The sequence below is a fragment of the Myotis nattereri genome (assembly GCF_964212035.1).
Source record: "Myotis nattereri genome assembly, chromosome: X".
Taxonomy (NCBI): Eukaryota; Metazoa; Chordata; class Mammalia; order Chiroptera; family Vespertilionidae; genus Myotis; species Myotis nattereri.
In genome coordinates, this window is record NC_138078.1 from 144705930 (window position 1) to 144827825 (window position 121896).

The 121896-nt window shown below is 40.3% G+C and overlaps 1 protein-coding gene across 1 annotated transcript; it reads left to right on the forward strand.

Moving 5' to 3' along the window:
* Positions 1 to 13943: 13943 nt before the first annotated feature.
* Positions 13944 to 117307, forward strand: WNK3 (WNK lysine deficient protein kinase 3; the record flags this gene model as incomplete). Its single annotated transcript, XM_081115437.1, has 23 exons — positions 13944 to 14112; positions 36655 to 37296; positions 50647 to 50819; positions 52059 to 52279; positions 52982 to 53139; positions 55128 to 55216; positions 60525 to 60744; positions 65996 to 66290; positions 67310 to 67500; positions 67607 to 67747; positions 88292 to 88356; positions 90650 to 90797; positions 92337 to 92453; positions 94353 to 94508; positions 94590 to 94641; positions 96392 to 96529; positions 97119 to 98062; positions 107904 to 108135; positions 108510 to 108640; positions 109764 to 110383; positions 112861 to 113075; positions 114807 to 115009; positions 116978 to 117307. The coding sequence occupies exons 2-23, from the start codon at positions 36772 to 36774 to the stop codon at positions 117305 to 117307; spliced, it is 5364 nt and encodes a 1787-aa protein (XP_080971563.1). The 5' UTR covers positions 13944 to 14112; positions 36655 to 36771.
* Between the last annotated feature and the right edge of the window lie 4589 nt (positions 117308 to 121896).

A 121896-nucleotide genomic window follows, 5' to 3' on the forward strand; every position in this document is an offset into this window, starting at 1 on the left:
AAAACATCTTATCTCTTCTCTCTCACTTTTTTTCACTTAGAGGAAACTCACATGGGTACCTGGTGGGGGCCTGAATTCCTAAGTCTGTTGCTCTGGCCTGGGCTTTCTCCCACTGTGGCTGTGTTGTTTGGCTTTGGGAAGAAGTCCTCAGGAAGGGGATAGGTCTGGCTCTTGTTGAAATGAAGCTGGGGTTGCCCTGGTCTTCCCCACCCTGATATGTGCCAGATGGCAAGATCCATAAACTGGCCAGTGAGAGGTCATCACACCCCTTTCCATGATCTCTGCCCACCCTTTAAACCTCCACAGGATACTGATAGGCATTCAGTTACCATTTCCCAGACAGTAAGCAGAAATATTGACATCACCACATTGCATGTATATGTACTTACCACAGGTGGCTGAGTCACATTATATGTTAATTGTGCTCTATGAGTAGAAACTTCGCAATGCAAGATCAGGAAGATCTCTAGATATAACTCCAATAAGAGGAACTAGAATATGTGTGAGCAACAAGGAGTCTAAAAGGAATGATTCTTTCCAGGTTAAAATCTAAACTAGATACTGGCCTGTTAAGTTCCTTGGTCCTTCCCTCTGGACTCATACTCTAGGTTCTGTGCCTCTCAATCGTACTAACCAGACTATGAGCAGTAAGAGGCATAAAAAAACTTTCAGAAGTCAACCAGGGGCAATTTTGTCCCTTTCCCCCATGTCCAGAGGACGTGGGGTAATGCCTGGAGATATTTTTGTTTGTCACAATTGTCTGTGTGTGTGTGTGTGGGGGGGGGGGCGGGGGGGGTTGATACTGGCATCTACTAAGTAGAGGCCAAGATGCTGTTAAACATCCTACAATGCAAAGAATAGTCTCTACAACAACAAAAAATGTCCATAGTACTGAAGTTGAGAAACCCTGGCTTAGAGAGTTTAGAGCAGAAGATGCCTCACTTCCACTCTCCATTAACAAGCCTCCAATCTCTTGGAATCCATCTGAATTCCCACTTAGTTTGCTCAGTGAAGGATAATAGTCTAGGAATAGACATTTCTGTCCCACGACCTGCACAGAAAAAAAAAGCACAATCCAACAACTTAACTAGAGAGAGAAAGATGTCCAAGCAAGGGGAAGATCAAGATATGCCAAAGGAGCCCTAGCCGGTTTGGCTCAGTGGATGGAGCCTGCGGACTGAGGGGTCCCAGGTTCGATACCAGTCAAGGGCATGTACCTTGGTTGCGGGCACATCCCCAGTGGAGGGTGTGCAGGAGGCAGCTGATCAATGTTTCTCTCTCATCGATGTTTCTAACTCTCTATCCCTCTCCCTTACTCTCTGTAAAAAATCAATAAAATATACTTTTAAAAAAGATATGCCAAAGGAGAGATCTCCACAGCAACATCTTTTAACCTTTCAGTTCTTACCCCATAAAGTTCCACCCTCAAGAGAGTGATTGACTAATGTGTCCTTGACTCTTATCACAAGACCTTCATTTTTGGAAGTCGGTATGCATAAAGAAAATGTGAACTCTTCCCACTAACCCAAGTCAGTTGCAAACTCTCAATATCCAAGTCTTTGCTTCCACCTAGAATGTCTTTTCCCAGCATCTTGGCCTGTCTAAAGCTTATCAATCTTTCAAGGCCCACATCAATGTTGCCTCTACCTAATCCCCCACAACTCCCCTTGGTCTCTTAAGCTACATATCTTTTTATAGCACACATTATTTTCTACTTTGTATTAGGGTTATTTGATTTCACAGGAGGTTTTCAGCTTTGATACATTCGACTTTTATAAAATATCCAAACCATCTTTGGATATATTAATATATCTGAACCATCTTTTTGGGGCTGAATTTTGACTTGAATACACCAGACAACAAACATTTCAAGCTGTTGCCTGCTGGCCGACCCTCCAGTTCCTACAATGAAGCCATCTTGATAGAGCAGATTTTGTGATTCAAACATTTTATTACAGTTTTCTTATCCTATATAATAAAAGGCTAATATGCAAATTTTCCCCACTGGCAGGAGTTTGACTGACTAGGAGTTAGATGTGCGCTGACCGCCAGGGCAGAGCGCAGAACACGGCGTGGGAAGGGAGGCCCTGCCTGGCGGCGGCAGCAGGCAACCAGCAGCTGCTAGGGATCCTACCCGTGGATGAATTTTGTGCATTGGGCCTCTAGTTATTTTATAAAAATCCAAATGGGAAGCCAAACAAAGTGAAAGGGCTAATACTATAATTTAGTTAAAGACCAATAACATTAAATGTATCAAAAGCAGTGACTCTTGAGATAAGCATACTAGAGCAGCTGGTCAACAGGAGATTGAATTGGGAAGAAAAAAAGGTAAAGGAATATGTATAGATGACTGAAAATACATCAGTGAAAAATGAGTCAATATACCTTTATGAATATATATTTCCATCGCTTCTCGGCCTTTTGGCTAAGATCAAGTGTAGTATCTGTTCTTATCAGTTTAATATATATATCCAAATTTTTCAAGTAGATACCCCAAAGAGGGATTTCTAGGTTATATGGTAGCTCTAGTCTCAATTTTTTTTTTGAGGAACTTTCATACTGTTAACATAGCTGCTGTAACAATTTACATTCCCACCAGCAGTGCATGAGGGTTCCCTTTTCTCCACAACCTTGTCTCATTGAGAATAGCCATTCTAACAGATGTGAGGTGGTATCCCATTGTAGTTTTGATTTGCATTTCCCTAATAGCTAGGGAAGTTGAGAATCTTTTCAAATACCTGTTAGCCATTTGTATGTCTTCTTGGGAGAAGTGTCTGTTTAGGTCCTCCGGCCATTTTTTAATTGGGTTGTTTGGGTTTGGTTGTTGTTGAGTTGTATGAGTTCCTTATATATTTTGAATGAGGTATTGTTTGCAAATATCTTCTTCCATTCAGTAGGTGGTCTTTTTGTTTTGTTGATGGTTTCTTTTACTGTATGGAAGCTTTTTAGTTTGATATAGTCCCATTCATTTGTTTTTCTTTTACTTCCCTTGCTTTTGGGGTCAAATTCATAAAATCCTTTCTGAGACCAAGGTCCACAAGTTCAGTATCTATGGGTTTTTTTTCTATGTAATTTATTGTTTCAAGTCTTATATTTAGATTTTGATACATTTTTGAGATAATTTTTGTGTAAGCTATCAAATAGCAGTCTAGTTTCAATCTTTTGCATGTGGCTTCCCAATTTTCCCAGCACCATTTATTGAAGAGGTTTTCTTTTCTCCACTATATGTATCCCTATGTTTATTGCAGCATTATTCATGGTAGCCAGAACATGAACACAACTTAAGTGCTCTTTGATGAATGATTAGATCAAGAAAGATGCCGAAGCCGGTTTGGCTCAGTGGATGGAGCGTCGGCCTGCGGACTGAAAGGTCCCAGGTTCGATTCCGGTCAGGGGCATGTACCTGGGTTGCGGGCACATCCCCAGTGGGAGATGTGCAGGAGGCAGCTGATCGATGTTTCTCTCTCATCGATGTTTCTGACTCTCTATCTCTCTCCCTTCCTCTCTGTAAAAAAATCAATAAAATATATATAAAAAAAAGAAAAAAGAAAGATATAGTACATATATACAATGGAATACTACTCAGCCATAAGAAAAGATGAAATACTGCCATTTGTGACAACATGGATGGATCTTTAGAATAAGCAAAGTAAGTCAAATGGAAAAGGACAAGAACCATATGATTTCACTCATATGTCGGATATAAAACAGAAAGCAACAAATGAATAAACAAACAAAACTCATAGACACAGACAACAAAAGGGAAGGAGTGTTGGTAGAGATTGAAGAGGGTAATGAGGGTCAAATATATAGTGATGGAAGGAGACTAAATTTTGGGTGGTGAGCATACATTGCAATATACAGATGGTGTATTATAGAACTGTGCACTTGAAACTTATATAATCTTATTAAACAATGTCACCCCAATTAATTAAAAATTGAGTCAAAAGTTATAGTGTAATGACAAAGGAAACGGAGTAATTTTGTTTAGATTTTGGACTGATATATATATTTCCAGAATCAGAGAAGCTCACAGCTCCACGAGTATTGATTGGGGTACAATTTATACTACGCTATCAAACGAAAAAGAAGGATGGTGTCAGACTTCCTTTGGACGAATTTGTCAAGAAAGTTGAAAAGATACCTCAAAATCAACATAAAAATGTCCTGTTTAATCTTTTGAAAGCCATCATCTAACAAATCCTTCTTCCCAACATTAAACTAAAAAACATTTGAAGAACAGTGCTCGTTTCGGCAGCACAGATACTAAAATTGGAATGATACAGAGAAGAAAGAAAAAGAAGCTTGAGAACTAATTGCCAACGTTTTTCAAAATATATTGAAAATTATAAAAATCACAGATCTTTTGGGGAGGCCCCTGACTAAACTGCAAGGTCAAATGTTGGGACTTGGCTTAACTTAGCCTTCTGTCCTGGCTTCTCACTTTAGTTGAGCACAGAATGTGTTAAATTAATGAATGTAATAAATAAATGAACTTCATTGTTTTCCAACAAATATTTGCTAGGTCTATAGAAGAGAGAGCACAGTTCTTGAAAGTAGAAAATGTAAGGCTTACTGGGAAGGGAGCTTCTGTTCCCAATAGGTTTTATTGTTTGAAACAAGAAGTCTGCTAACATCCTTATCATTGTTCTTTACCTAAAGAGCAATGTTTAAAAACAAACTTCCTGGGCCCTGTCCCTCCCAGGAGCACACCCTCGCTTTTCCCCTCCCCCTCTTCCACCCTTCTCTCTCCAGAGCTCCAAGGAGCCTTTTTTTGCCTCTGTAACTGGTTTCCTGAGCTTATGTCTTCTACAGCTCATTCCTACCCCTGTGACTTTCTAAATAAACTTTCTCTTATAGTTTGAAAAATATTAAAATATAAAATAAAAACAAGCTTCCTGGACCTCTTCTTTCCCAATTTTCAACAAATTTTGAAAAATTTCAGCCAATAGTTCTTGAATTTTTTTATGTCTCTCTTTCCGGGACTCCAATTATATGTATATTAAGGCCTCCTGAAGGTTTCTCACAGCTCACTAATACTCTGCTCATTTTTTTCAGTCTTTCAGTGTGTTTAACTCTGGATAGTTTCGCCCAGTTGGTATGCTCACCTGTGAACCAGGAGATCAGGGTTCGATTCCTGGTCGGGACATATGCCCAGGTTGCAGGCTCGATCCCCAGTGTGGGGCATTCAGGAGGCAGCCGATCAATGATTCTCTCTTATCATTGATGTTTCTATCTCCCTCTCCTCCCTTCCTTTCTGAAATCAATAAAAAATATATATTTTAAAAAATTCTGGATAGTTTCTATGACTGTGATTCCTAAGTTCATTTATCTTTCTTCTGCAATGTCCAAGCAAATCTTAAAGCAGCTTGTTTTTAACAATATTTATGAACAGAACAATGATAAGAGTGGTAGGAGACTTCTGATTGAAAAGAATATAAGCTACTGGGAACAGAAGCTCCCTACACAAGTAAACCTTACAATGAAAAGCATTCTACTTTCAAGAACTCTGTTATCTCTCCTATGGACTTTAGCAAATATTTGTTGGAAAATAATGGGGTTATTAATCCCATCTACTGTATTTTTCATCTCAGACAATGAATTTTTTATCTTTAGAAGTTTAAGGGGTCTTTAAAAAATATCGTTAATCTTTCTCCTTAACATGCTCACTCTCTCCTCTACCTCCTTCAACATATAGAATATATTTATAATAGCTGTTTTAATGTTCTTTTCAATTAATTTTATCTTCTGTGTCATTTCTGGGTCTCTTTCTATTGATTAATTTCTTCCCCTTTTTGGTTGCATTTTTCTGCCATTGTGCATGCCTGATAATTTTTTTGTTTTGTTAATCCTCACCCAAGGATATTTTTCCATTGATTTTTTTAGAGAGAGTGGAAGGGAGAGAGAGAGAGAGAGAGTGAGATGGAGAGAAAGAAACATTGATGTGAGGGAGACCGTGCCCCGACCACGGCTGGGGATTGAGCCTTCAACCGAGGTATGTGCCCTTGATCGGAATTGAACCATGCCTGATAATTAAAAAAAAAAACAAAACCCTGGCCTCCCCTACCCCCCAGTGTCTCATGTCCATTTGTTATGCTTATATGCATGCATACAAGAAATAAAAAAAAAAATATATATATAGTTTTATTGATTTTTTACAGGGAGGAAGGGAGAGGGATAGAGAGTTAGAAACATCCATGAGAGAGAAACACCAATCAGCTGCCTCCTGCACATCTCCCACTGGGGATGTGCCGGCAACCAAGGTAAATGCCCTTGACCTGAATGGAACCTGGGACCTTTCAGTCTGCAGGCTGATGATCTATCCACTGAGCCAAACTGGTTAGGGCATGCCTGATAATTTTTTATTGGACCACAGACATTGTGAATTTTACCAAGCTGGGTTCTGGATTTTATTTTTTTACTAGTTTAAGTGATTTTGAGCTTTGTCTTAGGATACAGATAAGTTACGAAACAATTTTATCCTTTTGAGGCTTGCTTTCAAACACTGTAGATGGGACCAGTATAGTTTTTAGTCCAGGGCTAATTTTACCTTACTATTGAGGCAACATGTCTCTTAGTACTTTTCCTGATGTCCCATGTATTTAAAGTTTTCTCCGCTCTGACCGTAGGGAATGAGAATGATTCCAGCTCTATGTGAGCACCAGGAATTTTCCCCTATGCTCTTTTCAGGTGATTCTTTACTCAGCCTTGGGTAATCTCTTCACATGCATGTGCTGACTAGTAGTCCGTTGAAGATTAGAGAGGAATCCTCTGCAGATCTCTGGAGTTCTTCCTCCATGCAGCTCTTTACTCTCTATGCAGCCCCCCCTTCTCTGGTATTTTGTTCTGTAAATTCTAGCCATCCTGTTTACCTGAATCCTCAGCTCCGCCCCTCAGCTTAAGGAAAAGAACATCCAGCTCCATTTGAATCCCCTTTCTCTGTACTGTGGTCTGGAAGCTCTCTTCAGGGGTAAGCTGGGGCAATTGCAGAACTCATCTCATTTGTTTCCCATCTCTCACGGCTTACTTCTCTGTCCTGCTTATTGTGGAACACCTGAAAACCTTTTTGTCGTATATTTTGTGTGTTTTTTAGTTGTTTTAGGCAGAGGGTAAATCTGGTCCTTGTTATTTTATTGTGGGTGGAAGTCGATTGAAGGGTTTTAAGCGGGTTAAATGACATGGATGGGTCTGTGGGTTAGAAAGATCACTGATGGCTGATGTGAGATGGGCTTGGTGGTAATGGAACATAGACAGAGATATGTACCTCTACGTTCATTGCAGTGTTATTTACAATAGCTGAGATATGGAAGCTATTAGGTTTAATAGCCCACTGATAGACTATTGGGTAAAGAAGATGTACAGCCCTGGCTGGGTAGCTTAGTTGGTTGGAGCATCATCCTGATAGGCCAGGGTTTTGGATTTGATCCTGGGTCAGGGCACATACAAGAAGCAACCAATGAATGCATAAATAAGTAGAATTGATCTCTCTCTTTCTAAAATCAATATATCAAAAAAATGATTTGGGACATATATACAATGGAATATTACTTGGCCTTAAAACAGAATGAAATCTTACCATTTACAATAGCATAAATGGACCTAGTCAAATAATGGGCTAAGTAAAATAAGTCAGTCGGAGAAAGACAAATACCATATGAATTTCATTCATATGTGGAATCTTAGTAACAAAAATAAATGAACAAACAAAACAGAAACAGACTCATAGACACAGAGAACAGGCTGATAGTTTCCAGAGGGGAAGGAGGGTTGGGTGACTGGGTGAAAGAGGTGAAGGGATTAAGAAGCACAAATTAGTAGTTACCCAGTAGTCATGGGGATATAGAATACAGCACAAGGAATATAGTTAATAATATTGCAATAACTATGTATGGTGCCAGGTGGATACTGGAAATATTGGGGGAACACTTGGTAAAGTATATGATTGTCTAAACACTATGCTGTACACCTGGAACTAATAGAAAATAATACTGAATGCAAACTGTAATTGAAAATAAATAAATAAAATTAAATGGAATCATATACAATAAAGAAAGATAAAGCAAATGGTTAAGAGCATAAACTTTCAATTAAACTAACTGGATTCAATTCTAGCTCTGCCATGTAGTTGCTGTGCTACTCTGGGCAAGTTATTTAACCTCTTTCTGCCTTGGTTTACCAATTTTAAAAATGGTGTTAATAATGGTACTTACCCCACAGGGTTCAATGAGTTTGTATAAAGCACATAGTAAATGTTACCTAATTATTAGCTATTATTATTAATTTTTTATTATTCTATATCTTAGTGGTAGACTCTGATTCATTTCCGCTACATGAAGGATTTGTAGCAAGACTGTTTTGAAAGATTATTATGGAATGTTGGAACAGATTCAGAGGGATTAGTGGAAGGGAGGGAGAGAAGGAGAGATAAGGAAAGAGAGGCAGGCAAAAGCAGCCTGTTGCTATACCAGGTGACTGAATTCTCTAATTCCCAGAAGAATATACTATGTTAGACTGTATATTTCTTTTTTTTTTTTTTTTTTAAATATATTTTATTGATTTTTTACAGAGAGGAAGAGAGAGAGATAGAGAGTTAGAAACATCGATGAGAGAGAAACATCGATCAGCTGCCTCCTGCACATCTCCCACTGGGGATATGCCCGCAACCCAGGTACATGCCCCTGACCGGAATCGAACCTGGGACCCTTCAGTCCGCAGGCCGACGCTCTATCCACTGAGCCAAACCGGTTTCGGCAACTGTATATTTCTTAAAGAACTGATCTTCTGGAGAGGGAAAGGGCTGTTCTAGCAACCCCAACTCAGGCTCTGTATTCTGTCCACATAGGGACTTGGAACAGGAACCAAAATTCCATACACTTAGCAAGTTTTAGAGAAATGATGTGTGCTTAGTCTTTTAATGTTTTTATTCTTTTAAATATGTTTTTATTGATTTTTTTTAAGAGAGAGTAGACAGGAAAGGGAGAGAGAGAAACATTTGAGAAACATCAATCGGTTGCCTCCTGCACCCATCTTGACTGGGGACCGAACCCACAACCTGGGCGTGCCCTGACTGGAAATTGAACTAGCAATCATTGGATGCTCAGGACAACATTCAGCTGACTGAGCCACACTGGCTGGGGCATGGGCTTACTCTTTGTAGGCTCCCCAAGATTCAGTTGCCCCCTACAGCACATGAGAAAAGACTGTCTAGGAAGAGGAGATCAGACTCCATAGTAAGGCTTGAGAAATTCCACTGTACTATCTGAAAGGTGAAGTGTTTCTGAGTCAGTCACTAAACCAAAGGCAGTGGCGCACTTCTGAGGTAGGAGATACTAATTTTTACTCAGGGGGCACTGGAGCTGGAGGAGAGAGCCTCCTGGGAAGACATTAACAGCCCATAGGTGATACAGGTGGAAGTTCCCCCAGTGCCAAGTCTTGACTGGAAAAAAGATCGCCCAGGTACCTGAGCCCTGGGAGTGACTGTCTTGAACAGGGGAATCTGGATGAGAGGTACATTTTCTTTGCTGAGATGCTAAGACTTAATAGAGGGAGAATGTGGCTGCCATATTACTTTGAGATAGAAATGGATTTTTGTCTTTCCTGTCTTTCCCCCTTTTCTCTGCACCCCCCCACCCCCGTCCCCCCATCTCAAAGTAGTCAGCTTTGTGGTGTATCTCAGGAAAAGGAGGTGGCAAGTAAAGGAAAACAAATACACAGCCAGTCTCTTGCTTTTGTTTTCCAAAAGTATAAGCCTGCCCGGCTAGCATGGTTCAGTGGTTGAGCCTCGACCTATGAACCAGGAGGTCACAGTTCAATTCCCGGTCAGGGCACATGCCAGGACTGAGGGTTCAATCCCCAGTGTGGGGTGTGCAGGAGGCAGCAGATGAATGATTCTCTCTCATCATTGATGTTTCTATCTTCCCCTTCCTCTCCCTTCCTCTCTGAAATCGATACAAATATATATATTTAAAAGTATAAGCCTTAGGGAAGGGGGATTAGGGTGCAGGGGCAGAGACAAAGTATCTGGGCCAGAAAACTAAAAGGAAGAAAGATTTGCAAAGCCTAAAAAGAGATTCTTGTCTTTATCACCCCCCTCCCCTTTGAGAAAAGAGGCAGAGAGAGCTCTGTGGGAGCCCAAGTGGCATATACTCCTAAAAGTTACCCTTGGCTGGCAGGAAGACTCAAGAGAGGAAGGGCTGTGGGGAATGTCTAGGTAGTTGGACCAACAGGTGACCTTGGCAATGAGTTCCATACCCTAAGTGTGGTAGAGATGTTAAGGAGGACCACAGCACTTGAAAATACCCATGTGGGCAGAGGGCTCAGCAGTAACTGACAGAATCTAAGGACCTGCAAATAGATACTTTTAATCCATCCACATGCCTTAGCACTACATAAGATCCCCCAAATATGGCATCACCTGGGATAAGGGAAATGAACATCAAGAATGACTTATGTTTTTCTTGAAATATTAATGTTTATGGCATGTAAGTGACTAATTATTTTGTATCTATAATTTGGTAATAAAGTTATTTTGTATATTGTAAAAATAATAATAATAAAGAATGACTTACATTGTTTTCCCAGTAGCTTAGCCCAAGGAGGGATCAAGGTCACAAACTGAGTTCTAGAAATAGTCACAACTCTACTCATGGCTGCGATAGTCAGCTAATTGTAAACTTTGAGGTTCATCTTGATCGAAGGAGTTACTATCCTGTGTGGTAAGGAAAAGATCAACAGCTAGCAGGGCCATGAAACTACCCCCATCCCCACTCCTGCAGAATATGGGGTCTAAAAATGGATCCAGTGCCAGGCTGGCATGGCTCAGCAGTTGAGTGTCAACCCAGGAACCAAGAGGTCACAGGTTCGATTCCCCGTCAGGGCTCATGCCCGGGTTTCAGGCTCCATCCCCAGTGTGGGGTGTGCAGGAGGCAGCCAATCCATGATTCTCTCTCATCATTGATGTTCCTATCTCTCTCTCTCTCTCCCTCTCCCTTCCTCTCTGAAATCAATAAAAATATATTTAAAAAGAATACATAAAAAATAAAAATGGATCCAATGAAGGCTTTTGTAATTTCTTGGCACCAGAGCCTTCAGATAAGTTGAAGTCGATTATTGGAAGGATGTTTTCCTGGAATAATGTAAAGCCAAATATAACTGGTTAATATAAGTCAAATTTTCTATTTGATGAATAGAAACAGTACATAAATTCCATTTGAGAGTCAGTGGAAACCAGTGGGTAAGAAGGAATGTTCTCTGTTGTATGTTTGTTGTTGACTAGATATGATTGCCCATGCCCTTTTCTGCCTATAGTGGCATTTGTGCTGAGTTATGGACAGGTTGTTTCAAACAGAAGAGCACATATGTCAATAAAAGGCCTCCATTGAGAAGGGCCTTTACTTAGATGGGGAGCAGACTTGTTTGATTTTCTAGTTTCTAAAGTTTATAAAAGTCACATGACTTTAGATTTATTTAGTAAATGTTTGACTGTCAAAGAGGGACTTCTTAGATGGGTTCACATCTGAGCAGATTGAGGGGCTCATACTTCCAAGTACTGATCTGTGTTGATTAGATCTTCAGGCTCAGAGACAAAGAAAGGAACCGGTGACACCTGAGGGAGGTACCTGTTGCTTTTCCTAAAGGTAGGCTGTATGTGGTGGTGGTGGTGGGAGTAGAGTGACATTGAAAAATAAAAATGGCAGACAGTTTCTAGTTACTATCTCAGTGGGAGTCAGGACCTATAAAGACTTCGAATAACGTGGTAACCTTTGATATTGTCCTTAAGTGGTTATTGGGCTATGCATCCCATTTTCCCCACAGTAGTCAATAATTTAACAGGGAAAAGGGACTATCTTCAGGGGCAAGTGAGTAAAGAAGGATTTGGGGAGACTTCATCCATTCTACAGAATTTGGAATGTAGAGACCTCTAAGGTAGTGAGGTGGCACTATCTGGAGAAACTTGTTCTTTCAAATTTATCCAGGAAGATCTCCATAGGTGGAATAGCTGGACCTTATAACCCTGAATTTCATTCCCTCAGTTTCCCTCCATTGTCAAAATTGGGATATGGGGATTTGAATTTATTAAGGGCAAGGTCTGGTTTCCTTGCATGTCTGGCAATATTGGGATTAAAAAACAACCTTTGAGAGGAAAGGTGCAGAGACAAGATACAGGCCCATCATTCCACTCCATTTGGACTCGAAAGTTACATTTATTGATAGTTCTTTAAAGAGCTGAAAAAGGCTGAGGTTCTGAGGGCTACAATAGGAAAAGAAAAAAAGTGTTGGAGATAAGAGGTTGGTATGTCTTAGTGATAGGGCCCTTAGGCTGTGCAGTTGAACATATTAGCTCCGCATTTTCCTGCCTCCTGCCCTCAAGGCATCCTAAGGCTTAAGGTGCCTTGAGAAAGCAATCCTGCCCTTAGGAGCTTTCAGTCTAGGTCTGTGCCGCCAGACGCACCTTGAGGGGTTGAAAAATGCATTCTACCCCTGAGCACACTTGGGTTCAAGTTCTGACTCTTCAATATAGTTGTGTGAACTTGAGCAAGTCATGTACATTCTCCCCCTCCACCCCAGCCTCGGCTTCCTCTTCTGTGGAGCCAGGATTGTTCATGTAAGAATGACAGAAACAATTCTGATACAGTGCAAGAAGCAGTTCTTAAACAAAGTAGCTGCCCCGAGGTTAACATATAGCGAATGCTCTAAGGAGATAGTATTCATACCAACTAGACTAGAGGATCTGGGAGGTGGATGGTGGGAGATGGTGAGAGCAAGTCTCAGGGGGGGTGGAATGTGGTCTTTCCGCATGCGCACAGGCTAGGAGCCCTGCGGAGCAGCGAGGGGGGCGGGGCCAGGTTCTGAAAAGGTTGCTATGGCACCGCGGGGCCAGGGGAGGTTAACCGAACCCTTAAAACCATACTCCCTCCCCCAATCGCCACCGCCTGGGCCAAGGGCCATTGTTCCTGGCAAAATGGCGTCGGTAATCCCCCTCCCGGCCTGAGGCCTAAGTAAGGCAGAGGGTGGGAGTGGATCTGAAGGTGGGAACAAAAACTACAATTCCCAGAGTACCCTGCACCTGCCCGCGAGGCGCAGGGCACGTGCCCAGGCCTAGCGGTTACATGCCGTCAAAAATCCCTTTCATAGCTTCTCTTTCCCATCCCAGCTTTTGCTGTTGCTCAGCCCCCGCGCGCGCGCACTGCAGTCACCGGGGGTGGGGGGTACATGCCGTGGCCGTTGCCCTCGCAACGTAACCGGGAGACCGGTATTTGTAAATCTGTGCTTCGACTTCTAATCCCAAAGCCGGCAGGTATGGGTCTCGCGAGAAAAGACGGGAGTTGGAAAAAGGGAGTTAAGGGTGGTAGTTGGAAAGGTGCGGGCGGGTACCACATCTCAGTGGAGCTCCCGCATTTACAGTCATGTGAAAAACAGTGGATGGAGGGCGGCTAGGAAGTTGTGTGTGCTTGGACTTTTTTTTTTTTTTTCTCGGAAAGCAGCCGTGGAGAGAGAGCTTTTGAACACCCGGGAGGTGTCACGCGTGGCCCCTCTGAGATTTTTTTCTGGGAGCCTTTCTCCTCGACGCGCATCCCTGTCTCCCGCTGCGCCGAAAAGGGCGGGGGAGGAGCGCGCACTCTCCAGTTGGCCAGCCACTCGGCACCTCGCCGCGTTCGGAGCCGATCGGAGCTGGGGCTGCTCCTTCGGCTTTCTCCGCCCCTCCCCCTCCACTTTCCTCCCCTCCCTTCCCCGCCCCCTCCGCCCCTCTCTCCGCTCCAACTGAATTCCCTGGCTGGAGTACGCGTGCGCTTGCTCAGCTCCCGGGCGAGCGCGAGCTCAGGCTCGCACCCCGCTCTCCGAACCCCGCCCGCTCCATACCTACCGGCGGTAGCTGGCCCGGTGGGCTCGCGGGGAGACGCTCGCGCGCGCACGCGCACACGCCGCGGAGCGGAGCGCGAGACACCGAGGAGGGGAGTAAGTAGCATCGGAGGAGGCGTTAGAGGAGGAGGCGGTGTGTGCGTATGTGTATGTTCTATGGTGTGGCTCATCGAGGGGCGAACGGAGGCTTGGAAGAGGACGGAGGAGAAGCGCAAAGAGTCAGAGTCTCCATCTGCTAGAACCTCTAATCTGGTGAGGGTCCCGGGCCGGGCAGAGCGCTGGGAGAGAGGGAGGAGGCCGGGGGGCGTGTCTGGGATCGGGCTGAGAGATGAATGGGCCGGGGATGAATGGAGGGAGGCAGCGGCGGCCAGGAGTCTGTTAGGAGTAAGCGCCCTAGTGGGGGGCGCGTTGACCGAGACGAGGTGATTGCCGTCCCCAAGAGGTATGGGACGAGGCCGGGCTCGGATCTTCGGGGTTGTCGGAGCCGTTGTCGGTATGAGCGAACAGGCGGAGAGGAGAATTAAGAGGGTAAAAGTGGGGAAGGGCAGGTCTGAGGTTGAGGTGCGTTTTTTTGTCTTTTTTGTTTTTCTTGGGGGGTGGCAACTTTGGGAGTTGATGGAAGACTAGGGGACGGGGAAGGTGAGGAGGATACACGGTGGGGCGGGAGACGGTTGACAAAGGGACCGAGTGATCATTTAAGTTAGATTGAGGCTACTGAAAGGGAAGATCGCTTCAGGTATGGGAAGTTGGGTTTTAGTGGGTAATGGGGTGGTGGAAAGCGGATTTCATTTAGAGATTCAGTTGATGCGGGCAGGTCGATAGGACTGGATCGGGGCGAGGGATACCGCGGGCTCGTTGTGTAAGTGGGTTAGGTTCAAAGAGATTGAAAGGTGTTACTTGGGACCGGGTGGTGGGTTCTGTAACTGACAGGTTGGGGATGTGGAAGAGACGGTATAATGGGGTTAGGATAAAGTGGCGAGCTGGCTTCACTGTACTGGGAGCGGTTTTGTTTGACTAGTTGAGTGGTGAAACATTTATGTAGTGGGGTATGGCTGGAAATCCTGCACGTGTTTCTCCGTGTCTTGGGAGTTGATAGACCTTGTTAAAATGAAATTGAACCCTCAAAACAGATGCGAATGGTATGGCTGGTCCTTTAGAGTTACTGTTGACTGAAGCAGTTATACGAATAATAGCCTTTAAAGTTGTGAAAATGTTCTGTACAATACTGATTGCATCTAATATTGGGAGGCATTGTTACCTGTTTTTTCATCTCTAGTAAGTTGTAATGCCAAGAGAACTTTTGAAGAGGTCTCAGTATATGACACAGAGCAGCAGGTGTCTTACACAGTCTCTATACTCTGGATTTACCAGTTTAAAAATTGTTTAAAACTCAACAGTGCAAAGGAAAGTTACCCTGCATTAAAGAGTAGCTAAAAGGCACTAAAGCTGATTTTGAGCGCTAAAATACTTTATATATGATTTTTGGTATCATTTTGAATTTACCTTGGTTGCAAAATAGGAACTTGATTTTTTGATGTGAGTTTAAATTACAGAAGATTACTTGAACATTTTGTTCTGGGAATACATTACTTATCTGGTAAGGATGTCTTGTGATGGTCTCATTCTGTTCTGGGTCAAGATGAATAGTTTATGGATTTTTAACTTTTCATGATTACGTTTTACAAACTTTACTGATACACATCCATTTATCTTGGAAATATTGCAAATTTGAGAACATTCTTTCATTCTGCTTTGATGTAAATACAATGTTCATACTCTCTTAGATTAAAATGAATACTACTTACTTATTAAGTGGCAGCCTGGAAATGTTGCACTCACTCTGGCAGGCCAAGGTAGTGTCCCCATTTTGAGCTAGATGTTCCTGGAGTGGAAGAACATTCAAGTATTGAGGCTGGAAAGAATAAGCATTGTATATTTGGAGAGTGGAATGAGATAAGGCTAGAATCTTACATTGCGGTTAGGGTGAAGGGACTACTCTGAAGAGTTAGGAGCCCTTGACTCTTAAAGAAAGGAAATAACATAAGCAGATTTGTGGTGTTCATCTCACCACCTTTGCTTCTGAGCCTCCCCCCCCCCCTAGTTTGGAATGCTCTCTCTCCATTTCCCTTTGAATTTGAATTTGAATTCGAATTCAATAGCTATTTCTGAAACTCTTTCCTGTTCCCATCTTTTTTCCTTTTCTCAGCATCCTACACCAAGCTAGGTTAGGTGCCCCTCTTTAGTGGGACCAACGACCTTGTACTTATTTTTATTACTGTACTTCTGTTGGGAGACAAGCAGGAAAGTTTTCCTTTTTATACCTGAGAGAGAAAATAAAGCTCAGAAAATAAGACTTGTCCTAGTAAAGTAAGTGGTAGACCCTGGAGTTTTGACTTCTAGACCAATGTTGATCCTCATATCACAAGTCTACATTCATTGATATAATTATTATGTAGTGTTTTAGGAGTTAAATTTCTGTAATGTGGACTTTAACTTTCTTCTGTAAAGTAGAGGGATTTCTTTTCATTAAGATGTCCTATCATTTAGCCAGTAAATGATACAGGCAATGGTTGCAGTGAACCAGAATCAGAAGTAAAAAAAATAGTCATAAGGCCCTGACTGAATAGCTCAGTAGGTTAGAGCATTTTCCCCATATGCCAAGGTTGCAGGTTCAATCCCCTGTCAGGGCACATACAAGAATCAACCAATGAATGCATAAATAAGTGGAACAACAAATCGATGCTTCTCTCCCTCTCTATAAATCAATCAATACTTTAAAAAAATTTTAATAAAAAAGAAAGAAAATAGTCAAGTAAAAAAAAGAAAACATATTACTATCAGATTTCTAATCAGATAATTTACATAAAAGTAATGGAGGGCCAAAATTTTTGCATTGTATATGTTTGGGGGGGGGGTTGTGTATAAAAAAATTCCTTCCTTTCTCAGTCTCCCATCATAGTATAAGTAGACCAGCTCTATTTGCAGATATACTTTATTGTGTCTGTTGGCTAAAAGCCAGAATACAACAGAAGGGTGGGTCTTTTCCATTTGGTTTGAAATCGTAAAATTTATGGTGCTGTTAGGAGATATTTGATGACTGGAAAGGACATCTGTAAGGCATTCTTTCAGAAATTCTCTGGGCTTCAAAAGTAGAATCTGATGCCATTTTTTAATTGTTTTGATTGAGCTTGTCGTGAGATTGTTGGATTTGAAAACATGTTGAGATTAACTTCCTACAGAAATGAGCCTTTAATGCCCCCTTTTTTTCAGGATTATATAATTTTTTCATGAATTTTTTTTAAATCCTCACCTGAGGATATGCTTCCATTGATTTTTATTGATTTTATATTTATTTTATACTTTTGTTGATTTCAGAGAGGAAGGGAGAGGGGGAGAGAGAGAGAATCATTTGATAGGCTGCTGACTCCTGCACACCCCCTACTGGGGATTGACCCCCCCTCCCCCACACATACACAACCTGGGCATGTGCCCTTGACTTGAATCAAACCCCGGACCCTTCAATTCACAGACCAACACTCTATCAAGTAAGCCAAACCAGCTAGGGCATTTTTAGAGACAGAAGAAGGGAGGGGGGGGGTTGGGGGGGGCAAGAGAGAGAGAGAGGAGAGAAATAATAATAATTGATATGAAACATCAATCCATTGCCTCCCACAGGGGTCCCAACTGGGCATACAACCTGAAGCTTTTTGGTCTGTGGGATAACCTTTAAACCAACTGAGCCACACTGTCTAGGGTTCATGAACTTTTTTTTTTACAAAGAACATCCCTGTCTTTTTTTTTTTTTATATATATACATTTTATTGATTTTTTACAGAGAGGAAGGGAGAGAGACAGAGAGTTAGAAACATCGATGAGAGAGAAACATCGATCAGCTGCCTCCTGCACATCTCCTACTGGGGATGTGCCCGCAACCCAGGTACATGCCCTTGACTGGAATCGAACCTGGGACCTTTCAGTCCGCAGGCTGACGCTCTATCCATTGAGCCAAACTGGTTTTGGCTCATGAACTTTTGAAAATAGAAATGAAGCAACATTGTTTCCTGTGTTTTTGCCTGGTAACTTTTTACTGTGATAAAATCCACATAGTATAAAAGTTACCATTTAGAGCTTACAGACTGTGGCATTAAGTAACTTCATGATGTTGCATATCTAGTTCCAAACGTTTTTATCACTCCAAAAGCAAACCCTCTACCCATTAAGCAGTCGCTCCCTGATGCTCTTTTCTCCCAGTCCCAGGCAACCACTAATATGCTATCTCTATGGATTTGCCTATTCTGGATATTTTGTACAAATGAAATCATATAATACATGGCTTTTTGTGTCTGGCTTCTTTCACTTTGCATGTTTTTGAGAGTGGTATATATCAATACTTCATTCCTTTTTTTAAAATATATTTTATTGATTTTTTTTACAGAGAGGAAGGGAGAGGGACAGAGAGCCAGAAACATCGATGAGAGAGAAACATTTATTCAGCTGCCTCCTGCACACTCCCCACTGGGGACGCTCCCGCAACCAAGGTACATGCCCCTGACCGGAATTGAACCTGGGACCCTTCAGTCCACAGGCCGACGCTCCATCCACTGAGCCAAACCGGCCAGGGCTCATTCCTTTTTTGTTGAATAATGTGTTGTATTGTATGTGTATACTGCATTTTGCTTATTCATCAGTTCATAGGCATTTGGGGTCTTAACATCTTTTGACTTTTTTTTGTTTCCAAGTATCTTCATTTCAAAGTTTTAAGTTGTTACTTGCATAAAATCATTAAAGTACATAGAAATATGTTCTTTTCTTTTTTTGGAAATACGTCATTTTCATTGGATTTTGTATATTTGATTAAAAACTATTATATTTATTTGTTTACTTGTGAATTTAAATATCATATATATATATATATATTTTAAAAATCTTCATTGTTGAAAGTATTACATATGTCTCCCTTTCCCCCCATTGACCTCTCCTAGCCTGCCCCCACCCCCTGCCCCAGGCCTTTACTACCCTACTGTCTGTGTCCATGGGTTATGCATGTATGCATATAAGTTCTTCGGTTGATCTTTCCCCACCCACCCACCTTCCTCCACCTTCCCTCTGAGATTCTGCAGTCTGTTCCATGCTTCTGTGTCCCTGGATCTATTTTGTTCATCAGTTTATTTTGTTCATCAGATTCCTTATATGAGTGAGATCATGTGACACTTGTCATTGACTGACTTATTTCACTTAGCATGATAGTCTGCAGGTCCCTCCATGCTGTCTCAAAGAGTAAGAGATCCTTCTTTTTTTAAATATATTTTTATTGATTTCAGAGAGGAAGGGAGAGGGAGAGATAGAAGCATCAATGATGAGAGAAAATGATTGATTGGCTGCCTCCTGCATGCCCCCCACTGGGACCGAGCTTGCAACCCGGGCATGTGTTCTTGACTGGAATCGAACCCAGGACTGGAATCAGTCCGCAGGCCGACTCTCTATCCACTGAGCCAAACCAGTCCGAGTGAGATCCTTTTTTACTGCTGCATACTGTTCCATGGTGCAGATGTACCACACCCTTTTTATCCACTCATCTACTGATAGAAAAAACGATTTTATATTATGAATTGTAACCAGATTAGGGAAGCTTTCCATCAGTTGTTCAGATAGGTTTTTTTTTTTTTTAAAATATGGAACGCTTCACGAATTTGCGTGTCATCCTTGCGCAGGGGCCATGCTAATCTTCTCTGTATTGTTCCAATTTTAGTATATGTGCTGCTGAAGCGAGCACTCAGATAGGTTTTAAATTCCTTGCTCTCTCTCTTCTTCTGTCACCCCCCCCCCCCCATGATGTGAATGATGGTATCCTTGAAGTTGTCCCAGAGGTTCCTATTTATAATATCCTCATTTTTTCCCTTTTTATTGAAATGTACTGGGGTGATACTGGTGAACAAAATTATGTAGGTTTCAGGTGCACAATTCTACCACACATCATCTGTACACTGTATTGTGTGTTCACTATCCCAAGTCAAGTCTCTGTCCATCATCATTTATATCCCCTATACCCTCCTGCACTCCTACCCTGCTACTAGTCTCTTTTTTTTTTTATTTTTCTTTTCACTGTTCTGATTGGGTGTTTTCTGTTTCCTTATTTTCCTAATCACTAATTTGTCCTCTGCTTCATCTACTCTACTGTAGATTCCCTGTAATGTATTCTTCATTTCATTATTGTGTTCTTCATTTCTGACTGGTTCTTTTTTATGTTTGTTTTTTTTTTAAATCTCCATTTTTATGTTTCCTATCTCTCACTGAGATCATTGACTATCTGTATAACCAGTGTTTTGAACTCTGCATTTGGTAGATTGCTTATCTATTTTGATTAATTCTTTTTCTGGAATTTTGTTCTTTTCTTTAATTTGGGACATGTATCTTTGTCTCCTCATTTTAACTGCCTTCCTGTAGAGTTCCTATGTCTCCTGGTCTTGGTAGAGTGGTCTTATGTAGTAGGCGTCCTCTAGGGCTCAGTGGTGCAGCTTCCCTGGTCACCTGAGCTGGGTGCTCCAGGTGTTTTCCCCATGTGAGCTGTGTGCACCCTCCTGTTGCAGTTGAGCCTTGATTGATGTTGGTGCACCAATGGGAGGGATTTACCCCCAGGCTCATTGGCTGCAAGCACGGGTCATGACCACCGGGAAGCATATGCTGTGTAGGGTTCAACCCCATGAAGCAGGACTGGCTTTAGTGAGACTGGGGTCTGCTGAGTCAGCCCCTTGAGTGTGTCACTTGTGGAGGTGGTTGGGTGGTGGTTTGGCATGGTCTGAAGCTGTCCACTGTGTGCACTGGGTCTAGGGCAGCCGTGGGCAAACTACGGCCCACGGGCCGGATCCGGCCCATTTGAAATGAATAAAACTATTGAAAAAAAAGACTGTACCCTTTTATGTAATGATGTTTACTTTGAATTTATATTAGTTCACACAAACACTCCATCCATGCCTTTGTTCCGGCCCTCCGGTCCAGTTTAAGAACCCATTGTGGCCCTCGAGTCAAAAAGCTTGCCCACCCCTGGTGTAGGGCCTCCTGGAAGGTACAGGCTAAGGTCAGCCACCACCTGTGTTCTGCCTAGGGCCACCTGGCATGAGCTAGATAGCGGTCTGCAGGTGGCTACTACTTGTGCTGGGCTTGTAGTTGACTGGGAGTGGTGTAGCTGCTAATCAAGGCTGGCTACCCACTAGTACCAGGCCAGGGGCCACTTAGCAAGAGGTACTGGGCATGCTAAGCCCAGATGCTGCTTGTTTGAGACGTTTTAGGAAAGTCTGAAGCATGAACCAAGACAGGCCATTTATATGGAAAAGCCACTGGAAATGGCTTGGGTGGGCCCACAAGCTGCGTGGGGCAGGGTCTCAGGGAACCACCAATGCAGGGCTAACAGTGTTATCCAGGTTAATAGAGACTCACATATGGCACCCACCTGCCAGCTCTATGTGAGGAGGGCTCAGCAAAGGGGCAATGGCCTCTGCCAATACTTCTGTATGGGAGAAAGCTGCTCCTCCAATCCTCGCTGGACAATTGAGTTCCCTGTATGTTCCTGGCACCTTTTGAGTTACTGTGAGTACAAGTACATCCGTGTGGCGGGCCCCCTTTAAGAGGAATGCCTGGACTCCAGCAGCCTCCATCTCACAGTCAGAGTTAAAGGGACTTCCTGACACTGGAACCCTGGGCTGGGGGCCTGGTGAGGGCTTGGGACCCCTGGCTCCTAGGAGGGAATCTCTACAGCCAAGTTATCCATTCCGATTTTTATTTTTAAATTTTTTCTTTTTAATCCTCACCTGAGGATATATTTATTGATGGGAGGGAGGGAGGGAGGGAGGGATGAGGTGGAGGAGAGAGAGGGGGGAAGAGGAGAGAGAAACATAAATGTGAGAGGGTAACATCGAACAGTTGCCTCTTGTAAGTGCCCCAACTGTAATCTGCAACCTAGGTATGTGCCCTGTCCAGGAATAGAACCTGCAGCCTTTTCAGTGCACAGAACAATGCTCCAACCCACTGAGCAACCCAGCCAGGACCTCCCTCCTGATTTTTAAATTTCACACGTGAGTGTGGGACTCGCCCATTCCGAGTCTCGCCCGTCCTATAAGTCTCAAAAGTGGCTTCCTCTTTATATACTTAGTTATAGGACTTACAGTTCAGCTCAACTTCAGGCGGTGCTGAATGATGGTTCTGTAGTTTTCATTGTAATTTTGATGTGGTTGTAAGAGGGGGCAAGGACAGTGTTCACCTACCCTGCCATCTTGACTGGAAGCCCTCTCTTTTGGCTTTTGTGAATAATTCTGGTGTGAATATTTGTCCAAAGTTTGGTTTAAACTTTTTGGGGTACGTACCTAGGAGTGGAATTTCTGGTTCATACAGTAATTTAACTTGTTGAGGAATCACCAAACTGTTTTCCACAGTGGCTGTACCATTTTACATTGCAAGTAGCAATGCATGAGAGTTCCAATTTCACCAGCATTTGTTACTGGGTGTGTGTGTGTGTGTTTTGTGGCCATGCTAGTAGGTGTGAAGTGATATTTCATTGTGGTTTTGATTTGTAATTCTTTAATGACTAATGATGTTGAGCATCTTTACATATGCTTGTTGACTATTTGAATTTCTGTTTTGGAGAAATGTTTATTTAAGTCATTTTCCCATTTTTAAATCTGGTTGTTCATCTTTTTATTGTTATTTAAGGAATTGTTGCCAAATCTGAGATTATGAAGACTTACTCCCATTTTCTTTGCAGAGTTTTATAGTTTTAGCTTTAATATTTCATTTTTTGCTCTGTTTTGAGTTCATTTTTTTATATGGTGTGTATAAAGGTCCAGCTTCATTGCTTTGCAAGTGGATTAACTTAAAGTTTTTAAACTATAAAATACAGAGTATGCAATACTATATGTGTATATTAGTTAAATGAAGCTATTTTGTGGTATCTACTCTTTGGGCATTTGTGGGAGAGAAATGCATTTTTTAAGGTCATACCTGATATTTGAAGAGAGGGATATTCTAAAGCTTTTTATGTGTCAGTGAGACTTTTATGATCAGGAAGCTTCCATACAGCTAATGAGACAATCTTTATGCTAAAGTTACATAAGTGATTTTTAAATAAAGAATATTATTTTTGTTTCCAAATTGTTTGTGAAGGGTGAAATCTTTGCTTAAAACAAGGAAAAAAGCCCGGCCAGCGTGGCTCATTGGTTGAGCGTCAATTTATGAACCAGGAAGGAGGTCACAGTTTGATTTCCTGTCAGGGCACATGCCCGGGTTGCAGGCTGGATCCCCCTTAGGGGGCGTGTAGGAGGCAGCTGATCAATGATTCTCTCTCTTCATTAATGTTTCTATCTCTCGCTCCCTCTCCCTTCTCTGAAATCAATAAATTTTTTTTAAAGTTCGTTTGGAAACTGTAAAGCAAGGTCTGATAAACTTTTTCCTATAAGGGACCAGGTAGTAAATATTTTAGGCTTTGCGTGCCATGGAGTCTCTGTTGCAAGGACTCAGCGGCTGTTGTAGCAGCCTTAGGCAATATGTAAATGAATGAGTATGGCTATATTCCAATAAAACTATTTATGAACACTGAAATAATTAGTTTTGAATAATTTTCGTGTGTCATAAAATATTCTTCTTTTTATTTTTCCCAACCATTAAAAGTGTAAAAGTCTTTCTCAGCTCATCTACTGCACAAAAACAGTCAGTGAGGTGAGGTGGTTTTGGCCTGGGTGCTATATGTAGTTTGGCTGCCACATTTTATTTTTTATTTTTTTAAAAAACTGGATTCTTAAGTCCTCATATGATTTTGATGGGTCAAAGGAGAAGAGGGGATACACACTGTTCCTTACATATGTTCTACCATGTTTCTGTGCTCTTAGATTTCCTAAGAATTTAGGTTTCTCTGATTGCTCCTTTTAGTGAAAGTCGTGACTATCACTTTATCTATAGTCCCTGCTTCAGTGATCTCATATAGTCTTATGGCATAAAATACCATTTCACACCAAATTCACATCTCCAGCTTAGACCTACCTCATGAACTCCAGCCTTGTTCCTGACATTGGGCCTTTGCAACTAGCTGTTCCTTTAGACATTCTACACCATTACTTCCTCATGTTGCCTTTTTACTGAAGCCTATCCTGACCATGCTACTTAATGTTGTAACCTGTTTCTTACCCACAAACTGCAAATACTAGATATTTTATATATTTACCAGAGGCCCAGTGCATGAATTCGTGCACCTTGAAAGGAACTATGGGCTGCGAGGCTGTGGTAGGCACAGGGGCAGGTTTCAGCTCATCCTCCACGTCCCCGCCCGGCTCCTCCCAACTTGGCCCCCGGTCCCCTGTCTGCTAGCAGCCCTGCTCCTGCCGCGTCCGCTCCCATGTGCTGATGGCGCTGGCCCTGCTTGCACCCGCTGAAGGAGCAGAGCAATTGGGGCCCATGCCAGCAGCGGGTGCGAGCAGGTCTGGCGCTGTCAGCGGGTGTGAGCAGCAGCCCCAATTGCCCCTCAGGAGCAGGGAGAGGTGGAGAAGCCCTCAGGGATGATCAGGGCCGGCAGTTGCCACTCACCTGTTGATGGCGCAGAGTGATCGGGACCAGCACCGGGCACCAGCAGCGGGTACGAGTGGGGCCAGTGCTGGCAGTGGGTGCGAGTGGCGGCTTTGGCACCGGCAGTGAGTGCGAGTGGGACCGTCACCGGAGGCAGGTGTGAGAGGTGGCTGATGGCCCCGATCTCCCCTCAGGAGCAGGGGGAGGTGGAGAAGCCCTGAAGGGCAATTGGGGCTGGCAGCCGCCACTCTCACCCACCTACGGTGCCGAGCGATCGGGGCTGGCGCTGGGCGCCGGCAGTGGGTGCGAGTGGGGCCAGCGCCGGCAGCAGGTGCAAGCACTGGGTGGGACCGTGGCACACAGGAGCAAAGAATTTTCAGTTACCACCAGAGGCTCGCCCCAATGACAGCTACTGGCACCCCACCTTAGTCTGACACCCCCGCTCATCTGCTCCACCATCCCGCTGTGGCCTACACCTGCCATGTTCCACACACGACTCCCTCCGCCCCCCTGGTGGTCAGCTCACATAGCGACCTGTTGTTCAGTTGTTCTGCCATTTGGTCTATTTGCATATTAGCCTTTTATTATATAGGATTATGCTTATTGTTAACTATTGTTTCCCCTTACTAGTATTTAAGCTCCATGAGGGTAGGGATCTATTTTTTAAAATAATTCTCTATTGTTGAAAGTATTACATATGTCCCCTTTTTCCCCCATTGACCCCTTCCAGCCTGCCCCCCCAAGCCCTCACCGCCTCATTGTCTGTGGCCATGGGCCATGCATATTCGCATACAAGGTTCTTGGTTGATTACTTCCCACAACCCCTCCTTCCCTCTGAGATTCCGCACTTTGTTCCATGCTTGCATGTCTCTGGATACACTCCATTCATCAGTTTATTTTGTTACTTAGATTCTGCATAAGTAGATCATGTGATACTTGTCTTTCTCTGACTGACTTATTTCACTTAGCATGATACTCTCCAGGTCCCTCCATGCTGTCTCAAAGGGGAAGACATCCTTTTTCACTGCTGCATAGTATTCCATTGTGTACATGTACCACAGCTTTTTTATTCACTCATCTGCTGGTGGGCACTTGGGCTGTTTCCATATCTTAACTATTGTAAAGTGTGCTGCTATGAACATAGGGGTGCATACATTCTTTCTGATTGGTGCTTTGGGTTTCTTAGGATATATTCCTAGGAGTTGGCTGCCACGCTTTAAAGGGTTAGGCAGAGTAAGGTGTTAAGTAAGGATTTGAGGGTAGATGATTGATAAATAGAAATTGTTTAATTTTGATGATGAAAGAAGATAGAGATGATTTCAACCCCCTTTCTAATTTGGACCCAGACATTTTTTCACATAAAATGGGCATCTTTAATTGAAGAAATGACCTTGCCAAATCAAAACTGGAGGATGGAAGTGAGGAAGAAGATAGTTTTAGTGTTATAAACTCCTAAGGACTGTGATGGGGTTGTGCAGTATATGTACCTATGAAATTCAGGGTTGTGTAGTGTGTGCATCTGGCTCCAAGTGATACATGGCCTCATATTAGAAGTAGTTAAGATTGGACTTCAGAGTCAAATGCCAGGGTTGGATTCTGGCCCTGGTGTTTACTAGCTGTGTAATCTCAGGGAAGTTAACTTAATTTTTTGAGCTTAGTTTCCTCATTTGTAAAATGAGAATAAAAATATTTACCTCAAGATTCTTGTGATGATTATATGAGAAAATGATTACAGTGTTTGGCACAATGCATTCAATACATGTTAACTGATAGTAGTCATTTGAATATATTTGTACATAATTATTAGTTTTGTCTTTCCTTTAGTTATTGTAAGAAATTATAATATCCGGAGCTGGTTCTTTTGTACAGGTTGTTGATGGACAGTTCTGCTTTAAAGGGTTAAAATAATATAGAAGTAGATTAAAACCTTAAGATTCCCCTTTACCCAATGTCCTGCCCTCCCAGCAGGTAACTCTTAAGAGTTGACTATGAACTTGTACAGTCTTTTTTCTCTGTATTTACATATATATGTCAGTATGTATATGCTCACTTTATTCTTTTTAATGGATACACAGTATTTCATACTACATGCTTCTTTAACCACTAGGATCAGTTTAGAGCATATCCTGTCAGTCTTTTTTATATGTATGTACACATAATATGAGTACATATAGAAATATAAAGTTTTGGGGGGGATTTTTACAGATATATATAGATGCAATGTATACATAGTACTACAACTTGTTTTTCTCAGTACATATATGTAGAAGATTTTTATTTATCAGTATATATCCATCTCTCATTTTTTAAACAGGTGCATATTATTACACAGTACAGATATACCACTGTTTATTTCACTATTCTCTTAAAGATAGATATTTAAGGTGTTTTTCTTTAATTCTTTATTGTTGAAATTATTACATATGTCTCCTTATTTAAGGGTTTTTTCAGTTTTTTTTCTATTTCAAACAATGCTTCATTAAAAAAATCCGTGTACATATATATTTGTACATGTATAGGAATATTTCTCAGGTAAATACTAAGAAGTGGAATTGCTGGGTGACAAGTTTGCACTAGCTACTCGCAATTGGAATTGCCATATGAAAAGGCTATTCCAGTTTACCTGCTAACAGTCCAGTATTTCTCACATACTTCTTAAAACATGATATTAGCATATTTTATTCTGCTCATCTGATGAACAAGAATGACATTGAATTTTTTGAATTTACATCTCTCTGCTTACTAATTAGTTTGAGCCATCCTTCTACCATGCATGTATTGGTCATTAGTATTTCTTCCTGATTTTTTTTAGTTCTTTATATATTTTCGATATTAATGCTTTGCTATACATGTTGCAAATGCTGGCTCCCAGTCTGTTTCTTATCTTTTAACCTTGTTCATGGTCAAATGGCAAAATGTGTTAGCTTTTTCGTTAATGATCTCTGCATTTTGTCTTTTTAGGGAGGCCTTTCTTCAGGTTAGAAATATATTGTCATCTTTTCTTTTAATAGTTGTAGTTTTGCTTTTTATGTTTAGCTCTTTAATCTACCTGGAATTTATTTTTGTGACTGAGTTTTAAGTAGGGCTTTGACCCCCTCCCCCGCAAAATGGGTAGCCAATTATTCTGATACCATTTGGTATGCTAGATGTTCCTCACAAATTTGAAATGCCATCTTTATCATGGACTACATCCCCATGTATAATGTGTCTGTTTTTGTACTGATTCTTGTTTTTTTTAATTAAAAAATTTTTAGCCCTGACCGGTTTGGCTCAGTGGATAGAGCGTCAGCCTGCGGACTGAGGGGTCCCAGGTTTGATTCCGGTCAAGGGCATGTACCTTGGTTGCGGGCACATACCCAGTAGGGAGTGTGCAGGAGGCAGCTGAATTGATGTTTCTAACTCTCTATCCCTCTCCCTTCCTCTCTGTAAAAAATCAATAAAATATATTTTAAAAAATTTTTTTAAAATATATTTTTATTGATTTCAGAGAGGAAGGGAGAGGGAGAGAGATATCGAAACATCAGTGATGAGAGAGAATCATTGATCGGCTGCCTCCTGTACACCCCCTACTAGGAACTGAACCTGTTACCTGGGCATGTGCCCTTGACTGGAATCGAACCCGGGTCCCTTTAGTCCACAGGCTGATGCTCTATCCACTGAGCCAAACCAGCGAGGACTGATTTTTTTGTTTTATTCTTCATTGGAGGATATGGTCATTGACCCTAGAGAGAAGGGAAGGAGTTGGGGGGGAGAGAAACATAGATGTGAGAGACAACATCAATTGGTTGCCTTCTGGATGTACCCTGACTGAGGATCAAACCCACAACCTTTTGGTGTATGGGACAACACTCCAACCAACTGAGCCACAGGGCCAGGACTCTGTATTGATTTTTCTACTCTGGTAGTCCATTTGTCTGTCTCTGTGCCGAAACTACACTGTTTAATTTACTATTGCTGTGTGTAATACCTGCTAAGGCAAGTTCTCATTGTTTTTCAAGATTTTCTTGGATTTCCTTGTGTTCTTTTAGAATCAGCTTTTCAATTTTGGACAAAAAATATATTTGAGATTTTGATTGGGTTTGCATTGAATTTGGAATAATCTGGCGGGGGATATGAAGATGCTGATATTGAATCTTTGGACCAAGAAAAAGTGTTTTTCATGTACTGCAGTAAAAATGTACAGCTTTCTTTATATGTGTTGCATACTTCTTCTTGAGTTCATTCCCAGATGAATATTTTATAGCTTTGCGGCTCTTATGAACAGGATAGTTTTTTTAAAAAAAAATTTTTTTTTAAAAAATCAACTGACTTGCCTTCCTTCTAGGGTACCCAGCCCTTCCTGCCCCACTCGTGGGGTTGCCTACCCCCCTGCTCTAGCCCTCAAGTTAGGATAGTTGTCTTTTAAATTCCATTTTGTAATTGATTATTGCTGATGTCTAGCAAAGCTGTTGATTTGTTTGTTGATTTTGTCTTTGGTTTTTCTGCTGAGCTCTGCTGTTTAGTCCTTATTATAGCTTTGTAGTTATTTTGCTTGGATTTTCTAGATAGATAATCATGTAGTCTGCAAGTTTTGAGTTTTGTCTCCTACTTTCCAATATTTGTAGGTCTTGTTTTATTTCCTTAAGTGGTAGCAGTGATAATAGGAATTCCTGCCTTATTCTTGACTTTAATTATTGTTTATGTGAGAGATGTTTAAGCTCACTCATAAGATAAATGCTAATTGAAACCATACAGAGATTCCTTTATTAAACCTATCAGAGTGTTAAAAATCAAAACATTTGATAACACCTTTTTTTATTGTGAAGGATGTGGGGTAAAAGATACTCTCACACATTGCAGGTGGGAGTTTAAATTGGTACAATGCCTGTGGAAAGGCAGTTTGGCAGCATTGTATAAAGATACACTTGGATTATGTGTACTCTTCTGGATATATTAGTATGTTTCAATACAAGTTAAATATACAAATTTATTTTGATCCAGCAATCCTATTTCAGGGTATTTACATATATGTGTACACGCATAGGCAAAATGAAATATGCAATGTTATCTAGCATAGCAAATAACTGAATACTATATAAGTAGTAAAAATAAGAATGAGGAACATTTATGTATGGACAGGGAAAAACGTATCCTAAAATATTGTGACTACTAGGGGCCCAGTGCACAAATTTGTGCATCTTGAAAGGAACTGTGGGCCACGAGGCTGCAGTAGGCACAGGGGCAGGTCTCTGCCCATCCTCCACACCCCCACCCGGCCCTTCCCTCCGGTCCCCCCCATCCCCTGTGTGCTGGCAGCCCCACTATCACCGCCGCTCCCAGGTGCTGACGGTGCCGGGCCCACTTGCACCCACTGATAGCGTGGAGCAATTGAGGCCTGCACCAGCAGCGGGTGTGAGAAGGGCTGGCGCCGTCAGTGGGTGCGAGCGGCAGCTGCTGCCCTGATTGCCCCTCAGGAGCAGGGGGAGGTGGGGAAGCCCTTAGGGACCGGCACTGGGCAGCAGGTGTGAACGGCGGCTCCGGCTGCGAGTGTGAGTGGTGGTGCCAGCGCTGGCAGCGGCTGCAAGCGGGGCTGGTGCTGGCAGCAGCTCCGAACGCTGGGTGGGACCATGGTGCATGGGAGCAAAGAATTTTCAGTAACCACCAGAGGCTCGCCCCGATGACAGCGACTGGTGCCCTGCCTTGGTCTGGCATCCTGCTCACCTGCTCCACCTTCCTGCAGAAGCCCATGCCCACCATGTTCCACACATGCCCCCTTGTGGTCAGTGCACCTCATAGCGATCGGTTGTTCAGTTGTTCCAACATTCGGTCTATTTGCATATTAGCCTTTTATTATATAGGATAGCCTGGGTAGCAGAGTTGATTAGAGCATCGTCCCCATACACCAAGGTTGCATGTTCCATTCCCGGTCAGGGCACACACAAAAATCAACCAATTAAGTTATAAATAAGTGGAATAACAACTCTTTCTCTCTCCCTTTCTCTCTTTCAAATAAATCAATAAAAATATTGTAACTATAAAAAAATTTAGTACATACTATGCTACTTTTTGTGTAGAAAGGGAGAGAGAACATGTATTTATATTCACTTATTTTTTCCTAAAGAAACTCTGGAGGGCTATAAGAATTGAATAAGTGGTTACATGTTGGAGTGGTGATAATTAAATGGCAAACAGGGTTGGGAGTGTCTATATATATCTCCCTCTTTGATTTTTGAATCTTATATTTATTTATTTATTCATTTATTTTATTTTTTAAAAAATATATTTTATTGATTTTTCACAGAGAGGAAGGGAGAGGGATAGAGAGTTAGAAACATCGATGAGAGAGAAACATCGATCAGCTGCCTCCTGCACACTCCCCACTGGGGATGTGCCCGCAACCAAGGACATGCCCTTGACCGGAATCGAACCTGGGACCCTTGAGTCCGCAGGCTGATGCTCTATCCACTGAGCCAAACCGGTCAGGGCGAATCTTATATATATTTAAACCTTTTTCTTTTTTATTGATTTCAGAGAGAGGAAGGGAGAGAAAGAGAGGGAGAGAAGGAAAGGGAGAGAGAGAGAGAGAGACAGAGAGACATCAATGTGAAGCATCGATCGTTTGCCTTCTACACGCACCCTGACTGGGGATACAACTTGCGACCTGGGTATGTGCCCTGACTGGGAATTGAACCATGACCTCCTGGTTCATAGGTGAATGCTAAATCATTGAGCCACACTGGCGAGGCTCAGGCCTGATTTTTGTAGACTATTTCAATGCACTGTGTTTCTGTATTGCTGAATGTAGAAGAGATACTATCGTGGTCACTGAATTATACCCCAGTAGCAATGCAACTGCAAAGCTTTAAACGAATGCATCATATACTTTCTGGCCTTACTGAAAATAATTATAATCCCCTGAAAATAATTTACTATTTTGAGTATTGTTTAATAGTGCTTTAATATAGGGCTGCCACTAGGGTTTATTAAGAGATAGAGAATAAAAACCTCCATTTATTGATTATTATATTATGCCAGGCACTATGCTAAATAGTTTATATGTATATTTCCATATCAGTCCTGTGAGATTTCACAAATGAAACCAAGGATGAATGAGGTTAAGTAATTTGCCTCGGATCTACTCTGAGAAGTGAGGGGCAGAACCAATATTGATTCCAGGTTTCTCGCACCCCAAAACCTGTGTTCTGAAACTGTTTTATGTTCAAGAAAGCTAGTGGATACACAATGAAAAGGCCCCAGATATACTATCCTTAGTGAAGTTCTTGGCCTAGTTAAATTTTTTTCTTATTCATTGTTTACCCTAAGGCTCCCAGCTATTACATTTTATTGTTGTCAGTAGTTTCCCTTCAGAACAGCGATTCTCAACCCAGGAGGCCAGGCTGAAGATAAGGAGAGTGGACAGAAGGGGGGTGGGTAAAGAGTATGGTTTTAAAAAGACATATTTGATATTCCGATGGCTTTGGTTTTAGTCAAAATATTTTAGGATCTTAAACAGGGACATCATATTTTATTGAGATATAATTTACATACCATAAAATTCACCAATATAAATGTCAGTGATTTTTTAGTAAATTTATGGAGTTGTATATTCTTGATTACAATCTAATTTTAGAACATTTCCATCACCCCAGAAGATCCCCTGTGCTGGTTTGCTGTCAGTGCTATTCCTGTGCCCCAGCCCCAGCCCCAGCCCCAGCCCACAGGCAACAACTAATCTATTTTCTGTCTCTGTAGATTGGCATATTCTAAACATTTCATATAAATGGAACTATACAGTGTATGGTCTTTTCCTCTGGCTTCTTTCTCTTAGCATAACGTTTTCAAGGTTCATCCTTGTAGCAGGTATTGATATCTCATTCCCTTTTATTGTGTGAATACTGTTCTATTGCATGGATATGGCACATTTTGTTTAGCCATCAATTGATAGACATTTGGATCATTTCCACTTTTTGGCTATTATGAATAGAGTTGCTTGTGAACACTTGTGTACAAGTTTTTGTGTGGACATGTGTTTTCATTTCACTTGGGTAGATGGTATCATATAGTAACTCTATGTTGGCTTGTTGAATAACTGCCAGATTATGTTCCAGAGCAGCTGCAATGTTTTACATTCCCACCAGCAATGCCTGAGGGGCCCATTTTCTCTACATCTTTACCAACAACGTGTTGCTGTTCATCTTTTTGATTGTAGACATCCTCATGGGTATGAAGTAGTATTTCATTTTAGTTTTTGATTGGCATTTACCTAATGAGTGATGATGTGGAACATTTTTTTCATGTTGATTGGCCATTCGTATATCTTCTTTAGAGAATGTCTATTCAGATCCTCAGCCCATTGGATTATTTATCTTTTCATTATTGACTTGTAAGTATTTTTTGTATGTTCTGAATATTTTGTATGTTCTGAATACTAGTCTCTTATCAGATAAATGATTTGCACATATTTTCTCCAAAGCTTTTTGTGTATCACTTTCTTGGTGGCAACTTTTATTTTTTTAATATGTCTTTATTGATTTCAGAGAGAGCAAGAAAGAGGGAGAGAGAGAGAAAAAAACATCAAAGATGAAAGAGAATCATTGATTGGCTGCCTTCTGCATGCCCCCTACTGAGGATTGAGCCTGCAACCCAGGCATGTGCCCTGACTGGGAATTGAACCCGGCAACCTCCTGGTGCAAGGGACAAAGCTCAACCAACTAAGCCACACCAGTCAGGCTCTTGTCAGTTTTAACTTAACACGTTAAGGGCCCAGTCAGTCACCGGTGACTGACACTATACTTTCCATCCGGAAGACAAAACAGGCTGGGCACTTAACATGTTAATGTATTATGGGGCTCTCTTGTTGGATGTATATAATTCTATTGTTCTAATGAATTAATCTTTTCATACTTATAAAATATCCTCTTTGTCTCTATAATATTTTTTTGTCTTAAGGTTGTTTTTTAAAAGGCTGAGGGAACATTCCTTTCCCCATCCCTCTGATTTTCTGCTTCTTATCCTATAGTTTGGAAAACCAGGTGACCAAACATGTTAGAGCTATACTAGAGCAGGACTACTTGCCCCTCTATTTTTATGTTAGGGTTCCGAGTAAGATTTCACTTTTTAAAAAGAATTTCTGCAGTTACTTAAATTCTCTTATTTTACCTATTTTTGTCTTTTTACAAGTCCTTTTGGCTTATGGATCTCTGTTCTTGAGGCTTTTGGATAACTGACCTTTAGTTAAGTGAAGTGAATAATATTTTGAAGAATATCTCACCTAAAATGTTAACATTTGGGGGATTCGAGTGAAGGGTATATTGGATTCTTTGTATATTTTTTTTTCCAAGTCCAAATTGTGTCAAAATAAGTTAAAGAAAAAAATCTGCACCTAAGTGAGGTTATTAGTTACCTTTTCTTACTTGCAGGTAATACTAGTCTTATGCATTGACTTTTGAAATTGATTTGGCAATGTAACCTCATAAAGTGGTTCATGAGTCCTTAGTTTGCAGTCATGCACCATTTAACAATAGAGATAGGCCCTGAGAAATGCATTGTTAGGTAATTTCGTCTATGTGAACATCATAGAGTATACTTACACAAGCCTAAATGGTATAGCCTACTAGACACCGAGGCTATATGGTACATGTGGTCCGTTTTTGACCAAAATGTCATTGTGTGGTACATGACTGTAATTCTTATCTCTGGTATTGACACAGCTATGTCTTAGCAGTGTCATCTGATAGGCAAATTTCTGGGAGTTACCATAGATTGTTTCCCTTTAAAACCATATTCACTCAGGCAATAAACCTTGAATTTAGAACTTCGTTTAATGTATCTTGAATCTATCCCTCTTGCCAATATTTTCATTCACACCTCAGCATCTCTTTCCTGGATTATTGCAGTAGATTTCTAACTGGTCTTATTTTATATCTGCTCTCTGTCTTCATCTGCCTGCTTCTAAAGTATGCAGTAAACTATTCACGGTACCATTCATACACTTAATCCATGCTGTCTCATGACTTTGCTTGTGATCTTCCTTCTGCTTGGATCAGGTAATTTTCTTTCTTTGAGACTCAGGTCCAGCAACTCTTCCAGTAAACCTTCCTTCGAGTGTCCGACTTCATTCTTTTTGCATATAGTTAACCAGTTGTCCCAACACCATTTATTGAAAAGAGCGTTCCTTCCCCATTGAAATGTCTTGGCACCCTTATTGAGAATCGACCATAAATATGTGGGTTTATTTCTTGGTTCTCTGTTTTCATTCCATTTATTTTTAGATCTATCCTTATGCCAGTACCACGCTATCTTAATACTATAGCTTTGTGGTAAGTTTTAAAATTCGGAAGGATGAGTCCTCCAACTTTTTTCTCTCTTCAAGATTGTTTTGCCTTTGGCTATTCTGGTCCCTCAAAGTTTTATGAGTTTTAGGATCAGTTTGTTAATTTCTGCAAATAAACTAGGTGGATGTTGATAGGATTTATGTTTAATATGTAGAGCAATTTGGGATATTTCATTCCATTTTATCTCAGTTAAGGATTGTTATTCTCAGGTTTTCAAATTTGATATTTCTGCGTATTTTTTTGATTGTGACAAAAAGTGCCTTCTAAGGTACATAACATAATAGTTAGACAGTACTTAATTTTGTGATGCATGTTTGTGGTGAGAAGAGAAGAATTTTTTTATTGGTAGTACAACCATTCATTTGAAAAACTTTTTCCTTACATGATCATATACTTTACAAAGTGGTCCCTGAAATATTTTGCTATACACCTGAAACTAATGCAAAATAATATTGAATGTAAACTATAATTTTAAAATAAAATTTTAAAAAATAACTTTTTCCTTATATGTTCCACATATTTTCACATGTTCTTTGTGGAAAACTATAAAAAATACAGAAAAGCAGAAAGTCCATAATTATACCATTCAGAATTAATATCATATATGTATCTATGTGTGTATATATGAAGGCTTATTGTATATATTTCATTTAACCATATAATATATAGATGTCTTTTAATCTCATTAAAAGCTAGTGGATTTTTAAAAATATTGTATCCATCTCATTTTGAGATATTTAATTAAATCCCTATTAGGCTTATGTTTAGTTACAGTTTTTTCCAAATTTTAAGTGCTGTAATGAATGTCTTTATAATTAAATCTTTGCACAAATTGACTATTTTTCTAAGGCAAGTTCCTATAAGTAGAATTGCTGGTTTAAGAGGATACATATTTTAAAGTGTTTCTTAAAAGATTTTGTATAGTGTTTTAATATTTTTGTATTGTATGTTAATATTTTACAGTAGTTTATGCTAAAATCTGAGGCAAGCTCATAAACAAGTATTTTGTGTATCTCAAAAGTACAATTGGATGTTCATAGCAGCATTATTCATAGTATTCAAAAGGTGGAAACAACCCCAATCCATTGACCAGATGAATGGATAAACAAAATGTGGTATACACATACAATGTAATATTGTTCAACCTTAAAAAGGAATGAAATTCTGATAACATGTTACAACATCAGTGAACCTTGCAAACATTTTGTTGAGTGAAATAAGCCAGACACAAAAGGGCAACTACTGTATGATTCCACTTAGATGTGGTAGCTAGAATAAACAAATTCATAGAGACAGAAAGTAGGATAGAGATTACTAGGGACTGGGGAGATGAAGAGTTATAGTTTAATGGGTACAGAATTTCAGTTTGGGATGATGAAGTGATCCAGGATGGAGAGTTCTGGAAATAGATCATGGTGATGATTGCGCAACATTGTGGCTATACTTAAAGCCACTGAAGTGTATGCTTAAAAATGGTTAAAATAGTAAATTTAATATTAAGTATATTTTACCACAATAAAAAAGACTACCATCAGATTCCAGAATTTTAGACAAAAAACAATTACTGAGAAACAATGTGCTTGTTTTAATTATTGTGTGTTACCTTTTACCTTGTAGCTAAGTGAACTCAGGTTTAGATACTTGTTTTAGATATGATGGATTGATAGATGGGACTGAGAAACTAGGTTCCTAACCAACATTCATTCAATATGAAGACTTACTGAGCTATATGCCAAGTAGTCTGCTAGGCACTGAGGGTTACAGTGGTAAACAAGATAAGACATAGTCCCTGGAGTCTGCTGGTTGCTAAGCTTGGACAGAAAAAAGAACAAACTTCTTATTAAGAAAAAATGGATTAAACAATCAGGTGACTTGTTTTCTCCTTAATGATTTCCTTTGTGAGGTAATTTTAAAATATCCTTTTTTTCCCTTTCAGGTTACTATGGAAACATGACCACATAAAAAGGAAGTCCATTCTGATAATTCTGATACCTGAGATGTAACTGGTCTGAAGGGTAGAACAGGGAAATTTTTAGTGCCAACCTTAATTACAATGGCTACTGATTCAGGGGAGCCAGCTAGCACAGAAGATTCTGAGAAACCTGATGGAGTTTCACTGGAAAACAGAGTTCATCAGATGGCAGCCACTTTGACAGTGGAAGCTAGACTGAAGGAAAATGACGGTACCATCTCTGCTGGGGGGGAAACTGTCGAAAGGAAGAGATTCTTCCGAAAGAGTGTTGATGACAAAGTTATTGATTCTTCCTCCAAAGATGATAGAACAAAGGCTACAACAGAGATTCCAGGCGGAGAAAAGCTTCCTACAAATGTGCTAAGAGGTGAAAAAGAAGTCAAATTCTCACAATGTTCAAAGGCAACTTCCGAATCCTCCAAAGATTGTCTCAAGGAGAAAAATGAGAAGGAAATGGAAGAAGAAGCGGAAATGAAGGCTGTAGCTACTTCTCCTAGTGGCAGGTTCTTGAAATTCGACATAGAGCTGGGAAGAGGAGCCTTTAAAACAGTGTATAAAGGACTGGACACTGAAACATGGGTTGAGGTTGCTTGGTGTGAGTTGCAGGTCGGTATATAATCTTCCTGGTTTTAATAAATTCCAGTTTTAGTTGACTTGGTCTTCTGAGTGATCCAGGATTGAAACGCATCCTAGATTATAATAAAATTAAGCGCTTGTCTCCCCCCCCCCCACCTCCCAGAAATTGTGCCCCTTTCCTAGATCCTCTTAGGATAGTGGTTCTCAACCTTCCTAATGCTGCGACCCTTTAATACAGTTCCTCATGTTGTGGTGACCCCCAACCATAAAATTATTTTCATTGCTACTTCATAACTGTAATTTTGCAACTGTTATGAACCGTAATGTAAATATCTGATATGCAGGATGTATTTTCATTGTTACACATTGAACAGAATTAAAGCATAGTGATTAATCACAAAAACAATATGTAATTATATATGTGTTTTGCGATGGTCTTAGGCGACGCCTGTGAAACGGTCTTTCGACCCCCAAAGGGGTTGCAACCCACAGTTTGAGAACCGCTGTCTTAGGACCTCACGCCAGCTATTTTTTTTTCCTGTTGCTTTCCCCTCTGGTTTAAGAGGGGGAAACTCTATGGCAGTGGTTCTCAACCATGGCTGCACATTAGAATCACCTGGGAATCTTTTTAAAATCCTGATTTCTGGGCCTCATCCTCCGGAAATTCTGTTTCTTTGTTACTAATGTTGTGGCCTCACCCCATAACAAAGAAACAGAATTTCCAGAGGATGACACCCAGAAATCAGGATTTTAAAAAGATTCCCAGGTGATTCTAATGTGCAGCCAAGGTTGAGAACCACTGCTCTATGGTGTCGTTGGGAAAATGCTCTTAATTTATTAACGTTAGGAAATTTCTGAAACTCTTAACGTCTCATTTTTAAAACTTTCACTAAATTTGTGCTTCAAAACTTGATATAATAAGTGCTTAAGACTGTGATATATTAGTCATATGTCCTGTGATATCTCCCTTTTCTCTTAACAAATTTTTGGGGGTTCGTGTACTGTTTTTTAGAACAGGAAATGCTTTTCTTGATTCCTTGAGGATTTCTATTAGTATAAACTCACACATGCCTTTGTGTTTACCTTGAAGAGGATCTCTGGAAGAAATAATCAGCAGAATTTACTGAGGTTGGTCAAATGTAATGTGCTTAGAAAGGAGAAATGAAAGCAACAGGACTGTAGTTGCATCAACTGGATACCTGGTTCCATAATAAATGTTTATGTGAACTTCTAACTAATGAATGACTACATAGGGGGTCAAGTATCATAGAAGGAGTTATAATAATAGTTTCAGACAGATGTAGGTTAAATATAAGGAAAAACCTTTGTGACCTCAGTCAGCTCAAGAGAAATGGTCAGTTTTCACAGGAGATGCTTAAAATTAACATAGAATAAAGCCAGTACTTCTAGGCAGGTGATTATTGTTCAAATTCCAGTAGTCTCTGGGCCTGTGGGTGTATCTGATTTCACCCTTTCTGAATATGCTACAGGTTGCCATTTAGATAGGTTTGAAATTTAGTGCAAGTCCCTGCATTTCTAGGAAGCTTCTTTGTTTAACACCAAGTTTCCAAACTTTGCTCTCTGTAAAAGTCAATGATTGCTTCATATGCACATTCAGGAGTTTATTGTCAGAGATTCAAATTCAGCAAGTCTGGGTGGAGTGCAAGACAACAGGTTTGTTTCTAGGTTGCAGGTTCAATCCCTAGCCCTGGGGCCCTGGTTGGGGCAGCTGTGACAGTACATGTGTATCACTTAGGTCTCTCCATCCCTCCCTTCCACTCTTTAAAAAAGCAATGGACTGGTTGAGGTGGCTGGGACAGTAGATATGTCTATCACATAGATGTATATCTATTTCTCTCTCTCTCCTCTCTCCCTCCCTTTACCTCCCTCTTTCCCCCCCCCCCTCTTCCTCCCTCCTTTCCTCTCTCTGTAAAAACAGCAATGGAAAAAATATCCTGGGTGAGGATTAACAAAAACAAAACAAACAACAAAGTGTTTTGAATGTGGGAAATCCCTTGATGACTCTTTGGAATGCAAATAACTTAGCAGTAGAGCCATTATAGTAGTTCTTGAAAAGTGTATGCAGGTATGGGGTTTGCTTGATTTTCTTCTCATCCCCTTTTTAATCCTTTAAGAATTTTATAAGGTCTGTGTCACAGTAGAAATAGTAGATAATGCAAGGAAACAAACATGAAAACCACCTGAGGCCCTTGCCGGTGTTGCTCAATTGGTTGAGCATCCTCCTATGCACCCAGAGTCTGGTCAGGACATTCCCCTCCCGCCCCCCAAAAAACACCTTAAATTCTAGTGCTTTGAGGACGCTTTAAACAATTTAGTATATCTTTCTGGATCCTTTTGCATAAATGTATATATGACTTTGTGTATTTTCTCCCCCACAAAATGGAATCAAACTATAAGTTTTTACAAAACCTTTTTAAAAACTTACCACTAACATCTTTTCATTACCAGTAATTGTACATTTACATCATTATTTTACTACATGCCCTTATAAGTTATTTAACTAGTCCTCTATTATTGGACATTTAGATTTTTCTCCAATGTTTTACCATTATAATTATGTTGTGGTCATCCTTATATATCTATTGAATATTTTGTACATTTTAATTTCACCTCTGCATCATGACATTGGTAACACTCATCTTGCAGTGATACTCTGTAAGTGGGGGAAGTAATTTCCATTCCCTTGGTAGGCTATATAGTAAAGATAGGTCAAGTTATTTTGCAAATTGTGCACTCTAACTATGCTAAAGGATGTTTAGGTAAAAGTTGAAGAAAATATTCTAGCAGTAGGACCTGCCTCCTCTCATTCGCCTGGGGAAAGATTGAAAGATCCTATAAGGCAGGGGTCCTCAAACTACGGCCCGCAGGCCACATGCAAATACAAATATTGTATTTGTTCCCGTTTTGTTTTTTTACTTCAAAATAAGATACGTGCAGTGTGCATAGGAATTTGTTCATAGTTTTTTTTAAACTATAGTCCGGCTCTCCAATGGTCTGAGGGACAGTGAACTGGCCCCCTGTTTAAAAAGTTTCAGGACCCCTGCTATAAGGTCTTCCTAGCAAAGCTTGTTGGAATTGCATGTTCCCAGGCCTCATTCCAGACCAATGATTCAGAATCTGCTGCTTAGTAACATCTGCAAATGATGAACAGCAGAGTTTGAAAAGCACTAAAATAAGGGACCAGTTCCAAGAACTAGCTGAATCAGAGGAGGAAATCCCCAAATACACTTAACATGAGTTTTATGTTTTAACATATACTAGAGGCCCAGTGCACAACATGCGTGCACTTGGGGGGGGGTGGTCCCTCAGCCCGGATTGCGCCCACTCACAGTCTGGGACCCCTCGGGGGATGTCCACCCGCCAGCTTAGGGAGCAGGCCTAAGCCGGCAGGCAGACATCCCCCGAGGGGTCCTTAGAGCTGCCACAGAGGCAGGAGAGGCTCCTGCCATCGCCACTGCGTTCCCCAGCTATGATCCCGGTTTCTGGCTGAGTGGCGCTCCCCCTGTGGGAACGTACTGACCACCAGGGGGCAGCTCCTGCATTGAACATCTGCCCCCTTGTGGTCAGTGCGTGTCATAGCAACCGGTTGTTTTGCCATTCAGTCTATTTGCATACTAGCCTTTTATTATATAGGATACTGACTCCTGGCACTCACTCCAGACTTTCCAAATCAAAATCTCCAGGAGATGGGACCTAGGAACTTATTTTTTAAAAATATGTTTTTATTGATTTTTAAAGAGAGAGGAAGGGAGAGAGAGACAAACATTGATGAGAAACATGGATCAGCTGCATCCTATACACCCTTACTGGGGGTGAGCGCACAACCCAGGCATGTGCCCTGACTGGGAATTGAATCTTTGACCTCTCAAGTGATGGGATGATTCTCAACCAACTGAGCCACAGGGCCAGGGTCCAGGAACTTATTTTTAAAATGTTCCCCAGGTGCCCTAACCAGTTTGGCTCAGTGGATAGAGCGTCGGCCTGCAGACTGAAGGGTCCCAGGTTTGATTCCGGTCAAGGGCATGTACCTTGGTTGCGGGCACATACCCAGTAGGGGGCGTGCAGGAGGCAGCTGATCGATGTTTCTCTCTCATCGATGTTTCTAACTCTCTATCCCTCTCCCTTCCTTTCTGTAAAAAATCAATAAAATATATTTAAAAAAATGTTCTCCAGGTGCAATAAAGATTTAAAAAATAAATAAAATGTTCCCTAGATAATTGGATACAAAGCCAGATTTGGGACTCTCTCATGTGCAGCAAATGTTATAAATGATATAAACTACATTTTAATTTATACAGAGAACAATTGCAATTTTCAGTTATGAAAGGAATGTCAGAATGAGTGAACTTAGTTGATATAATTTTGGGGTATCATTTCATTTTCTACATATTTGGAACTAAGAAAAACTAACTTATTTAGAATATCAGAAGGATATGCATAATGATTTTAGAGAGAGGGAAAGGGGAGGAGAGAGAGACAGAGACAGAGAGAGAGAGAGAGAGAGAGAGAGAGAAACAGAGAAACAGAGAAACAGAGAAACATCAATGTGTGTTGGTTGCCTTTCAGACGTGCCCAGACCAGGGATTGAACCCACAACCTAGGTATGTGCCCTGACTGGGAATTGAACCCACAACCTTTTAGTTCACAGATCGATGCCCTCACACTGGCCAGGGCAGGGCATCGCCTTTTAATTACTTTCCTGTGTGTACTATGCAGTTTGTAATGGACGATTTCTCATATTTTTTAAAAATAAAGTGTTCTTTATTATGTAATTACACAATTTTATAGAAAAACATCCCAGTTAACAGTTTAAATTATTCTAGATTCTTTCCAATCTTTGTTTATATGTGTATGTAATATAAAAAATTGGTATGTCCACTAACAACGTGATATATATATATATATATATATTCTATTTACTAACATCATTTAAATTGTAAACTATATTGCATTCACACCACCTCTTGCTAATTCTTCTCCCCTGAAATTAGGCAATTCTGTTCTTTTTTAAAATTTTTATCTTTTACATGTTTAATTTGAAATGCACAGCTCAAAAAAAAGTTTTTGTACCTTTTCTCTTGATGGCATTTCCCCTCCATTGTAGACATTTGAGCCTTGGGTACAAATTCTTAAAAGCACCAATCACACCCATTTGTTTAGACAACGTGGACTTTATGGCAGTGCAAAGGACCTGGAGAGAGATTTTACTGCTGATACTTGACTTTGAGAATGTTAAGAACAAACAAGCAAACAAACAAAAACCCTTTGATGTAAGTCTGATTTAGGATTAGGCCATAAACATCTGCACTTCAATAGTTTGTCATATTTTAGGGTTTCCATTCTTGACTTTTTATGTATTAGTGGAGAAACTTTGACCTATTGTTCTTTGTAAAGAACTTGGTAAATTACTTGGTAATTCCTTGGTAAATTGGTAATTTACTGTGAGTGAGGGCTTTAAGACCTTCTTCCTGTTTAGAATACTATTTATTTTAGTTCATGATGTTGAACGACCTGGTCAGATGTTACTGAAAAGGCTGTTTAATAACTCTCAGGAGGAGTCAATCAGAGATGTTTTTAATAGTTTCTTTCCTCTTCCACTGACCACTTCAGAATCAGCAGCACTCTGCTTTTACACCTGGAAACGTAACCAGGTTTTGCTTTGCTATAACTTGGAAAAATATTTCCACTAGTACATTTGTCATTTGTTTTCTTGATGGAAGTGAGCTTTCATTTAATGGGGCTATTTTCCAAATGAAGGAACATAGCTATCTGAAGATCTTTGTTATTTATGCCTAAAATGTATTTGAATGTGCTTCACTTTGGGGTCACGTGTGATTGTGTGCTTCTCAGGGTAATTAAACAGGTCTCCTTTAAGTAGCATCTAACAAATAGACATCAAAAAGTCTACCTGTAGTCTCTGAACTCAAGCAAAATGTCACTGAAAAAAGATAGTAAAATAAAAGACACAATCGACTTTAGCAGGATGACATGTTGAGTGAGCCTTCTCATACACTTTCATTATAGTAGCGAATATATTCAAAGCAATGCAATGGAAATAACAGTTTAAAAGTCCATATCTCTATACTGAAAGCTTGTATCAAAATTGTGGAGCCCTGACTGGGTGGCTCAGTTGGTTGGAGCATAGTCCTGTACACCAAAAGTTTTTGGGTTAGATTCCCTGTCAGGGCACATGCCTGGGTTGTGGGCTTGATCCCCAGTGCGGGGCGTGCAAGAGGCACCCGTCCAATCAATGATTCTCTCTCATCATTGATGTTTCTATCTCTCACTCTCTCCCTTCCTCTGTGAAATCAATAAAAATATATTTTTAAAAAGTAAAAATCAAAGGCAGATGCTTTCATAAAATGACAGGTTGAGAGCAGCAGGAGACAGACAGACTTGGTCTGTGAAATATTCATTTTCCCAGTTATGTCAAAGGGTTAGTTTTGAGCTATCTGCTTGATAGATAACAAATTGATACATGTATTAAGCTGAATAATTGCACCTGAAAGATGTCTGTGTCCTAATCCCTGGAACCTTTGAATATGTTACCTTACAATGCAAAAAGGAATTTGCAGAGGCAGTTAAATTAAAGATCTTGGGAGATTTTCCTGGATTATCTGGGTTGGTCCCGTGTAATAACAAGGGTCCTTATAAGAGAGTAGGAAGGGTGGCCATAGTCAGAAGGAGATCTTATGATGGAAGTGATGCAATTGTTGGAAGTAGGCAATGATCCGAGGAATGTGGGCAACCTCTAAAAGCTGGAAAAGGCAAGGAAGCAGATTCATTCTTCCCTAAGGCATCCAGTAGGAATGCAGCCTTGCCAACAACTTGACTTTAGTGAGATTCATTTTAGACTTCTGATCTACACAACTGGAAGGTAATACATTTGTGTTGTTTTAAGCATCCGAATTTGTGGTAATTTATTACAACAGCCATAGGAAATGAATACAATACACACCGCGGCCATTCATTCATTTGTTCATTCATTCATCAAATAAATATTTAGTGTCTATAATGTACCAAGACTGTGCTAAGTGCTAGAGGCATAATGGAGAAAACCAGACACAGGCCCCATTTTTATAAAGTATAAGTAGAGGGAGTTTGTAATCGGTACGAAGAAGATTTGGAGATTGGAATTAGTGAAAATCAGATGAAAGGGCTGTTAAAATATAGCTTTGTTTGATGGAAATGGTAGGGTTGGGAGTAGCAGACAACAGGATACCACTCCATTACTACTTGTTTTTCACTTTTTAACTTTTTATTCTGAGATAACTTGCTACTAACAGAGGACTTGCAAAGATAGTCTAGAACAGTGATGGCGAACCTATGACATGCGTGTCAGAGGTGACACGCGAACTCATTTTTTTGGTTGATTTTTCTTTGTTAAATGGCATTTAAATATATAAAATAAATATCAAAAATATAAATCTTTGTTTTACTATGGTTGCAAATATCAAAAAAATTTCTATATGTGACATGGCACCAGCGTTAAGTTAGGGTTTTTCAAAATGCTGACACGCCGAGCTCAAAAGGTTCGCCATCACTGGTCTAGAAAGTTCCAGTATGCCCTTCATTCAGTTTTCTCAGTTTTCCCTTATGTTAATATCTTAACCAGAGACTGAAGAAATTATTGTTAGTACAATACTATTAACTAAAGTTAGGACTTACTTGGATTTCACCAGTTTTTCCACTGATGACCTTTTGCAATGCTGTGATTCAATCCAGGATCCCACATTGCTTTTATTTTTAAATATATTTTTACTGATTTTGAAGAGGAAGGAAAAGGGAGAGAGAGATGGAAACATAAATGATGAGAGAGAATCATTGGTTGGCTGCCTCCTGCACACCCCATGCTAGGAATCGAGGCCGCAACCTGGGCATGTGCCCTGACTGAGAATAGAACCTCCTGGTTCATAACCATGCCAGCTGGACCCACATTGCATTTAGTTATGTCTCCTTGTCTCTTCCAAGATGTAGTAGTTCTTTAGTCTTTCCTTGTGTTTCATGATCTTGAGCTTTTGAAGGGTATTGTTCAGTTATTTTGTAGAATGTCCCTTAATTTGGGTTTGTCTTATGGTTTCTCATGATTACATAGATACAGGCTATGAATTTTGGCATGGATACCACAAGAGTGGTAATGCCATTCTCTGCATTATAGTAAGGGGTATATGATGTCGACTTGGATTACTGGTGATGATAACCTTGATCACTTGGGTAGGGTAGCATATGATAGGTTTTCTATACTATTAAATACATATTTTTATATTAATATGTTGGGGGTAGATACTTTGAGACTATGCAGAGATCTGTTTCTCCTCAAAATTTCCTGCATTGTTTTGGCACTCATTGGTGTATTTTCCCTCTAGTGAGTATTACTGTGGTGTTATAATGCTGATTTTCTATTTTCTATATTCCTTTTACATTTTTTTAAAAATATATTTTATTGATTTTTTACAGAGAGGAAGGGAGAGAGACAGAGAGTCAGAAACATCGATGAGAGAGAAACCGATCAGCTGCCTCCTGCACATCTCCCACTGGGGATGTGCCCACAACCCAGGTACATGCCCTTGACTGGAATCGAACCTGGGACCTTTCAGTCCGCAAGCCGATGCTCTATCCACTGAGCCAAACCGGCTTCGGCTCCTTTTACATTTATTAATTGGAATTACCTCTTAGTTTTATGTGGTCTCTTCCTAAATATGACTGTTGAATTTCTGAAAACCCCCCAAATTGGGGAATTTGTGGTTGAGGAATTTTAATATATCTTAAGTTATTAAGATACTTTCCTTTTCTCATATATAGCCAGACTCTATTATATGCTGATTTCTTGATTAATTCTTTGGCGTTACCATTTACAAATTGCCATTGCCTTTGTGTGTGTTTATTTCATTTTGCTGTAGTTTTGGGGTACTACTCCGTCTCTCCATGGAAAGTGGCTTGGGAGTGAGGTATCTGCAGTCCTTGCTGTGAATATTGTTTCTGAGAGGCAGAGTGATGACCTGGAAAGTGCTTGGGTTTCAGAATACGGCAGACCTGGTTCCAATGTTGCCTGTTCCTGTTAGGTACCCTGGGCAAGCTAAGGTACCTAACATTTTGAAGCCTTAGTTTTTCACTTAAAAATAACTAATATTTCTGATACACAAAAATAATAAAGAATAACACAATGGAGCTTGTGTACTTACTACTCAGCTTGAGAAACAAAATCTTGGAAGGTTAGAGATAATGCTTATAAAGCATGTGATACATATCTGAGTGTTCATTAAATGATAGTGATAAAATACTGAGCAATGTTCCGGGCTAGTCATTGATAGACTACTTCGTAAAGTGAGCAGTGTTTTTATGTTTTTGTTTTTAATATATTTTATTGATTTTTTTTACAGAGAGGAAGAGAGAAGGAGAGGGATAGAGAGTTAGAAATATCAATGAGAGAGAAACATCGATTCAGTTGCTTCTTGCACACTCCCTACTGGGGATGTGCCCGCAACCAAGGTACATGCCCTTGACCGGAATCGAACCTGGGACCCTTCAGTCCGCAGGCCAACGCTCTATCCACTGAGCCAAACTGGTCAGGGCAAGTGAGCAGTGTTTTGAAGCCTTCATAGTGTTCATCCTTATTTGAACAAGTTCTTTTATAGTATAGTTTTTAGAATATGTTGATTTCCTCCTCGCGTTTGCAGAAACAGATCCATGTACCCTCTGACCTGGTTCTGTACTTCATTGTTGGTGTTTGCATTAAGAGACATAGCTGATAAGGCCAGCGTTTACCTTTTGGAAATGAAATGCTTCTTATCTTGAGTAAATACATATGCAGGTTACTCATGTTGGTATTGTGCCTTGCCTCAGGAAAGGTTTTGTGTACATTTTAAGCATGCCATATATTATGATAGATTAAGTGTTTAGTTAACATTCATAGAAGGACAGTAATTCTTTTTAAAGTAGTGTTGGAGTAGTTGAAATCTATTCAGTGAATTTGTATTTGACCTCTTATTATATTTATCAGCCATATAAGTTAATATCTATAACACTAAAACATTGTTATTTGATGCTTTTGGGGGGGTGACCTTACCTAGAGACAGTAAGATTAAAGGATCATTTTTGTAGACTGTAATTTTCCTGGCTTCTGACTATGTCAACTCCATTACCTATCAGTGATCTCTAGTTTGCCATTTGTGGGTCATCATTCCTTTCTTGTGTAAGAACTCTAATTGGCAAGGTGTGAAAGTTACTGATTAATACAATAGTGTGTGTGTGTGTGTGTGTGTGTGTGTGTGTGTGTGTGTAAAGGAGAATAATTATAGTAGCTGAAAGCTCTCCTCTGGATTTGGGTGCGAATTTGACAGGTTTACTTTTGACTCTGAATTAGAATGGACCTTTGAAGACCTTGGCCATACCTTTTTAAAAAAATATTTTTAAATTGATTTTTAGAGAGAGGAAGGGAGACACAGAGAGAGAAACATCGATGTGAGAGCAGAAAATGAACACCCCCTACCTAGGATCAAGCCCATAACCCGGGCACATGCCATGACTGGAAATCGAACTGGCAACCTCTCCTTGCATGGGAGGATGCCCAACCAACTGAGCTACACTGGCCAGGGTTTGGCCATACCTTTTTAGTGGAATTTTACCTTTAGCAATATGTCTGAGACAGCAGTTATAACTTTGTAAAGTAGTTTACTCTGAATGCTGACTACTTTTAATCCATAGGATCAAAGGATAAAGTGAAGTATGTAGCTTATCTTGGCACATGACTTGTGCTTGCTAATTTCATCAGAGGGCATCAGAATTAATTCATTATTCTTCAGAGCAGATCTGCTGACCTATCACAATGGAAAGACTTCTAGCTAATTATAGGGACATTTAGGACTTATTCGTCATCTTAGGTTAGACAGAAAATCATAAACACTTGTTTTTAGATATCTTCTAAGTTTAGCATTTCTTACTTTTGTTCTTTGAGTTCCTTAACTCTTTTTAAGCCCTTTTTACAGAAATACAATTGAAATATAATATTGATATGTAATAAGCTTAAAGTGTACAGTGTATTGACATGATACATTTATCTATTGTAGTATGATTACTACATACCATTATGTAGTAATAGCATTAGCTAGTACCTCCATCATGTCACATAATTATCATTTTACTAAAGGCCTAATGCACGAAATTTGTGCAAGAGTAGGCCTTCCTTCCCCCGGCTGCTGGCACCGGCTTCCCTCTGGTACCCGGGACCCAGGCTTCCCTTCAGCCACCGGCAGGCACCTTGCATCCCCGGCTTCATCCAGGTCATCCAGAAGGATGTCTGGTCTAATTATCATATTACACTTTTATTATTATAGATTATGTTGACAACAGTTAAGATTTAGTCTCTTACAACTTTATTTTAAGAATATTTAAGGAAGCCCTAACTGGTTTGGCTCAGTGGATAGAGTGTCGGCCTGCGGACTCAAGGGTCGCAGGTTCAATTCCGGTCAAGGGCATGTACCTTGGTTGCGGGCACATACCCAGTAGGGAGTGTGCAGGAAGCAGCTGATTGATGTTTCTCTCTCATTGATGTTTCTAACTAGCCCTCTCCCTTCCTCTCTGTAAAAAATCAATAAAATATATTTTAAAAAATATTTAAGGAACTCATATAGTATTTGTCTATGTCTGTCTTACTTATCTCACTTAGCATGCCTTCAAGATCTATCCCTATTGTTACAAATGGCAGGATTTCCTTATTTCTTTTGCAGCAACAATAGTTTTATTTATTTTTCTAGTTTTATTGAGATGTGACATAACAATGTATAAGTTAAAAGTGTACAACGATTTGATATCTACACTAATAAAAGACAAACATGCAAATTGACCATACCTTTGCTACGCCTTAAGCCATGCCCACCAGCCAATCAGAGTGACTATATGCAAATTAACCCAACCAAGATGGCAGCCTGCAGCCTCAGAGCTGGAGCAAGCAGGAGGCTTGGTTGCCCCAGTGATGGAGGAAGCCAAGCTTCCCGCCTGCCACGGCGGCTCTAAGTTCCACTCAAGGCAACAAAGTTTCAATTATAGAAGATAAATAAAATACCTGCTTTCAGCCGGCCGTGGCCACAGAGCTGGAGCAAGCAGGAGGCTTGGATTGCCCCTGGCGATGGAGGAAGCCAAGCTTCCTGCCCGCACTGGCCGGCTCTAAGCTCCACTCAAGGCTACAAAGTTTCAATTATAGAAGGTAAATAAATCCCAGAATAAAAAAGAAAAAGAAAAAAGGAGAGGCTGGGAGCTTCTGTCGCCGGGGGGCTTGGCCAGCCTGAAAACGACCCTCAGCCCCTCACCTAGACTGGCCAGACACCCCAGTGGGGACCTTCCACCCTGAAGGGGGGTGTGACCAGCTGCAAACACCCATCAGCCCCTCACCCAGGCTGGCCAGGCACCACAGTGGGGACCTCCACCCTGAAGGAGGTGTGGCCAGCCATCAGCCCCCCACCCAGGCTGGTCAAACCTCCATGGGGTGAGGGCCCCCACGGGGGGGGGGGGGCTTGACCAGGCTGGCCAGGCACTACAGAAGGACCCCCACCCTGATCCGGGACACCCTTCAGGGCAAACCAGCCAGCCCCCACCTGTGCACCAGGACTCTATCCTATATAATAAAAAGGTAATATGCAGAACGACTGGGAATGACTGGCCACTATGACACGCACTGACCACCAGGGGGCAGATGCTCAATGCAGGAGCTGTCCCCTGGTGGTCAGTGCACTCCCACAGGGGGAGCTCTGCTCAGCCACAAGTCAGGCTGATGGCTGCCAGCACAGTGGTGGTGGGAGCCTCTCCCGCCTCCTCAGCAGCACTAAGGATGTCCGACTGCAGCTTGGGTCTGCTCCCCGCTGGCAAGTGGACATCCCCCGAGGGCTGCCAGGCTGCCAGAGGGATGTCTGATTGCCAGCTTGGGCCCGATCCCCCCAGGAAGCGGGCCTAAGCCAGCAGGTGGACATCCTCTGAGGGGTCCCAGACTGCAAGTGGGCATAGGCTGGGCTGAGGGACCCCCCCCCCCAGTGCACAATTTTTTGTGCACTGGGCCTCTAGTATGTATGTATTACAAAATGATTACCATAAAAAGTTAACTTCCAAGATATGTTTTTCAGGGCGTTGGTTTATTATGCAGGTGGGTTTATAACAGTTATGAAATGTAGCAAATGCTGCATTGTTGTATGGGAGGAGTCAAAATCACTAACAAGGGATATCTGTCAGTGATTATATAGAAAAGAATTGTCAGGCAAAAATAAATACATATATAAATAAATACAATAAAGTGAAGCACTCATTTGACTGGTATTAGAAATGTGCATGAGAATTTCTAAGCTTTAATTTGGAATTTGATTCTTCATTCAGGATCGGAAATTAACCAAAGCTGAGCAGCAAAGATTTAAGGAAGAAGCAGAGATGTTAAAGGGTCTCCAACATCCCAATATAGTTCGATTTTATGATTCCTGGGAGTCTACATTGAAAGGAAAGAAATGCATTGTATTGGTGACTGAACTTATGACATCAGGAACATTAAAGACGTAAGTTGACCCTGATAGTGTTAATGGAGTTCTTTTTGGAAATAATTTTCAGTGTCATAAAAGTTGCTTGTAAAATAACAGTAATCGATTAAAGAATTTGTAGAATCTGAATCTAGAGACTATGTTTCAGAGTAGGTTAAAAATTATGATGTTAATGAATGTTGTTAGAAAATAGTGTTGTGAAATTATTATTTGTGGGATAGCATAGGAGTTTAGAATTAGAAATCATAGAGATAATATAATGTTGTATAAAAGATACTGAAAAGTTAGGGGTGTGGTCAGGTTCACATAGCTAGTGAGCTATATACTATGTGATTATAGTCCATTGCTTTGTTTCTGACCAGTTTTTCATTTGATGGTTTAATCACTTATTTGTAGCTATTAAATGTGGGGCACACTTTCTGTTTCCTAGCATCCTTACACTAAAATTTTACATAGTTAAAGCCTCTAGTGATCTATATAAGCAGTTATTAAGAAGTAGAGGCGGACTTTTTAAAAAATATATATTTTTATTGATTTTAGAGAGGAAGGGAGAGGGAGAGAGAAACATCAATGATGAGAATCATTGATCGGCTGCCTCCTGCACACCCCCTACTGGGGATCGAGCCCACAACCCTGGCATGTGCCCTTGACTGGAATCGAACCTGGGACCGTTCAGTCCGCAGGCCAAAACTTTATCCACTTAGCCAAACCAGCTAGGGTGAGATGGACTTTCTTTTTAAAATTGTGCTGCCATTTCACAAAAGGCCACTCTAATTGGAATGATTCTTGTTTTCAATTCAAAATACTAAACTTGGTAGGATGTCTTTTCTAAGAATGAGGCCTTAGATTTAGAATTTTCTTCATAACATTTTCTTTCCATAACAGACAATAAAAAACAACTTAATGCCCAGCCAGCATGGCTCAGTGGTTGAGCATTGACCTATGAATGCAGGAGATCACAGTTTGATTCCCAGGCAGGGCACATGCACGGGTTGCGGGCTCAATCCCCATGCAGGAGGCAGCCAATCAATGATTCTCTCTCATCATTGATGATTCTATCTCTCTTCCTATCCTTTCCTCTCTGAAATAAAAAAATACATATTTAAAAGAAACAAATAAAAAACCCCAACAACTTAGTGATGGTAATAGTAGTATGGCATATACAATATCTGCTAGCTTACTTGATTTACCCTAATACTGCTCATATAGTAAGTTAGGTATGTTTATTAACATGTGGTCTTTTGTTTCTTTATATAGGTACTTAAAACGATTTAAAGTCATGAAACCAAAGGTCCTAAGGAGCTGGTGCAGGCAGATTTTAAAGGGGTTGCAGTTCTTGCACACTAGGACTCCTCCTATTATTCACCGGGATCTCAAGTGTGACAATATTTTCATCACGGGACCTACTGGATCTGTGAAGATTGGTGATCTAGGCCTCGCTACCTTAATGCGCACATCATTTGCTAAGAGTGTCATTGGTGATTAACATTTTATAGTTGATTGGTTGGGTAAAGAGAGTTGTTGATTGTATTTGTCTAGAACAGGGAGCAGCAAACTACAGCCCATGGGCCAAATTTGGCCCTGCTGCCTATTTTTATAAATAAAGCTTTATTGGAGCACAGCTATACCCACTTGTTCGTGTATTGTCCGTGGCTGCTTTTGTACTACAATGGCAGCATTAAGTAGTTGTGACAGAGACCATATGATGGCAGAGCCTGAAATATTTACCATTTGTGTCTTAATGGAGAAGTTTGCTGACCTCTGGCCTAGTATGTGAATTTGCTTTGAAATATATCTTGCCTTATTTTTGAGATATCCTAGTGTATTTCTTTTGTGGGGTATATTTTAAATTATTGAAAGTTTCTAAGGACTTAAGAAAGCTGATTTACTAATTTAATTATGAAAAATTTCAATAACTAAAAAGGATAGAAATAAAAACAAATTTTAGTGATCATGACCTAATCTTGAGCATTACAGATTGTACTTTATCAGAACAGAAAGTTAATGAAATTCTTTAAGTGCTTTATATAGATATAGCAAGTATTCAACAAATTTTATATTTATAAATTTCTTTTAGGAAGCACAAATTAACTCAAGTAATTCTTATGGAAAAGGGAAAGTAAATTTTGTGAATACATTTTTCTTTTTAATAAAAGTGTGGTTGTGGTATTACCTTGTAGGGACTCCTGAGTTTATGGCCCCAGAGATGTATGAAGAGCACTATGATGAATCTGTAGATGTCTATGCTTTTGGAATGTGTATGCTGGAAATGGCTACTTCGGAGTACCCTTATTCTGAGTGCCAAAATGCAGCTCAAATATACCGTAAAGTAACTAGTGTAGGTATAACTTTATTCTTTTTACTTCACAAACTGCCATATTTCATGTTGAAGTTGGTTTAAGTAAACGGAGTAAAACCTAATTTTGGTTTAGTTCTGTATAGCAGTGCTAAATTAAATATAATTGTAACGAAACAAGTTTTAGATATATGTTGTATACCTATATCCTATTGGGGTCATATAAAATGCTCTGTATTAGTATCCTTGGGAAAACATAGACATATCATCAATATCTATTTGTTTGTAAAGAATTTTTAGATACTTATTAGATGGTTCTTATTTTCCAAACCTGAATAATAAAGATTGGCTAAATAGTTTTGAGGGTCTCTTTTAGTGCTAAAAGCCTGATTAAGAAAGGGCATTCAAAATATAGTTCAACAGATACAGTATTTGATTCTTACTATGAATAATTTTTTAGAAATTGCAAGGAATGCAAAGATGTATCAGAAGTGTCTGTTACCCACAAAGAACTTACATTTTTAGCAGGAGAGTGATATAAATTCACAAATAATTATACAAATAAGTGCATGGGAGTATTTATTGTAAGGGACATAAGGGAGGTAGAAGCAAAGTGTTAGGATTGTTCAAAAGAGGTCTACATCATATCCAATTAGGTGACTCAGGCCAGGAAGGCGATCGTTAGACTGTTTCCAGTAACTAATGCTAATAGGTGCTGTTTTTAAATGTATGCTGTATGCCACATGCCTTCATCTTTATATCTCTACAAGATGGTGCTATCTTCAGTTTATAAATGATAAGACTGAGTATCAGAGATTGTGACTTATCCACATTCACATTGCTACTACTAATGGATTTTGACCCTAAGTCTGACTTCAGAGGCTTGTGTTAGATAGACAATAAGAAATAAGGCCAGCCCTGCTGGTAGCTCAGTTGGTTTGAGCATCATCCCATACACCAAAAGGTGGCAGGTTCCATTCCCAGTCAGGGCACATACCCAAGTTGCTAGATCAATCCCCAGTTGGGGGGTGTGTAGGAGGCAACTGATTGATGTTTCTCTCTCACATCAATGTTTCTCACGCCTTTCCTCTCTCTGAAAAAGTCATTTAAAAAAAGGAAATAGGCCAATGTCAGAATATGGGATATTCTATAGCAGTGGTTCTCAACCTTTCTAATACAGTTCCTCATGTTGTTGTGACCCCCAACCATAAAATTATTTTCGTTGCTACTTCATAACTATAATTTTGCTACTGTTATGAATCATAATATAAATATCTGATATGCAGGATGTATTTTCATTGTTACAAATTGAACATAATTAAAGCATAGTGATTAATTACAAAAACAATATGTAATCATATATGTGGTTTTTGATGGTCTTAGGCGACCCCTGTGAAAGGGTTGTTCGACCCCCAAAGGGGTTGCGACCCACAGGTTGAGAACCACTGTTCTATAGGAAAAATGACCTAGTTTCTCCAACAAATCATCAATTTAATTGTTTATTTCACCTAGCCATTCTAGAAGACTTTGAAATAATATTGATTTTGAATATTTGCAATAAAGCAGTCCTTCTTAGGAATTTTCATAAGTGTTCTTTAATAACATTGAATTTTTTTCTGATTTCAAAATATATTTGTTTATTATATTTTGCTAATTGGGGTAGTACTGTTTGTACATTTTGGGGTCTTGTTTTTTTCTTTACTTAATGTTACAGTATGAGAATTTCCCATGTTAATAATTACTTTGAGAACATTTTTAATTTCTACATAATATTGGCACATATATAATACATAATATGCAATTTTGGCTCTATTATTGTTGATTTAGATTATTTACAACCTTCACTGTTATCTGTAGAACGAGGACAAAATCCCTGTCAAAAAGTTGTTAAAGACATACTGTATGTATATATTTATCTCGTTTAAAACTTGAATATAGTTTAGGGTAAAAAACATTATTGTAATAAAAGTCATGTTGATTTGGGCTTTCAGTTGCTTCATTTGTAACTAGAAACCATTTTCTCCTCCCAGGGCATAAAACCAGCCAGTTTCAATAAAGTCACTGATCCTGAAGTGAAAGAAATCATCGAAGGTTGTATTCGTCAAAACAAATCTGAAAGGTGGGTGCTGATGTAGTAAAATGACATAACTGATGGATGCATTTTTCTCTTACCTTGCACCTGGTCATTTTCTGACCTTTGCATGGAAGCCAAACCCAAACCATACTGTCTTTAGTAAAGTTTATCAGTACATCTTGTTTGCCATTTTAGACTTGGGTATCATCTGCTAAATTTTCCTTGAAGCAACATTTGATTTGTGTGTGTGTGTTGTGACACGCTTTCATCACCTTGAGGCATCAATTTAAGTCAGTGGGTTCCCCCTCCCCCATTAACTTACTTCTGACAGTTGATTAAGTAGAGAGCTTCTGTGGGTCACCTTCATGTAAGTACTTAAATGGTTTTTTAATGATAGTTTTTTAAAAATGTAACCATCAACTCACCAGGTTTTTAAAATTTAACCCTATGTCCTTATATTATGACTAGAGGCCCGGTGCATGGATTTCGTGCACATTGAAAGGAAACTAATTAGAAGAAATATTTTAATATCACTATTTGCCTTTCCCTATAATAAAAGTGTCAACCAAATTCACAATGGACAATGACAGATCAAAACACACGTGTGTGATTGGCACCAGCGAGAGCTTTATATGTATCGCGCATGCGCGAGTCAACTTAGCCATATATAAATATATATATTAAACTTGCTTAATTAGACCTGCTTTCTGATTTAGCTAAACTTTTTCCAGCCCACTGAAGCACCCCAACTTCTCTTTCAGGTAATTGTCAGCAACACAGCAAATTATTATTGTAGATCATGCAGGGAGAGCAAAGTGTAAAATATTTAACTGCAGCAGTGTTTTTTGACTATATTCTGTGCAGTGAGTAAACCTGAAGTTATTTTTCAAGGTCCACCATTTCTTACTTATTCTCAGTCGGGTCAAGTTTCTAAACTTTCTAAATCTCCATTTTCCAGCTAATGAAAAGAAAATAGGATTCCACCAAGTCTCCTACCTACCTACTCCAGGACTTCTGTGAGGATCAAATGAAATGAGGCAGAGGAAAACGCTTCACAGACATTTGGTTAAAGTGTAAAATGTTTGCACCTGGCTATAAAGCAAGTCATCTTCCTGGGCTGAAGAAACTTCAAGGAGGCTAGTCGCTAGGGAGAGGAAGCTGGGCGTTGCTACGTGATGTCATTACCTGGCCCCCACAGCAGCCGTTTCCGGTCTGAGCTGGGCTGGGGGCCACATTTTGCACCATGGGGTCTTGGCAGTGTTTTGCTGCGATTTGGTGGGCTGTTGCTCTGGGGTGGTGGTGGGGCTTCTGTCCCACTTGGGGGAAGCTGAGTGTTGCTTTGTGGGTGCCAGGTCCTCAGTGCCATTTCTTTGTAAATGGCCAGTGCGCATCATGACAGCTCCTGTGTTGAGCGTCTGCCCCCTGGTGGTCAGTGCACATCATAGCAACTGGTTGGATGGTTGGAGGGACACTTAGCCTATTAGCCTTTTATATATATAGATGGTAAAGTTGATAGGGCTGTTTTTATTCAAGAATTGGTATTCTAGATTATTTGTATCACAATTTCTGTTTTTCTTGTGGACAACTCCTTTTAGTTTTAGCTTATATTTCCCTTTCATTTGAGCTTTGGACAGTTGCTGACTTAAATTGAAGGATTAGTCATTTGATTTTTACCTCCTTATTGATTTAGGTTAATAAAGTTGACAGGTCCTGCCCTGGCTGGTGTGGCTCAGTGGTTGAACATCAACCTATGAACCAGGAGATCATGGTTCAATTCCCAGTCAGGGCACATGCCCAGGTTGTGGGCTCAATCCCCAGTGGGGTGGTAGGGGGGGGCATGCAGGAGGCAGCTGATCAATGATTTTCTCTCATCATTGATGTTTCTTCCTCTCTCCCTTCCTCTCTGAAATCAATAAAAATATGTTTTTAAAAAAGGTCCTTTATAGAAAGTATTTCCACCAGCATTTGATTGACTGTTACCTACACTTTTATTATTTTTCTATCTAATGTTGCTTATCTGAGAATACATAAAGCCACTAAGGTAAGGCCTGTGTAATTATAGCTTTATTACAGAATATTCTTTGTGTTTGTACCAACAGGCCATATCTAGGTATGTATTTGTTTTCATTATGGTAAAATTTATATAACATAAGATTTACCATTTTAGTCCTTTTTGTGCGTTATAATCTAGTAGCATTAAGTACATTCACATTGTTGTACAACTGTCACCACTATCTTTTTCCAGAACTTTTTCAGCATCCCAACAGAAACTCTGTACCCATTAAACAACTCCTCATTCCCTTTTTCCCTCAACCCTTTGTAATCTCTCTTCTACTCTCTAGCTCTATGAATTTGCTTATTCTAGTTACCTCCTATAAATGAAATCATACAACATTTCTCCTTTTGTGTCTGGCTTATTTCAGTTAGCATAGTTTTCAAGTTGTAGCATGTATCAGAATTTCGTTCCTTTTTAAGGCTGAATAATATAACACACATATATACATACACACACACACATACATATGCCACATTTTGTTTATTCATGTTTCTGCTAATGGACACTGGTTATTTCTACATTTTGTCTGTTATGAATACTTCATGAAAATTGGGGTACAAATATTTGCTTGAATCTCTGTTTTCAATTCTTTTCGGTATAAACCTAGGAGTGGAATTACTGGATGATATGGTAATACTACATTTAATTTTATAAAAATATTTTTATTGATTTCAGAGAGGAAGGGAGAGGGATAGAGAGATAGAAACATCAATGATGAGAGAGAATCATTGATCAGCTACCTCCTTTCTCTCCCTACTTGGGGGAGATCGAGCCTGCAACCCAGCCATGTGCCCTTGGCTGGAATCGAACCTGGGACCCTTTAGTCCACAGGCCGATGCTCTATCCACTGAGCCAAACTAGCTAGGGCTACATTTAATTTTTTTTAAGAACCATCCAACTGTTTTCCGCAGCAGCTACACCATTTTGCATTCCCTACAGCAATGTAGGAAGGTTGTAATTTCTCAACATCCTCACCAACCCTTGTTATTTTCTGTTTGTTTGTATGATTTTTGGTAATAGCCATCCTAGTGGGTGTGAAGTGGTATTTCATTGTGGTTTTGATTTGCATTTTCCTAATGACTGATGATGTTGAGTATGTTTTCATGTGCTTATTGGCCATTTGCATATCTTTGGAAAATTGTCTATTTAAGTCCTTTGCCCTTTTTTAAATTGAGTTGTCTATTTTTGTTCTTTTTGAGCTGTAGGAGTTTAGGCCTGCTCTTTTTAAGCAAGGCTAAAAATACTATGTTGAAGTAGCCATTTTAGTTTGGATTCTGATTATTGTTTGTACAGCATTTTAATTACAATTTATTAAGAACACTGGAATATTCAAAAGGATTCATGGCATATTTATTGGAAAGAGCACAGGTTTCAGTGTGAGCCTAAAATTCAAATCTGGACTCACTTAATCAGTGCGATATTGATTTAACTGTTACTCAAAACAGGCATTGTTTTGATGATTAAAAAGATAATGAATGTCTATAAAATCCCTAACAGAATGATATGTATTTAATGAATGGTATCTTTTGCGATTGCTATAATTATTCTTTAGTCAAATAGGCAAAATTTTCATTGAAGGTAGAGGGTTTAACTTGGTTGTGCTTTCTTAAACACATCTCACCTTAACCTTAAAACTAATTAGTCTGAGCAAGATTATTCTTTGTATATCACTGCCTTAGTTAAATATTTGTCTTTTTTTCTTCTGTTTCTTTTTTTTCTTTATTGATTAAGGGTTATTTGTCTTTCGATCACTAAATATGTAGAGGGTTTAAATCCTTAACTTACAGGATAACGCTTTGTCAATATGCTTTGTCTGTTTTAAATAGCACAGGAGGGGCTTTCTACATAGACATTATGGAATACATCAATTTTAGTGCTCCCTGGCCTGTAATACAGATAGATTAGATATTATATCTCTATTTTGGAAGTTGGTCAAAGGAAAGGAAATTAATTTCCCAGCTTGTAAAAGAATCTTTAGAACCCCTGTACTTTTTTTTTTTCTTCAAAGATGGTTAATCCCTGATACTAGGCTAGTCTTTTATCCATTGTATGTATACTTTGGCCTAAAACACTAGACATAAATACTTCAAGAAAACCATGGGACTTTACTGAACTAAATTGTAAATTAGCTTCACCTATGGTATGCTCTAAAGAGTGACATACACTGACTAGATTATGGCTAATGAAGTCTACGAGTTCTAGTTTTTTAAATGTTTTTATTGATCTTAGAGAGAGAGAAACATCAATGATGAGAGAGAATCATTGATTTTTTGCCTCCTGCATGACTCCTACTGGGGATCAAGCCCGCAACCCCGGATGTGCCCTCACCAGGAATCGAACCAGCGATCTTTTGGTGCCACACTGGCCAGGGCTACAAGTTCTATTTATAACATTTGCAAAGAATTTGAACTTCTAATTTAATTTAGAGTTTACATATCTGGAAGAGTTTTTCATTTCCTTGGCAGGCAATATGTTGCTTGAGTCTTAACACATTGCGGAGCAGTAGTTTTATTGCTAGCTTTACCAGTGGCCAGATAAGTTTCTATTGAATGAGTACAAAAAACGTTTTACATAAATGTTAAAGGCACGCCTTAAAATTAAATACCCATTGCATTTTGAAGTTATTTATTACATGTTCTTACAAGCTATGATCTTTTTAAAGTAAAATACTGTGTAATATGAAAACACGAGAATTCGTGTGATCTGTGTGCAATGTGTTTTAATAACCTAAGCCAGTGGTTTAGGGAAACTACTCAATTCACGTAACATGAACTGCAGCACTTCTCCAAATCTCTCTCTCTCTTTTTAATAATTCTTTATTGTCGAAAGTATTACATATGCCCCCCCTCCCACCCCATTCACGCCCCCAGCCTGCCCCTCTCACCCTCCCCCCTTCACCTGCCCCAGGCCATCACTGCCCAGTTGTCTGTGTCCGTGGGCCATGCATAAATGCATACAAGGTCCTTGTTTGATTACCTCCCATTCACCCTCCCTCTGAGATTCCGTCTCCAACTTTCTTTAAGGCATACTTTTAGGTATGTTAAACTTCAGTATCTAGATATGTTGCTAGTAATAATCTTTAATTAAGATCCCTACAGATGCATGTTAGTTGGAAATTTTTTTGCATTCTTGGTAATAATAAGAGAAAATATTTTGTTTTTATGACAAGGCAGATTAATAGTTTAATTAATAGAAATTTTAAAATAGATTGTTACTTTGATACAATTAATTTTAAAGTTTCTATGTGTTTTTTATGATTGGAAGGATTGATAATGAACTATGTATTTTGTTTATTAGGTTGTCTATCAAGAACCTACTAAACCACGCATTTTTTGCTGAGGATACAGGACTGAGGGTGGAGTTAGCAGAGGAAGATGATTGTTCAAATTCATCTCTGGCTTTACGACTCTGGGTTGAAGACCCTAAAAAATTGAAAGGCAAGCACAAAGACAATGAAGCTATTGAATTCAGTTTCAATTTAGAAAAAGATACCCCTGAGGAAGTAGCCTATGAAATGGTAAGTGAATGCTACTGCTATTTCCCCCCGCCCTTTAGAAGTATCAGCATTGATTTCCTTTCTCATTGCTTTCTTTTTTCATTTTCTCCTTTTCTTTGTTTAAATTGATATTGTACTATGAAATGTATTGCTACAGCAGAGTATATTAAATTTGTACACACTATAAAGACTGATAATATACTACCTTTGTTAAGAAACAGAACACAATTGGTATCTTAGAAGCCATCTGTGTGCCCCTCCAGGTTGTATTTCCCTCGCTCATCACCACCAGCAATATCTATTCTGACTCTTGTGTCATTCCTTTGCTTTTCATTGTAGTTTACCTAAGTAACGTACGGTTTTGTTTTGAAAACCTGAGTGGCGAGCACACACCCCACTGGTTACTGAAGTCACTCCTGGGTGAAGCTGCCCAGGAGAGGAGGAGCTGAACAGAACCTCTCAGTCATTGTCTGGCTTCAGCTTCCCGAAGAGGTTACAAGAGCCCCTTCTGGGGAAGTCAGTGGGTGAGGTCACACGGGAGTCCAGGGAACTACGTGGCTCCCCTCAGTCAGTGCACCGGCAGGGCTGTTGTGTGGACCAGAATGAGTTGTCTGGGTCCCCAACCTGGGCTGTTGCAGCGCTTGGAGGGAGAGCTTGCAGGAGCTTCATTCTGCAGCATGTGGTCATAGTTAGTGAAGTATAGATACTGTGAAGCAGGCTCATCTGGGCATTCTGTCCTCAGGTTAAAAAGAAGAATGGGCCCTGGCCAGTTTCTCAATGGTTAGAGCGTCAGCCGCTTCTGGTCAAGGGCACGCATACCTCGGTTTCAGGCTTGATCCCTGGCCACAGTCGTGGTGTGTGTTGGAGGCAACCAATCGATGTGTCTCTCTCACATCGATGTTTCTGTCTCTTCCCCTCCCTTCCACTCTCTATTAAAATCAATGGAAAAATGTCCTCGGCTGAGGATTAACCAAAAAAAAAAAAAGAAGAAGAAGAAGGGGACAGTGACAGTGGAGATCTTGGAGACAACAGGTCTTTCTAGTCACACTCTTCTAAGCTGGAATGATTGCCTTGAACATATGGCACACAGCTCTCATCCTGGTATCTCCCTTCACTGTCTTCATAGACTTCTCTTGCCTTTCTCCTGTATTGGACTTCATGTTCCTAAATCCCACATCTTTCTCTTCCGTGGATTACTCTTTTGTTATGGCGCCATACTTCCTCTATTAGCGTCTTAAGAAAAGGTACATGGGAGGTAAATTCTTTGAGACTTGCATATATAAAATGTGTCTTTATTCTATCTTCATATTTAACCGATTATTTGGCTGGCTAAGGCATTTTAGGTTGTGCAGTTAAAAAAAATTAAGAGTTGCTGAAACCGGTTTGGCTCAGTGGATAGAGCGTCGGCCTGCGGACTGAAAGGTCCCAGGTTCGATTCCGGTCAAGGGCATGTACCTGGGTTGCGGGCATATCCCCAGTGGGAGATGTGCAGGAGGCAGCTGATCGATGTTTCTCTCTCATCGATGTTTCTAACTCTCTACCTCTCTCCCTTCGTCTCTGTAAAAAATCAATAAAATATATTTTGGGAAAAAAAATTAAGAGTCATTGCTTTTCTAGCTTTCAGTAGTGATATTAAGAAGTGCAAAGTTGTTCTGTTCTCTGGATCTTTTGCACGTGATCCATTTTTCCTCTTTGGAAGCTTATAAGATCTTGGCATTCTCAATATTCTAAAATTTCACAGTGATGTGTCTTGATTTGGGTCTATTTTCATTTACTGCCTTGGATACTCAGTGGACCCTCCCAATCTGTCAACTCATAACCTTTATTTATTTATTTTTAAACTTATTTATGTATTGTTAATCCTCACCTGAGGATGATTTTCCATCAGTTTTTAGAGAGAGTGGAAGGGAGGGGGAGAGACAGAGAGAAAGAAACATCGATGTGAGAGAGACACATCAATTGATTGCCTCCTGCATGCTCCCGGTCCAAGGCTGGGAATCAAGCCTGCAACCGAGGTATATGCCCTTGACTAGAATCGAACTCGGGACCTTTCAGTCCGAGGGCCGATGCTCTATCCACTGAGCCAAACTGGCTAGGTCCATACCCTTTAGTTTCTGGGAGATTTCTTAAAGTATTTTTTTTAAATGGTTGATAGTATTTTTTTTTAAATATATTTTATTGATTTTTTACAGAGAGGAAGGGAGAGAGATAGAGAGTTAGAAACATCGATGAGAGAGAAACATCGATCAGCTGCCTCCTGCACATCTCCCACTGGGGAGGTGCCCACAACCCAGGTACATGTCCTTGACCAGAATCGAACCTGGGACCTTTCAGTCTGCAGGCCGACGCTCTATCCACTGAGCCAAACCAGTTTCGGCTTAAAGTATGTTTTTAATATATTTTATTGATTTTCCACAGAGAGGAAGGGAGAGGGATAGAGAGTTAGAAACATCAATGGGAGAGAAACATCGATCAGCTGCCTCCTGCACACCTCCCACTGGGGATGTGCCTGCAACCAAGGTACATGCCCTTGACTGGAATCGAACCTGGGACCTTTCATTCCGCAGACTGACGCTCTATCCACTGAGCCAAACCAGCCAGGGCTATCTTGAAGTATTTTATTGATGTGTTCTCCCCCCTTGTTTTCTCTTTCTGGAACTGTTATTATTTGGATGTCGGACCCCTTGAACTGTTTCTCCAATTTTCTTATCTTTTCTATGTTCCATCTTTTTGTCTTTTTATTTTCCTTTCTGGCAGATATTATCAACTTTATCTTCTAACCCTTCCATTGAGTTTTTCATTTCTGCTATCATGTTTTTAATTTTAAGAGTTCCTTTGTACTTTGGTCTGTTTCTTTTTTAGAGTAAAAATCATGTTCTTTGTGGTGTTGATGCAATATTATTGCATCTTTCTGTAACCTTAGTAAAGGGAGTGCTTTTGACATTTTTTTTCTCCCTGCATAGTCTCTTTACTCCAATTTGCTGGTTTTTTTCCTTTGTTAGCTTTGTGCTCCATCTTCTTGTTAGAGGCTTTTCTCATATTTCTGGTAATTCTTGGCTGGCTGCTGGCTGTTCATGATTAATAGTGGAAGAGTGTATTAGTTTTCTATTGCTGTGTGACAAATGATCACAAACGTCTTAGTGGCCTAAAACAACACTCATTTATTATCTCAGTTCTGTAGGTCAGAAGTCCTAGTGGGCTTCGCTGGATTCTCTGCTTGGGGTTTCGCAGGTTGAGATCAAGGTGTTGGCCACCAAGGCTCTACTCTGGAGGCTCTGGGAAAGAATCTGCTTCCAGGCTCATCCAGATTGTTGGCAGAATGTAATGCTGTGCAGTTGCAAGACTAAGGCCCCCATTTTCTTGCTGGCTGTTAGCCAGGGGCCACTTGCAGTTCTTACAGTCCCTTCACATGCCCCCACGTCTCCTTTAAGTTAGCAATGGCATGTTAAATCCTTCTAGTGTCACCAGCTGGTAAAAGGCTCAACCAGATCATCTCCCTACCTTCATGTCAACTGTGCCTAGCACAGTGACATCTCATCATTTGCTCAGGTTTGAGGATCAGGATGGGTCATCTTCCAGGTGCCATCATTTGCCTACCACAGAGACTGACATGACAAGCTGATAGGACCGTATGACTGCTTGTGTCAGACTTATTAACTTTGACCTCTACCACAGGGTATCTGGGTGAGCCATTAGTTGGGGAATCTCTGACATCAATATTTGTTGGTTTTTCTTCTTGGATTGGTCAGATCCCTAGAGAGGAATCTTTCATTGTCCTTCCTGGAGGGTAAGGGTGTGGTTACTGGTATTTTGGTAGCCAAGTGGAGAAGAGGGCTGGAAGTTTCTGCATATGGCATTCAGCATGCATATGGTCGCTTAATCTTTTTGTTTTCCACTTGGAAGCCATATCCTCAACTGTGCCTGGTGTTCCATAGTCCAGAGAACTAAACTGCGGACTCGTTGGGTAGGGGAGAAGCAGACACTGAAAGGAGTGGAATGGAGGGTGGGGCACAGGATCCTATACCTGTTTCTCAAAACCCTTTCCCTTAGTCTTCCTTATTTTAGTCATCTCTTTTGATTTTACCCAGTTTTGGAAGTACCTGGTACTACCAGTCCCTGCACCTTGTGAGTAGTGTTGAGCGTGAATGGGAATCTCAGCTTTCTCTAGTTCACCTCTTTTAGGTTTGCTGAGTCAATTATTATCTACTTGTTTTCCATATTCAAAAGAGTCCCAACTGTTGTTGCTGTTGTCTTTCTCTTATTCTCCCTGTCCTTATGGGCTTAGAACTTAAAAATGCATTTACTATGGGTTTGGGGGGTTTGTTTTTTTTTTAGCTTTCAAAGGGAGTGAACTTAAATATATGAGCTTTGTCTCACATTTTAATCATCTTTCAATTACCAGGAAATTTTCCCAAGTCAGCAGACTCCCAAGACATACTCTAAAATGCAGATTGTAGGACTGAGAATGATAGGCTATAGCACCTCCCCAAGTCTTTTCTACTCCTCAGCCCTGGTCCTCTCAGACAGCAAGTCCTTAACTTCTCCTCACTCCTCTAACACCTAGCACGCTGTAGTACTTTGCTGTTAGCATACTTTCCTCTGCCTAGAGTGTTGATCTGTAAACGTCATCTACACTCAGTAGCCTGCCAAGTTCCTTTTTCTGTTTGTTTTAATCCAGGTCAGAGTTTATCTTCTTCTGTGATACTTTCTCTACTTCCTCCAGAGAGGCATGTGCTCCTTTAGGGCTTTTACAGCAGCTCATTTCTACCTCATTTCATTTTAAGCTTGTATCTGTCCCTCAGCATCAGATTGTGTGCTCATATAGGACAAAGGGCCAACTTAATCACCTCTATGTCTCTAGAGCCTATTGTAGGCACTTAATGTTGCTGAGTGTGCAAACCCTTTTAATGTCACAAAACAGGGCAGTCATAAATACCCTATAATAAGACTGCATGTACTGAAACATCAAGTTATTTGCTTGTTTGATTTAAGACCAGAATTCTTTTAACAATGCTTGGTGATAGTATTGTTTTCCTTTTGTTGATTAAAGACTCTGACATTTACCTATGTCTAATTAAGAAAGAACATAGAAACTGTTATTTAATAGCATTTGGGATTTGAGGGCACTAAATAACTCCACTAGTTTAAAAAAAAAGGTTAAAATCTTAAATGTTAGATGTGAGGGCGGACCTTGCTGCAAACATCTATCACCCCATTGATCCCCGGGGTTAAATGTTAAAGATATAGTTTGCTGTTTATGTTTTGTTTGTAGGTCAAGTCAGGATTCTTCCATGAAAGTGATTCCAAAGCTGTTGCTAAGTCCATTAGAGACCGGGTGACCCTGATAAAGAAGACAAGAGAGAAGAAGCCAGCTGGCTCTTTAGAAGAACGCAGGGATTCGCAGTGCAAGTCTGTGGGGAGTGTTCTCCCTCCACCCCAGAATACAACTCTGCCCCCTGCTCCTGCTCAGCACACCGCGGCTGAGTGTGAAGAAACTGAAGTCGAACAACAAGTTCGACAACAGCTTCTACAAAGAAAACCACAGCAGCAATGCTCCTCTGTTACAGGTAACATAGTTATAACTTATAAAAATAAACAACAATGCCTGGCTGGTGTGCCTCAATTATTTTGGCCTCGTCTCATGCACCGAAAGGTTGCTGGTTTGATTCCGTCAGGACACATACCTGGGTTTCGGGCTTGATCCCTGTAGTGGGGGTATGCAGGGATCAAGCCCGAAACCCAGGTATGTTATGCGCTTACATCGATGTTTCTCTTCCTCTCCCTTAAAAAAAAAAGTAAAAAAATAAAAGCAAATAAATGTGTAATTATATTCCCTTATCTTTAGATAATACTTTTTTATTTTTCAATGTATTATTTATCATTTTATCAGTCCTTTTACAAATTCCCTGAAATAGATAAGCCAGCTAGTTTTATTTGAAACTGTTCTGTTACATGACTTGCCCAAGGTACTAGTGGCATAAGGATTATAATCTTTCTACCATTTTAAGGGTCTAAAATAAGTCCTTTAATATAGAAAACTAGGAACTAAAGGGTATGATTTTTTTCTTTAAGAAGGAATTTTCTAAACTTTAAGACCCTTTGTATTTTGTACTCAAGTATAAAATTAACACAGTGCCTCTAATTTTTCTATTGTCATGCATTCTCTTTTCTAGAAGGATACAGCATTTTCATAGTAATAGCTAATTGTTGTATAATGACAGTATTATTCTCTAGCTAGCTTCTAGGAGAATAAAAAAGAATATGACATTTAGATTTTACTGAAACCCTATTGACAAGTATAGGTTAGTTAAGGATATATGTGAAATGGCCAGCAAATGGATTTGATTTTTATGTGATTCTTTGTTTTCAGCTTTTGCTTTACTAAGAAAATTTTTGCCATTCTATCATATCAGCACAGAGTTTACACTGAGAGTTTTTGATTAATTCTGCATTGTACATATTTTATTTGAAGATGTCTCAGGTTGTCAGTGTAAAAAAAAAATGAAAGAAACACTATTTCCAATGCCATTTGGACCTGGTGCTTCAAGTTTTCACTTCTACCTGTTGCTTATTTTCTTTGTTCTAGGTGACAATTTATCCGAGTCCGGAGCTGGATCAGTTACACACTCAGATGCAAGTCAGCCCAGCACAGGCTATTCCTCAGACCAGGTGATGGGCTCTCAAATGGTTTCTAGCATCCCACAGGCCGAAATGAATGTTCCAGGGAAGATTTATCCACCCCAGCAGCTAGTAGGACATTACCAGCAGATTTCAGGGGTAAGATGATCTGTTATATTTTTAAATATATAATCAGTATATTTACTGTAAATGGGAGGGTTTATCTTTAATTGTTTTTGGGTTTTTTTTTATTTGACTGTTACAGAAGCAGCCACAGCTGGCTCAGCCCCAGATTTTGCCTTTGGCTCAAGGTCAGTCTACTGTTTTGCCTGTACATGTCCTTGGACCACCAGTCTCACAACCCCTGGTGTCCCCATTAACTGTCCAGAAGGTCTCGCAGACGAAGGTAAGATACATTTTAGAAGCCCTGTATTCAGTTAAACATATCTAACACTGCCTCGATTTTCTGCTAGGCAAAGGCACTCTTTCATAAATTCATCATGGTTTTTATAAAAGTCACTGAAAGCTGAAAGTTTCTGCTTTCCTTCACCTACGACATTCTTCTTGAGGATGCACCTAAACTAACATTGTATAACTAGAATCTTGAGACATTGCTCATATAATTGGAAAAGAAACCACCCTTAAGCTTTGTCAAGCCATTCTTCTGCTCAGTATGTGAGTACAGCACAGCTCCCTTTTGGTTCCATTGAAGGCCATTCAGGGGCCCATTGGGCTTCACAAAAGATACACTCAGTACACCAGCCATACCCAAGTGGCACATCAGGAGTCCATATCTCCAGGTTCTTCAGTGCCACAAAATCAGATTGTACATTTGAAGAAGCCTTTTTTCCAAGCCTGTATTCAGCAGCAGCCATTAGCTTGACAACCTAAGATTATGGCATCACCACAGAAAAATGTTCAGCAGGGTTGTATTCTGCAAGAATCTGAAGCTCATGCAAGTCAGTGGCAGCCAGAGGGTGGTATTGAAAGTGTGATTCAGCCTCTGGAACAGCCATCTTATTCTGTTCAACACACTTATCCAGGACCATCACAGAACTTCCATCCTTCCCTTGAAGGCTCCCGAGCAGCTGCTCTTTGGGATACATCCCCGGAACAAGCTTATTACCCATCATAGTCAGCTTACCCAATCCAGGCTCCAGCACAGCTTATTTATATACTGCCAGCCGGAGAGCATCCTCTTTACACTATATAACCATCGGGATCACAACCAACTCATTCTTTGCAGACTTCTTATCCAGTCTCACCTACTGGTACAACCCTCTTATTCAGCCTCAGGCCAAGGGAAGCCTGCTTTTCCAGTGCAACTTCCAGTTCAGTCACCTTTTCCAGACCAGGGAGCATATAGGATCCAAGCAGCTTACCCTGTGCAACCTATGGAACAGCCCACTTACCAGGCACTATATAGCATGCCCCTTATGCAGGACAAACTTATTACACCATCCAGACAACTGAACAGGCAACCTTTATAACCCAGCATGTATATGCTGGAAACCCTTCTAATAGCAAGAAAACACATATTACAAACTGCAGGTCAGAAATTGTACTCAGTACCACCTTTTGTAGCACAGACATCTGAACAACAAGCCTATTTAACACAACCTTAAGGTAATAATTCTTCAACAAAAGACATTTAACATCAACCTTAGATACACAGACATATTCTTTTATATATATACTAGAGGCCCGGTGCACAAAAATTTGTGCACTCGGGAGGGTCCCTCAGCCCGGCCTGTGCCCTCTCAGTCTGGGACCCCTCAGGGGATGACCACCTGCTGGCTTAGGCCCGCTCCCCGGGGGATTGGGCCCAAGCTGGCAGTCAGACATCCCTCTGGCAGCCCAGGAGCCCTCAGGGGATGTCCACTTGCCAGCAGGGAGCAGGCCTAGCTGCAGTCGGATATCCTTAGCACTGCTGAGGAGGCAGGAGAGGCTCCCACCACCACCGCTGAACTGGCAGCTATCAGCCTGGCTTGTGGCTGAGCAGAGCTCCCCCTGTGGGAGCACACTGACCACCAGGGGGCAGCTCCTGCATTGAGCGTCTGCCCCCTGGTGGTCAGTGTGTGTCATAGTGACCAGTGATTCCCAGTCACTCTGCTGTTAGGATCAATTTGCATATTACCCTTTTCTTATATAGGACTAGTGACCCGGTGCATGGATTTGTGCACATTGAAAGGAAATTAATTAGAAGGTGGCCATTGGGGCGGGGTGGGACTGGGTGAGAAGGGCAGGACACGCCCTAGAGCCAACCTACTGCAGTCCCTTTCTGGCTGGCCATACTTGGGGTGGCACCGTGGCTCAAAGGGCGTCTGCGGAGTGAGCGGGGTCCCTCTGGCAGGTGGGGTCCCTCGACCTGGCCTGTGGGGATCACCTGCAGGGATCGGGCCGAAACGGGCTCTCCGACATCTCCCAAGTGGTCCTGGAGTGTGAGAGGACACTCTGCAAAGTTGCTGTCATACAGGGTGTGGAATGCAAATGCAAGTGTGCAGTAAACCAGATTTGGGGCCGACAGTGCCCCAGCAACAACATAACCCATGGCTGAAGGTGGGATCACGTGGCCACCCGTGAGGAATTGGGCTCCCTCTTCTCTGTTTTCGGGGTGCATCACTCAAGACTGCCGCTGCCAAATCACTGCAGCTCGGCAGCTCCTTTGTTGAGCGTCTGCCCCCTGGTAGTCAGTGAGCGTCATAGCAGCCGGTCAGTTGGACACTTAGCATATTAGCCGTGTGCGTGCGTGTGTGTGTGTGTGTGTGTGTGTGTGTGTGAGAGAGAGAGAGAGAGAGAGAGAGAGAGAGAGAGAGAGAGATACACACATTGATTTTAGAGAGGAAGGGACGGAGGGAGGGTGGGAAGGAGAGAGAGAGAGAGAGAGAGAGAGAGAGAGAGAGAGAGAGAGAGAGAGAAACACCATTGATGAGAGAGAATCACTGATTGGCTGCCTCCTTCACACCCTCCACTGGGGATCGAGCCCACAGCCCCGGCATGTGCCCTAACTGGGAATCGAACTGTGATTTTCTGGTTCATAGGTCGATGCTCAACCACTGAGCACACTGGCTGGGCCACAGACACTTTCTACTGAGCCTTTATTTAGTGTCCAGCATTCAGAAGCTCCATCCCAGATAGATGTCAATTTTGGACACCAGCAGCTAAAAGCCCAGTCAACTAGCATTCCATCTCAGCGGGCCGTGGAAGGACAGTTTCAACACCCTGTGTAGATGCCCTTCATTCAGCAGGCCTCCTCAATGGCCCACATCCAGCCCTGTACTTCTCTGCACAGCTTTCTGCCTCACATCTAACACCAAGCCAGGTTTCTCACTCAGCTTTCATTCAGAATCAGCAGATCATTCATTCATCTCATAGACAAAAACACAAAAGCCATCAGCAGTCTACTCAAGAAGGTCACATCTGCAGCAGCATTCTTTTTTTAAAAAAGAATATTGCCTATTTAATCCTCACACCCAGTTTTTAAAATATATTTTTATTGATTTCAGGGAGGAAGGGAGAGGGAGAGAGAGATAGAAACATCAATGATGAGAGAATAATTGATCGGCGGCTCCTGCACACCCCCAACTGGGGATTGAGCCCATAACCCGGGCATGTGCCCAGCATGTGCCCTTGACTGGAATCAAACCTGGGACCCTTCAGTCTGCAGCCCGACACTCTATCCACTGAGCCAAACCAGCTAGGGAAGCAGCAGCATTCTTTGCGTAGCCAACATGCTGTTTTTCCACAGCAGGCACCTAACCAAGGTCAGCCATTACTAGGTATTCCAAGGGCCATTCCAAACACAGTCTAGATTACACGTCCTTTGCAAGAACAGTTGCAACCAGCAGCAATGGGACAACATGTAATACAACCTTTAGAGCAGCCTTAAGTGCTTCAGGCATTAGACAGCAGTCAGACTTTTCCCCTGCAGAAACACCTAGCACGGCACCAGCCAGCATGGACTCGGCAGTGGCCTGCTGTCCAGCCACGGTGGCAGCCAGCTTCTAGCTCAGCACTTGTTTCTGGGTCATCGGAAACACAATTACAACAGCAGACCCTCTATCAAAGTGCTGGGATAGCCCTTCCAAATTGGTCATCTTCTTCTGTTCATCTGTCACCACTTGGTCTCCCAGTACAGGCTTCCACTGCCTTTCAGAGCATTTTCCTGTTAACAGGTAAAGCACCATTTGCAAAGCCAAGAATTTCCAAAGGTAAATCCTCCTGGGAGAAGATAGTGGATGATTGTGATTTTTCTGTAGTGTTCCAGGGTCAGGGAGATAGTGAGCTGTAGTAGAAATGGCACTGAACTGGGAGTCGCAGTCCCTCTTTTGGCTCTTTTCCTTCCTGAGTGGCCTTGACTCAAGTCTCTTTGGGTTTTTCTTATCTGTAAAGTGAAGGGATGAGACCCGATGATGATAACAATTACTTGAGCACCAACTTGGGATATGTCAGTTAATAAAAAACAAAAATGTTTTCTGTCACTGAGTTTTGTTGCCTAATCGAGGGAAGACTCAATTACCATAATAAAAAGTAAATTATATAATACAGTACAAAGCCATCGGGAAATTTAGAGCAGGGTAAGGAGGAAAATGGGTTGCAATTTTCTGTAAGGTGGCGATCAAGGTAGGCCTCATTGAGAGGGTGACATTTGAGGAGGCGAGGGAGTCCACAGTGTACATTCCAGGCAGAGGGAATAAGCCGTGGAAAGGCTCTAAGTGAGGAGTGTGTCTGGCATGTTTGAAAAATAGCAAGGAGGCCAGAGTAGTTGTTAGTCCTAAAATATTAGGATCCTATCTTACTGTTCTACGTTTATTATAAAGCATTGCCTTTATGAAATGAAACTAACGATCACCAATGAGTGATTCCTAGGTACCAAATGCTGTTTTCTAACAGCCTAACATATACTGTCCTAACAACCCTATGAATAGTAGCTGTCATTACCCCCATTTTACAGGTGAGAAAACTCAGAGAGGTTGAGTTACTTTCCCAATGACATACAGGAGGGCCAGGGTTTGAACCCTGATTACCCGGCTGCAGAGGCTGAGCCCTTAATCATGACACCATTCAGCCTCTTTGTAGGATAGCTGTCTTCTCTACTGGAAAGGAGAAAAAAGGGTATGATGACTTCAGTGAGATTTATTTAACATAGGGATTGATTGAAATCATTAAAGGAAGGAACTGAGAATCCAGTTTATTCTTTTCTTACTCTTCTGTTCTCCTTTGATATCTCTAACATCCCTGAATTTGTTGAGTTTGGCTAATAAAAATGCTTTGAGCTTCTTAAATAAAATGTACGCTGCACTGTAAGACTTTTCTAATTATGATATATTACTGTTCCAAAGAGCTATTATCTCAAGTATTACGTGTTTTATAAAATTCTCTCTTTATCAAGGGCACATATATCAGTGATTTTCAACCTTTTACATCTCATGGCACGCAAAAACTAATTACTAAAATTCTGCAGCACACCAAAATTGTATTCTTTGCCAGTCTGACAAAAAGTAGATATAATTTTTATTTGTTCACACTGGATGGCTATTATTGTGTTAGCTGTTGTCATTTTTTAATTTGACAATCTAAGGGAAAAGAGGTCAGTGTCCCTGACTAACAAGTCAGGTATTGCATGTTTTAAAAATTCTGGTGCACACACCAGTTGTTGCCAGCATAAATTATAAAGAACTAGAGGCCCAGTGCACAGATTCACGCACATTGAAAGTAAATGAATTAGAAGGTGGCCGATGGCGCTGGACTAGGCAAGACGGGCTGGACACACCCTGGAGCCAACCTCCGCGGTCCTTCCCCAGCTGGCCACACCTGCGGTGGCGCTGGGGCTCTAAGGGCATCTGCAGAGTGAGTGGGGTCCCTCCAGCAAGTGGGGTACCTTGGCCTGGCCTGTGAGGATCTGGCCAAAACTGGCAGTCCGACATCCCCCAAGGGGTCCCGGAGTGCAAGAGGGCACTCTGCAAAGTTGCTGTCACTCGGCAGCTCCTGCATTGAACGTCTGCCTCAGCCAGTTGCTTAGGCTTTTATATATATAGATACAGATTCCTATGTGTGCATGCTGACTCCTAGCAGGAATGATCAAGGATTAATAAAGATCTTTGCAGCTGAAGTTTCTTCAGGCAAAGCATGATTCTGAGATTTATTTCTTTAGAATAGAGTTTTTCACAGAGTATTTTGGTTTGGAATATCCATTTTTGTGACCATGTGTTGTATATTTTCCTTACCTAATTAAAATAATTTCCCCCAAAATTTTATTAAGAAAAATTTCAATGATACAGAAAAGTTGAAAAAATTGTAGAGTGAATACCCATATCTGTACCAGCTAGATTCTGTAGTTAGCTTTTTGCTATATTTGCTCTACGACTATCTCTTTATGTTTTTATCAATTCATCCTATTTTTCTGGTACATTTCAAAATTAAAGTTGCTGACATCGGTATACTTTATGCAAAAATACTTTAGCATGCATATCATTGACTAGAACTTAGTATTTGTTTATATTTTTTAGTTTACATTTATGTGCAGTGAAATACACAGATTATTATTCAGTGACTTTTTAAAAAAAAATATTCTTGAAACTATTACATTTGTTCCCCCTTTTCTCCCATAGACCTCTTATAACTCCCCTCCAGCCCCTACCCTTATGACAGCCCTTTTTTTTGGTTAATCCTCACCCAAGGATATTTTCCCATTGATTTTTAGAGAGAGTGGAAGGGAGGGGGAGAGACAGAGAGAAACATTGATGTGAGAGAGACACATTGATTGGTTGCCTCCTGCACATGCCCCGAGCAGGGCCAGGGATTGAGCTTGCAACCAAGGTACGTGCCCTTGGCAAACCTTTTTTTGTTTGTTTGTTTTTTAGTTAATCCTCACCCGACGATATTTTTCCATTGATTTTTAGAGAAAGTAGAAAAGAGAGGGAGAGACAGAGAAACATCAATTGGTTGCCTCCTGCACATGCCCTGACCAGAACCTGGATGGAGCTTGCAACTGAGGTACATGCCCTTGACTGGAATCAAACCCCAACCAACCCTTTTGTCCATGGGCCAAAACTCTATCCACTGAGCCAAACCAGCTAGGGCGGCAAACCTTTTCTGTAAAGTTCTAGATAGTAACTATTTTAACCTTTGTGGGCTATTGAGTCTCTGTTGCAACAACTCAACTTTCATATTGCATGCATGAAAACATCCATAGACAATAATGCAAAAGAATAGGCATGGCCATGTTTCAATAAAACTTTATTCACAAAAACATGTGGTGTACCAGCTTTGGCCTACAGGCTGTATGTAGCTTGCTCACCCGATATAGAATACTGCCATTACTGCAGAAAGTTCCAAATGACCCTTCCCAGTCAGTCCCCATTACATCTCCCCACAGTCCACCACTGTTGATTTTTTCACCATAGATTAGCCTGTTTTAGACCTTTATATAAATGGAACCATACAGTATGTACTCTTGTGTAAGTCTTCTGTTACTTGACATGTTTTTTTTTTTAAATATATTTTATTGATTTTTTACAGAGAGAAAGGGAGAGAGATAGAGAGTTAGAAACATCGATGAGAGAGAAACATCGATCAGCTGCCTCCTGCACATCTCCTACTGGGGATGTGCCCGCAACCCAGGTACATGCCCTTGACCGGAATTGAACCTGGGACCTCTCAGTCCGCAGGCCGACGCTCTATCCACTGAGCCAAACCAGTTTCGGCAATTGACATGTTTTTTAGAGTAATCTATGTTGTGTGTATCAGTAGGTTGTTCTTTTTATTTTTTTACTGCAGAGTAATATTCCATTTATTCATTCATTTTACTATTCTTGAATACCAGAGTTTTCTAGATTTCTGCTATTATGAATCAAACTGATATGAACATTCTTATATAAATCTTTTTGTTAGTATATGTTTTCATTTCTCCTGGATAATACCTAGGACTAGACTTCCTGGGTCTTAGGATGGTGTTGGTTTAGCTTTTTAAGAAATGGTCAGTTTTCCAAATTAGCTGCACCATTTACACTATAAAACCAGCATTCTATAAGAGTTCCACACCCTTACCAATATTAATTTTAGGTATGCTGCTGGGTGTGTAGTGGTATCTCATTATGGCTTTAATTTGCATTTCCTTGATGACTATGATGCTGAGCGAGCATATATTTTTGTATATTTATTGGCCTTTGTATATTTTTCTCTGTGTAGTGTCTGTTCAGGGCATTTGCCCATTTTATTTTGCTTGTTGTTATTTGCCTTGCTATTATTGACTTACAGGAGTTCTTATATATTCTGGATGATACTAGTCCTTTGTCAAATATATACTTTACAAATACATTCTCCAATCTGTGGGTTGCTCATTCATTTTGTAATGGTTTCATTTGATGATACAAAGTATTTAATCTTGGTGAAGTCTAATTCATCAAAAAATTTTTTGTGGTTATTGCTTTCTGTGGCTTCAGAAACCTTTGACTGCACCCACATTACAAAGATACTCTCCTGTTTTATGGTTTTAGTGTTATGTTCAGATCTATAGTCCATTTTGAATTAATTTTTATGAATGGCATGATGTAGGGGATCAAATTTCCTTTTTTATTTCTCCACATGAACATCCCATTGTTCAAGCTCTATTTGTTGAAAAGATTTCATTTTCCCATTGGATTGTTTTGGTACTTTTGTCAACAGTAAAATCTATATATAAAAGCCTAATATGCAAATTGTCCCCTCAGGAGTTTGACCTGGAGACCGGGAGTTCAATCGCTCACTATGATGTGCGCTGACCACCAGGGGGTGGCGCAGAACAAAGGAAGGCCCCGGCCGGCAGCTGGGAAAGGGAGGCCCCAGCCAGCAGCTCGAAGGCCCCAATCAGCCATAATCGCCGGCCAGGCCTAGGGACCCTACCCGTGCATGAATTTGGTGTACCAGGCCTCTAGTAACCATATAGATGTGCATCTGTTTCTGAGCTGTATATCCTATTGCATTGATCTAGTTGTCCATCCATAAGCCAAACCACAATGTCATGATTAACATAGCTTTATAGTATGTCTTGAGGTTAGGTCTTATAAATCTTTCTACTTTGTTATGCTTTTCAAAATTTTTTGTATATTCTAGGTCTTTTGCATTTCCACATAAATCTTAGAGTCATATGGACAATTTCTACCAAAAAATGTCTAGCAAAATTTTAATAAGGATTCTATAAAATTTTTATGGTTTTTCATTTATGATCCATGTGACCTATGTTATTTTGTAATTTTTGTATAAGGTGTGAGGTTTAATTGAGGGTTTTTCTTTTTCTTTTGCTTGTCCATGTACAGTTGCTCTAGTGCCATAATATTTGTTGAAAAGACTATCCTGTTGAATTCTTTTTATACCTTTGTCAAAAATCAGTTTGGCATATTTGTGTGGGTCGTGTTCTGGCTCTTTATTTTGTTTAGTTCATTTGTGTCTATCCCTCTCTAAATTACAAATGGTCTTGATTACAGTAGTTGTATAGAAAGTCTTAACATTGGTAAAGTGATTCCTCCCACTGTCTTCTTTTTAAAAAGATTACTTTAACTATTCTAGGACTGCTACCTTTCCATATAAATTTTAGTATAAGATTGTCTACAACAAATCCTGCTGGGATTTAGATAGGAATTTGATTAACTCTATATATAAATTGGGGAGATTGGACATCTTTGTTATGTTTAGTCTTCCAGTACATGGACGCGGTATGTTTCTCCATTTATTTAGGTCTACTTTGATTGCTTTTATTGGCTAAGTATATCCCTAAGTATTTAATTTTCTTTGGAGAGATTGTAAAATGGTATTTTTTATTTTAGTTTCTACATGTTTGTTGTTAGTACATAGAAAGCAAATTTATTTGTATGTGTCTGTGTGTATCTTGTATCCTATGACCTTGCTGAACTTATTATTAGTTCTAGGAGGGTTCTTTATACAATCCTTGAAACTTGTTTTTGTAGACAATCATATAATCTCCAAAGTAGAGACAGTTTAAACTTCTTTCTAAACTCTGCCATTTAGTTCTTACTTTTTCCTTTTATCGTGCTGGCTAGAATTTCGAGTGCTGTGTAGAATAAGGGTGATAAGAATGAATATGCTTACTTTGTTCCAGACTTGGGGGAAAACATTAAGTCTTTCGCCATTAGGTATATAAGGTATAGATTTTTTTTTTAAATATATTTTATTGATTCTTCACAGAGAGGAAGAGAGAGGGACAGAGAGTTAGAAACATCAATGAGAGAGAAACATCGATCAGCTGCCTCCTGCACACCTCCCACTGGGGATGTGCCCGCAACCCAGGTACATGCCCTTGACCGGAATCGAACCCGGGACCCTTCAGTCTGCAGGCTGACGCTCTATCCACTGAGCCAAACCGGTTTTGGCAAGGTATAGATTTTTTATACATGCTCTTTATCAAGTTGAGGTGTTGCTCCATTATTCCGACTCCTGTGTTAATTAGTATGATCATACTATTTTTATTTCACCTATTGATTAACGTGTTATATTGACTGATTTTGAATTTTGAAACACCCTTGCATCCTTGGAATAAACCCAATTGGTCATGATATATCATCCTTTGTGTACATTATTGGATTCAATTTACCAATATTTTGTTGAGGATTTTTTGAATCTTAAGTTCATGAGAAACATTAGTTGGTAGTTCAGTTCTTCCATATCTTTGCTAATTTTCTGTCTAGAAGAGGTTCAACCAATTGCTGAGAATAGGGTTGATGTTCCTAACTAACTGTGGATTTATGTATTTCTCCTTTTAGCTCAGTTGTTTTCCCCCCATTTGTTTGAAGGCCTCTTGTTTGGTGCATCCATATTTAGGATGCAGTGCCTTCTTGGTGGATGATCTTTTTGTCATTATATTATGCCCCTTTTCATCCCTAGCAATCTTCTTTTTTCTGAAGTCTACATTATCTGATATTACAGATCTACTCCTGCTTTCTTTTGATTAATGTCAGCATATCTTTTTCTATCCTCCTACTTTCAACCTATTTATCTTGTGTTTGAAGTGAGTTTCTTGTAGAAAGCATATAATTGGTTTTTTATCCACTCTGCCCATGTCTCCCTTTTAATTGATATATTTAAACCATTTCTATTTAAAATAATTTTTGGTACCTTAGTATTTGCTTTTTGTTTCTTCCTTATGTTTCTCTTTTCTCTGTTTCCCTTTCCTTGTCTTCCTGTGAGCTACTTGCAAGTTTTTTAGGATTCTTGTTATATTTATACTGTTTTGAGTATATTGTAAGAATATGGGTTTTCAGACTTATAAGAATATGGGGTTTTTTTCTGAGTTTTAGCTTCTGTAGGGCCCTCCCTCAGAGGAAAAGCCAAAAAATGGCAAACTCATCCATCCACTCACTGTCCTTCCTTTCTTCCAAGTGGCGCCTTCCTATCAGTTTCTACCTGCTTTGGGTTCTCTTATGCCTTCAGGCAGTTGTTTTTTTATATTTGTCCAGCACTTTTTGTTGGTATTCACAGGGTTCTGATGGGGTCCTTCCAGAAGTAGAACCTCTCTTTCCTCATTTTTGTTGTTGCAAAATAGCATCCCTGACTTAATTGAGGTAAGTAACCACTATATGCCCATCAGTAAACCCTGAAGAGTTAATGACAGAGGAATGGAGTGAATTTCTGATGTTTGGCAGTTTTTCTTACTGCCTAGGCCAGTGGTCGGCAAACTCATTAGTCAACAGAGCCAAATATCAACAGTACAACGATTGAAATTTCTTTTGAGAGCCAAATTTTTTAAACAAACTATATAGGTAGGTACATTGTTATTAACTTAATTAGGGTCCTCCTAAGCTGGCCTTTGCTAAAAACGTCCTCAATCTGATTGAGGTATGTTCGCTGAGGTCGACCCCTTCCAACTCTCCCATCCACACTTGTATACTTGTTTCGTCTATCTCCTTTCGTTCATCCTCTCTAAATGTCCAAACCATCTCAACATACCTTTCTCAATCCTCAACACTACATCTTCTTTCACTCCACAACGTTCCCTGTACGTGCGCGCCTGCACGTGGTATTTTGTGGAAGAGCCACACTCAAGGGGCCAAAGAGCCGCATGTGGCTCGCAAGCCGTGGTTTGCCGACCACTGGCCTAGGCAAAGGGGAGAAGGCTCTTCAGCTGGGTCAAATTGCAGGCAGTGCTTATATTTTGTGTCGGTGCCCCCAATAAAACTGAAAATTCTTTACAGTGAGATCTGTACCTGATTTATCTCTATTCCTAGCACCCAGCACAGTGTTGGACATAAATAGTTGCTTCTTAACATGTTTGTTGAATAAATTAATAAATAAGAATGGCTGTAGATATTGCTATCAGCCTGCTCTCAATGGGAGAACAATCCTTTGTTTATGTTCATCATTCTTGTTGCCTAATCAGGACTTTTAAGTTGATAATGAACTTGTATTGATGGACAACCTAAGATCTGTTCTTATTTCTCCATTTTATTTCCCCATGTAGCAATAGGGCATATGAGAGACAAAGCAGATCATGAGTTCAGGTGTGTCAACTGTGCTTTTGATTGTTTTAGCCAGTAATAGGGAAAACCACTTATTCTGATTTTTATCTATCGCTGAGTTCAGCACTTTTTACCTCCTGTTCTGTGATGTGATAGTATTAGCGCATTAGTACTTTGGTGGTTGACATTGGTTCCTTTTCAGTTGACATTGTGGTCTAATCAAACATTTGTTTAGATGGTTTTATTTTAAGCCCCTGGAGAGAAATACTAAACCTCAGCATTTTTCTGTGCAGTTTTATTTCTACTCAGTACAGTGTTTGAATATCATTTTGATTCTCTACCACAGTATTTGCATTATTTTTTAAAAAATCTTCTTCTGATTAATTTAATTACTTAGGTAATAAGCCAATATATACTCCTGCTAAAAATGTAAAACAAGGCAGAGAAGTCACATTTGACCTCCCTATGTCCTTTTCCCTTCTGTTTTCAGTTTGGTGTGTATCCTTCCAGATTAAAAATTTTTTAAAAATATGTTTTTATTTATTTTAGAGAGTAAAGGTGAGGGAGAGAGATGGAAACATCAATAATGAGAAAGAATCATTTATCTGCTGCCTCCTACACACCCCACACTGGGGATCGAGCCCACCACCCATGCATGTACCCTGACTGGTAATTGAACTGTGACCTCCTGATTCATGGGTCGATGCTCAACCACTGAATCATGCTGGCTGGGCATCCTTCCAGATTTTTTTCAGTGTAGTTCCATACATAGATATGTACCATTAGATCGTATAGTACTGTTTTCTTGTTTGGAATGGTTTTAAGCACATAAAAGAGATCCTACCTATGTGTCACTTTGTATTTTTTTACTCAATTATGTGTCCTGGAGATATGTCTCTGTTATTACATAGAGATATACTTGCTTTTCTGTAATTGCCCTATAGTATTCATTTGTAAGACCACACTGCAGTTTATTTAGTTCTTCCTCCTACTGATGGACATTTTGGCTGTTTCCAATTTTTCACTATTTGAACTAGTGTTATAATAGTAGATCATACTAGATGAGGCACTGGAGCAAAAATATTGGACCATAAGTTCTACACATTTTTTATTTTATTTTTTTATTTATTTATTTTTTTAATATATTTTTATTGATTTTTTACAGAGAGGAAGGGAGAGAGATAGAGAGTCAGAAACATCGATGAGAGAGGAACATCGATCAGCCGCCTCCTGCACATCCCCCACCAGGGATGTGCCCGCAACCCAGGTACATGCCCTTGACCGGAATCGAACCTGGGACCTTTCAGTCCGCAGGCCGACGCTCTATCCACTGAGCCAAACCGGTTTCGGCACATTTTTTATTTTAATACATAGAGGCCTGGTGCATGGGATTCATGCACAGGTGGGGGCGTGGCCTGCGGGAATCAGCCCTCTGTGGGAGCACTGCCGCATCCCGGTATGCTGAGCGTCTGTGGACCTGCCCTCTCAGTGGCGCTCCCTGGTCCAGCATCTTCTGTGGAGCCGGAGCACTCGCCTCTTCAGAGGAACTGGTTGGGGCTGGGCCCAGGGACAATAGCACTGAGAGGCAGTGGAGTAGGCCTCGGTCCTGCGGCGGGCATGAACCCACCTCCCAACCTCTGGGGTGCGGGCATCTGGAGGAGGTGGCAGGGAGTAAGGAGTAGCCTGTGCCAAGGAGGCAATGATTGCAGCCCAGGTTCCTGCCCATCAGCCCAGAGTTCACAGTGGGAGCAGCCTCATCCCAGTCAACCAAGCGGCACTCCCACTGTGGTAGTGCACTGACCACCAGGGGTCAGTGCACTGCATTGATTGTCTGCCCCCTAGTGGTCAGTGCGAGTCATAAGGACTGGTCAACCAGTCGTTCTGTTCATTCCGCCGTTCTGTCGCTGGGGTTTTAGTATATAGGATTACCAAATTGCTTTCCCAAGGGACCACTAGACCAATTTAAAATTTCAACAGCCAGTGGTATAATCTTACTGTCAATGTTTGATAATTCAGATGTTTTTTAATAAGCTGATAAGTGAAAAACAATATATTATTTTACTTTGAATTTCCTGAGTACTAGAGATGATGAGCATATCTTCATATGTTTATTTTTTTAACTTTTTATTTTGAAATGATTTTAGACTCACATAGAGATTGCTAAGAGTACAGAGTTCCCGTGTACCCTTTACTCAGCTTTCATATATATATATATATATATATATATATATATATATCCATAGTACAATAATTAAAACCAGGAAATTAACATTGGTACAATACTATTAACTAAACTATAAACCTTATTTGGCTTTTACCAATTTCCACATGCATTCATTTATTTTGTGTGTCTGTATTTCTATGAATTTATTTCATGTATAAATTTATAGAATAATCACCACAATTAGGATATAGAACAGTTTCATCACCCCTAAAAACTCCTTGGAGCTATCCATTTATAGTCACACCCTCCCTCCCTACCTCTAACTCCTGTTCTCCATCATGATAATTGTCTTTTCAAGAATCCTATATAATAAAAGCCTAATATGTTAATTGTCCAACTGTTCGGCCAGGCACTATGATGCTCACTGACCACCAGGGGACAGACGCTCCGACCAGTAGGTTAACTTGCTGCTGGGGTCTGGCGGATCGGGTCTGGGCGAGACGGGCCAGACACGCCCCCCCAGCCTGGCCTGCACCCTCTTGCAATCGGGGACCCCTCAGGAGATGTCAGAGAGCTGGTTTCGGCCCCATCCCTGCAGGCCAGGCCAAGGGACTCCACCAATGCACGAATCCGTGCACCAGGCCTCTAAGGTTATATAAATGGAATCATACAATATGTAAACTTTTGAGATTGACTTGAGATCCATTCAAGTTGTTATGTGTATCAGCAATTGCTTACTTTTTTACCTTTTTTTATTGTTGACACTATTACAGGTGCTTATATCCCCTCCTCCTTTGCCCACCTCCACCCAGCCTCCACCCCAGTAGTTTTACTTCTTCATATGTTTATTGAAAATTCACTATTCTTTGTAAATGCCATTCATATATTTTTGTCCATTTGTCTATTGAGGTCCTCCTCTTTTTCTCTTTGATTTCTTTATACATTCTAATACTAATCCTTCGTTAATTATATCACAATTACTTTCTCTAATTGTGTCCCTATTTGTTTATAGAGTCCTTTGTCACACAGAAGCATTTATCCTTTATACAATCAACTCTATTACCCCCCCACACACACACACACTTTTTTCTTTTTTTGCTTTTGGATTTTGCATTTGGCTTAGGAAGGCTCATGAGCATAAAATATTCTTCTGTATTTTCTTCTGATACTGAAAATATTTTCTTTGTTTAGATCTATATTCCATTTGGATTTTGTTTTTTGAGGACTGTGTGAGGTAGAGATCTAGCTGTGTTTTTTCAAAGTTAATAGACATTTCCCCCAACATTTTTATTAAATAGTCCATCAGTTTCACACTGATCTGAAATGCCATCTCTATCATATCATACATTCTTGGGTTATTTCTCAACTACCTGTTTTGTTCCTTTGACCTTTATCCATTCATATAACAATACTCATGTTCTATTTACTTTATAAGAAGTTTAAAATTTTTGATTTCCACTTAAATAAAAGCGATTTTTTAAATGATTATGAGTTTATTTTGATCCACCATCTATCTCAGATTTGTCTAGTGGGATCCTCTTCAAGCTGGTTCCTTTGTCCTTTTGACATGTCCCCATCATTCTTTGAACTTATCTTTTACACAACAAGACGTTCCAGGCATATCCTATTTGTCACTGCCCCAGCTTCATAATCGGTCATATCTCAACAAGCCCTGGTGGAGAAGATTTGTTTTAATGGAGATACAATCTCATATTTAGAAGAGGAATGATTTAAGAGCATGGGGAAAAATGGTGAGATAGGAGAATTACTGGAATAATGTCCTTGAAAAGGTGAGAGGAGCTAAAGTTTAGTTTCTAAATAGAGGGGTTGGCCTTAGCATGGGAGCCCTGACAGGTTTTTTCCATAAAAAGGCAAAGATAGAGAATATGGTCACAAATGCTATTAGGTGAGCATATCTGGTGGTGGGAGCTTATGGAAATGCTCTTCCTTGTTGCTTTATATTTTCTCATTGAAATAGATAGAAAGCCATAAACTGAGCATGAGTTTGGGGAGGAAGTGGGTATTAAAAGTTTGAGGAAAGCCCACCTGGCGTGGCTCAGTGGTTGAGTGTAGACCTATGAACCAGGAGGTCATGGTTCAATTCCCGGTCAGGGCACATGCCTGGGTTGCCAGCTCCAATCCCCAGTGTGGGACGTGCAGGAGGCAGCCGATCAATGATTCTCTCTCATCATTGATGTTTCCATCTCTCTCTCTCCCTCTCCCTTCCTCTCTGAAATCAATAAAATATATTTAAAAAAGAAAAGTTTGAAGAAAGCGGCAAAGCTATAAAATAAGTTTCTAGGAGAATGGTAGAAGGAACAGTAGTAAGATTGCCAGGCAGCATTAAGTACCTACTTGAAATTCGTTGTTCTAAAGAACTAATCTCTTTGTTGAATTTGGTGATTATCTTTTCCTAAACTTTAGTTTTTTCATAGATTTTTGTTTCCCTGTAGATGTGATCCATTGATTTCTGTTCCTTTGGAGATTCTCCACCATTTATGGTTTGTGGATGGCACTCTTTTTTTAGTTTTACTGTAGTATTAGAGCAGATGTATATGTTCCTTGTTATCATGTTGATTTAGTCTCTTAGAATTTTTTATCTGCATGAATAATGCAGATTAACATTATAAGAGAAAGGTGACTGAGTGATTTTTGTTGTTGTTAATGTTTAGCATTGACAAGGAGGAGAAGGGGTTTTTGTTGATACGTCTTTAGGAGCAGTGACAGAACTATCCAGATCTCAGACTTTGAATGCATCAGTAGTCAATAAATCTACATAGTAGCATATCTGAGTTGTCTATTCATAAAATCACTCTGGAGATTGTGGTTCTTAGCAATTCTTATTTTCCTACTGTTTCCTAGCTGATCTCAGTGAAATAATTTTCAACTCTACTTTCTTTTTTAATAAATATATTTTTATTAAAGAGAGAAGAAGGGAGGAGAGATAGAAACATCAGTGAAAGAGAAACATCATCAACCAGCTGCCTCCTGCACGCCCCCCACTGGGCATCAAGCCCACAACCCGGGCATGTGCCCTGACTGGGAATCAAACAGGGACCTCCTGTTCATGGGTCAACAATGCTCAACCACTGAGCTACACTGGCCGGGCAGCTCCACTTTCTTAATCAGTGAAGTACTTAATATCTTTACACTTCAGACTTGGTGATTTTAATTCTAACCATGGAATGGTAGTTACTGAAGATAACAGTGCCTTTTAGATGTTTACTTTGTCTCTGCTTATGTTTCTATTCTTCTGTTTATTTTTTTAATATATTGATTTCAGAGAGAAAGGGAGAGGGAGAGAGAGATACAAACATCAGTGATGAGAGAGACACATCGTTTGGTTGCCTCCTGCATGCACCCCGACTAGGGCTGAGGTTCAAGCCTGCAACTTAGGTATGTGCCCTAGACTGTAATTGAACCCTGGACCTTTAATTCCTCAGGCCGACGCTCTATCCACTGAGCCAAACCAGCCAGGGCTCTTCTACTGTTTTTAAGACAGTACAGAAACTATATGAAGAATAGACTTCGTTTTGTTGATATATATAATGCTGATATCAATTGGCCAAAGAATCTGCAAGTTCAGTTTATTGAGAAACATCTGTGGGCTTACTGTGTGTGAATATGATTAAAACAATCAAATTTATTCTGATAAAGAAGATTTGAATATAATGAGATCATTTTTCTGAAGCATTCTAGCAGAGTAAATCTTACAGTTAGTGAACTGACACTGAGGACCAAGCAAGCCACCTCATTTCATTTTCACTGTAACTTCCTCTATAAAGTAGTTAATTCCATTAAATGAAAATCTTTGTGTAAAAATTGAGAAAGTTATGACTGGTTTCTTTAGAAAGCGTGATTCTGGCTTTCAGGGTATTAAACCATTTATGTAAAAATGCTATTTTGCACAATAGTGGTTTTATGTGAAATTACTGTAATTGAAGGGAAATTGGTCTAAGTAGTGGGTGTGTTCCCTGAACATTGTCAAAAAAAAAATGTTCGCAAAAGGCACACACTGCTTTGTATAGTTTCATAATGTCCAAGAACATTAGTCATTTGGATTGATTTACAGGGACATTATTCAGCTTTCTCCCCTTTGAATGTAAATTAGGTAAAGCATGGAGTATGTTGAAAGAATGGGGACCTTTCTGGTTGATCTCATTCTCCAGGAAGGAACCAGCCTATAAAATAGCACAGTTGAAATCTTCAATTTGGAAAATTGGTGGAATGAGATAAGAGAATGATTACTTGTGGGTTACTACTACTATATAAGGTATTTAAGGAAAAGGAAAACTGTTGTTTTCAGGGGACAGTATGAAAGGTATTTTTTATTTTATTACTAGTAACTCATCGGGCGATATCATAGGCCACCCGCTGCTTCTGCTTCCGCTTCCGCTCCCGCGCTTCCGCTTCCGCTCCCGCTCCCGCTCCCGCTTCCGCAGGAGTCGGCGGGAACCGCAGCGTGCCGCGGGGAGCCATGTGGCTTCCACGGGAGGCAAAAGCGAGCCGCTGGCGCCTACGGGAGCTAGAAGGGAGCCACCCTGCTGCCGCGGTAGGTGGGCCCACTGTCTCCTCTCCTGGCCTACACTCGGCCACGGAGGCTGCAGGCCAGCCCCCTGCCCCTGTCTGTGTCCGCTCGTCTGTGTCCGCTCGGGCTCCGGAGGCCTGGCCCTCCTGTGTCTGTCTCTGTCTCCCGCTGGGGGCCTCACATGCTCAACCTCCTCCTGTAGGGCCGTAACCCGTTACGACATCCCGTAATTTGCCTATTTCCTGTTTTTATAGATATAGATATATAGATATAAAGATATTGTACATTTGCCCTGACCGGTTTGGCTCAGTGGTAGAGCGTAGGCCTGCGGACTGAAGGGTCCCGGTTTCGATTCCGGTCAAGGGCATGTACCTTGGTTTCGGGCACATCCCCAGTAGGGGGTGCAGGAGGCAGCTGACCGATGTTTCTCTCTCATCGATGTTTCTGGCTCTCTATCCCTATCCCTTCCTCTCTGTAAAAAATCAATAAAATATATTTTTTTGGGGAAAAAGATATCGTACATTTGACATTTTCAGTTTTTATATGTACAGCCAATTTTGAAATGGAGTTTTAATAATTTGGACTTAATAATGATTGCTAGTGTTAATACATAGAACCAGTTTTTATACCACAACTTAATTTCCCTGGATTGTTAAATTTTGCTAAGTGCCTCTGTAGTTAGGAAAATGGGTTTGTGTAATTTTTCAAGGTTAATTTGGTGTGCTATTTTTGATCCTTTGGGTATGTGAAACTTACCTTTCACACTCATTCATACATGAAATATAATTTGGGTAGGAAAAAAAATATCAGATTGCAACCTTTTCTTTTTTTTCTACAAGATATTTTGTTCTGCCCTGGCCAGGTAGTCCAGTTGGTTAGAGAGTTGTCCAGTACGATAGTTGTGGGTTTGGTCCCTGGTCAGGGCACATACAAGAATCAACCAATGAATCCTATATAATAAAAGTTTAATATGTTAAGTGTCCAGTCGTCTGGTCATCTGTTCAACCAATCAAAGCATAATATGCTAAGGCTGCTCAACAGCTCACTATGATGTGCACTGACCACCAGGGGGCAGACACTCTGACCAGTAGGTTAGCTTGCTGCTGGGGTCTGGCCTATCGGGACTGAGCAAAGACCGGTTAGACATGCCCTGGAGCCCTCCCGCTGCCCCTCCCCGGCCCCAATTGTTCACTGGTGGGGTCCCTTGGCCTGGCATGCACCCTCTCACAATCCGGGCCCCCAAGAGGGATGTCAGAGAGCCGGTTTCGGCCGATCCTGCAGGCCAGGCCAAGGGACCCCACTGGTGCACAAATTCATGCCCCGGACCTCTAGTACATAAATAAGTGGAACAACAAATTGATGTTTCTCTCTCTCCATCTCTTTCTTAAAGCAGTCAATCCTTTTTTTTTTTTTAACTATAAAAAATACATATTCTGACTTGACCAGCATGGCTCAGTGGTTGAGCATCAACCTGTGAACTAGGAGGTCACGGTTCAATTCCTGGTCAAGGAACATGCCCTGGTTTCGGGCTCATTCCTCAGTAGGGGGTGTGCAGGAGTTAGCCAATTGATGATTCTCTCTCATCATTGATGTTTCTATGTCTGTCTCTATCTCCCTTCTCTGAAATAAATAAAAATATATTTTAAATTTTTTGAGGTAAACATACAAAAGTGTAGATATTCTTCCTGGATATTGAATTAACCAAAATATGAAAAGTAACATGTATATTTTCTGAAATAATACCAAATTTCATCTTTAGCCTGAAGTTTGCTATTATCATAACAAATTTTATTTCTATACTGTTTACAGCCTGTATCCCAACCAGCTGCAGTTGAACAACAAGCAGTGCTTCTAAAACCAGATTTAGTTAGAAGGTGAGTACCTTCAAATTTAATACCATGGAAATGATAAGGGTATGTTGAAGTATTTTCATTCATTAGGGGCCTGTTGTATCATGACTGAAGAAGATTTTGTGTTCTTGAATTTATGTGTATGTTCAATAAAAATAGTAGGTATAGTTTTTTACTTTTTTATTTTAATGAAGCTCATATATATTGTGAAATTATTGACCATTTTCTTGTTCTCATAACATTTCTGTTTCTGAGAAAAGCTTAGAAGAATTAATAAAGAAAATAATATAATTTAGAGTAAATTTTCTAAAGAAATAAGTTATAGCCAGAACCGGTTTGGCTCAGTGGATAGAGCATCGGCCTGCGGACTGAAAGGTCCCAGGTTCGATTCCGGTCAAGGGCATGTACCTGGGTTGCGGGCACATCCCCAGTGGGAGATGTGCAGGAGGCAGCTGATCAATGTTTCTCTCTCATCGATGTTTCTAACTCTCTATCTCTCTCCCTTCCTCTCTGTAAAAAATCAATAAAATATATTTAAAAAAAAAAAAAAAAAGAAATAAGTTATAATGATATATATATAATTGTGCTATTATTTGGTAGTTGTAAATTAATGTTTTACTCTGTGTTATTCAGATTGGCTAATTCCTATTACTTTTTTCAAGTTCACTGATTCTTTCCTTTGTCCTATTCATTCTGCTATTATGCCCATTCCAATGCATTGTTTTTTTTGTCATTGTACTTATAGTTCTATAATTTTCATTTGGTTCTTTTTTAATATCTTCTATTTTTAATGAGATTTTTCAATTTTTTTAATGTGCTTCAAGAGTATTTGTAATTACTTATTGAATCGTTTTGTTGATGGCTGCTTTAAAATCCTTGTCAGTTACTTCCAATTTCTTATTCATTCTGGTGTTGGTATCTGTTGACTGTCTTTCCACATTCAAAGTGTGATTTTTCCAGGTTTTTGGTATGACAGGGAATTTTCATTTGTCTCCTGGACCTTTTGGATATTATGTCAGGGACTCTGGACCCTACTTAAATATTGTAGTTGATCAGGAAGTTACCCTGTTCTGATGACCACTTAGTTTTCACGGTCCTTGGAGAGCGATTCTGGTCTCCTTGGATCACCTGCCGTTCCTGGCCCCACCTCTGGGTGGAAGAATTGGGAGTACTCTCTAGGCCCGCTGTCCCAGGCCAGATCTCTAGGTCACATGCTGCTGGTGGTGTGGCCACCAGTGTCATCAGGGGGAGGAAAGGGCTTACCTGAACCACTTTCTGCTGCCAGGTTGGGGGTCAGGAGACCACTAAACTTGGGCTGCCTTTGCCTTTGGGCTTTGAGTTAAGAAACACTAAATGTGGACAGCCTTGTGTCCCTGGGTAGGTAGATAGCAAGCTGTAGTCTTTTTCCTTAAGTTCTGGGAAGTCCCACAGGAAGTCCTGTGATTGTCTACTGTATTATTTCTAGATTTTTTAGTTGTACTTTGAGGGGAGATGCAGGGAGAATTGAGTTTCTGTCATCTTGTCCCTATACTAGTTTTTTAAAGTAACTCTGCAGCCCTGGCTAGTGTGGTTCAGTGGTTGGAGCATCGACCTGCACATCGTTCTCCGGTTCATTTCCTGGTCAAGGGCACTTACCTGGGTTGCAGGTTCCATCCCTGGCCCCAACAAATCAATGTATGTCTCTCATGTGGATATCTCTCTCTTTCTCTCTCTCCCTCTCTCCTTCAACCCCTCTCCCCCTCTCTACCTCTCTCTCTCTCTTCTCCCCCCATCCCTACCTTCCACTCTCTAAAAACCAATAGAAACGAATATCCTGGGGTAACCCATCTGGCTTGGCTCAGTGGTTGAGCATCGACCTATGAACTAGGAGGTCATGGTTCAATTCCTGGTCAGGGCATATGCCCGGGTTGCAGACTCAATCCCCAGTAGGGGACATGCAGGAGGCAGCCGATCAATGATTCTCTCTCATCATTGATATTTCCATCTCTCTCTCCCTCTCAGGAATCAAAAATATATTTTCTAAAACTTACCCATTTAAAGTATACAGTTCAATCGCTTTTAGTACATTCACAGGATTGTAAAGTCATAACTTTTTAAAAGATATTGTACTACTTATTTATTTTTCATAACTCATTATTTATGATTTTAAATTGGGAGGTTTTCTTAGAATTTTAATATCAGGATGAAATGATTCTAGCCATGAAGAAAGTTTATTTGTTAAGTCTGATTGGGGTTAAATATTGGGTTTTGAGAATCACAGAAGAATGTCTATTCTGAGAAATTGAATAGAAGTTCCTTCTGTATTTTTAATTACTAGTTTGCAGCATGATGTGGCAGCCATGAAGGAAAACAACAACACCCTTGATAACCCAAGTGGGAATGGCAAACAGGATCGGATCAAACAGAGAAGAGTGTCCTGTCCTCGACCAGAGAAGGCGACCAAGTTCCAGCTTACTGTCCTGCAGGTCAGTGTGTGAACATGGGTGGGCTAAGTGCACATAGAGGTCTGGGGAGTCAGGGAGGGGCAATGTTACTGTGCAAGTAGGGTATTGTGAGACTCTCTAAATTAACTTTTCCTTCATTAAAAGTTTTTAATGATAAGAGTATTATGTATTCATTGTTAAACATAGGAAATATAAGGAAAATAAAAATCACTTGTACTGCCCTAGCTGGTTTGGCTCAGTGGCTAGAGCATCGGCCTGTGGAGTGAAGAGTCCTGGATTCGATTTTGGTCAAGGGCACATGCCCGGGTTGGGGGCTCAGCGTGGGGCGTGCAGGAGACAGCCGACCAATGATTCTCTCTCATCATTGATGTTTCTATCTCTTTCTCTCTCCCTTCCTCTCTTAAACCAATAAAGAAATATATTTTAAAAAATAAAAATAAAATAATAAAATGGCTGCCTTGGATAGTTACTTGTATAGAGATAAAATAATTTTATCATGCATTCTGTGTTTTTTTTTTTTCATTTAGGTTGTTTCTTTCTGTTTGTCTCTCTCCATCTCTGTCTTTGCAGCAAACACCCTTGAACCACAAACCTTTGTACATATCCCTGACTTTTTTCCTTGTGTTAGATTCCTAGAAGTAGAATTAGTGGGTCAAGTATTATGAAGATTACATGTTGCTAGATCACTGTTTTAGCAACATGTTGGACCAGTTTACATTTTCATTAGCAGTGCCAACATTGCTCAGTGATTGAACATCGATCTATGAACCAGGAAGTCATGGTTCTATTCCTGGTCAGGGCACATGCCCGGGTTGCAGGTTCGATCTCCAGGAAGATGTGTGCAGGAGGCAGCCAATCAATGATTCTCTCTCATCATTGATATTTCTATCTCTCTCTGAAATCAATGAAAAAATATTTTTTTAAAGAGAATTTTGGAAATCAATGACCAAATTTAGGTCTTTGCATTGCAGATAGTGATATTGACTATTATAACTTGTTTTTGCCTTGTTATAAAAGTTCGGTTTCCACCTGGCCAGGGTGGGTCAGTGGTTGAGTGTCAACCCATGAACCAAGTGGTCACCGGTTCAATTCCTGATCAGGGCATGCCATAGTTGTGGGCTTGATCCTCTGTAGGGGGTGTGCAGGAAACAGCTCATCGATGTCCCTTCTCAAATTGATGTTTCTCTCCCTCTCTTTTCCTCTCTCTAAAAATCAATTAAAATCTTTTAAAATATATAATTATTTTTTGCCCTAGCCAGTTTGGTTCAATGGATACCTAGGTTCAATCTAGTCAAGGGCATGTAGCTTGGTTGCAGGCTCAATCCACAGCCTTGGTCAGGGCACATGTGGTAGGCAACCAGTCGATGAGTCTCTCTCACATCAATGTTTCTCTCGGGTGAGTATTAGCAATATATATATAATTTTTTTTAATGCCATTGGCATTTTGATGGAGATCACATTAAATCTGTATATTGCTCTGGGTAGGATAGTCATTTTAACTATGTTGATTCTTCCGACAATTATTGATTCTTAATCTGGTGGTGAAATGTTTGTACCCAGGTGTCAACCTCTGGAGACAACATGGTAGAGTGTCAGCTGGAGACACACAATAACAAGATGGTCACCTTCAAGTTTGATGTTGATGGTGATGCACCCGAGGATATTGCAGACTATATGGTAAGTACAATAAAACCAAATGATTCTCCTTTCAGTGTTCTCTCTTTTTTCCCTGTAACTCTTCCCCCATTTATTCAGAGTCATCTTTTTCTTATGATACTGTTTTTAAAATTTGTGCAGATCTAAATTGGTTATGATCAAGAGGAAACCAGTGCACCTCCTCTGGTTTCAGTTTATTTATCTGCAAAATATGAAGGTGTTTCATTAAGAGATGTTTTAGGTCAGTGGTTCTTTATCCCAGGCTGCATGTTAAAATGACCTGAAGAGGTTTTTTAAAAAACAATTCCCTAGGTCCTTAATTAAATCAGAGTCTTTGGAGATGAGGCCTAAGCATCAATCCTCCTATTTAATAAAACCCTAATATGCAAATTGAGCTGCCCCCTGTTGGTAAGTGCGCTCCCACAGGGGCCGCGTTGCTCAGCCAGAAGCCAAGCTCACAGCTGGCGAGCGCAGTGGTGGTGGCAGGAGCCTCTCCTGCCTCCGCAGCAGTGCTAAGGACCTCTCAAGGGATGTCCACCTGCCAGGGAGCAGGCCTAACCCAGCAGGCAGACATCCCCCGAGGGGTCCCAGACTGCGAGAGGGCACAGGCCAGGCTGAGGGGTTCCTCCCCACCCCCAGTGCATGAATGTCCTGCACCGGGCCTCTAGTAGTTTATAAAGTTCACCAGGATTTGCTCTCCTTCCCAGGAGCATGCCTATGAACACAACACCTGCCCACCCCAGCTTCTTTCCCCACAGGCATACATCTCCTGAACTTTAAGGGGCCCCACAAGGTTTGCAACCAGGGCAGCAATGGGCAGTGGCAGTTCATCCCGGGCAAACACCCTGAGCCTGTCCCCAAGGTCGCCTTTTCTCTAACTTCTTAGTGAGCCTAAGTAACCCGGTCTAGGCTCATTTTCCCAGCCCTTCCTTGTTCCACTGTCCCCAGCTTAAATAAATAAATAAAAGTTCACCAGTTACTTTTGATGTGTTAGCTACTGCTATAACATGTTATATTTCAATGTTTAAGTAATATTCATTATGTCATTTAGTTTTCGTATTTTTCTTGAATTGTTAGGCTTAAGTTAGTATTTTCCCGTTTATTTGTTTGTTTATTATTTTTTAAAAGAATGGTTTATTGATTTTTAAAGAGAGAGGAAGGGAGAAGAGAGAAACAGAGCATAACATTAATCAGCTGCTTCCTGTACGCAACCCGGACGTGTGCCCTGACCAGGAATCGAACCAGAAACCTCTCGGTGCTTGCAATGACACTCCACTGTGTCACACTGTCCAGGGCATATTTGTCCATTTTTTAAAAATGGGGATGAGCCCAGCTGGTTGTGGCTCAATGGAGCAGGAGGTCAGGGTTCAATTCTGGTCAAGGCACATGCACAGTTGCAGGCTCGATCCCCAGAAGGGGATGTGCAGGAGGCATGATCAATGATTCTCTCTCATTACTGATGTTTCTCTCTCTCTCTCCCTCTCCCTTCCTTTCTGAAATCAATAAAAATACATTTAAAAAAAATAGAAATAAAAACCTATTTTTAAAAATGGGAATGGGCTAGGGTGGCAGGAAGAGTGCACAATGCTTTTGTTTTTGCCAGTTTTCTTTAGAGATATATTCCTGGCCATTGCCTCAGTTATGTCCTTCAAATGACAATCAATTTATAGAATGCCAGATCGTTTTTCAAATGCTGGCTTCTTCTGTAGTGGGTAATGCCAACCTGACAAATGGTAGTGGTCTCAAAATAGAACTAATAATTTAATATCTGGTCTTTGTTAATTCTGTTGTGGCATTTGGATGTAAATAATTAATTTTAATTTAGTTTTCTTTAAGGTAGTAACCATTGATAGACATAATTATAATTTTGAAGACACTGAATTCATTTTCGTAAATAGACTTACTTTTACTTTTGGACAGGTTGAAGATAACTTTGTGCTGGATAGTGAGAAAGAAAAATTTGTAGAAGAATTGAGGGCTATTGTAGGTCAAGCCCAGGAGATTCTACATGTCCACTGTGCTGCAGAAAGAGCCACTGGAGTTGACTCTGTTGCTGTAGAACCCAACAGTGGCCAAGTAAGAACAATTATTTAGCAAATAGGTCTTCTGGGATATGTATCAGGAACGTCTTTATTTACCTATTCATTTTTAATTCAGACAGGGTCATCTGAACAAGCACAGATAAATTCTGCATCCACTCAAACCAGCAGTAAGTATATTTAATAAAATTTACCATTTGGCATTTGAAACGACATTTGGAGACTTCAGTTTACACATCTTCATTGAGAAAGATGTTAGCCAATAAAGGAATTAGATAAGTTGTTAATGTAGGATTTCCCACACTCTGAAAGAACTTTATAGCCCAGAAGAAAATAGAATAAGAAGTAAAACCATTCTCCAAATTTCCTTCAAGTGTTGGTTGTTTACCTGATTCATTTATTTCTGAGCTGCTGTATGGTATGCTACCAGAAAAGCAGTCATGGTAGTGATGATTTTTAACGGCTTTATTATTTGAACTTGACTGCCAAGTCCCCCCCATCCCTAATTTGAGATGTACAGAAACGTTCTTAACTAAAATCATTATGTTCGAATTCTGCCTTGTGTTTAATAGTCACTGATATCATGATTTCATTCCTCTAGTGACAAGCTTCTCCTTACTCTGATCACTAAGTTTTTGTAAATCAGATGCCAGGTAAACTTCCAGGGACTAAAAAGGGGGTCCTCCGTTTTCTCTGATGACTTTATCTCTCCATTCTTCTCAGCTCTGGTCATGGGTATATTTAGAGTATCTGGGAGGGGGAGAAAAGCCATAGACAAATGAGGACCTCTGAAGGAATTATAACGACACGAAGAAGCAACAGGTGGTGTGCAAGTCATGGAACCAGATACCATTACCCTGAAATTCAATTTGTGTTGGAATGCCAGGGTCCTTCTCTATCTACTTTTCCTCATTAGCAGGAGTCTGAACAGATTTCTGGCTGGCAAACTAGGGTAACGTTTAATAGAGAATTACTTATTTCAGTAAGTTTACAAAGGCTTATTTTACTTATTTTTTTTAAGTTGTCATACAGTAAAACTGACTTTTTTCTTTTGGTGTACAGTCCTGGAAGCTGTAATACTCAGTGTAGATTTCTGTAAGCACCATAATCAGGATACAGAACAGGGAATGTAGGCCTTAATGGTAAAAGTGCTTTCTTCCTCCCCTACCCCCCTCCCAAAAAACAGTGCCTGGCTTCTAGCTGCTATTGATATGTTTCTTTCAGAAGAATCTAAAAGCTTTCTCTAAAGTCATCTTGTGCTTAATTCTTTTTAAAACATTTTTTAAGTTTTTATTGATTTGAGAGAGAGAGGAAGGGAGAGGGAGATTGAACTATAAATGATAGAGAAACATCGATCAGCTGCCTCCTGCTCACCCACTACTGGGGATTGAGCTTTCAACCCGGGCATGTGCCCTGACCGGGAAATGACCTCTTGGTGCATGGGACGAAGCTCAACCAACTGAGCCACACCGGCTGTGCTATTCTTTTTTTGTTGTTGTTAATCCTCACCCGAGAATATTTTTCCATTGCTTTTTGAAAGAGTGGACGAGTGGGGGGAGAGACAAAGAGAACATCAATGTGAAAGAGACAAATTGGTTGCCTCCAGCACACCCCCCCACCAGGACTGGGGATCTAGCCTGCAACCGCGGTATGTGCCTTTGACTGGAATCAAACCCGGGACCCTTCAGTCTGAGGGCCCATGGTTCAACCACTGTGCCAAACCAGCTGGGTCAGGGCCGGGCTATTCTTAATTCTTTAGAGTATTTTTCAGGATTGGGGAGGAGGTCTGGTCTCATAAATTACACGCATCCTAGTGTTGTTGGAAATGGAGGTACAAGAAAAATTGGTGTTTTAACCTGGTTTCCTTAGTCAATAAGGTAAACATGCTGACAGTTGCTTAGCATATTAAATTCTCCACAGATGAATCTGCTCCTCAGTCATCCCCAGTTGGTCGTTGGCGATTCTGTATCAATCAAACGATAAGAAACCGCGAGGCTCAATCTCCTCCTTCTCTTCAACAGTCCATATCTACAGTGCCTGGGCTATATCCACTTTCTAGTAAGCATTCATTCTCTGCCAGCTTTATCCAGACTTGGAGGATAGGAGTGTGAAATATGGACCGTATCTCTTTTTTTAAGGTTTTTTTATTTGCTTTTTAGAGAGAGGAAGGGAGAGGGAAAGAGAGAGAAAGAAACTTCAGTGTGAGAGTGAAGCATCAACCAGCTGCCTCGTGCACAATCCCTACCGGTGATCAAGCCTGCAACCCAGGCATGTGCCCTGACCAGTAATCAAACCTGCAACCTTTCGGTGCACAGGATGACGTCCAATGAACTGAGCCACAGTGGCCAGGGCTGGACCATATTTTTAACTTGTTTTCATGGTTTTTTTGTGCTTATGAGAATTTTCATAATCATTTTGGAAGATGTTAATACCAGGGTATAACTTAAGCCATTTTTTATTTAATATTTATGGGGGGGTTTCTTTTCCTTCACAGGTAGAATTATGTATTTTGAGTCTTTCTTACAAAAATACTTTCACACAAGTTCTCATTTGCCCCTTGATCTACCTGTCCCCTTTGAGTTTGGGTAGTAGTTCATAATTTGTGCTTACCAATACATGCTTTACCCATTCTTTGTTAATGTTCCAGGTCCAAGAAAAACAAATAATAAGGAAATGTCACAGGACACACTGCTCACTCTAGAAAATAATCCATGCCAGCATGCCCTTTTCACCTCCCAGTCAGAAAACAAGGATGCGGCTGATGGTAAGATTTCTGAATGTGCCGGTGTAGAAACTCAGCAGCCAGCTGTACTCTATCAGGTGGAAGATGACAGGCAGAGAATGGCACCAGTTGTTAGTTCTGCGTACACTGCTACTTCAGTTCGTACAGTTCCAGTGAAATGTGAGGAACCCACCAGCCAAGCAGGGACATTTCTACCTGTGCTTCCCTGTCACCAAGCTGCCACTCAGGCTAATGTACTTACGGCACCTTCTGGCGAGTCAACTCAGATTGCTGGTAACTCTCTTAAAACTTCAGCATTTATTTCTGATCAAAGGCCTCAATCCTTATCAGTGCAGCAGCCAACTGTGGATGCAGAGTTTATTTCCCAAGAAGGAGAGGAAACCACAGTGAACACTGAAGCAAGTTCTCCTAAGAAGGTCATCCCCACTCAGACCCCCGGCCTTGAACCGTCTGCCCTTCTACCTACTACTGTCCTGGAATCAGATGGGGAAAGACCTCCAAAAATGGAGTTTGCAGATAACCGAATTAAAACTCTAGATGAAAAACTAAGAAACTTGCTCTATCAGGAGCATAGCATGACTAGCATCTACCCTGACAGCCAGAAGGACACCCAAAGCATAGACTCTCCATTTTCTTCCTGTGCTGAAGATACACTCTCGTGTCCAGTGCCAGAAGTCATAGCCATCAGTCACTGTGGAATTCAAGACAGTCCTGCACAGTCCCCCAGTTTTCAGCAGACAGGCTCTAAGGTTCTGTCCAATGTGGCTGCCAGTCAGCCTGCTAACGTGTCAGTGTTCAAAAGGGACCTGAATGTGATTACTTCTGTGCCCAGCGAATTATGTTTACATGTAAGTATGATTCTTTCTAAATAATTCCTTATCCCTGTGCTTTTAAAAAATGCATTCTTTAAAAATGTATGTTTTTATTGATTTCTGAGAGGAAGGGACTGGGAGAGAGAGATAGGAACTTCAATGATGAGAGAGAATCATTGATCAGCTGCCTCCTGCTTAGCTCCTACTGAGAACCAATCGAACCGTGATTTCCTGGTTCATAAGTCAACGCTCAACCACTGAGCTACACCAGCCAGACAAAACATTCTTTGCTAAAGTTCTATCCTTCAGAATGTAGTTAATTGTCTGTGTCACAAGATTCCGAGGGCACAAGTATTTCAGAAGACCATCTTACTTGCAGGTGTCCAGAGCTTCTCAACAGATGGCAGACCTATTTATGGTAAGAGCGCCCTCTGGTGAATTAGTTAGGAACTTGCAAGCCAAGTCTGTTTTGAATTAATAACAAGAACAGGACTAATTTATTGATTTTGTGGGTAGGAAGAACTTACTTTTAGATTTACAGTTAAAAATGTTTGTTGTTAGTTTCCTTTTCAATAATTTTATGGTATTAATGTAATCTTGTTTTTGTGGGTTTTAATTTATTTGAAATTTTTCTTATGAAGAAAGTAAAAATCATCCACAATCTCATGACTTTCTCTTTTAAGTTACATAACGTAGCAATTTAATTTCCCTTTTCTGTCTCTTTAAATCATGGAAGTAATCATTATGTGGTGTTCATCTACTATTTGGTACTTAACCCTTCTTTTTTTAAAAATCATTATTGTTGAAAATATTACATATGTGTCCCCCCCCCCATTGACTCCTTCCCACCCACCACCCACCCCACTGCTCCAGGCCTTCACCACCCTATTGTCTGTATCCATGGGAAAGTTCTTTGGGTACTTAACCCTTCTTGACTTGAGCTTAAACAGATCTATTTACATAACTGCAATTTTTCATTCACAAAAATAGGATTGTGCTATATACATATTGATCTGCAACTTTATTTTTTCAATTTATAGTATATTATAGTCACCTTTCTAAATCTTTACCACTGTATCTCTATTATTATTATTATATTTAAGTAGTATTTGTGTATACAGTAGGTCCTCGGATTACGTCAGAGATCCGTTCCTACAGCATGACGTAACGCGATTTTTGCCATATGTCGGAACCCACCTACATAAGCACCTACGTCACTCACATGGAGCACATACATAGCAGTAATGAAGTGAAACAGTAAAAAAAATTTAAAAGATAATTCCTGACCTTTACTTGTGGTAAATAAATAATAAAAAACATAAAGCAGCCCTAACCGGTTTGGCTCAGTGAATAGAGCGTCAGCCTGCAGACTGAAGGGTCCCAGGTTCGATTCTGGTCAAGGGCATGTACCTTGGTTGCGGGCACATCCCCAGTAGGGGGGTGTGCAGGAGGCAGCTGATCGATGCTTCTCTCTCATCGATGTTTCTAGCTCTCTATCCCTCTCCCTTCCTCTCTGTAAAAAATCAATAAAATATATTTTAAAAATAAATAAATAAAATAAACATAAAGCACATATGTACATATGTCAAAATGACAGAACTTTTTTTTAAAAAATAAATAAATGAGAGATGGTGATGTAACCACGAAACGACGTATGTCGAGGCCGAGGTAACCTGAGGACTGCCTGTATATAAAGTAAAATCCATCCCACTTCCAAACCTATAGACATAGCTGTTAATAAATCTTTCCAGACATGGTTTTAACTGACATAAACATGTTTATCTAGATATATTTCTTTATATGTGCTATATATTTACAAGGTATGGATACATATTATGTATTTATTTACATACTAGAGGTCTGGTGCACGGATTTGTACACCGGTGGGGTCCCTCGGCCTGGCCTGCACCCTCTCACAATCTAGGACCACTTAGGGCAGTGGTTCTCAACCTTCCTAATGCCACGACCCTTTAATACAGTTCTTCATGTTGTGGTGACCCCCAATTTCATTGCTACAAGTTGAACATAATTAAAGCATAGTGATTACTCACAAAAACAATATGTAATTACATATGTGTTTTCCAATGGTCTTAGGCGACCCCTGTGAAAGGGTTGTTCGACCCCCAAAGGGTTCGCGACCACAGGTTGAGAACCACTGCCTTAGGGGATGTCAGAGAGCCAGTTTCAGCCTGATCCCCACAGACCAGGCCGAGGGACCCCACCGGTGTACGAATCCGTGCACCGGGCCTCTAGTATGCATATAAGATCTTCGGTTAATCTCTTCCCACCCCCCTCCCTCCCCTCTTCCCTCTGAGATTCATCAGTCTGTTCCATGTTTCCATGCCTATGCATTGAGCGTCTTCCCCCTGGTGGTCATTGTGCATCATAGCTACTGGCCAGTTGAACAGTCGCTTAGGCTTTTATATATATAGACGCTTCTTTTTTTAATGTTTTTATTGATGAGAGAGAGAGAGAGAGAGAAACATGGATCGGCTGCCTCCTGCACCCGCTACTAGGGACCAAGCCCAAAACCCAGGCTTGTGTCCTGACCTAGAATCAAACTGGTGGCTTTTTGGTGTATAGGGTGACCCTCAACCAATTGAAGTCATACCATCCAGGGCTACATATACTTCTTTACATAGGTGGACTGGTTTGCATTTTTTAACAATATATTTTTATTGATTTCAGAGAGTAAGGGAAAGAGAGATAGAAACATCAGTCATGAGAGAGAATCATTGATTGGCTGCCTCATACATGCCCCACACTGGGGATTGAGCCCGCAACCCAGGCATGTGTCCTGACCAGGAATCAAACTATGACTTCCTGATTCACCAGTCGATGCTCAACCACTGAGCCACACCGGCCGGGTGGATTGCATTTTTTCCCACTTATTTTGTACTATTCATGTCAGTACACACAGTTCCACCTCACTTAAATTTTTAGAACAACAGTAAAATATTTTATTGAATAGATATAATTTAAATATTTGTTTTTTGGTAAATAGTACTTTTAAATTATTCAGTTATTCCATAAACACGAAAGCAATTCAGAAGAATAGAAAATTTAAAGTAATTGTTTTGTTAACACCCTCCCACCCACCCCTACCCCCCCATTGCACTCCCAACACGGTTAAGTTCCTGATTTGGGGGGTTTGTTTTGTTTTTAAATATATTTCTATTGATTTCAAAGAGGAAGGGAAAGGGAGAGAGAGTTAGAAACATCAGTGATGAGAGAAAGCCATCTATGGGCTGCCTCCTGTACGCCCCATACACACACTGGGGATCGAGCCCGCAACCTGGGTACGTGCCCTTCCTGGGAATCGAACCCTGACCTCCTGGTTCATAGGCTGATGCTCAAAAACTGAGCCACACCGGCCGTTCTAAGATCCTGTTTTATTTTTTTTTGTTTATTTTTAACATATTTTTATGTATTTCAGAGAGGAAAGGAGAGGAAAAGAGAGAGAAACATCAATGATGAGAGTGAACCATTGATTGGCTGCCTCCTGCACGCCCCCTACTGGGGATTGAGCCCACAACATGGGCATGTGCCCTTGACTGGAATCCCAGTCCACAGGCTGACGCTCTATCCACTGAGCCAAAATGGCTAGGACCTAAGTTTCTGTTTTAATTCTTGTGCTCATTGCTATTAATAACTAGTAAATAATATACTTATTTATTTTTTGATTTAGTAATTTCAGACAATACCTATTGGCTCACTGCTATGAAGGGTGAGGAAATTATACTTTTTCTTTCCTCCACTTGCACATCTTCCAATTTTTATTAATTATATTACTTTTTTTTTTAAATATATTTTATTGATTTTTTACAGAGAGGAAGGGAGAGAGATAGAGAGTTAGAAACATCGATCAGCCGCCTCTTGCACACCCCCTACCGGGGATGTGCCCGCAACCCAGGCACATGCCCTTGACCGGAATCAAACCTGGGACCCCTCAGTCCACAGGCCGACACTCTATCCACTGAGCCAAACCGGTTTCGGCAATTATATTACTTTTTAATTTTGGTAAAGTTTAGCATCTATATATTTTCTGTAACTATTGACTGTACTTTGTCTACAGTTTGATTTAAAGAATTGGAAATCAATAAACAGCATTTATATTATAAATGTTATCTAATGATCATATAATGTAATTAGAACTATATAAAAATGAAATATAATTCTCTGTCATTTACACTTTGTTATTTGAAGGAGACTTCTTCCAAGTCAGGGGACCAGTTTACTGTCCCTCAGACCGTTGGAGGGCCGGACTGTAGTTTAAAAAAAAAACTATGAACAAATTCCTATGCACACTGCACATATCTTATTTTGAAGTAAAAAAACAAAACGGGAACAAATACAATATTTGTATTTGCATGCGGCCCGCGTGCCATAGTTTGAGGACCCCTGTTCCAAGTGTTACTGTCAAATGGATTCTTTTGCTTCCTTTAAGTGTCCATTGCTGCTTCTTGATCAAACTTACCTGTCATTGTTTCTGGTGTCCTAAAATTCCTCCCTGCTGAAATGTTTCTATGACTGATATTTTAAAATATGTTGCATGAGAGGTGTGTGTGTAATGGGTGCACAGTAAATTCAGTTTTTAAAAACCCACTAAACTGTATAGTTTAAATGGCTGAACTTTAGAATATCTGAAACACGTTTTTCAAAGAAAACAATACCATGTTGGAATAGTAATTTTTTTTTTTAGTAATTTTTTAATGTCCAAATATGTCTTTATTTTACTTCACACTTGATTAATTATATATGGTAGGATCATTTTGAGTTAATTTTTGTATATTGTATTAGAGAAGGGTCCAGCTTCAATATTTTGTATGTGGACATCCAGTTCCAGCACCACTTCTCATTCTTTGTTATTACAAATGGAATTGTTTTCTTAATTTTCTTTTCAGATTTTTTTATTGCTAGTGTATAGAAATACAACTGATTTTTGGGGGGGTGTTGTATTCTACAAGTTTGCTGAGTTTATTAGCTCTAACAGCTTTGGGTGTATTATTTAGGATTTTCTATATAGTATATAAGATCATATCATCTGTAAATAGAGAGTTTTATTTCATTTCCTGTTTTTCTTATTTATTAACTTTTCATTTCACGCTTTCATCTCTGTCCCTTTGCTTTCTGTACTGGGATAATTTCTCTATTTTTAGGCTGTTTCCAATGTCCTATTCAGCTATTTTTTGTTTGTTTGTTTTTATTTATTTTATGGTTCTTTTTTTTTTAATTGCTTAAAGCAGGGGTCCTCAAACTACGGCCTGCGGGCCACATGCAAATATAAATATTGTATTTGTTCCCGTTTTGTTTTTTTACTTCAAAATAAGATATGTGCTGTGTGCATAGGAATTTGTTCATAGTGGTTTTTTTTTAAACTATAGTCCGGTCCTCCAACGGTCTGAGGGACAGTGAACTGGCCCCCTGTTTAAAAAGTTTGAAGACCCCTGGCTTAAAGTATTACAAAGAGTATTACATAGGTCTCCTTTTTTTTTCTTCTCCCCTTCACATTCCCCCGGCCTCCCCTAACCCCCAGTGTCTTGTGTCCATTGGTTATGCTTATATGCATGCATACAAGTCCTCATCTCTTACCCCACCTTCCCACCACCCAACCCTCCCCAGCCTTCCCGCTGTACTTTGACAGTCTGTTCGATGCTGCTCTGCCTCCATATCTATTTTTGCTCATCAGTTTATAATGGTCTTTATTGTCCAGTAATGAGTGAGATCATGTGGTATTTTTCCTTCATTGACTGGCTTATTTCACTTAGCATAATGCTCTCCAGTTCCATCCATGCCGTTGCAAATGGTAAGAGTTCCTTCCTTTTTAGAGCAGCATAGTATTCCATCATGTAGATGTACCACAGTTTTCTAATCCACTCATCTGCTGATGGGCACTTAGGCTGTTTCCAGATCTTAGCTATGGTGAATTGTGCTGCTATGAACATAGGGGTGCATATATCCCTTCTGATTGGTGTTTCTGGTTTCTTGGGATATATTCCTAGCAGTGGGATCACTGGGTCAAATGGGAGTTCCATTTTTAACTTTTTGAGGAAACTCCATACTGTCTTCCATAGTGACTGCACCAGTCTGCATTCCCACCAGCAGTGCACAAGTGTTCCTTTTTCTCCGCATCCTCTCCAGCACTTCTCGTTTGTTGATTTGTTGATGATTGCCATTCTGACAGGTGTGAGATGGTACCTCATTGTTGTTTTGATTTGCATCTCTCGGATGATTAGTGACTTTGAGCATGTTTTCATGTCTTTCTGAATGTCCTCTTTTAAAAAAGTGTCTGTTTAGGTCCTTTGCCCATTTTTTTGATTGGATTGTTTATCTTCCTTTTGTTAAGTTGTATGAGTTCCCTATAAATGTTGGAGATTAAACCCTTATCGGTGATTACATTGGCAAATATGTTCTCCTATGCAGTGGGCTTTCTTGTTGTTTTGTTGATGGTTTCTTTTGCTGTGCAGAAGCTTTTTATTTTGATGTAGTCCCATTTGTTTATTTTCTCTTTAGTTTCCAATGCCCTAGGAGATGTATCGGTGAAGAAATTGCTTCGGCATATGTCTGAGATTTTGTTGCCTTTGGATTCCTCTAGTATTTTTATGGTTTCCCGTCTTACATTTAAGTCCTTTATCCATTTTGAGTTTATTTTTGTGTATGGTGTAAGTTGGTGGTCTAGTTTCATTTTTTTTGCATGTATCTATCCAATTTTCCCAACACCATTTATTGAAAAGACTGTCTTGACTCCATTGTATGTTCTTGTCTCCTTTGTCAAATATTAATTGAGCATATTGGTTCGGGTCGATTTCTGGGCTTATTGAGCTATTTAATATCGATGGTTATGTTTTTAATTTCTAGTAATTATATGTACATTGTTTTTTTCTTGTGGATGTTGTATATTCATACATCTCTTGAAGATATTAGTCTTATTTTATATTTTTAATGCTATTTCCTTGGCTATTCTTCTGTTTGTTGAGTTTAGTGGTTTTTTTTATTGTGTTGATTTCCCTTAAGTGTTTGGTGATTCTTAGTTATGTACTCATCTTTTCTTCCCCCCCATAACATGTTTTGTTGGTCGCCTCATAAATACTATGCGTCATTATTATAAGCTTCCTCCAGTAATTTGGAGAAAGGCATGGGCCATGCTTCCTGGCACTGAATTACACCTTGTTTCTAATGCTGCCTAGGGCAGCGGTCGCCAACTGGTGGTCCAAGGACCACTGGTGGTCCGTGAGGTCCGAAAGGTTGGCACCCGCTGGCCTAGAGGGTGGCCCAGTAAACAAGCTTCCCCTTTTTCTTGGATGTTGTCTCCTCCCTACATTGCTGACCTTTCCCTTGGCCACACACATTTTCCTCTTCCCACTCTTGATTTGGGAGCAGATGTCTCCCGCTGTCTTTTGCTTGCTGTGGAGGTGGAGAGAGAAGGACCAGACTGCCTGGCTGTTCCTTTTTTGCTACCCCAAGCAGTTTACCCTTCCACTCAGTGAGCATTGAATAAGTCAAGATCTCTGTTTTTGTGCTGTTCACATTCCAGTGGGGGAAGATAGACCCTAAAAAGATAAATAATTAAGTAAAGGGCTGTAATAGCAAGACTCGGGATGACTTCATGTAGGGTGGTCAAGGAAGGACTTGTATTTGGCGGTGACATTCACAGATGGAGACCTGTGCCAGGAACCAAAAGAAGGCCAGCATGTAGGAGGGTGTTATGATATGATGTTGAAGAGGCAAAGAGAAGACAGATCGTGTGGAACTTTATAAGTGTTCTAGCCAACCACTAATTATCTTGGTCGGCCAGGATTCTCTCCCACTGCCCATATCCGCCACTCGAATTTGCAACATTTTGTAACAGTTCCTGCATATGTCATGGGCTGCCTTTTCCTCCTTTAATTATATATGCATATGTCTACATCTGTTTTTCCTGTCGTGTCTGTGAATTTGGATTGGTAAAGGAGGCTAGAACTTGTATGTGATTTACCACATTGATCCAGTTATTACTTATGAAAAGTCTTGTCTGTAATTTCAGTGGGACCAATGCAACACTTTCTACATTATAATATCATTGAGAATATTCTCTTTTTAAAAAATATTTTTTATTGATTTCAGAGAGGAAGGGAGAGGGAGAGAAAGATAGAAACACCAATGATGAGAGAGAATCCTTGATTGGCTGCCTGCTACACGCCCCATACTGGGGATTGAGCCCACAACCCGGACATGTACTCTGACCAGGACTCAAACCGGGACCCTTCAGTCTGCAGGCCAATGCTCTATCCATTGAGCCAAACCAGCTAGGGCTATTTTTCCTCTTCATGAAGGTAGTATTATTACCATTCCAAATGGGATTTTGGAAAATAAAAACTGATTGTTTAGAATTTTATTTTCAATCACTGCTAACCTGCCCCAAATGTTAATTCTTACCCAAGACTGCAATATACTTAGTGCCACTTAGGCTGTCTTCCTTCAGACAAATGCTAAATTCCATTCCTTGAGCTTTTTAATACTCCTTTAACTTTCTTTTTTTTAAATATATTTTAATGATTTTTTACAGAGAGGAAGGGAGAGGGATAGAAAGCCAGAAACATCGATGAGAGAGAAACATCGATCAGCTGCCTCCTGCACACCCCCCACCGGGGATGTGCCCGCAACCCAGGTACATGCCCTTGACCGGAATCGAACCTGGGACCTTTCAGTCCGCAGGCCGACGCTCTATCCACTGAGCCAAACCGGTTCTGGCTCCTTTAACTTTCTAGACTAGTAGTGACCATTCTCATGTTTCCGAAAGTATTTTTGATTGTGTATATTAATTTTTGTGTTAATTATTGTAGGAAACTTATTTTTAAAGTGCTTATTTAGACTACAACAGTTAATTCTGGCTTTTTTAGGAGAGGGATAGGAGGTCAAGAAGAGGGAAGAGTAATTTTATTGCCAGCCATGTGTGGCTTGATGTTAACAGTTTTTGAGCATGAATTTGAAATAATTTTGAGATCCATTGTAAATTTCTGTGTGCTTACATAAAGTAAGAAATTTGATTTGGTAATATTTTCCTGTAAATCTACATGTTTAGATAACAAGCATAAATAAAAATGTTCAGTTTAAAAATATAGGGTTTCGCACAGCCAGTGTGGCTCAGTGGTTGAGCATCAACCTATGAACCAGGAGGTCACAGTTAGTTTCCTGGTCAGGGCACATTCCCGGGTTGTGGGCTTGATCCCCAGTAGGGGACATGCAGGAGACAGCCAATTGATGGTTTTCTCTCATTATTGACGTTTCTGTCGCTCTCTCTCCCTCTCCCTTCCTCTCTGAAATCAATTTAAAAAACATTTTAAAAAACTTAAAAAGAAGAAAAAGAGTATAGGGTTTCAGTAACCATTTTTAGTAAATTAGTGCATATGAAGGAAATAATTTTAATTTTTCAAAGTTGCTATAAGGGAAAATATTCTAGGATTGAAGATTCATATTCTCTTCTTGTCTAAATAATATATATTTTTTATTTACTGATTTTAGACAGAAAAAGGGAGGGGGGGAGAGAAGGAGAGACAGCCATTTGTTCCACTTATTTATGCACTCATTGGTTGATTTTTATATATGCCATTACCTGGCATTGAACCCACAGCCTTGGTTGGATGGGGACGACACTCTAACCAACTGAGCTCTGCCAGGGCCTGATGTCTAAATAATATTTTTAAAGAAAGGGGAAGGCTTCATTCTATAGCTTGAATACTTCAGGTTCTGTCTGAAATGGTACTATTAATGCAAGTATACATGGCATTCTATTTTTGATTACCGATTAGTCCATACAAGAAACTGCAATGGTATAACCAACTGCTACACCTTATCTAAATTATTACCATTTTGATTTTTGTCTTTTTGTCTCCATTAGGAGATGTCCCCAGATGCCTCACTTCCAGGGGATCCAGAGGCCCATCCTGCTGCTGTGCCAAGCGGTGGAGCCACTCGTCTGCACACAGGAGGTGGATATTTTGGCCTAAGCTTTACTTGTCCTAGTCTCAAAAATCCTATTAGCAAGAAATCCTGGACTCGCAAATTAAAAAGCTGGGCATACAGGCTACGGCAGTCAACCAGCTTTTTCAAGAGATCAAAAGTCCGTCAAGGTAGTGTGCTTACAGTCAGGGACCTAGACTAGGTAACATCACTTTTCATTTACTTCTGTTTGGTTTTTGGTTTTTTTCTTCATACACAAATGTTGCCACTTTTTCCACGTAGCCCATGTATGTGACACATCCCATTAATGTCATTGCCACTTTATTTTTCCTTCTGTAAGAAATTTGATTTTGTAGTTTTCCATTTCATATAGATACTAAGTCGGGATAAATCTTGCAATGTCTGGTTGAGAGTTAGGGTAACACTTTTTAATTGTCTAGCCGGAGTTAAGCTTTTTCTGCTTTTCTTCATTTTTTGGTAATGAAAACAAATTTAGTCTTACCCAATTTTCTCTTTTCTCCTTACAATTTGGCGAAACTTACAGTGGAAACAGATGATGTGATATCCACAGTTGCTCCTGATCCCATTCCTCTGGTAGTAGAGTCCACAGCTAATAGTAGGCCTTTGAGTAGATGCAAATTGATGAGTGGATCCTTTCAGCGGGGACGGTTCCAGGTTTGTGCTTTTCATTAAATCCTTATCTACAGTGCATTGTAACAGGCAACAGCATTGAAGACAGTGTAGATCAGTGCTTCTCAACCTTCCTAATGCTGCAACCCTTTAATACAGTCCCTCATGTTGTGGTGACCCCCAACCATAAAATTATTTTCGTTGCTACTTCATCACTGTAATTTTGCTACTGTTATGAATCATAATGTAAATATCTGATATGCAGGATGTATTTTCATTGCTACAAATTGAACATAATTAAAGCATAGTGATTAATCACAAAAACAATATGTAATTATATGTGTGTTTTGCGATGGTCTTAGGCGACCCCTGTGAAAGGGTCGTTCGACCCCCAAAGGGGTCTCGACCCACAAGTTGAGAACCGCTGGTGTAGATCATTGTCATATTTAATTTGCATCCCTTAATCTTTTGAAGCCATCCAGTAAAGGTGTCTAAAGAAATGGGGATTTATATAGGGGGATAAATAGCGATGGAAAATGAATGAGTGAATGAATGAATGGCATCCTTTAAAAAAAAATGGATTTTAGTAGCTGGAAGAGAACACAGAAAGGGTTCATTATTTTGTGGTGGGAGATTGGGTCATCTGTTTTTATAATTCCCATTTCATGTCTTTTAGAATCTTGGCATCTTTAATTATGGACTTTTTTAAATTGTGGAATTTTATTTGCGCAATCAGTGCCAAGGTTCTTTACCCAAGGGGACCATTTGAAAGCCTTTGAAGCTTTGGTGGGGTAGCTCAGTGGTTAGAGCCTCGTCCCCATACACCAGGGTTGTAGGGTAAATCTGTCAGAACACCCACAAGAATCAACCAATGGATGCATGAATAAGTGAAACAGTGTTTCTCTCTCTCTCCCTCCCTTCTTCCCTCCCCCCTCTCTCCTTCCATCCCCCCCCCCCTTGTCTCTTTAAAATCAACAAATAACAAAATTAAAAAGAAAGACTTGCAATGTGGGGAGATGCATGGGATTTTAAAGCTTTGGTATTACCAATATATGTACGTCACAAGCAGAACAGCCACTTGTCTGTGCCACATGTTGATCCTGAATTTCTTTGTGGGTTTGCTCTTTAGTTAGGCGGAGCCAGCCACTTTTGCCTTTTTGTGTCTCAGGTGATTACAATCCCTCAGCAGCAGGCCGAGAAAGTGACATGCAGTGGAATACAACACGGGTCAGCCTTCAATAACATGCCAAGCCATTCTAGTGAAGAAGCTCCAGCCTTCACTGAAACAGCAAAGGCTCAGGTAGTAGAACTAGAACCTGCCACGCACAGTCCAGAGACTGTATTTTCTCCTCAGAACCTAGAAGCTCTTCATGAAACCTTTCAGGAAGTTAAACCAATTCCTAAACCAGGAGACAGCTCATCTTTCAGCACAGCTGGTGAGACTGATGGATCTTCTATAACCCCGGAAAAGGAATTGGAAGAAAACTCAGCGACAGGAAATAGCATGCAGTCTGGCTCTGAACTGCCGCTCAAAGGGGGAGAGAGACTTACTGTTGAGAAACAGCTTTGCTCTGATGGTGAGTTTTCAGCCACTCTTACTGACACAGGGAACTCTGTGGCAGAGAGTCATCCGGAGAGCGATCAGTGCCTACCACTCCAAGCAGAAAAATTCTGTGCTGAGACAGAGGACTCGGTCTTCTATTCACCATCTTCCCCAATGAGCAGTGATGATGAATCCGAAATAGAGGATGAGGACTTGAAGGTGGAGCTTCAAAAATTACGAGAAAAGTAAGAACTGTTTCTCTTTTGTCACCTAGCTAGTTGCCCTGGGTTTGGTTTGTTTTTGTTTGTTTGTTTGTTTGTTTGTTTAATGTATTTTTATTGATTTCAGAGAGGAAGGGAGCAGGAGAGAGAGAGAGAAACATCAATGATGAGAGAATCATAGATCAGCTGCCTCCTGCACGCCTCCTACTGGGGATTGAGCCCGTAACCCAGGCATGTGCCCCTGACTGAAATCGGGACCTTTCAATCTGCAGGCTGACACTGTATCCACTGAGCCAAACCAGCTAGGGGTGCCCTGGGTTTTATACAACTGTTAGGTTGCTAACTAATTTAGGACTGGTGGCATTTTAAAATATATTTATTTTTATTGATTTCAGAAAGGAAAGGGTGGGGGAGAGAGAGAGAAAGACATCGATGTGAGAGTGGGACATGGATCTGCTGCCTCCTGCATGCCCCACACTGGGGACTGAGCCCACTATCCGGGCATGTGCCCTGACTAGGAATTGAACCATGAATTCCTGGTTCATAGGTCGACGCTCAACCAGTGAGCCATGCCGGCTGGGCAGGACTGATGACCTTGTAATGATTGAAAACTACAAGGACAGCATCAGATCCCACTAGTTATGAACTCAGTCCTACAAGACTTCCCCCCCCCACCCCGCCCCAGATGCCAATCACAAGTCCTGGTGGTATTACCTATGCTTCTGACTAGCCTGTTATAAATTGGAGGTTCCCACCAACGGATGCAACTCAAGAACAGCCAAATGGCAAGGTATGGGGGTAGGAACATGGAACTTCATGCACTCCCATGAGTGCCACTCTCCGACCATCCTAGAAACTCTCCGAACCTTGTAATACAGGAATTTTTATGGGATCTTGATCTAGATAGGTGTGACTGAGAAAATCATTGACCATAGGTGATTAATTTAATCTCCAGCCGCACCCCTCACCAGAGGTGGAGGGCCGGGGGAAGCTGAAAATTCTCATCCTATAATCACTTGGCTGGTTCCCTTGGGATTTTTACAGAAGTCACTTGATTGACCTAGACACCAGTGTGAGGTTGTGCATCGTTTCTCATTATGAATAACAAGACACTCCTTTCATCTTTCTTACTCTGGAGCTATTTCAGGAACTGGAGCTATTTGAAGACACAAGACCAAATAATATAACAAACGATTCTCCCATTGCTCTTATCACTTCGGAAATTACAAAAATCCATCTCCTATTTCTCATGCCCTAATATAACTTCTCAGCCACTGTGACCTGTTTCATTTACAAATATATAGTTTTTGCTTTTGACAAAAGTTTATCATAATACACGTTATGCTGCAGTTTTTTACTTAACTTTGTCACCAGTGTATATTCATGTTTGCACAAATAATCTTTATTCCATACACTGAAATAGCTTATCACCATTGAAAGTTTATTTAATCTCTCCTTAATGGACATTTCAGTTTTATCCCATGTTTTGCTTGAAGTGAACATCCTTATTTTTTATACAGTTATGCAAGTATTTTTGTAGGCTCAATACCTAAAAGTAGAATTGATGTGTTAAAAGATATGCACTTTTTAAATTCATAGATAGTGCTATTGTTATCAAATGTAGCTATACCGTTTTGCACACCAAACAAAAACATATGAAAGTGCCTATTTTCCCACTTCTTAACAACATTGGGCTGGATATTGTTGATCCTTTTAGTTTTATTCCAATCTGATGAATTCATTTTTTTAAAAATTGTATTAACTAAAAGTGAGGTTGTGCATCATCTCATTTATTTGTTTTTTGTATTTTTCTTTGGAGTCACCTTTTCATATTCTTTCCCTCTTTTCTAAAAGATAGTTTCTTTTTTTCTTACTGATTTTTAAGAATTATTTACATATTCTAAATAGTAACCTTTTCTATATAATGCAGATACTTTTTTTCTTGTTTATACCTGCATCATATAATAAAGAAAAATTTGATATTATCAATGCTCTGTGACTTTAAATTTTCTTTTGCCGTTTTTCACTATATTGAAGTTTTAGAAATTTATTCCTGTCAGTTTGTTGACCTTTCTTCTTTATGTCTGATTAGTTTAAGGATATGCTTAAGAAGACATTTCCCTGCCCTAGCTGGTTTGGCTCACTGGATAGAGCGTCCGCCTGCGGACTGAAGGGTCCCAGGTTTGATTCCGGTCAAGGGCATGTACCTGGGTTGTGGTCACATCCCCAGTGGGGGGTGTGCAGGAGGCAGCTGATGGATGTTTCTCTCTCATCGATGTTTCTAACTCTCTATCTCTCTCCCTTCCTCTCTGTAAAAAATCAATAAAATTATTTTTTTTAAAAAAAGACATTTCCCATTTTAAAATTGTGAAAACATTCTGTATATCCACATCCTTCATCTAAATTCCTTGTTAAACTTTACTTGTACTGGTGTGGCATTTTTTAGCTCATCTGTATGGAACCAGCACCATTAAAACGCTTTCTGCCTCATTTTTATGTAGACATATTCAGGAGGTAATAAATCTTCAAACCCAGCAGAATAAGGAGCTTCAGGATCTCTATGATCGCCTCCGGGCAATTAAAGATAGCAAACATCAGTCATCTGTGGTTTCTCTGCCATCTGCATCCCCATCGCGTCGACCAAGATCTTTAAGAAGCAAACTTCGAAGCCGCCCCCAGTCCTTGACACAGGTGGACAGTGATTCAGCTGCTACAGGTAAATCGATTTTAAAAAATGGTTTTAAAAAAAACTGGTCAAAGATCAGCAAAATGAGAAAAATAATGATCATGTATTTTTTATTAAGCTAAGATGATTTGAAGATGTGCACAATCTGAGATTCTTTTCTACTTTTTTTGGTGTTAAATGTTCTTTTATGAAATAATGATGAGGATAGATGAGAGATTCTGGAGAGCAGATTAATGTATTTCATGTTTTTATTTGGAAAACAAATACCTTAAGGCCCAATTTCAGTCCCCAAGTACTTTTTGAAATTTTAGCAATTAATGGGAACTGCTGGTTTAACATTTAGAGTTTGTTGTGTGTTGCCAACAAAGTTAATCTTAAAATTATAGTCATGTTCTATCTGATACAAGATCTTTATTACTTATGAGAATATTAGAAAATGTACTTTTTTTTGTTAAGCCTCACTTGATATTTTTTCCATTGATTTTTAGAGAGCATGGAAGAAAGGGAGAGAGAAACAGAGGAACATGAACATGAGAGACACACCAATTGGTTGCCTCTAGCACCCTCCCAGACCAGGGCTGGGGATGGAGCCGACAACCAAGGTATGTACCCTTGACCAGACTCAAACCCATGACCCTTCAGTTGGAGGGCCAACACTCTAACCACTGAGCAAACCCAGCTAGGGGTGTACTTTTTTTTTTTTTAAGGATCAGTCTCTATTTAACTATTAAAGAAGTTGTTAGTTAAGTCAGACTTCCTTGGTTATATGTGCAAAGTCAAGGTGGAAGTTGAAGGTGTACGTTAAGGATGTATGTGAGATTTCAATAGAATTTGTGGTAGATGGAATGATGGTCACCCCCCACCCCAAGACATCTGTGTGTAAATCCCTGGAACATGTGACTATGTTCATTTATATGGCAAAGTGGAATTGAAGTTGTAGATGGAATGAAGGGTGTTAATCAGTGGATTTTATTTATTTTTTGTTAATCTTCACCCAAGTATATTTTTCCATTGGTTTTCAGAGAAAGTGGAAGGGAGGGGGAGCGACAGAGAGAGAGAGAGAGAGAGAAACATTGATGTGAAAGAGGCACATTGATTAGTTGCCTCCTGCACGTGGTAGCATGGGAACAAGCCTGCAACTGAAGCACATGCCCTTGACCAGAATCGAACCTAGGACCCTTCAGTTTGCAGGCCAATGCTCTATCTACTGAGCCAAACAAGCCAGGGCTCAACGAACTTTAAAATAGGGAGATTTTCGCCCTAGCTGGTATACTGAAAAGAGAGTTCCTGTCTCCGCTTCATATTTCCAGGCCTGGCTCTATGGTAACTAATTGCGTTAACCCAGGCACGTCAATTAATTTTTCTGGGCCTCTTCTCCCCATTATAAAACTACTGGTTTAGATTAGACTTCTAAGATTCTTTCTACTTTTGACATTCTGTGATTGTTTTTTTAACTCTTCTAAGTATCTATCTGAGGAAACTGATGAAAAGATTAGGGTTGATGCTAATTTTTTAAGCAACATTACTATTTATTGTACTTGATTTATACCTAAGGTGAACATATTATTTGCAGTCCAGACAAGAGGAAATGTTTGAGAATGAAAGGAGTATTGTTAGTAATTACTTCAGGACAACAGCTTTAAACCAGAACTGCCCCAGCTAAACTGAAATGTCTGCTTACTCTGTCAATTGCATTGGTGTTCAAATAGAGTATTTATCATTTTTAATTCCTTTTCATGGTTTCCCTGGTTTTCCTTATAGATCCACCATGTGCGGAGAGTAATACATCATCAAGCCAGCAATCTCCAGCTAGTAAAAAAGGGATGTTCACAGATGACTTACACAAATTGGTAGATGACTGGACAAAGGAAACAGTTGGAAATTCTCTTATTAAGCCAAGTTTAAACCAACTTAAACAGAGTCAACACAAATTAGAGACTGACAACTGGAACAAAGTACATGAAGTAAGTTGTTTATACCCAATTCTCTTTATTTATAAGAATTAAAACCCTGGCTGGTGTGGCTCAGTTGGTTGAGAGTCATCCTGTACACCTAGGGGTCCTAGTCAGGGCACATGCCTGGGTGTGTTTGATATTTAGAGAGTGGAAGGGATGGGGAAGAGAGAGAAACATTGATGTGAGAGAGACATATCCATCAATTGTCTCCGCATGTGCCCCAACTGGGGCCAGGGATCGAACCTACAACCCAGTTACGTGCCCTTGATCAGGAATCCAACCTGCGACCCTTTGGTGCGCACGTCAACACTAACCATTGAGCAACACCAGCCAGGGCCTGAGATGCTTTTGAAATATCCAATTCAGTCTTTTAAAAATAAAGTCACATTATTGTTCATAAAATGCTTGTTATAGAATTTAATCAATGCAGAAAAGTACAAAATTTAAAATACTGCCTTCAAATCCCACCACCCAAATATAATTGTCACTAGCTTTAGATAAGCACCATTTTAGGTATCTTTCCATGTCTGTATATGGATACATGGAAATCCTATATAATAAAAGCATAGTATGCAAATTGCCCCCTCAACCTAGAGTTGTCCGGGAATTTGACCAGGGGGCAGGGCTGGCCAGGGGAAGGAAAGGAGGCCCCAGCCTGCAGCCACTAGAGACCCTATCAGTGCACAAATTTTGTGCACTGGGCCTCAAGTATATGTATAAAAAATGCAATCATACTGTATATGCTCATTTGAATCAGAAGTGTTAAATTCAGTTTTACTTTAACAGAACAAAAACACTGATTTGAAAAGGGATTGCTGAAACTTAAGCAAATGTCTGGGGGTTTTTTCACCTCAAAGAGATATTGTCATTTTTTTAAAAAAATATATATTTTATTGATTTTTTTACGGAGAGGAAGGAAGAGGGATAGAGAGAAACATCGATGAGAGAGAAACATCGATCAGCTGCCTCCTGCACACCTCCTACTGGGGGTGTGCCAACAGCCAAGGTACATGCCCTTGACCGGAATCGAACCTGGGACCCTTGAGTCCTCAGGCTGACGCTCTATCCACTGAGCCAAACCAGTTAGGGCTATTGTCATTTTTGTTTCAAGCTCAAAATCTTTACCCTAACTTTAGCTTGAAACTTTCAGTTTAGTTGAAATGGTTTTAGCTTGACCATTCACTTTATAAGAACTAAGCATTTGGAACTGATACCAATCTCGCCTTTGAGTTGGAATTATTTACTTCCATTAGACTTATTAGTCCCATGTGCATAAGATTTCAGTAATCTTTATACATATGCTTAATCATAATACAATATGATAAGAAGAGTCAGACAGGAATATATTTCCTCAATATTGCCAAAAGCATAATTGTCTTGAGTTTAAATTTCCAAAAATATAACAGAAATGTCAGACTTTATTTAAAGACAGTGAGTAGAAGGGGGTAGGGAGGTGACATTTATTGAGCACCTACTGTATCCTAGGCTCTTTCCCCCATGCCATACTAAATCATGCTCTCCTGTCTTCAAAGAATTATGTAATATAGTAAGATGGGCTATTGTGTGTGGTGCTGAATAAGGGAATGCCCGAGACTGGCAGAAGGAAATTAAAATAGAAGAGTAATGCTAGCATGAGGGCAGGAGACACTAAACTGAACAGAGATTTAGCAGGGCCCTTAGAGTTAGCTGGAACATTGTTCAAATCCTCAGCTCACTATGAATTTGCTTAGTGTGTCAGCTGTTATCAATTTTGAGCTTCTTTTTCCACATCTGAAAATGCCTACCTTGCAGGGCAGTTATGAAGATGAAATAGACAAGGTATGTAACTATGCTTAGCACACAGAAGGTGCTGCAAAAATGGTAGCCACTCATAGTAATCATGGGAGCAGTAAGCCAAAAAGAATAGGAAGGAACATAGATGGGTAAAAGCTTCTGCCAAATAAACTGATCTTTTGTTTTTATTTTTGTTTTCATTAGAATACTCCATCTGCTCTGGGCTACACACCAACATGGATTTCTTCTCTGCCCCAAATCCGTGGAGCTGTTCCCACCTCCTCACCACAAGGACTCCCACTCCCTTCGTTTCCGGGGCCATTACCATCATATGGAGTGTCCCATGTCTGTCAGTATAATGCTGTGGGGGGGCCCAGTTATCCAGTACAGTGGGTAGGAATTCCCGGACCAGCTCAACAGCCTGTGGTCATACCTACCCAACCAGGGCCACCGTTCCAGCCAGGAATGAATTTGCCTGCGTTTTCATCGTCCTCAGTGCAGAATCCATCCACGAACCCTCCAGGTCCCAAATGAATCAGAGTAAATGATGAATGAAGAAAAGGGAGCTTTTCTTCAGAGTTATTTCCGGGACACCTAAGATATTAAACTTTCTTCTTCTTGGGTTCTGCCATCTTTTCCTCTTTTGAGTTTACTTTCCACTGTATTTTTTGGGGTTCCGATGTAGTCTTTGATATAGCTCGTCATTCTGTAGAACTGTGCAGTTTGTACATAGAACACTGCGCACAGAAATGTTTTTCACTTCAAATCCTATCCTCTTTGATACTTGATTTTTTAAAAATACTCTTCAGAATGCTTTAAATGAGCTCGGCTTGAGCATTACCATTTCCAGGACACTTACCATGAATTGCTGAAAAGCCTCCATTTTTTTACTGCTGCCAACTGCAGCTGGATGATACTTTTCTTTAAAATGTATAAATACTGTTTAAATTGATATTCCCCCCATGTGGACAGAGTGAGATCCTCCGACAGCCGGAGTCTTGTGGGATTCTTCACATGTTTGTCTTAGGTTTACCTCTCCCAGAAGGCAGGGTAATGCTGCAGGAAATGTTTTGGTGTATAAAATTAGAATAACTTTTGTCAACTGATATAGAACATGAGCCCTTTTTAATGTGATTTTCTTCCCGTCTTCACAGCTGTAGGAGTGAAGCCTTGTTCTAGGTGAGGCGGAAAGAAAGGATAAAAACAGAACTGTAACAGTTCCTTGATTCTGCAGATAATGTAGCTGTTTTAGGATTTCCATAGTAATTCAAAGCAGCTGTCTCCTTGTTTCTCATGTGCACACTGCGTTGTTTTTGAGCATCTGAGAGGCATTGGTTTGGCTTGCATTCTTTTGCAAGGGATATATTGCAGCTGATATGAATCTCATTTGGGGGGAATCTTTGTATTCCTAACAAAGAGGATTCAAGTCACACCTCTATTGACCCATTCTTCCGACGTGAAATTTACTTGACACAGTAGGTTTTGTAGGTTTCAAGACTTACACATGAAACACTGGCTTTACAGGGTTCTAAGAGATGTGGGGTATACACTGTCCTGCAGTGAAATAGTAGATCCTCGAAGTATACTATTTAATTGCCCTTAGCTTTTTTTTATTGCCTTTTTTTTAGTTGTTATAATTTCTAGTTAGTATCTATAGCCTCTTGTTTTTAGATCTTAGATTATTTTTGCATCCTCTTTAGAATCTGCGAGAGGTCACTGTCAAGTTGCACTTTACTGGGTTTTATCCAATTTAAGGAGGAGGGGAGGCAATGTCAAAATATACACTTTTGGTTTTCAAAGAAGGTTAACTATAATCATCTTAAAAGGCTGGTCACAGAGTTACCTAATACTCAGTCTGTGAAACCCGAGTCAAAATTCGTAAATGGTATTTACCCACCGCCACATACACATGTTTAAAATACTTTTCACTCTTGACAATTTCAAGGTGGTGTCTAGTGCACATTTACCTTAAGAACAAGTTCTGTCTACTGGTAAACATTCTAAATTATCACCCAATATTTCTGTTAACAGATTTTCTTCCATATTCTACTACAAATTTTAGCCCATGAGCCTGCCAGGTAATGAAGCAAACTTAATGGGTGTACTTTTTTTTTTTTTTTTGCACCGTTTACTTTGTGACATTCAGCGCCCTTTCTAAATAGATATATGTCTTATACTGCTTACCTGAGGATTGCCCTCGCCATTGTGAAGATTCTGTCACTATCATTTGGGGCATATAGGGTAGCATTTTGAGAATTGCTGTTGGTAAGAGCCAAAGTTTCTTTTCATATGACATGCTAGTTTGGATGAGTCTTCCTAAATCTTATGTACAAATTCTTCAAATTCCTTACACAGTATTGCTTTGCGAGTTGAAGTGATTTTAGGACAGTAGTGTAATGCAAATGCTTGCATTGCAGTGTTTACCATGTATACAAAAACAATGTGCCTAAAATTTGTAATTCTTTCAAACTGCTCGTGTTTCATTAGATGATTTGGATTTGTGTGATTGCATTGAGGCTTATAACTTAGAACGGCGGTCGCCAACCGCTGATCCAGAAAGTGAAAATACTGCAGGTTTTAAGGTCCCTTCTTCTCTAGTCAAAATCCTTTTTTTTCTTTTTAAAAATTGATTTTTGGAGGGAGGAAGGGAGAAAGAGAGATGGAGAGTGACAGACATCTATGGGCTGCCTCCTGTATGCACCCTGACTGCAGATGGAACCCGGGTATGTGCCCTGACCGGGACTCAAACCTGCCACCTTTCAGGGTCCAGGACAGCTCTCCAACCAACTGAGCCACAATAGCCAGGGCTCTAGTCACAATTCTTTTAAACAGTGTACCTACCCCAAGATGAAAAAAGCTCCATGGATAATATGCACAATTACATTTATTAATGGCTGCTCTATATCACATGCCCCACGTTTTGCCACCACCTCTGTTTTATGTCTGATTCATCATTTGTTTGCCTGCGGACTTTTGCAGTGCCTTGTAGTATTTAGAATCTTTTCAGATTTTTTGCTGGAAAGAAAAGTAGTCTTCTAAAGTTTGAAGATGGTGAATAGTGTACTGCCGAGTCCATGCTGACTGCAGTGGTTGGGTTAACATATATGTTATGTATACATTGTGTATATGTAACGTGTGTGTAAGTTTAAAAATGCAAAAAAAGTGACTTTGTGTGGAAATGAAGAAAACAGTGTTATTCACGTCACTGTGGGGTTTTTATTTATTTTTTCCATTACTTAAATGTTTGATTCAGCTTATAGTCACTTTGACTGTAAATATTGGCTAGTTTTCTATATAGGGATTTTGCATTATTTCCTAACTTTTTGCTAAATCATATAATAGTGCTGTTTGCATCCTTGCTGAGGTACTTTTCCAACCCAGAAATAATTAATTCTTGAGGTAAAGCTCAGAAATTCCCTTCTTACTTAACCAAGAGCCTACTGTATAACAAGGGCCTTCTACCCACTTCCCAAAAACAAACTGTCCTTTTCATTTTCCTTCTTGTGGGAGAGAAAAGGGTTGTACTATGTCATCTGCTTGTACCGTTTCTTTGGGGGGTAGTCTGAATGTCCAGCCACCATGTTTACTTCTCAAAATGCAAGTCTGACGAATAGTACTGTACCTCCATACGTGCTAATGTGAGCATCTCTTCATGAATTACCTGCTGCTATGTTTGTGAAGTTGGGTGGAACATCTTAAGAATATGAAACCAGTATTGGTGTAAATCTAATGAAATTACCCTATGTATATTTGTAGCAGTCTTGATTCTCTGTTTAAGGTAATTTGCTGTAATATAACCAATAGCCATTCTGTTTCTCATCCTCTTCTTACCAGTTTTATATCGAGCATGAATTCTAATGGTTTGACAGCAAAATTATCTGTGGAAGTTTAAAAGGCACTTTTCCGCTGCGATTTTTAGATTGAGTGTAGAATGTTTTGAGTGTAGAGTATGATGGGATGTATCATTTTAGAACCCCAGGTTTAATTCCAGTCCAGTTGCTTTTGTTAATCTACCTCGTTTTCAGTGCTGTTTGGGGGTGCACAAGTAAACACTGCCTGTGAAACTTGCTTTTTTTTTTTTTGCCTTGATTCTCAGTATTCTTTCAGGTTATTAATGTAGCCTGCCTCTTTGTCCCAGCGTTAACTCTGAATTAGTGATGAGGGGGACTATCACTCTGCCACCGATCTGTGTTTAAGTGATGAGAGCCACATGCATCTCTGAAATAAGCTTTGGGGATTTGGGAGTGGAGAGCAGATAAATAAATCCAGCTGTGGCAGTATAGAAATTAGTTGTAAAATGAGCAAATGATAAGAAAGTACCCAAATTAGACAGTTCAGTGCCTGTAACTTTGCGTCTTTTGTTAGAGATGCGTTTCTTATCTGTGTGCCTAAAGGGCTATGGGTGAAACTGTTTTAACTAACTACCACAGTGAAATAGCTTGACAAATCCTACATCGGTGGCCTGTCATTCAGCATATTAGCATCTGCGAGATATTTGCAATGATGTTTTGTTACCTGGAAATAGCTGTATGCTTTCACTTGAATTGTAGTTGGTGATAACTTGTTCCAATCTCTAAAGTTTATTGGAGGCATTGAGTTTCTTTGCTGTCTTTTCCAAGTGTTGGAAATGATGCATTCCTTTTTCCCCAAAAAAACTCAGCAAATGTTTGTAAACCACATGGTCCTTGTTCCACATGTTTACTGTGTGCAACACTACAGCATATTTCATGGTAGCAAATACTGTATTTCAGGCTTTGTGCACAAGTACATTCCTGAGGTATATGTGCCATTGGTTTGGGATTCAGTTTTTTCATCTTTTTGGTTCAGAAAAATTTGTGGTGGCATGTGGGCCATTTTCTGGAATAGATTGTTCACATTTCATTGTTTATTGATGAATTGTTTCCCCACCTGATGAACCAGAAGGGGCGGGGGACATAGAAAAGACAATTAATTGATTTGGTAAATGTAATTTCTGGGATTGACATTGTTTTCTTAAAAAAAAAAAACAACCCCAGACTATAAAATGGTGACAGTCAAACTTGCTAAAATCCTTTGAAGTGAAATTAGCATGAAACTTTAATGGAGCCAAATGCTTTCAGGTCACCCCGGAGATAGTTTTACAT